Source organism: Scleropages formosus, chromosome 5 (genome assembly GCF_900964775.1).
Source record: "Scleropages formosus chromosome 5, fSclFor1.1, whole genome shotgun sequence".
Classification (NCBI taxonomy): Eukaryota; Metazoa; Chordata; class Actinopteri; order Osteoglossiformes; family Osteoglossidae; genus Scleropages; species Scleropages formosus.
In genome coordinates this window covers 18,968,689-19,110,270 of record NC_041810.1, presented here as the reverse complement: position 1 = coordinate 19,110,270, position 141,582 = coordinate 18,968,689, and the positions used below count along the sequence as shown (strand labels likewise).

The 141,582-nt window shown below is 42.4% G+C and overlaps 10 protein-coding genes across 14 annotated transcripts in view; 5 read left to right on the top strand and 5 right to left on the bottom strand.

Moving 5' to 3' along the window:
* The window catches only part of LOC108935893 (protein shisa-like-1a), an 11,028-nt gene extending 10,293 nt beyond the window's left edge, over positions 1-735 (bottom strand). For both annotated transcript variants that reach the window (XM_018754865.2, XM_018754864.1), the window contains exon 1: positions 605-735. In XM_018754865.2, the coding sequence (XP_018610381.1) occupies positions 605-671 (67 nt within the window). In that variant the 5' untranslated portion in view covers positions 672-735. The remainder of the gene's footprint in view (positions 1-604) is intronic.
* Positions 736-38,929: 38,194 nt separating this feature from the next.
* LOC108935968 (N-acylneuraminate cytidylyltransferase-like) lies at positions 38,930-44,998 on the bottom strand. The gene is made up of 8 exons (XM_018754975.2): positions 44,482-44,998; positions 43,705-43,847; positions 42,941-43,096; positions 42,216-42,349; positions 42,017-42,111; positions 41,048-41,219; positions 40,731-40,896; positions 38,930-40,026 (listed from the first exon to the last, which is right to left on the bottom strand). The coding sequence occupies exons 1-8, from the start codon at positions 44,778-44,780 to the stop codon at positions 39,812-39,814; spliced, it is 1,380 nt and encodes a 459-aa protein (XP_018610491.1). The 5' UTR covers positions 44,781-44,998; the 3' UTR covers positions 38,930-39,811.
* A 3,870-nt stretch (positions 44,999-48,868) lies between these two features.
* On the bottom strand, positions 48,869-51,581 carry LOC108935970 (ATP-sensitive inward rectifier potassium channel 8-like). The gene is made up of 2 exons (XM_018754977.2): positions 51,040-51,581; positions 48,869-50,136 (listed from the first exon to the last, which is right to left on the bottom strand). Exons 1-2 carry the CDS (start codon positions 51,387-51,389, stop codon positions 49,254-49,256), a joined length of 1,233 nt encoding a protein of 410 aa, XP_018610493.2. The 5' UTR covers positions 51,390-51,581; the 3' UTR covers positions 48,869-49,253.
* Positions 51,582-54,502: 2,921 nt separating this feature from the next.
* On the top strand, positions 54,503-74,501 carry tubgcp6 (tubulin gamma complex component 6). 2 transcript variants are annotated; one of them, XM_018754847.2, is made up of 26 exons: positions 54,503-54,589; positions 54,999-55,803; positions 57,301-57,464; positions 58,721-58,931; positions 59,044-59,205; positions 59,725-59,846; positions 59,931-59,994; positions 60,770-60,879; positions 61,303-61,394; positions 62,282-62,421; positions 62,554-62,703; positions 63,213-63,294; positions 63,388-63,476; positions 63,645-63,760; positions 64,346-64,484; positions 65,551-65,634; positions 65,756-66,220; positions 66,302-67,640; positions 68,978-69,145; positions 69,653-69,821; positions 70,713-70,854; positions 71,211-71,405; positions 71,506-71,638; positions 71,814-72,027; positions 73,625-73,818; positions 74,359-74,501. In XM_018754847.2, the coding sequence occupies exons 2-26, from the start codon at positions 55,003-55,005 to the stop codon at positions 74,448-74,450; spliced, it is 5,637 nt and encodes a 1,878-aa protein (XP_018610363.2). In that variant the 5' UTR covers positions 54,503-54,589; positions 54,999-55,002; the 3' UTR covers positions 74,451-74,501. The 2 variants fall into 2 exon arrangements, with proteins under 2 accessions (XP_018610363.2, XP_029108368.1); XM_029252535.1 differs by having other exon boundaries at positions 65,756-67,640.
* A 1,601-nt stretch (positions 74,502-76,102) lies between these two features.
* On the top strand, positions 76,103-84,469 carry LOC108935924 (dynein regulatory complex protein 1-like). 2 transcript variants are annotated; one of them, XM_018754912.2, is made up of 11 exons: positions 76,103-76,250; positions 76,398-76,510; positions 76,806-76,989; positions 77,490-77,627; positions 77,834-77,920; positions 78,436-78,558; positions 79,106-79,245; positions 80,067-80,201; positions 80,805-81,137; positions 81,734-81,836; positions 83,134-84,469. In XM_018754912.2, exons 1-11 carry the CDS (start codon positions 76,194-76,196, stop codon positions 83,164-83,166), a joined length of 1,446 nt encoding a protein of 481 aa, XP_018610428.1. In that variant the 5' UTR covers positions 76,103-76,193; the 3' UTR covers positions 83,167-84,469. The 2 variants fall into 2 exon arrangements, with proteins under 2 accessions (XP_018610428.1, XP_018610427.1); XM_018754911.2 differs by having other exon boundaries at positions 76,103-76,510.
* A 254-nt stretch (positions 84,470-84,723) lies between these two features.
* Positions 84,724-94,068, bottom strand: LOC108935909 (zinc finger protein 135). The gene is made up of 9 exons (XM_018754885.1): positions 93,873-94,068; positions 91,827-92,029; positions 91,526-91,630; positions 88,905-89,000; positions 88,650-88,760; positions 88,010-88,133; positions 87,269-87,869; positions 87,113-87,171; positions 84,724-86,457 (listed from the first exon to the last, which is right to left on the bottom strand). Exons 1-9 carry the CDS (start codon positions 93,907-93,909, stop codon positions 85,052-85,054), a joined length of 2,742 nt encoding a protein of 913 aa, XP_018610401.1. The 5' UTR covers positions 93,910-94,068; the 3' UTR covers positions 84,724-85,051.
* A 3,034-nt stretch (positions 94,069-97,102) lies between these two features.
* Positions 97,103-102,215, top strand: LOC108935943 (uncharacterized). The gene is made up of 4 exons (XM_018754941.2): positions 97,103-97,357; positions 99,759-100,553; positions 101,091-101,123; positions 101,407-102,215. Exons 1-4 carry the CDS (start codon positions 97,342-97,344, stop codon positions 101,454-101,456), a joined length of 894 nt encoding a protein of 297 aa, XP_018610457.2. The 5' UTR covers positions 97,103-97,341; the 3' UTR covers positions 101,457-102,215.
* A 6,098-nt stretch (positions 102,216-108,313) lies between these two features.
* On the top strand, positions 108,314-120,504 carry mlc1 (modulator of VRAC current 1). Its single transcript, XM_018754925.2, has 13 exons — positions 108,314-108,378; positions 108,518-108,633; positions 109,964-110,227; positions 110,912-111,001; positions 113,967-114,020; positions 114,307-114,408; positions 115,265-115,366; positions 115,891-115,962; positions 116,885-117,001; positions 117,101-117,157; positions 118,015-118,137; positions 118,855-119,016; positions 120,003-120,504. Exons 2-13 carry the CDS (start codon positions 108,622-108,624, stop codon positions 120,081-120,083), a joined length of 1,236 nt encoding a protein of 411 aa, XP_018610441.1. The 5' UTR covers positions 108,314-108,378; positions 108,518-108,621; the 3' UTR covers positions 120,084-120,504.
* A 49-nt stretch (positions 120,505-120,553) lies between these two features.
* On the bottom strand, positions 120,554-122,589 carry LOC108935949 (uncharacterized). The gene is made up of 4 exons (XM_018754951.2): positions 122,493-122,589; positions 122,125-122,171; positions 121,597-121,889; positions 120,554-121,173 (listed from the first exon to the last, which is right to left on the bottom strand). The coding sequence occupies exons 1-4, from the start codon at positions 122,528-122,530 to the stop codon at positions 120,829-120,831; spliced, it is 723 nt and encodes a 240-aa protein (XP_018610467.1). The 5' UTR covers positions 122,531-122,589; the 3' UTR covers positions 120,554-120,828.
* A 4,621-nt stretch (positions 122,590-127,210) lies between these two features.
* Positions 127,211-132,736, top strand: apex1 (APEX nuclease (multifunctional DNA repair enzyme) 1). 2 transcript variants are annotated; one of them, XM_018754937.2, is made up of 5 exons: positions 127,211-127,381; positions 128,067-128,137; positions 128,941-129,107; positions 130,799-130,991; positions 132,036-132,736. In XM_018754937.2, exons 2-5 carry the CDS (start codon positions 128,080-128,082, stop codon positions 132,548-132,550), a joined length of 933 nt encoding a protein of 310 aa, XP_018610453.1. In that variant the 5' UTR covers positions 127,211-127,381; positions 128,067-128,079; the 3' UTR covers positions 132,551-132,736. The 2 variants fall into 2 exon arrangements, with proteins under 2 accessions (XP_018610453.1, XP_018610452.1); XM_018754936.2 differs by having other exon boundaries at positions 127,265-127,381; positions 128,009-128,137.
* Positions 132,737-141,582: the final 8,846 nt, after the last annotated feature.

Genomic DNA, 141,582 nt, shown 5'->3' with positions numbered 1-141,582 from the left:
GCCCACTCAGAGGCCACAGATATATGAGGAACACCTGTTTAGTCACTTAAATCTTCTCATTTAAACACAGAAAGAGCCCCGACATTTAATAACATCTGTGCTATAGAGTCTACAAAGCTCAGAAAATTTGAACGGTTTCAGGAAAACAATTATCTTTAAATACACAATAGAATTTTGTTTGCAGTGCTTAAATACAAGAAGCAAACCAAGTCTCAGTGTCTCTTTCTGGTGAAACGTCTGGTTCACTTTTTTTAATTTCTCAGTGAAGTTGGGTTTTCCCACGCACTTAATTTCTTAACCGTCATGTATTCACTCACTGGAACATGAAGAGTTGTGTTTTTCAGTCTGGGTGTTGGTGTTGGCTCTGATGGAGTAAGTCAAAGATGGAGACATCAAGCGTTCATAATCCACTGCATAATAAAACTGAGAGTGTAACAACTTGTGAGGTGTCGGGAACAGCAAAATATTAGATGTTATTTTTCTTATTATTATTATCAGAGTTATTCACAGATGTTATGGAACAATGTATTCAGCTTACTGAAAGATGTCCTTCTTTAATCATCCCTCTGAATAAAACTCTAAACAAGCATAAGATCTTGATCACCTGCTGTGGACAGCATGAGCAGGATGACTGCCAGGATTTGGAAGGTCTGCCAGCTGTGAAGGGTCATCTTCTCATCCTCATAGAGAAGCAGGTGCAGAAGACCAGCTGGTTTCAGCTGAGTTTAGATGCACTCCTGCTTCTGCTGACAAACCTCATGGTGTCTTTCATACCACCTGTGGGAGACACACAGCATTTCCAGGAGCGATACGTGAAAGGGAGTTGGAGAGGCAGATGGTGAAGTTTGCGTGGGTTGTTCAGTTGTGACGTTTACATGAGAATTAAGAATGTTTTAATTTAGCCTCTTACGCTAAGCACCTTGATTTCACATGAGTGGAAGCTGCGAAGATGCTAATGATGTGAGACGCAAGACTGTAATATTACACTCATTACACTCCAACTTTTCATATTCTCTGTAAACCATATTGTTGGATGTTATGCTTTAAAATAACTGCTTCTGGATCATTCTCCCATCTGAAACTATGGAGAATACCCTTGTAGTGCTTCAATATTGTAAGTTTTCAGACAGGCGGCTAGCCGTGCTTCCACCTAGGTTCATTCTGCTCATATCGGCCTTCACTTGAATCAACAACAAGATGTTTCCAGATTCTGGGCTTAGTTCCAGCAGGGATCACAGAGGTTCACAGGGATGGGTGAGGTCTAGTAAACCTTGCAAAAACTCAGAGAACTCCCACCCAGGTCATGGTTACCAAGTTACAGAGAAACAGGGTTCACAGGATTTTGAAAACAATACACTTAACAGGTCATAAGTCATGAAGGTGCAGAATAAATGGAATACTTCTGTGGCAGAAAGCTTAGCATCAGGAGTTATGGGGGCTATGATGCTCATGCAGGTAGAGTGTTGCAGCACTAAAGGAACCTTCCTCCCAGGAGGTTGTGTGCCTTGAGGCTTCTTGGGAACGCAAGCAGCTCCCCCTCATCAGCAAGCCGAATCGACCTTTGCGTTTGTGAGTCAAAAATAAATTTTTCCATAAGGTGGAGAGTACAAATACAGGTCGTGCTATGAGTTTTACACCGCCTTGGAAAGTAGCAATACAGATCTCAGTGTTGCTGGAGGCATCTGGTTTTTGGAGGTGTGCTAGCTGGTACGTGCTCTGTAAGGAACAGCATTTGTTGCAGTTTTTGTGTTTCTCATGGAGCACATTGATTGGTAATGAAATCCGTGATTCCACTGATGTACCCTCCATTATGACAGCTGGGACTATTTTCTCAGGTATCGCACTCCAGGCCACATTTCTGTGCCATGTTAACAGCTGTGCTAATGGCTCTTGTGCTCCAGGAAGCTGATCCATCAGTGCCTGACACAAGATGAGCATCATGACTGCCCTCTCAGCCTCCTCCCTTCACTCACATGTGAATTGAACCTCATGTGCAATTACCAACACCTCTAATGGGCACAACACCTAATGCAATTCTTCAGGACTAGAGTAAAAACCTAATTCTAGATTCTTTCTTGATGACATCAATCAAATAGTTCTGAGGGATGAGTGAATGAATGAATCCCAGAGTGAAATTCTGCTTGACAGAATGATGTCAGGAGAATGCGTTTCATTTTGCTTTCAGGTGTGCTTTTCATAATTTAATTATTAGGCTTTTAGAGATGACTGGTGATGATGTCCGGTAACTGAAATCTTTTCTAATTTTTGGCTACTACTCATTTGTTTGGAGACTAATTTCATGCATTTGTATAAATCCATTTATATACATAATGACTGACAATGAGCTAAACAAGGGGAAAATGTATAACAGAACTGTACAGGGTACGAGGGAATTTATACAAAAAGTGTACAATGCAAAAAGCTATAAAAGACATTATTTCATTTGTAAATATTCATTAATCGCTTATTAATCCATTAATTTTCTCATTTATTGTAACTTTTGGGGTGGCTGGTGGTTTAGTCGTTAGAGCTTTTGCTAATTAAAGGAGCTCGGTTCAAATCCCTTGAGCAATGAATGTGAGATGGAAACAGAGAGTTGTGGCACACAAGCGCAGAGTATAATTACAGTAAGGTAAACTATCAGACTGAAAACCAAAACAGGAAAGTGAATTGTGAACAACCGTAAGATGCTCGAGCAGACCTTTCGGGCCATTTAACAAGAGCTTAGTGAGTAAGATTCTGTAACTTCTTCTCTGAAGTCCTCCTTGACTGGCTGATGTGAAGCTGGTGTGCAGAGATGGTTGCATTATAAAAGTTATTAAAATCTAAGGTTATGATGTTTATTATATAGAGACAAAATTTTCAGACTAGTCAATATACCATCTAACATGTGGACATGATCTAAATTTGTTTGCAGGGATAAATACATGGCTCTTGTTTGCAATGATAAAAATATATTGATTGTGTCCAGTGATAAAAATATTTTTATTAGTGTGGATAAAAATAAGACAGCACTTTAGCAGTTATTTCAGTGCACAATTGTTTTCTAGCTGGCCTATGTTCCAAAAACTGGAGGATGCTGATATTTTGGCTGCTAATTACAGCTGTATTTCCTTTAACCACATCTTTTAAACATTCAAACTGCAAAGGGTTTGGTATTCGTGGCCCAAATTTCTAAGTAAAAATTTCAGTAAAAATAAATTCATTTCTTTGTATGATAGTTTTTTCAACCAGTTTTTTCTCATCTAATCCATTTTTTTTCCCAGGATATTAATTCAGCGGGGGGTGCGGTGGCGCAGTGGGTTGGGCCACAGTCCTGCTCTCCGGTGGGTCTGGGGTTCGAGTCCCGCTTGGGGTGCCTTGCGATGGACTGGCGTCCCGTCCTTGGTGTGTCCCCTCCCCCTCCAGCCTTACGCCCTGTGTTGCCGGGTAGGCTCCGGTTCCCCGTGACCCCGTATGGGACAAGCGGTTCTGAAAATGTGTGTGTGTGTGTATTAATTCAGCAATTTGGGGATAAAAAACTGTTTTCACGGGTTTATCTTTATTTTTAATTGTTTCTAATATGATTTATTCAGGGAAGGCACTCTATTCATTAAAATGAATAGAGCCTTAAGTGAAATGAGAAGGATTTTAAACTGTATAACAGTCAATCAGTAAAAATTACAGGAATATTAAACAGGTAATAAGCATCATGTCATCATGTATATGTTGAACAGAAATTGAATTTTTAAAACTTGTAAAACGTGAAAAGCCCTGTTAGTACAAGCAATGATACTGTCTCATCCACCCATATTACTGCCACCAGCATGTGGGGAACAGCTCTCTGTTACCAGAGAGACCAGTTATTGCAAAAGAGAGAGAACAAAAATCATGGTCTGCACATCAAACCAGCAGTTATTGTCTCTGCTGGTTACAGGAAATAAACTGATGTGCCAAGAAAAGAAATGAATGAAGGAGCAGAGCACAGGCTCCTGGGTGGCTGGCAGGGAAGGTTCTGGGAGAGTTGGATTGTTGGGTTGCCCACCCCTAATAAATTGGGTCTTGTTTTGTGTGCTTGTGAGCCTATGTTCTAGTTTTTGTTAAAGATCATGCAAATAGGAAATTCAATTTTAATAGTTCTGCAGTTGTAGGATTGCTTTTTTTAGCCTGATAAATGTTTTTCTCTTTCCTGAAGCTGTAAAATTAAAGTTTTAGAGGTGTACAGTAGCATGTTTTCTGTTTTTCTTGTACCGTTAATGCAAAGTTAGTTATTTATCAGAGTAGCTGTACTTTTTACATTTCAAAATTTCATTAAGTTATTGGTACTTTGGGTTATCCCAAAAGATATGAGAAATATAGATGTAAGGACAGACAGACAGACACACACACACTTTCAGAACCGCTTGTCCTATATACGGGGTCACGGGGAACAGGAGCCTACCCGGCAACTCAGGGCGTAAGGCCGGATGGGGTGGGGACACACCCAGGATGGGTAAGGACAGACATTTCAATTTATTCTTAGTAAGTACACACGCACACTGTCTGAAACCACTTGTCACAAGTGGGGTCGCTGCAAACCAGAACCTAGCTCGGCAACACAGGGTGCAAGGCTGGAGGGGGAGGGGGACACACCCAGGATAGGATGCCAGTCTGTCGCAAGGCACCCCAAGCAGAACTTGAACCCCTGGCCCACCAGAGAGCAGGACCCAGTCAAACCCACTGCACCACCGCACCTCCTGGTCTTAAGTATGAAGTGCAAAAGTGGTTGTGTCATTTAAGGCAGAATAAACCTGCAAAAGGAATTAAGGCAGTACAATGATATTTTTTAAAAAAACAGCATCACTGAAATGAGGAGCTTGAGGTGAGAATGAATAGGAAAAAGTCCTGGTCTTTTGCATTTCTTTCTCTTTTGTCTCTTCTCTTCTAACCCCTTTGCCTAACTGGTCTTAATAAAGGCCTTCAATTAAGCTTGCTAAACGAGATAGTGGACCGTCATTGCTCTCTCCATACGTGCATGTGGCTGGGGAACTGATTGAGACCTGGCTGAATGTCTGCACACTTGACCCTCTGGCTCCAGTCCACCTTCAGGGGTTCATGTGCTACTGCTCATACTGCCAATGCTACTACAAGGCTGGCAATGAGAAGAATAAGTTATGTTTACTGATTTTAAGTGGATTCAGCCAAAAAAAGCACAATGAAAGTGTAATGGATCCATCTTTGCTTCATCATGGCATTAAAGGTTATGGCCATAAAATTGTAAATCAAATTACTACTGCATTTGCATTAAAACAGGTCATTACTGAAGTGCTGAGTGATCGATTTCATCACCCAGCATCTTCACCTTCCTCTGGACATTGGTAGGAACTCAGCCGGTACCTTTGGGAAATGTAGACATCTTGTGCCAAGGTACTTCAGAGTCACCAATAAAGAAAAAAAACGACACAAAAACAGTTACTGTTTTCAGGTGGAAGATTTCAAGACTCTACATAGAATCATGGCGGGGCTGTTAAAATTCCTTGATTTTGACCTACAGTTACATTTACATTTACATTTGTTCATTTAGCAGACGTTTTTCTCCAAAGCGACGTATATCTCATAGAAAATACAATTTGTGCATTACATTAGGAGAAAGACAGACTTAGTTGCAGACGTGTGATTCTTAAGTACAGTTAGTTTCCACCATATGCACCAATGTTCATCACACGAGTAGCTGTATAAAACTTTCAGAATATTGACAATTTCTGATCACCTTCCTGTTAATTTTTTTTTTAGACACATAAACATTTATGTACATTACAGGAGTAGCTGCGTAAAGGCTTATCCGGGTGTGATCTTAAAGTTGTGGCGCATGAACATTTACACCTTACATGAGCTTAAGATATCATGGGAGAAATGAATCTGCAAGAGGTAAGTTTTTCAGACCCTTCTTAAATGTAGACATAGAGTTCCAGCAGTTCTGAGTGAGAGGGGGAGGTTGTTCCACCACAGCGGAGCCAAAACCGAGAACCTCCATGCTTTACCTTTCATGCGTGGGACCACCAAGCAGGCAGATTGTGGAAGAGTGAAGCGGTCTGGTTGGGGTGTAGCGGTTGATCAAGTCTTGTAGATAGCTGGGAACAGCTCCACTGATGCATTTGTAGGCCATAAGCAGTCGCAGTATTCTGAATCAGCTGTAGAGGTTTGATCGCGGTAGTGGGAAGACCAGACAGGGGAGAGTTGAAGTAGTCCAGATGGGATGTCATCATGGTCTGGACAAGTAGTTGGGCAGAGTCAGTTCTGAGGAAAGGATGGATCCTGCAGATATTATGCAGGATGTATCTGTAGGTCTGGGTTGTGGCTTTGATGTGCTGAGAGAAAGATAGGCTTGAGTCAGTCATCATAAAATAAGTGAAATGTCCAGTTTGATCGAGAGATGTTGACAGGAAGACAGGCCAGCTGGGAAGTGTAGGATCTCTGTTTTGGAGAGGTTGAGTTGTAGGTGGTGATCAGACATCCATGCAGAGATGTCCAACAGGCAGGCAGCAATGTGCATGGAAATGTCTGATGCTCCAGGTGGAAAGGAGAGGAAGAGCTGGGTGTCATCAGTGTAACAGTGGTATTTGAATCGATGGGAGGCAATGATCGGGCAGAGGGAGGAGGTGTACATTGAGAAGACCAGAGGACCCAGTACCGAGCCCTGCGGGATACCAGCCGAAAAGCTGGACTTAGATACAATAGTCAGAAGAAGGGTTTAATAAAAGTTTAATAATCATTTACATCTGACATTCTAGAACTTGGTGACTGCACAGGCACAGGACATTGAAACTGCTTTATACCAGCATTACCGTATTGAAACATTTACATGAAACATTATAAAGTGTGAATTTGTCAAAGGCTTTTTCAGAAAAAGTGAGGCCTGTCTTTGATATTCTGGGCAGTTCTGCAATCTGAGTAATAAGTGCAGGAATCCAACTTGCAGGTGGAGAATACACACACACACACACACACACACACTTTCAGAACCGCTTGTCCCATACAGGGTCGCGGGGAACCGGAGCCTACCCGGTAACACAGGGCGTAAGGCCAGAGGGGGAGGGGACACACCCAGGACAGGACGCCAGTCCATCACAAGGCACCCCAAGCGGGACTCAAACCCCAGACCCACCGGAGAGCAGGACTGTGGTCCAACCCACTGCGCCACCGCACCCCCTGTAGGTGGAGAATAATAATAATATATTAAGGAAACAATCAGTGTTAATGCAGAACTGAGAAGGTACAGTATGACACATTGCAGCAGGTGAGGGTAACATGAGCAATACATTTAATGAGAATTTGGCCCGTTTCCAGCCCCAGGAGCACACCTCGCCTGCACAGTGGACACCTGAGAGGGTGAAAAGCAACTTGGTGTGAAAGCGTTGTCAGCTGGCAGCTCACACAAATTGGGCTAACTCTCGTGCAAATTTCAGAGGCCACAGATGAAGCTAGCAGGGGCGGCTGATAACGTAATGGTTAAATCTACGGCTTTGGGCCACGGCTGTAGTACCCTTGAGCAAGATACCTACCCTTAGCTGCTGCAGTAAAAATACCCAGCTGTACAAATGGATAAATAACTAGGTAACTCAACAATGTAATTCGCTTTAGAGAAAAGCATCTCATAAAAATAACAAAATGCAATGTTTTAATGCTATGAATGAACATAGATAACTGAATTGAATCTAAGTACACTTTCAAATGTAATTATGGTTCACACAGACATTTTGATTATATAAGTTGCAGTTCATGGTGGTCGTCTGCCACTCTGACCAGACGTCTTCTGTATAATATTTTTTTTATCGATTTAGCTGTGTTTGTACTTGACCAACGCACATTCCTCTCTGGAGAAAATATAAACGACTGCACACTTCAGAAATGAATCCCCTGCCTTTCATAGCACTGAGTTTATTACCTGTGTCTTCAACAACCCAGGTTGGATCTGCACATATCCATCAAACATGCCACCCTGGAACGCTCCACTCAGACTACAGGACGCTGGTGCTGTTTATTTTTTGCTATTTATTACCGCAGTGATCGATGCGATGCCCTCAGAAACATCACAGCTGATGGCCTCTTGATTGATGGGTTACTCCCATCTACATGGATTCCTCCTGGCTGAACTTGACACAGCGATACACTAATGTGATCAGACATGATCAAACTGGCTTAAAACAGATGATCACTGTTGCAGTGATTTTTGTAGGGTAGATTTGAAAACCTTATTCTGTCAAAGGCCAGGGAGTTCAGAAAGAAATACAAGGACAATAAACAAGTTCATAAATAACTAATATACTAGGTCAGGTACTGCCAGCTAGCAAGTCACTCTGGGACATTTGCAGAGTTTCTATTTCACTTGCCCAGGGAAATATTTCCAGGAAATTAAACATTCTGTTTTATGCTCTGAGAGGAGAAATCCAGATGTCTATGAGAGAGAAATGTGTCCTGCAGTGGTTTTCAGTCTGCGTGGTTGAGGGTATTACCCTTAATGTATGTACATTGACTGCTATTTCAGAATCAGAATCAGAACTAGCTTTATTGCCAAGTATGTTCACACACACAAGGAATTTGTCATGGTGACATTTCTGATTCAATACACTCTTTGGTAGCAGAAAGCTCATGCTTTGATGGAATTTTTGTGTCTGTCACTTTCCAAAATCTACTTAATTTTAACATGAGTTATTGTAAAAGAAGGAGCAGCTGGTGGCATGCTGGTTGGAGCAGCTTTGGTTCCAAAGGTCGCAGGTTTGATCGACACCAGTGGCTGCAACAAGGTACTTTCCCTAAAAATTGCTCCTTTAATGTAACACAATCACTGGGTAACTACTTGTAAATCTACAATGGACTGGCATCCAGTCCAGGGTGTACCCCCCCCTCCCCGGCCCTTCAGCCTTGTGCCCTATGTTTCCAGGTAGGCTCCAGCTCACCACATCCCTGCTCGGGACAAGCGTTCATTGAAGTTGTTTATTTTAAAACAGGTCTGACCATATTGCTGGAACACAGAGTTAATTTTTTAGGGACACTTATAACCACGAATGACTGAAATACGAAGTGTTTTCTTTCTTTAGTACATATAGGGAAACAGAACACCAAGAAACTGCGAATGTGTCCATACACGTAAACATTAAACACACAAAATGTTCAAACGAGAACATTTTGATGTGTATTGCTGAGCACGTGATGCCATACTATTTAGTAATAATTCTGGAAAACATGTTTTATTCCAATGGAAATAGTGTCAGCTCTAACTAAATGGGTATACTATAAACTGAGAACAGTGGGATAGTAAAACTCTTATAGTAGGGCATGCAAGTGGATAAACATGAGATAACCCACTCATACGTGTGCAGGTTAAGTGCATGAATGAGCAACACAAAATGTGTTAATTACTTTAGAACAAAAACCGTGACACGTCTATTCTTTGAGTGTATTTCTTCTGAAATGTTCTGGTGTGCAATCTAAAATATCTAGATACATGGAAGTAAACGCAAAAAAAAAATTAACCAAAAAATTATGAAAGACAATCAAAATATGTGTTTCTTTTTATAATTTTTGGTTAAAATCACATCCCCAGACAAAACAGTCAAATACTAAATGCAGTATTACCCTGGTGAAAACTACACTGGAACAAAATGTTAAGACCTTACAACATGTAACGAATTAGAATACGAACGTGAAAGTGATGAAGGAGGCTCTGCTGAGTCATTTGAACTGTACAATTTGTGTGGAATATTGTAAATCTCTACAAAATAGGAAAGAAGAACGTAATTAGAGTCATGTACATGTTTGTTCACAGTATTGTTCATTATTTATGCAATTATGTATAGTTTTGGTGTTGAAATTAATATAATAATAAAAAATAGCTATTTCTACCTTTAAAAGAATGAGTTGTTATAACCCGAGCTGCATACCTACAGAAGGTCGAGTTCAAATGTTTACGATCTTTCCCGTAGTTTTCTGTCACAGTAAGTGAGAGAAAGAAAACAAAACAAAAGTGTCACAATATGTCAATTTGTGTTTACAGACTTTTATTTCTGCAACGCTTATAACTCCATGACATTTCCAGGACTGGGCATATCCAGTGATGCCATTTATATTCATCAGCTCGATTTAGCCCTCAGAGACAAACTTTGGATGTCAGAAGCAATTGTGTCGGCGCAGACGGTCTTCTCATGTAAGAGGAATTCCAGCATAATCGCTGTTGCTCCCCCTGAGTCGTACGCCGTGTGGTGATGCGGCGTGAGGAGTCGGTGTACCATAACACCAGTAGACATTACCTTGCACACACGTATGTCTTTGTTCATGGTATTTCATTTGCATATAGCCACTAAACTGAGGGAGAAAAGACAATTGCACGTGTCACACAATCAAATATAGAAATTTGCATCTTACGCCTCACCTTTTGGAAGGCAGTATAGATGTAGGTGATGTTGTAGCCATACACTTTGACAACTTGTCTTGGTCACATTTTCGAACAATAACCTTCAACTTTCTCATGTTACACTGGAAGGAAACAGTCTGTTCACATTTACACTGATTCAGGCGAAACAAGTTAAATGACGTTTCCTTTGGAACAAGGGAACGGAATGAAGACTTCATCTGATGCTCTTTTCCAAACCACCTTACAATTATTTACCCATTTATACAGAAGACTAATTTTTCTGGAGCACGATGTTTGAGAGTACTAGAGCTAACTTTCAAACCTGCAATCTTTGAGTCCATAAGCAGCAGTTCTGACCACTACACTACCAACAGATTTGTACATTTATGTATATTCATTCAGCTGATGCCTTTTTCCAAAGCAACTTACAATGTTAAGCTATTTATACATATTAACCCATTTATACAGCTGGGCAATTTAGGATAAGTACCTTGCTCAAGGGTACTACAGCAGGGGGTGAGACTTGAGCCTGCAACCTTTGGGTACAAAGGCAACAGCTCTAACAGCTACACTACAGGCTGCCCTGGACTTGTACACTCACCAAAGGATCATAATTGCTCAATCTGCACAATGGTTAGAGCGTACTGCCTATAAGTATATGTCTACTGTATTTCCACAATACTATTAATGCTTCATGTATGTGTATCTGTACATCCATTTAAATGTTTAATATTTGACCCTGTTCTTGGGCTTTTCAGTGCAGAAAAGCATTGCTAGTTGTTACAGACCATCTACGTTCATATCTGCGATCACTGTGTTTTTTCCAGTAACTCATGTCAACATTTTTTTAGTTGTTTTTATTCAACCAGACAATTGAATTGGTCACACATTTTGTCCACTGGCCAGAAATCCAGTGGACAAAATGTGTGACCAATTCAATTTAGGTGATTTGAATTTTTACGTTTATGAAATATTTCCAAAAATGTTTGAATTACTGTATAAGTGTTATGCTATTGTAAGGTTATTTAACAGACTATTTATCTATAGCATTCAGGAAAGTTTTATTTGGCACTTCGAGGAGCCTATGTTTGACAGACCAGCCATCTGACGCTTTGGCATGAAGCTAAGAATCAAGACTGCAGATGCACTTTAGCCACGAGCTTCTCACTTAACTCTCTGCTGCAGTTATTTGTAGTTTTTACTTTTTATTAGGTGTATCATCTATACCCTAATATTGCAAGATCCATTAAGATTTGTACATCTGAAAATCAAATTAAATGTAATGAACCACATACAATATAAGCACCTTTCCTGGGCCTGACTGCTCACACATGGCCTGGGCAAAAACTGGTTTTCCACCCTTGGCATCAGGCAACCTTGGGACTTCACATGTGACATAATGCAAAATTAGCAGGAAAATAAACTTCCATCACAGCTGCAAAAAAGTGTCAGCTTGTGTCACATGTGGACCATTAGGATGGCGAGACAAGAGTTTCTACGAAAGACTTTTTGTTGAGCCAAGTCTTCTCACATGGAGATCTCAAAAGGAATGTACTGATCCATATCATAACTCTAGGTAAAGATATACTGTATGTTCTCACCCATTTTGGGGGAAATCCCTGGAAGAGGAAAAAAGCTTTTCTTTTTTTTATGACACTGCTCACATTAATGGGAATAAAGCCATGGACTGAGGTGTGCAAAGACCTCAGTATATGTGCCCTCACATACACATTTCCCAGAAATACATCCCGTTGATCATGTACTCAGCTGGAACACGGTTTTGTTTGTCTTGCACATACTTATTGAACGCCATCTCCTGTCTCCAAACCAATAATGATGTCCTTCATGTAAGTGGACCCTAAATGTAGTGTACGATAGGGAAACAGGAACAACCCGAAAGTGCCAACTTTTCCATTATGGACCATAAGTTGGAGTCAAGAACATTAAAGCTTTAATCTAAATAGCCATAAGACTTTAGGTAGAGCACTGACATCATATACATCTCGACTCAAGAAGGCATCCTTTAAAGGAAGACAGAAGCTATGGGGAACATAACTACAGTGCTGAAAGTGGAGTGAAGCCTAAACACATTTTAGAACTTTGCTGCAGTAGAACTTGCTGGTGTTTGGAAAACACCCCATAGCAAAATCAGCAAAACTCACAAAAACATCTTTTTAACATAGGTTTTTTTAGTTACATTGTTTCTACTTCAGAAAGAACATTACCAAAAATATTTTGTCTCAGCAACAAGTTTAACAAAGTGCATTCAAAAGCAATTCATGATTCAGTTGTCACCTCCTTTTATTAGTTTACTATGGCGTTGATATCCACCAATAATCAAATGCACAGGAAAAAAAAGAGGGGAGTAAATTTAAAGTTTTCCCACCTTTTAGTCTCTTAAAACTTATGAGAAGCCATTCTATGGACTCACCTCTTTGAACATGCTCAAGAGGTGAAGGTGTTCCTTTGGGTCAGATGCCTCCCTGTTGCTCGTCTCCCACTGAGCTCCTGATACAGTCCAGCAACATCACGCCTGAGCCTGGCTGCTGGAACGAGATCAACCGGAGCAGGAAGCAGACAGCAAGTTCTTAGTCCATAGCACAGGAGGAGTGAACAGGCAGAGAGAGGGGAGGCTACATAAAACAGTGTGGGGGAGAGAGAGAGAGAGAGAGGGGGAGAGAGAGGGATAGAGGGATAGAAGGAGGCTGTGCCACTGCCTCCATGAGCTGTCTGACTGTGTATGTGTAATCTGTGTCAGTGTAGGTGTGTATTACTGTTTACACTCTTAAATGTGTGTGTGCACGGGTGCGTTTTTGTATCTGTGCCCATGCAAATTCTTGCAACTGATCCATTTCTGTCAGTTCCAGGTTCTTTGAGGTTTCAATAATGAGGCACAAATAAGCTAAAAAAAAATGTTTATTATACATCTGTAGAATTTCATAAAATGATACCCATTGCAGTCTCTTCACCACCCCTTTTGTACCCCCCCCCCCCCACACCCCCTTATATACTTTTAGCTATTAAAAAAAAAAAAAAAAAACATCCAATCCTCTCCTGAAGAGGGAAGCCTGGCATTTCGTAAAATTCAGGGTAGGCAGAGGAAAAGCGCACACACACACACACACACACACACACACACACACACACACACACACACACACACACACACACACACACACACACACACACACACACACACACACACACACACACACACAGAGTCTGAAACCACTTGTTCCAAGCAGGGTTGCGGCGAGCCGGAGCCAAACCTGGCAACACAGGGTGTAAGGCTGGAGGGGGAGGGGACACACCCAGGATGGGACGCCAGTCCATCACAAGGCACCCCAAGCAGGACTTGAACACCAGAGAGCAGGAGCTGCTGTGCCACCGTGCCCCCTAAAGAGATATAATAGAGTAAAAATAAAATACATAAATGAATACCACATAGTGAATAATGTAATAAAGAGTAATTAAAGAATAATTTAAAGTAAATTGTAATGATATAACTACTGAATAATAATGAAATTGTGAAAAAAAGTTCACTCCAATACAAAACTTCTTCTGTTTCGTGCAACTGACAACTTCTCCGTAGTGTCGTACTGTTCATAAACAAACCCTGCTTTTCGATGTGTTGTTCATGACAATATACCGTCACAAAGGAGTCATTGATTTCAGCGCTGTGTAGGTTTTCAGTTTTTCATGCATCCTTCAACTCAATACACCACCAATGGTGATACTTTCTTTTATGTGATATTGATGCAGACAAGAATAACCTTCTCCTGAGATATTGAATTATATCAATAATGCCTCATTACAGCTCACCAGTCAAGTAAGCGCAATGTATGTGTGCACCAAAAGAGCAGATGTACAAAACCAGTACACCAGAAGGAAAGAGAGATTGGTGAAATGGCTGGCTTTGTTTGTCTCGTGGTATGTGGCAAACCAAATAATACTCGTTGCACATGACAGGACAGGCCACACACAATGCTGAGGGTTTGGATGCAAATAATTTATTTTCCAAAACCTGCCAGTAACCCAAAAATCATTATCATGGTAATAACAGCCCTTGTTGTAGTTTCAATAAGGGAATAGTCAAATTTATAACGGGAACCCTTTTGCAGTGCATTTGATGTTCTGTCCAGTTAATTAAAATAATGACATAAAACCAATATGTTTCTGTGCGCAGTGAGACATTTTCCAAGATGAATTCTTCCTGGTCCTTCTTTAAGGGACTCCACGTTCCACAGGGACCTTCTGGACCCTTTATCATGGCTAATTTTCTGCCATGTTATTTTTGGGTAAATGTACATTGTGGGTGGCACAGTTAGTAGCACTGTTGCATCACAGCTTATAGGCTGTGGGTTCAAATCCAGCTCACTCTGTATGGCTTTTTGTGTGTTCTCCCCATGGGTTTCCTCTGGGTGCTCTGGTTTCCTCCCAGAGACATGCTGTTCAGATGGATTGGCAATTATAAATTCGCTTCAGTGTGCAAATGGGTGGCTACCCTGCAATGGATGCCTACCCCCTTAGCCTTGCGCCTAGTGATTTCAGGATAGGCTCTGGACTGCCATGACCCTGACCAGGACAAGTCTAGTCCAGGATGGCTATTGCATATTTAACTTTTTGATCTGACAGCCCATTTTCCAAATCATATAAACTGGCAGCAGGTAGTGCAGTGGTTAGAGCTACTGCTGTTGGATCCAAAGGTCACAGGTTTGATCCCCATCTCCCCTGTAGAACCCCTGAGCAAGGTACTTACTCTGAATTGCTCTAGTAAGAGTACCTAGCCATGTAAATACTTGTAAGTGTTGTGATACTTGTAACCTTAATGGTATAAGTTGCTTTAGAGAAAAGTGTCATCTAAATGAATGAATGTAAATCATGAAATTGAATTAAGCCTTCCAGACAGATGAAAAGACAACTTCACTTGAGTATATGTCACTTGATGTAAATGAAAATGCCTTTCTCTTGAACAGTCGGTTATGTACAAGAGTCAGAAGGTCTCGCCCAGGAATTCTTTCTTCTGTTCACTGAGTATTATAGGAAAGGCTTTGACCCTCAGAGCAAGTCATCCTCAATTTGTTCCTTTTGTGAAGTGGTCACTTTGGGTGACTCTGCCATTCATCATAACGTGCAGTGAGAGGAAGGTCAGTGGCTCCAATTTCAGAAACTTTTTTTATTACTTCAGATATCAGCCTTTGAAACACGTGAAGAAATATGAAATAATTACAGCGTGAAACCCAAAACCGCCACCCAATACAGAATGAAAAATGCCTCGACGCATACTGAGTCCTATCAGTTTCACAAAGAAGTAACTGGTTAATTTTCTGGCTACAGAAAAACATTAATTAGTAGATAAAACCCACTTGTCTAAACCATAATGGCACTGTAACTAATGAATAGTAATATTGTTATAAACATAAAGAATTGTGACAACATTACGTTTAGCTCACATTTCTCCAAAGTCACTTACAATGATTTACCCATTTATGCAGCTGGGTTATTGTAGGGAAAGTACCCTGCTCCAGGGTACTACAGCAACAGGGATGAATCAAACCTATGACCTTCAGGTCCAAAGGCAACAGTGCTAACCCTTAGGCTACCAACTGTACCCTGAGCTATGAACTATGAGAACTATGCTATAGACTATACTGTAATATAGTAAAGAAATTAGTAGTAATAATAGCGATTTTAGGTTATTAGCAATGTAATATAGTAATATATTACTAACAACATTGCACTAGCAACAGAAGATCTGTACCTGGTCCTCCAAACACCAGCAGTGTGTGCAGACATGGTGGGCACCACACTGCAGTGAAAAAAAGAGAGTGTATGACACAGTGTCCATTTAGAGTGCTGGTAGGATGTTCAGTGATAGCTGTGTTGCGTGTGGACTAATGACTAATGTGTTTTGTCATGCCTAGAATACCCAGCCTGGCCCTAAGTAAAAAGTCTGTGTAGTACTTATTGTATATTTTATGACACGTGCCTTAGTGTCATGAGATAATTTCAGTAAATTTCACCACACTGTAAAACTGTTCATTGCTGCCAATTGTAGTTACACCATTTGCCAATGAAACGTGTAAACTGGGGACCGGATTCATGACGAAAAAGTGCAGTAATGATGGTGATGATCCTACACCCACGCAAGTATCCGAGTACCAAATTACTTGATTGAGCAGTTCAATATTTCATCTGACTGATCATCTGACTGATATATAAAGTAGGTGTTTGTGTGATGAACTCTTCCTCTGTTTGGTTTCCCATTCACTTACTTTATGGAACCCATATAATGACCCCTCAAATCTTCCAGTACTAATTTCCCCAGAGATGTAGGATCTTATGCTTTCAAGTTGTTAAAAGGCTTAAGGGTACATAACGAATCCAATATAGTACACTGGAAAGGGTTTTAATCTCCGGAATCCCTTTGAGTTTGAAAATTTGGTCCCCCATCCTGCACAGATGAGTCCACTGTTATGATTAATGATAGCAGTATATAATGTACATATCGGTTACAGCTGACATAATGGCACAGTCCAAATATATGCTTTTGTAATATTATTTCCTTTGGTCTTCCCAGAATTTGATCATGTTATTTTTCATTTTATCACCAAAACAAGACCGGGACGCCTCTGGAAGAGACGACCAATTACATTCCTTTCTTCCTCATTCTCCGTCTTTCTGTCATTCTTGCAGGCGTGTTGCATCAGCATAACGAGAGCTACTTTTCAAAGCACTTTGCGGTTTCTAGGTTGCATGGACAGTTTTTTCTGCTTGGGTGACACACATGGATCATATTCAGGTGGGAAGTTATTTAAAAAGGGAAGCAGAACTGCTCAATTTCACAGTTGTACAGTGTTCTGTACAGTACAGTATACAGTGTTCTCCCTGCACCCAAGTTCCTCCCACAATGTCGTTTTTCTTGGGCATGTTCACGTTTGGGATGAAATAAAACCTGCAGTTCATCTCTGGTAAAGTGGCAAAATTGTTAAATCAGACGCTCTTCCAGCCTTAGGGTGGAGAAGGCTCTCATGATAATAACGCACCATAGAATGCATTATAGAAAGGGGTGTCCCCTTGGTTAAGAGCTTCATTTATACTTGAGTTCAGGGTCAATAAATAGCACAAAATTATTTCTTTATAGTTTTTCTACGTGAATATGAGGAATAGAGTGCAGCGTCCTGAAGCTATCAGTTTTGAAACGTACCACACAAAAATAATTTACACTCAACAGAAACGTTAGTTGTGTTTCTACATTTAGTCAACACTTTTCACCAAAGCAACTGGGAACATTAAGGTTTTCACAGGCTTACAATTATTTACCCTATTTATACATTTAGGTAACTTTACTGGCACAATTGAAGGTAAGAACCTTGCTCAAGGGTACTACAGCCAGAGGTGGGGATCAAACCTGCAACCTATACTACCAGCTGGCCCTAGTTATATTTCTGCCAAGCATCTGCCGCACCTGTTGCTTTTATCAACCAGTTTCCTACTTTGTCTCTTCTGTAAGCAGTTACTCCAGTAAAGTGAGTAAAACAGGGGTACAAAACAAAAACTGTGCTTTAATAATCAAGTTTGTATCTAAAACTCTTTCTCTATCATATCCAGTTTTATTTACTCTGAGTTGTAAGTTTCTTTGGAAAAAAGTGTCTGGCAAAAATCAGTAAATGTAAAAGTAAATGTAAGCAGCAAAATACTGATTAAGTATTTCAGTGTCCTGTGGTTAGTAGGATTTAAGTTCAAAATTGTTTTTTTTTTGTATTACATCTATAATATTTGAAAAAAAATATATATATACATATAATTGTATATAGAGAGACTTTCAGTTTTATAGGATTCCACAAAATAGGACAACTTCACACATTCCTGCAGTAATGTTTACAGAGAAAATGATTTATTATGCATGCAGAGATTCTACAATCATGCAAGAAGTTGTTGATTCAAATCCTACTGAATTTTAGGTACTGCAAATGTACCCTTGAGCAGAGTAAACAACCTACATTTTGTCAGTACGGTAACTTGATGTAGATAGGATATTATGTAAGTGTGAAATATGATGTTTTTGATAATTTTGCGCTACATATTGCAAGGATTCAGGACTGAACTTGGGAGAAAAAAGTAAAGTTGTCAGTCTCAGAGGGTTATGAAACACCAGCAGAGCGCTGGTCAGACAGGGAAAAATAACATCAACATCCTGGAGTGATATGAACGCTTGCTCACTCGCTCACTCGCTGCTCATTATTGGTAAGCCGTTATGCTATCGCAGGGAGTGATCAAACCAGAATCTTTACCTTCAGCCAAGCAGCTTGTTCTTCCCCCCAGCTGACACAGGGTCTCCATGAAGATGAGTCTAAGCATTAATATTGTAACACTCCCTGACAGACCTGCACAGCTGCATTATGTATCAAGGTTCAGTGTAATTGGCAAACTTTTTGGTGGCAAATGCAGATCCACAGGGGTGCAGGGTTGGGTGTGCGCTGCCAGGCGTCTTCTTCACAGCTCCCTTTCCTTTGCTTGGGGTTCATATGGTTCCCGTTCTTTTCTCTTTTCTGCCTTTGAATTCACTGGATCTCTTGGTTCTGTTCACACAGTTCTACTGCACCTGATTCATGTTGGTGTCAGACTTACTAAGGTTCTGTTTTGTCTCATCTGCTGTCTCTGATTTTCATGGACAAGATGTCAGGACCCAGCCGAGGATTGAAGGATGGCCTCTTGCAGAGTCTAAGGGTGGTGTCTCTGTTGTTTGCTAATGAACTCCTCCTTTTGGCCTCATTAGACTGTGACCTTCAGTTGTGAATTTTTGAGAGTGAAAAAACTGGGGTTAAAATCAGCTCCTCCAATTGAGAGGTCAAGGTCTTCTCCCAGAAAAGAGTGGGTTGCATTCCCCAGATGTCAGAGGTACAATTCCTCCTTGGGCAAGTTCAATTATCTTTTGGTCCTGTTCACAACTGAAGGGAAAGGGGAATGGCACCGATCTGAGGTTGGGATGGGACACTGGAGCTGAATATTTCAACAAAGCTCTCAATTTACCGCTCAGTCCATGCCCCCATCCTCACCCGTAGTCATGAGCTTTGGGTAGTGATGAAAAGGAGGCGATTGTGGACACAACAGCTGAAAAAAAGGTTTCTCTAGCATGTCACTGGATTCACCTTCCTTCACAAGGTGAGGAGCTTGGGGATCCAGGAGAACCCTGGAGTTGAGCGGCTGCTCCTCAGGATTGAGTGTCAGCTGAACACCAAAGACACACTGAAAGGATTTTATTGCGCCCTACCCAGGACTGCACATAGCATAAAGGTTAGAACTGCTGCCTTTGTCTCCAAATGCCACAGGTCTGAATGCCACCTCCTGCTCTAGTGCCTTTGAGGAAGGTGCTTCTGGGTAAATGATTGTATGTAGCTCTAGAGTATAAGTTGCTTTGGAGAAAAGCGTTGTCCAAATGAATAGAAGTATGTTTTTTCAGCTGGTCTGGGAACAACAGGAGGAGTTGAAGACTGTTGCTGGGGGGAAGGAAGTTCTGCGCCTGTCTTCACGGCTTGTTGCCACCACAACCCCCACTGAGAAACTGAAAGCGCCAAATGTCCTCTTTAAATCATGAAGGCCTCATTGAACACTCTCACCCTCCCACTGAAGCAGCCAAGCCCACACTCTGTGAGCGATCCAGTGTGACACAGGAGAACCTGCATCGACAGAAAGGAAAGGTTACCTTCAGACTGATCAATACATCTCAGCTCCTTTTTGTTTTTCTGCGTCATTGTACTTTCATAATATAAAATGACAGTTCTTTCGTCTGGAAGATAGCTAGTATTCACTGTAATCTGTTATTTTCCATCTGGTAACAGAGAAAGCCCCTTCATGCTATGGAGGCTACAACCTAAATCATGAATAATTAAAACACCATTTCGGGTGAAAGCAGAATGAAGTGCAGAGTGCGGTGCACCTTAAAAGGTTTTTTCTCCATAAAATGTTAATTGGTTACATTTGTCGCAATACATTGATCTGATACATACAGTCAACGCGACACAATGAAATAATGCATTTATGGGACATACTGATGCAATAGACTAATGTTATACGTTAAGACCATTCGTTAAAGGTGGCGGTGAATGACCTGTCCAAGATTGCTAAGAAGGCGAGCCAGTGGTTGTGGTTGAGAAGAGAGCAGGGTAGTTGGGGTTACAGGTTGGAGGGAGGTGTGTAGTGGTTGGTAAAATTAGTGACAGATGGCTAGTAATGGGAGGCAGCTGGTGATATGTAAGGAGGCATGGCCATGTTAATCAGGTTAGTTTAAGTTTGTGGAGTGTTGCACTGGCTGGTATGGAGGTATGGTGCAATCCAGGATGGTTTGAGTTTGTGAAGGTGGTGCAATTGAAGGTGTGTATTAAAGGTATGTGTGGTTTAATTGGGGTACTTGAGTTTGTGGAGTTGTATTTGTTGAGGGGAGGGGACACCAGACTGCACCATTGAGCCCTCTGGAGGTGTTGTGGGCCTAACTCAGCGAAACACAGATGAAGGGAGGTGCCCACTTGACAACTTCAATGAAATACCCACGTTGGTACTCTGTGGTTGTGTTTGTTAGGGAAGTTAAGCTGCTTGCTCTCTAGTCATGGAGATACATCTTGGCAATGCTAGATGTTTTTCCCTGTGGCTTTATGGTGAGGTCGGTTGGAATGGGTCTTTGTGTACAGCTTTTGTAATACACGTATGGGGTATAACATCTTGTCCGGTGGACCTTGAATGACATGGGATACTGATAAGACAATGTATCCATTTAAAACTTGGCTGTTTTCATTTGTTTTCTGCAGAAATACCAACCAAGAACCAAATCAGACTTTCTTTCATGTCTGAATTATGAATCGTCCGATTTTTATCATCAGATCCTGAGAACTGGCTGTAACCTGACTACGGTCAGATTGATCCCATACACTTTGTCTCCTTTCCCTGATACAACGCATCCAAGGTGAAGCTTAACAATTTCACTTTCCATTGTGCTTGAAAAGGTTTGACAAGTTTCTTAACCTGGTTTTTTTTCTTTTTCGTTTCATGGGGATATCAATAGCCGGGAACTTGTTGGAGAATTAATCACAATGGCTTACTTTTGCAGCATCTTTGTATCCAAATGAACTGCGTGCTCCAGATTCTGAACTGGGGGTATGATGCACTCTTTCATAGCAAGAACCAGCCATGGCCCTTTCCTGAGCCCCAGAGGAAGCGGTGCATGCTGTCTCTTATTATATCCCGCTATTAATGTGATATTTGCACTGGGAGCCTTCAGACTGATGGGGAAGAAGTGGCAGACCTGCTGCTGTGGACAGCTTCCCTTCCCTGGGGATCTCAGAACTGGTTTATCTGCTTTCCAGTACGACATGCAGATGATGCGAATCAGATTTGGGACAATGGAATGGTAACATTTACAGTGTGGTAATAGCTTATAAATACAGTTGAAATAGGGTGAATGTGCAAATTTTTTTTATTCTATTTTTTGGGCAGCAGGTAATGTAGATACAAGTGCTTTAGCCTTGCAAGCTCAAGGCCACCAGTTTGAATCCTGCTCCTACTCAGTACCTTTATCAAGGTACATACCCTGGAAAATCACCCTTCTAATTGAATGCATAAAGAAAGGAATTACCTTGCTATTGTGTTAACATTATAAGCAAGGGTGGTCCTAGTAAATGTATTACAGCTATTCTCAGTTGCTTACATGCAATCACTAAAACAAAGTTCACATTTCCAAAACCTTTAATGCAACCCATACATAATTACATTAGCCAAACAACTCTTTTTAGCTACAAAATGCCCAAAAACACTCAAAATGGCAGTTTACTGATGTAAATCATCTGGTGCAAAATACCTCAGCACTAAATCAGAGAGTTGTGAGTGTGTTTTGCTTCTAAAACTGAAAATTAAATTATAGCCTTCCAAGAAATTAGGGAAAAAAAATTGGTTAATAATAAGCAATTTTATTAGAAACTGAAGACCTAGGTCCTTATATATTTATATAAACATTGTACAATGTATTGCAGGGGTGTGGTGGTGCAGTGGGTTTGGCTGGGTCTCTGGTGGGTTTGGTGTTCAAGTCCTGCTTGGGGTGCCTTGTGATGGACTGGTGTTCCATCCTGGGCATGTCCCCTCCCCCTCCAATATATGCCCTGCGCTGTAGGGTTAGGCTCTGGTTTGCTGCAACCCTGCTTGGTGTGTGTGTGTGTCTGTGTGTGTGTGTGTGTGTGTGTGTGTGTGTGTGTGTGTGTGTGTGTGTGTGTGTGTGTGTGTGTGTGTGTGTAATGTTTTGCCACCCCATTTGTGTTTGGAATGTTGCAACTTTGAAGGTGACATTTTCTTTAGAAGAAACTGTTGCTTTAAGCAAAGTAGTTTATTTGACAAAATTCAGTCCTGAAAATAAGTTTGGCTTTCAGTCTCTTTTCATGCATTCAGTATAAATTTGTGTTCTGTGGGAATATTATGCACAGGTTCATGTTACCCTAAATAACTGCATAAAAAAAAATTTTATTTATAATTTAATTTTCCCCTTTTCATGATCTACATGTAATATTTCTTGTGAAACATACATATATGTCCCTTTCTTAATTTAAAGATTATTTTAAGGGGGGAAAAAACAGAAGCGATGTCAGCTGTTCTGAAATAAATTTGTCTTGATTGCATGACCCTTTACTTTTAAAGCAGAGCAGAACGCATTTCATGCAGAAATATGAATACGATCTATAAAAATAAGCAATGACTTGTGACATCTCTGACGTCTGGTTTGTTGCAAGTCAGCAGCTGTCTGGCATGAGACCATTTCTCTGAACAGCATCACCTGGGGTTTGTGAGGAGTCTCAGATGTCTCTGAATTTTCCAGACACAGAAACAGACCCAGTTTAGGGCAAAGATGTCACTGCCTCAGCAGTCTGTCCCATTGTGTCTTGTCAGACAGGAGGAACAAGCAGCACATGCCACAGATATTGTTATACATCGGTCTTGTCTGTAGCTATTAGAGTTAAACATGCCGTTAATAACACGGCTAATAATGGTGGCTGATACAGTATATAGGCAATACCTGGATATATTATCCTGTACACATATTTCAATATTATACCAAATGTATATTATGGATGTAATTTAAATACAATAAATGAAAATGCAAATACTAAAATGTCTATATATAATGTTAAAATATTGATTTTTATTCTGGAAAACTTAAAATGGCAGTGGAGAAATTTGTAAATATTTTCAGTATAACCTGTAGCTGCTGATTTATCAGAAATCACTCCAGTGACACATTCCTAGCTTCAATTTTTATTATTTTGATCACCATTTCACCAGACTACAAAAATCATGAACAATTGTAGAGGTTTTTTTTAACATAGCATGTAGGCTTTAAATCCTACCTATCTATAAAAGTAATTTCTATAATATCATAGAGTCCAGTTCAGTTTTGTGTTAGTCTGGCCTACCACCAAACCGATTCTTTTGGAAGCTATTCTGAAGATTATCTTCCATCCATCAAGTTCACCTTTATTAAAGGTGAGACATCTAAGAACGTGTTCCGTTTTCTGAGCAGCAGAATTTTGGGAGCAGGCTGCTACGGATGGGTCCAAAGTTGTAAGTAAAAATGGCTGTTTACTATGCATCCCCAGGGATCTAACTGAGATTTACCTCCGGTACCTCTGGAATTGTAAGACATTAAGGAATTGAAGCTGCAGGCAGGAAGCTATTACTTTCCATTCTCATGGGATGCATATTACCAGAGTGCTCCCCTCACACATCGACACAGTGATACAAGTCCCCCACCAGCCAGCTCATTATGAAATATGCAGCCCTCCTTTGAAGCTGATCAGTGGTAATTAGAACAAATATCTCAACATATTAATTAAATGAAGTAGAGGCCTCATCAGAAATTTTCAGATTGATATCTAATCATGTGATCATCTGTTCCAATCTCTGATGCTGGTGATGGAGGGAAAGACATGGGAAGTTTTGCAAATTAGATAGGAAATACTCCAGAGACAAGGCTATATGTCTGCGAAAACTTATTTTATCAGTTTTATATTCAAAGAGCAGAATCTGAGATGATGTTGAATCGCTTTCACTTTAATTTCCTCCAGTTTTAAACAATGACAAAACTAATGTCCTTGTCTTCCTGAACTTTGAACTATTAAAAAAAAAAAATGTTTTCCATAACTATTTACATTTACATATTTCTAGGTTTACAGTCAGTCAGCCCATCAAAAAAGTTAGCTTTGGAGGTAGAGTCTTTTATGCTTTCTGGAGCAGACATATGGAAAATAATCAAACAAAAATAATTTTCCACAGTAATCTGTTACCTTAACATAATGCATTAAGAGACACTATTATTATCAGCGTCAATCCTGATACAAATCAGAGCTTGCAAACTGAAGGTGACTCAGAGTTCACATTTTTAAAGTCGTGTTTTGGAGCTTGTTGACATACCGTTGGCATATCACACGGCCTTTGACTGACTATCACCGTCTTTGTCCTTTTATGACCTTTCCCACTTTTTCAGTACAGTTTCATTTGCAGCCTCTTCGCTTGAGTTCATCTCCGGAAAATTCCATGTAGGGCCCTCTAGTGGGTGAAACATAGTGCAGATTTTAGAGGGGTGTAAGAAAAGAACTTTATTCACTCACTCACTGACTCACTTTTCCAAAAAAACATACAGGTGGTCCTCCGCTTACGGAGTGATTCCTTCCCTATGGCACCATCATAAGTCGATTTCTTTGTAAGTCAAAAATCCTGCTGTATTATATAAACCAGACAGATACATAAACAATTATGTATTACAATTAGTTTTATTATGAGCTTTGTTAAATTTTTCAGTAATTATTATTGTTGTTGTTGTGGCGTTATTGTTAATACTACTGTAGTAGTACTGCTACTACTACACAATAGAGCTTTATGATTAGATCATTTACAATTACATTTTCAAGTTGCACTGTTATCTTTAATTTTGTTTCTAAAGCTATTGTCTTCTGCTTTTTGTTTTTGGCACCACCACGATACTCACTTTTTTGCTTGCTAGCAGTTTTGCCATGGGACAGAACAGGATATTAGTAGGATTTTACCACAACTGAGAGAGCAAAGGGAAATTCTTGAGAGGGCAAGACAGTAAAAGGAAAAATTTGCCCTCCTGCAGCACACTCTGCTGTGGAGTGTCAGCAGTACGCATTGCCGGGGGTTTAGAGTAACCTTTTCAGTGAAGACTTCTTTCTGATCAGGGACCTGGTGAGCTGCTGGAACGAGGATGAAAAAGACACCAAAAAGAATATAAAGGATCCACATACCACTTGAATACCACAGTATGATGTAACATAACGTAAGGTTGGCTGGTGTGGTCGCAACCACTATACCAATCTGTTGATGGCTGAGATATAGCCTTTTCATTAATGTTAACCAACTGACTTCCAAACATTATCTCTGAACTTTAAAATGGTCTGACTGCATTAAATGGTCTATATAAACTAGTGACAGCATTGTCTTAACTTAGAAAAGCTCAACTTGAAATCTGGACTTATCAGCATGTAATATAGAGATGGGACACACTTTGCAAATCTTATTTGAACTGTTTAGGTCAGTGATGCTCAAAGTGCAGTTCGAAATGTGTCAAGTAGTCCCCAGGCTGAGAGTGGTCATATCTGAGTAAAGTGATGTTGAAATCATTAAGATTCATGAGAATCATGTCATTGAACCACCCTGAAAGGAATCACAGTTTCTTTATTTAACGTAAAAAGTTAATTTAGTTTCAAGTTCCATTGTTTCCAGTCCATCAACCCACATTAAAAAATAAGAGGAAATGAGTAAATATTGAGCTCAACAAGAAAATGAAGCACTTCAGCTTTGGTCCAGATCACCTCCTTGACATCTTCTCAAAAATAATTTCCTCCTTCAGAAAAACTTTTGAATTAATGAAGAACTTCACAAAATATTTATTTAGTTTAACCAGGAATTTATGCAAAGTAAATATAGGTAATCCATCCATCCATCCATCCAGTAAAAGAAAAAAGGATGCAATCATTTCCAGACAAGAAGACTACACAGGTCAGGTAAGGATGTCTTCTGTTCAAAGGCTGGAAAACCTTGAATAAAGGCGTTATTTAAAATAAAATCAAATTATAACCAACCAGAACAGGATTAAGAATCCAAGTGCTCCGTGTGATTCAGTTAGCTGTTGTCTAAATTACGCCCCCAGGAACCATTTGACTGGTTAGTAACAGTTGCTAGGCACAAGGTCATGCTTTCAAATTCACAGAACTGTGGTTACCTACAGACATTGCCCCGGCAGAAGGTGAACCATGTCAGTGACAATGAATTCAAGGAATTAAACTGACAATGGTAGTAAAAGGAAATCTGACATAAAATAGCATCCTAAACTTATTGTACACTTGACAATGAAAGTCTTAGAACAAAAACTTGTGATCAAGTGAGAGCACTCAATCAAAAATGTAACACGATTAAATATATGCCATACATTGGTAATAGAACCTGCTGCAGAGATTAGCACAAACAAAGGCAAACTGTTTTACTATAAGTACAATTCTGGAAGTATCATACGCACACAAATGTATAAAGTGATGTGTTTCCGACCTTGAGGTCTGAGAGTTGAGCGTTTGAGCCCCCACTTGAGTACACCTGTACAAGTGTGGGACTACTGCCTGTTGACATGAAATTTTTAATCAAAGGCATCATGCTGAGAGGCTGCAGGCACTGCCAAACAGGTCCAATGAGATAGGTTCCAGCATGTTGTTTATAGGGTAATCTTGACGGGAAAGCGTTTCTGCTCTGTACCATGCAGGAATCATATTTGGGATAATGAGGTTGGGCAATTACTTTGTCAGTCTGGAACAAAAAACTTCAATGACCTCACCTTTATTATAAGTAATGAAATGGCAAGACATCAACAAAAACACCCACAAAAATCTTGTTTTCAGACTATTTCCATTTTAATACAGACTGCAGAAATGCTTCAGTGGTTTAGAGGTAATTAGCTCCTTTGAGACTTGGGGGCAATTACAGTATCTATTCTTCACTCGTCTATACCAAAGCATCCAAAGTGGAAATAAATGTAAGCGGTGCAGCTCTTCCTCACCGGAGAGGGACCGTCACACCTTAGCTACTCAATGACTCGCGCCAAGCACATCAGATTTTAAAGCAAAACACCTGCTAGATCATGTCCTTCAAAACACATGATGACTTTCACATGATCCAGCAGTTTAAACAATAGTTAATGTAAAGCAGGGCTGTGGAAGTACTTGCATTGGGTACCAAGACGTATGTGCATTATAATCTGACATGATACATTTTTGGCAGCACTATACGAAGCAGTTCAGCATAAAAAATACATCCATTGAGTCATTTACTGTATTTTCTCAAGCCACTTGTCCCAGCAGAGTTGTGGAGACCCAGGTCTAGTTCAGGGCACCAAAGGGCACTAGATGAACTATGTGTTGGGAAGAATTCCCACAGCTTCAAAATGTACAATCAAAAAAGCTTATTAACAACTTCACTGGTATGTTGATCAGTTGTTGCACAGCTGTGTGTGGATTGCTGGTTATCAGAGGGATAATTGCAAAAAAAGTTAGGGTTAGGTTTGGGAAATAAGGTTTGGGTTAGGGGTTACAATTGCCTCCTTGTTCATGGTCACACCCCAGCCTCCTCCACCAGTTCCTATTGAAAAAAATATCAAAATACAAAAAAATATATTTATATATATATTTTGGCTTAAAGGGAAAGATAGAACAAATGGTCCCTAAGATCTGGCTCTTGGACCTAAAGGGAGCAGCACTGGGGGAATGAAGCTGAGAGTGACTCACAGTTCCAGTTGTCACTTGAGCATCTCAGCCCACATGTCAAACAGCATAACAACCCAGTTATAACTGCAGTGAGTCATAATTGCAGGGGTTATTGGATTATCATAAACTGTAAGATGCAAAGTACGCTTTACACAGCTCTCAGCCTCAGCAGAATAACAATCAGTTTGTTCCTCTGTATAGACAAACTGTGGGTCCAGATAAATTCACAGATCTTCTACTGAACCAGAAGATGTGACCATTTTCTCATTGTGGTAAAAAAAATACATATTATTTGCAATGATTGTGTTTCTAGAATTGTCATTTTTAACATTTAAGTTGATGGATGGATGGATGGGCGGGCATATCCACTATACCACCTGCTGTATTCGCTATACTATCTGCTGCAATTATCAAAAAGAAATGAAGTTTTATAAATCATAACTTAAATATTGGGCTTTATCACATCACATCCCATCACAGGGGTTTCCATTATGTAGTGGAATCTGGTCAAGCAAATGCCCACAAATATTATTCATTATCTTTATTACAAAATGACAGTATTGTTTCTTTAGGTTAAAGTCAAAGTCAAAGTGGCTTTATTGTCATTTGAACCATATACAGCTGGTACAGCACACAGTGAAGCGAAACAACGCTCCGCCAGAGCCGTGGTGCTACATAAAAAATGCACACACACAGAGTCTGAAACCTTTTGTCCCGAGCGGGGTCACAGCAAACCAGAGCCTAATCCGGTAACACATGGCGCAATGCTGGAGGGGGAGGGGACACACTCAGGAGGGGACGCCAGTCTGTCACAAGGCACTCCAAGCAGGACTCGAACGCAGGACCTGCAGGAGAGCAGGAACAGAGCAAACCCGCTGCACCACCACACCCCTGCGCCCCCTATAAATAACAATATATTATATTACAACAATACATTACTGTATCTTATAATATGTACAGAAAAAAAGAGCAGCACAGCTGTCTCACAGCAGCTAGGTGGTGCAAGAGGGCATGGGTTTGATCCCTGTTCAGCCTGTGTGGAGTTTGCATGTTCTCCTTGTGTTGCTTTGGATAAAAAATACACACACACAATCTGAAACTGCTTGTCCTATACAGGGTCACGGGGAGCCAGAGCCTAACCCAGCAACACAGGGCATAAGGCTGGAGGGGGAGGGGACACACCCCAGACAGGACACCAGTCTGTCACAAGGGACCCTAAGACTTGAACCCCAGACCTACGGGAGAGCAGGACCCAGCCAAACCCACTGCACCACCACACCAACACACCCCACTTTGGAGAAAAGCATCTGCTAAATAAATAACTGTAAATGTAAACGTATGTCATGAGGAGAGGGCAGGAGACTGAGAAGTTGGTGGTGGACCCAAAAGTGGTTTCTTCAGATGGGGTAACAAGCTTGTCAAGGGGCAAGTGAGGATTGTAGTTGGGAACTGGCGAGTCGCAGACATTGTTATAGGGACGAGACAGGAGTCCAAGTCAAGCAGATGATCAGGAACTGGGAACAAAGGACAAGGGACTGAAGTAATGAGGAGGTAAGTGGGGTTCTTTTTTGTTGTTGGAGTAGCAGGTTGACTCAACGACGTTCCACAACCAGGTGAGCCCGCACGGCTTCTTTTATGTCCTGCCACTCTGATTCAGGGCAGATGCGGTTGTTTGGCTCGAGGGCGTGGTAACATAATTGCAAAAAAATTGCAAAGACAGTGGAATGGTGTTTAGTTGAGTACGGGTGTGTGCGTGCATGTGTATGTATGTATGTATGTGTGTGTGGGTTGCTGTCAGACCAGACATTGGGTATTGAGGAGTCTGATGGTTTGGAGGAAGAAACTATTACACAGTCTGGCCGTGAGGCCCAAATGCTTCGGTACCTTTTGCCAGATGGCAGGAGTGTGAACAGTTTGTGTGAAGGGTGCGGGGGGTCGTCCGCAATGCTGGTGGCTTTACCGATGCAGCGTGTGGTGTAAATCTCTGTTATGGAGGGAAGAGAGACCCCAATGATCTTCTCAGCTGTCTTCGCTATCCTCTACAAGGTGTTGTGATCCAAAATGGTACAATTGCCAAACCAGGCAGTGATGCAGCTGCTCAGGATCCTCTCGATAGTCCCTCTGTAGAATGTGGTGAGGACTGGGGGTTGGAGATGGGTCTTTCTCAACTTTCGCAAAAAGTAGAGATGCTGCTAGGCTTTCTTGCCCTGGAGCTGGTGTTGAGGGACCAGATGAGGTTCTCCACCAGGTGAACACCAAAGAATTTGGTTCTTTTGACAATCTCCATGGAGGAGCCATTGATGTTCAGAGGAGTGTGGCTGCTCTGTGATCCCCTGAAGTCAACAACCATCTCTTTTGTTTTGTCCATGTTCAGGGATAGGTTGTTGGCTCTGCACCAGTCCGTTAGCCGCTGCACCTCCTCTCTATGTGCTGACTTATCAATTTTGTTGATGAGACCCACCACGGTCGTGTCATCAGCGAACTTGATGATGTGGTTCAAGGTGTGCATTGCTGCACAATCGTGAGTCAGCAGAGTGAACAGCAGTGGACTGAGCACGCAGCCTTGGCGGACCCCAGTGCTCAGTGTGGTGGTGTTGGAGATGCTGCTCCTGATCTGGACTGACTGAGGTATCCCAGTCAGGAAGTCTAGGATCCAGTTGCAGAGGGAGGTTTTCAGGCCTAGCAGGCTCAGCTTTCCAATCAGGTACTGAGGAATTATTGTACTGAATGCTGAACTGAAGTCTATAAACAGCATTCGAACGTATGTGTCCTTTTTGTCCAAGTGGGTCAGTGGGCCAGATGAAGGGTGGCGGCGATGGCATCATCTGTTGAGTGCTTGCGACGATACGCAAACTACAGGGGGTCCAGTGAGCGGGGCAGCAGGGTCTTACTGTGCCTCATGACAAGCCTCTCGAAGCAATTCATGATGATGGGTGTGAGTGCAACGAGACAGTAGTTGTTGAGGCAGGACACTGAAGACTTTTTTGGCACAGGGACGATGGTGGTGGCCTTAAAGCACGTTGGAACGACAGCGCTGCTCAAGAAAACGTTGAAGATGTCAGTGAGAACATCTGTCAGCTGGTCCCCACATCCTCTGAGTACTCTGTCAGGAATGTTGTCTGGTCCAGCAGCCTTCGGTAGGTTGATTGTGTAGAGTTTTCCTCACATCAGCTGTGGTGAGACACAGCACCTGGTCTTTGGGAGGAGGGGTGATCTCCTTCGCTGCCACGTCATTCTGTGCCTCAAACTAAGTGTAGTGGTTGTTCAGCGCATCTGGAAGGGAGGCATCACTGTCGCAGGCAGGTGATGTTGTCCTGTGGTTGGTGATGGCCTTCAACATGCGCCACATGTCGCTGCCGTTCTTGAAGTGGATTCTCTGGCATGTGCGCGTTTTGCCTCTTTGATGGCTTGGCCCTGGGACAGTTCTCGCTGCTCTGAAGGCAGACTCGCACACGCACCTTCCCAGTCATCCACGGCTTCTGGTTAGATCGTGTAATGATGGTCTTGGAGACAGTGATGTCATCAACGCACTTGCTGATGAAGCTGGTCACTGATGCCTTGTACTCCTCCAAGCTGGCGGAGTCACCATCGGTTGTAGCCTCCCTGAACGTGTGCCAGTCAGCGTGTTCAAAACAGTCCTGAAGAGCAGAGATGGCTCCTGCTGGCCAGGTTTTCACCTGCTTCAGAACCAGTTTGTCATATCTGACAAGCGGTCTGTATGCTGGGAATAGCATAACAGAGATGTGGTCTGATCAGCTGAGGCGGCTCCACCCGGTACGTGTCGGGGATGTTTGTGTAAATAAGATTCGGCGCATTCACCCCTCTCGTTGCAAAGCTCACATGCTGATGGAATTTAGGAAGCGCTGATTTGAGATTCGCGTACTTGAAGTCTCCAGTGACAAGAAACAGTCCATCAGGGTGTGGATTCTGCAGTTTGCTAATAGTCCCATACAGCTCACACAGCACCTCCTTAGCATTAGGGCTGCAGGTTACCGAGTTTCTGTAAATGAAAGCATAACATGAAAGAATGGAAAATCAGGGATGAGAATGATAAAGCTGGAAGAAAAAAACATTGAACTGACTCAGCTGATGAAACGCACTTTGTGTTTTTTTAGAGGAATCCTACCTATTCCCACGTCGTATGTTTGTGAAGTAAAAAATATTGTCTCCACCGAGACACCGTCACCTCAGCGTGGTGGTGGAGCTTGTGTGTCTCTGTAAACCTCAGAACTCCATCATCTGGAGAGTTGTGCAGGATCTCTCTCTGGTCTGAGAGAAAGTCTAGGCTGCAAGAAGTCTATGAAAACTTTCAGTGAAACGATTAATAAAAGCTAAGGGTACCTCGCCTGGGTTGGGCTTACCAAGACCCACTCCTGGAGGCCAGGCCCAGGACTGGCGAGCAGCTGCTGGCCAGGCATCCCACAAAACCCAATAGGGCTCTGTGGACCATCCTGTGGGCTCATCACCTGTAAGCGGAAGGGTGGGAGTTGGGTGTAATGTCAACTGAATGACCATCCACATTGGAAGGAGTCAGTTGAGGAGGACTGGGTATGTTATAAGAACACCCCCCGGTGATGCACGTTACTGCAAGGAGACCCCAGGACACAGTAGAGGGATTAGATCTCTTGGTTGGGCTGGAAAAACATAGGGGTGCCCCAGAAGGGGCTGGAAAAGGTTGGTGGGGAAAGGAAGGTTCCAAATACTGGAACTGTCAGATACATTAAAGTAATCAAATTTTAACATCGAAATTGAAGAATATACAGTGGGTGAGCCTTACATAAGGTACTGATTGGGCTGTTCTGGGCAGTCCGAGGGAAGTCGCAAGGGCATTGTGCTGGACGATGTCCCCGTTCCTGCAGAATGTTTCCTTTCCCTGCCCACCTGTGAGAAGAGATCCAGCAGAATCTGGCAGCAGAAGCACAGCCAGACTATAAATACCTAGTGAGGGAGAGGTGAGAAAACACGTAATGAAGACAGTAGAGCAGACCTTTAAGGTTTGGACCTCAGTAAAGTACAGACTCACGTGTGGAAAAGCCCAGGATAAAGACTTGAGTAAAAGCTTCAGCTGAGCTGGTTGTTTGGATTTCCTGACTGCACAGCTGTTTGCCCGTGAATGACCCCGAGTCTGGTTAGAAAACCTAGGACCACAAGACTGTGAGACACGTAATGATGCATATCAAATTAGACGTGCTCCTCGAGTTACAAAATACGTAACTTATGACTGCGTACGCAAAATACGTAACTTATAATTTACGACAAGCCCAACTTACAACAGCCGTCCCATCAACCTTATGAAATTATTTTCGAGTCTCGACATCTGAACGTAACATTAAATGCCAGTTGCGCAATCTGATGATAACATTAGAAAACAGCAGAAATCGCGTTCTGTTACAACTTTCCGGCTGTGATTCCCTTCAAGTTACTTTTTATTTAAAATAGCTAGCAAGCAAAAAAGTGTGTTCTGGTGATGCTGAAAAGAAACAGCAAGACAGTAGATTTAGAAATGAACGTGAAAATAATAGTGCAGAATGAAAACATTACAACACTGTACTGTATTTTTATTATTTACATTTACATTTATTTATTTATAAGATACTTTTCTCCAAAGTGACTTCCAATGAGCTCTATGTAGTGTTATCGTATTATTATATGTTAGTATTATTTTAACATGAATAAAGTGTGAAATTAGAGAGAAAGCACATCAAAGAGCATTGTACAATGTAGCATTTGTGCATGTTAATAGTTGATATATCCTAATGGTTCATAAAAAGACAGGACACTTGCAAAATTCTTAGTTGATTGACTTCTTAAACATGAGCCAAAGACAAGTTCAGCATCACATCCATGAAATCTTACCATGTGATAAATGTCATATTTATGTAAATACCAGTAATATAGCACTGAGCACTATAGTAGTAATATGGTAATTCTAGTGTTTCATTTGAGTTCACACTGCAGAAAAAAAATTTGCCCAGTTGTCTTATACTAATGCAGAATTTTGGTTAATTTCTTCCATGTTTCTCTAGGGTTATATAATATCCTGTGAAAATCAAAACTACAAGGGTCTTACAAAGAAGTAAATTTTTTTTTTTTTTTAATAAACATTATTGCAGATACTTTTGACTACCCTTGTACATTAACACAATAACTCAGGCTGTATGGTGGCACAGCAAGTAGTGCTGCTGTCTCACAGCGCTTGGGTGGTGTGAGAGGACATGGGTTCTCCACGTGTCTGTGTGGGTTTCTTCCAGGTGCTCTGGTTTCCTCCTACAGTCCAAAGACCTGCTGTTCAGGTTCCCCGTAGTGTGTGAGTGACAGAGAGAGTGTGTTTCACTGCTGTATGAATGTGACCCATTGTAAGTAGTGTACCTAGCAGTGTAAGTCACCGTGGTGAATGAGGTGTGTGGGCTGGTAACACTACACAGAGCTCGTTGGATGTCGCTTTGGAGAAAAGCATCTGCTAAATGGATAAATGTAAACACAAAATGAATTGCCATTTTTGTTAGTGGACGGAAACAGTAATTATATGTGGTGTTTTACTGGTTTTCCTCCAGATCTCTGTCCAAAGCATGATGTTTCCCAGATCTGTTCACTTGCGTCGCTCAGCACGGATGTGAGCTCCTGCCCCAGACTTTTTCCATTTCGATAAGTACGGCTCTAACCATGGTTCAGATCAGGGCCAGAGCCTTACAAATGACAAGGGAATGGAGTAAAAACAATAGTGGTGACTTCCCCCCCCCCCATTCTCAAGTTCCAGTCATGTACAGCTAGAGCTGGCCTGACTAGCTTACCAAGGTCAATGTCAAAAGGCAAAACTGCTTTTCGAAAAGAAAAGTACAAATTGGAATTGCTTATATTCTTTTTTCACTGAACTTCACCTGTCATTAAAAACTTACTTTTCTTCCCATGCTTTCACTTAATGTCAAAATCAGGAGTCTGGTACAAGAGATGCAGAATGTGTAATATGTGGAACTCAGCCATATGAAGGCAGCTGTTTAGTGTCACCTGTCGACATTATATGCAGAACTTTCAAAGTGTGCTAAAGCGGGCAAGCGCTGAACAAGGCACTTCAGTCAAACATGAGAAAAATGACACTAATGTCACTAATTCAAAAGCACTCTATATCTGCATAGTCTGGCATTTTATTAACTGCACATTATGCTTCTGGTCTTAAACTAATCCAGTTTTTCCCCGCACATAGAGTGGTACACAGCGACAACTATCACAGGTCCAAATATCATAATTCTCTTAAAGGAGAGGAGCACTACCCCCTGGGGGATATATTCATAAGTACAACATGAATACCTGAATAAACCTGAGAGCAGAGTGACACTGACTTACTCATATTCCAAGGGAAAGAAAGTAATCCAATAACACAAACGCATAAAGAAAAATTTTTCATTTAAACATTTACCAGTGAAACAGACAGTGAAGAAGAGGTGAAAACTTAAATGCAGCATTTAAGCACAAGGGGGGGGGGGGGGGGGGGGGAGAGAGAGAGAAAAAAAAGTATATGGAAACCAGTGATCCAGAACCAGCTATTAAAAACCTGTTCTATGCTTTAAAAACAAACAAAATCAGGTAGAGAACCAAGTACCACAAACATTTGGTTTCCAGAAATGTTTTTGTCTTTAGCATCCTGACAAGTCCCTGTCAGAGGAATCAGGCCTAACACAAAATAGTCATTTAACAAATAATTAATTTTAATGATACACTGAAAATACAATGCATTTATTTGTCAGCACGTAACCCTAACAAACATAGTAAATCATAGCTTGAATATGGCAAAAATATCCATCTTTATTCAAGTACACAAACTACTTTAATTACACAAAACCTCACCTTGGAGAATCTTCTCAATCCAGTGTAAAGTTTAAATAAATAAAATTAAATTTAAAAAAAAAAAAAAAAATCAACTCTGCTTTCATTCGGTATAAAGTCAGGAGTCAACCTCATCCTAAATGGTAATTGCATTAGTGTTTTATAGAGATAAACAGTATGCAGTCATTCATAAAATTTCCAACAAAGATATTGGACTTGCGGGGGGGAACCCCTCCAGTTTAAAAACAGTCGTCAAGTGAACTAATCAAACAAAAAGAATGGGTTGCCATACTGCAGTATATCCCAGAAAGCACATGTAAGCCCAGGCTGTCACACCTGTGCAAAGTGAACAAAAAGAACCGCTGCACGGCATGAACACACCGATACGTCTCACACTTCCTACGAAGAAACGGCAAACTGAATTTTTAGGTCATCTCAGAACAGATGTTATGGTTGTCAGCTAGATTCACAAAGAAATGCTGCAGTATAATCTTCTGTCTTGTTTTACTGTAACGCTTCAATGGGCCGCTCCATTTTTCCCCTCACTCGTGAACAAGACCCCGAGATACTTAAACTCCTCCACTTGAGGGAGCAACTCCCCCCTAACCCGGAGGGGGCAATCCACCTTTTTCCGACTGAGAACCATGGCCTCGGATTTGGAGGTGCTGATTCTCACCCCCGCCGCTTCGCACTCGGCTGCAAACCTCCCCAGTGCACGCTGCAAGTCTTGACTTGATGAAGCCAACAGGACCACATTGTCCGCAAAAAGCAGAGACGAGATCTCGCAGCCACCAAAACAGACACCCTCCGTTCCCTGGCTCCACCTAGAAATTCTGTCCATGAAGATAATGAACAGAATCGGTGACAAAGGGCAGCCCTGGTGGAGTCCAACATGCACCGGGAACAGGTCTGACTTACTGCCGGCAATGCGAACCAAGCTCCTGCTCCGGTCACACAGGGAACGAACAGCCCGTAGCAGCGAGCCCCGAACCCCATAATCCCGAAGTACCTCCCATAGCATGCCACGAGGGACACTGTCGAATGCCTTCTCCAGGTCCACAAAACACATATGGACTGGTTGGGCAAACTCCCACAAACCCTCCAACACCTTAGTGAGGGTATAGAGCTGGTCCAGTGTTCCACGGCCAGGGCGATAACCGCATTGCTCCTCCTGAATCCGAGGTTCGACTATCGGTCGGATTCTCCTCTCCAGTACCCTGGCATAGACTTTCCCAGGGAGGCTAACGAGTGTGATACCCGATAGTCGGAACACAATCTCCGATCCCCCTTCTTAAAAAGAGGGACCACCACCCCGGTCTGCCAGTCCAGAGACACCGTTCCCGAGCTCCACGCAATGCTGCAGAGGCATGTCAGCCAAGACAGCCCCCACAACATCCAGAGACTTGAGAAACTCGGGGTGGATCTCATCCACCCCCGGAGCCTTGCCACCGAGGAGTTTTTTTGACTACCTTAGCAACTTCGGTCAGGGTAATGGACGAGTCCCCCCTCCGAGTCCCCAGCCTCAGCTTCCTCTACGGAAGGCGTGTCGGAGGGATTGAGGAGATCCTCAAAGTACTCCTTCCACCGCCCGAGGACATCCTCAGCTGAGGTCAGCAGCGCGCCACTTCCACTGTAAACAGTGTTCGTGGAACACCGCTTCCCCCCTCTGAGTCGCCGGACGGTTTGCCAGAATCTCTTTGAGGCCGACCGAAAGTCTTCCTCCATGGCCTCACCGAACTCCTCCCAAGCCCGAGTTTTTGCCGCGGCGACTGCCAGAGCCGCGCTCCGTTTGGCCTGTCGGTACCTGTCAGCTGCTTCAGGAGTCCCATGAGCCAGCCAGGCCCGATGGAACTCCTTCAGCTTGACGGCATCCCTTACTTCCGGTGTCCACCACTGTGTTCGGGGATTGCCGCCGCGATAGGCGCCGGAGACCTTATGGCCGCAGCTCCGAACCGCCGCCCCGACAATGGAGGCGCGGAACAGTCCATTCAGACTCGATGTCCCCCACCTCCCTCGGGACCTGGTTGAAGCTCTGTCGGAGGTGGGAGTTGAAGACAGGGGCCTCTGCCAAACGTTCCCAACAGACCCTCACTATGCGTTTGGGCCTGCCAGGTCTGTCCAGCTTTTTCCCCCGCCATCAAATCCAACTCACCACCAGGTGGTGATCAGTTGACAGCTCAGCCCTTCTCTTCACCCGAGTGTCCAAGACATATGGCCGAAGATCAGAAGAAACAACTACAAAGTCGATCGACCTCCGACCTCGGGTGTCCTGGTGCCAAGTGCACTGATGGACACCCTTATGCATGAACATGGTGTTCGTTATGGATAAACCGCGACTAGCACAGAAATCCAATAACAACTCACCGCTCGGGTTCAGATCAGGGAAGACCGTTCCTCCCAATCACGCCCTCGGTGCGGCGTCCGCAGTAATGCGGTCATTGTACCGGTCTGTTGTGGTGAAGAGGGAGCCGAGTCATAAGGCGAAGCTCTCAATTTACCGGTCGATCTACGTTCCTACCCTCACCTATGGTCATGAACTCTGGATCATGACTGAAAGAATGAGATCGCGGATACAAGCGGCAGAAATGAGTTTCCTCCGCAGAGTGGCTGGGCGCACCCTTAGGGACAGGGTGAGGAGCTCAGTCACCCGGGAGGAGCTCGGAGTAGAGCCGCTGCTCCTCCGCATCGAGAGGAGCCAGTTGAGGTGGCTCGGGCATCTGTTCCGGATGCCTCCTGGACGCCTCCCTGGGGAGGTGTTCCGGGCTTGTCCCACTGGGAGGAGGCCTCGGGGCAGACCCAGGACACATTGGAGAGACTATGTCTCCCGGCTGGCCTGGGAACGCCTTGGGGTTCCCCCAGAGGAACTGGAGGAGGTGTGCGGGGAGAGGGAAGTCTGGAGGACTCTGCTCGGACTGCTGCCCCCGCGACCCGGCCCCGGATAAAAGCGGAGGAAGATGGATGGATGGCTTCAATGGGCTTTTCTGTTATTATTGCTGATGGTCTTTAAAGCACCGCTGTATTTTGAAGCAGTCAGGCCACAGCCAACAGAAATTCTTTACTGACATAATTGCTCATCTCCATTTGCAATGAAAATATGCTAATAAATCTGCAACTGATGCTACATATTTCAGTATAGACAATTTGGCATAGCAACCAGCTCGGGTTCTGCGGCAACACCTTTAACAGATGTTACTCATCCAATTTTGTATCTGAAATCCTGAAGCGACTCAGGATAAACACACTCCAAGCTCAGGAGTAATGTGGAGGAGGTCAATTTGCAGTATTGACTATAAACTATTCAAAAACATAACTGCGGTCTAATGGTCAACGCTCCGACACGTTCGGTGAACGTGTGTGGGTTAAGCTGAGGTCAGAGTTGTAATAAATCCTGCAAAGAATTTAAGGTTCAGGCATAAAATCTACCTCTATTTCATAAACATATGATCACCTCTGAAAATCTATGTGCAGCAACACATTCTCACTGTAAACCTCTGGAAACAACTAAGCATGTAGTCAGGAACTGTTCATACCCATAGTGTGCATACAGCATTGGCTGATATACAGGAAAACATACTGCCAGGAAGGGTTGCAGGGATTGAAATTTCAGTATTGCGATAAACTTATATACAACAATTCTGTAGATATTAGAAATGATCTTCATTTATATTCACAATCCATGTTTGAAAAAATAGGTATCCTGGATATTCCCTTACCATCGTAAGCCTTCTGTAACCCTCACTCAATAAAAGTGAGGAATTTAAAAAGAAAATTAAATTAAAAAGTTTGAACTTAAAGAAATAAAATGGCCCATCCTGCACTAGAAGTTGTCACGGCCGATCCTGTCCTGTTCCAGTTTGGACCTTTCCTTTTTCTTCAGCAGCAGGATGTACTCGGCAAACTCCCGGAGAGCCCCCCTCCCGGCGGGGCTGCGGCAGATGTACTTGGCCGCGTTGAGTGCCACTGTGGGTGCGTCCTGGGGCACGCCGCTCACCCCAGACAGGCTGAGGCAGTCCACGTCAGGTTCGTCACTCCCTGAGAGGATGAAGACAGGCGAGTGCTTAAAACACACAGATTCTACACACGGTCTCAGTTCACATGTCTTTAAACCGTGCAAAAAGTTTTGCCTTATTCTACGACTGTTAAATAATCATTGTGGTACTGAAATGTCCAGCATGAAGTGCTCCTGGTCCCCAAAAAAAAGGAGGTGGCAATTTGTTCTTTCACATGAAAAGGTACAGATTTTGAACCTCTTGAGATGCAGTATATTGACAAATAATGAGCGTGAGATGTATACTGACACACATGCGCGCACACACACACACACACACACACACACACACACACACACACACACACACACATATGAGAGAGAGCACCATTACACTGATAAATAATTTCTAAATTAATTTAAACAAATTCTTACGGTTTTACAAAACCTAACCAGGGAATAAAACGGACACACACCCGCATTAAAGTTTCAGCGATTGTGCCGTAGCGGTAAAAGGACCGTGGGTTTACGAACAAACTTGCGTTCCCGACCGTAAGTCGTTCGTAAGTTGAGGAGGCAGAATGCCCAGCCACCCAGTCAGTTCCCAGCATGCTTTGACAGTCTCTCTTAACATACAAGACACACTCAGCACTGACATTTATTTACATCTATTCACTCCACACCCACACTTTACATGCCAACGATGAGCACAGCTTCCAAAGTGCCCCTGCCAGAGATATGTTCTTACCAAGATAAGCCACCTCTTTCCACATTAGGTGCCGTGCATCCACGATCTTCTTCACCTCGGCCTGCTTGTCCTGAACACCCTGCCGTATCTTGCAGTTCATCTTACGGGACAACTTGTCTGCCAGGGCCTTGGGGATGGGGTCATCGCTCGAGGACAGGAATATTACCTGTGGAGAAGAGCTCTCAGCTGGTAACACCTTTCACCCACCGGTGCACATCAGGACTGCAGAGAGGGATAAAGACACATCGCACAAGCAGCTCGAACGCGTGACTGGCTGGAGCGAGCGCCGTTAATATTCGTCGTGTCCATCGATATACCTCCACTTCCTCTTTCTTGAGCATGCGAACGCCGGCCACATCTCTGCCGTTGACGGACACGATCTCTTCCCCCGTGGCCGACAGGTAGGACTGGCCGTCCGTCAGACAGCCAGAGACGTTGCAGAAGAGGAGCTTTACCGCGTCCAGCTTGTCCGCGCCGAAGTAGCCGTACCTGACAAACGAGAGGCCGGACGCGCTCGTTCAACGCGTTTTTGTCGCGCTGCGAAGCCGTGTACATACTGAACAGTGCTCAGGGCTCCGCACGGACGCTCGTCCCACTGTCAAGGACGAGCGGTTTGCTTCAGTTTTCACAGCTGGACAAGTTCAATTGCCGCGCTATCTGGCGCAACATAAATTAAGGTGAAATAAATAAACAGAAATCACGACGCGCTAATTTCACTGCCCGCTTTTCATTTCGAAATCATTCCGTCACCAGAAAGCGCCCAAATTCGTCAACAACAAAGTGGAAAAAGCTCCGACGTTGTGCTCCCCCTCCCCCAATTTCTTTAAGTTTGATCTTTTTGTAAATGTGCTGCATTTCATGCGACACCCTGGCCAATTTTTAACCAGTTTTTTTATTCTTTTTATAAAATACCTTTTTAGTATCTCTATTAGTGCCTCATTTAAATTTATATTCAGCCACTTCAATTTGTTTCTGGTGAAATTTATTTTTGGATTAAAACCAGCAAAACCGTAACCGGTAAACTTGTGAACAATAAATGTTTGTGTTCAGTCCCCACTCATTAACGAATATTTCTAATCGAGACATTTACTTATTTTCGTCTTTGCCATAGGTTCCAAAATTGGACAGATGCGAAATACAATGAGACATATAAAACGTACCTGCTCTGTGAATAAACAAACACAAATTTAAATGGAGTCCTGACACTTCACAACTGCTGAAGGCACTGCGTAACAAAACTGACCTTCTTATTGGGCTAACTGATAGCAAAGTATGAGTTTCAGCACCTGAGGACTCGCTGCTCCGCCACGGGCCAGTCGATGTCCACATCGATGTCCACGCTATATTCCGGGAGCATCTCGAAGTAGGCCAACTTTCCACCCTGGGAAAAGCAGGAACCAATATTTGTGCTGCAGAACACTTTTCCTGGTGGGCACAGAGAAGCGTTCAGGTCGTTCAGGTGAGACCACCGTATCGTCCGTTTACCTGCAGGAGCCCTTTCTCCACCAGCTCACGGGTGGCAAAGTAGAAGGAGCCGTTCTCGCACAGCTCCCCGGGCCAGTCCTGCCGGCGGGGTCTCCGTGCCGGGTCCAAGTTCAGGGGCTTTGTGCTGGTGCCTTCTGCACAAGGTCAAAGGTCAGGGACATGTTCACCAGCCTTGCTGAAGTTCACCGACTCAACATCTTTGAATTCCTGCGTTGTATCCGTAACACAACGCAACATGGCAGTTACCAATGGCAGTTGCCATTTTCCAACCGTTAAAACTTTTACCAGTCACAGGACCTCAAAGGATGGAGGGATAAATTAATGGTCAAGTGTAGCCACCACTGGGGGGCACAGTGGCGCACTGGGTTTGACCAGGTCCTGCTCTCCGGTGGGTCTGGGGTTCGAGTCCTGCTTGGGGTGCCTTGCGATGGACTGGCGTCCCGTCCTGGGTGTGTCCCCTCCCCCTCCAGCCTTACGCCCTGTGTTGCCGGGTTCGGCTCCGGCTCCCCGTGACCCCGTATGGGACAAGCGGTTTCAGGTGATGTGTGTGTAGCCGCCACACACGTACGGTTAAGTGTCTGCATTTTTAAAACCATTACTGCAGATACTTTTCAACTTTCTTTTATATACACAAACACACTATATATTTAAATGACATCCCAATATCCCTTTCAGATTAGATCAGGTCAGAGAATCCATGATGGTCTAGAACCTATGAGCTCTACCTCCTCCTTTGACTTCCTCCCAGCGGAAGTGGTGTCTCCGGACCACAGAGAAGACAGACTCGTAGCCCTTCTTGGTGATCATCTCGACCGCCGCTTTCAGGTGGTGGGGGTGCAGGCAGGGTGAGGTTGCCTGGATGTTGCAGAACACAGTGATGTCTATAAGAAAGAACAGAGGAATTCAACACCAGCGGCTGGAAATGTGGTAACAGCACAGAGTCGAGGCTCAGCGATGGCAAAATGTGCCGTCTTCTGAATCGTTTCCTTCTCGGCACTTCAAAAGGATGAAGTGAACATACCATAAAAGTGAGTCACAGCAGCATTAATTAAATTCCACATCTTCCACAAGTTGCCAACATTTCACAAACACAAATGACACACATCCACAGACTGAATAGAGAGACTAAAGAATGTGACATCCTGTGAGGTAAAGGGGCATAGGGCTTCCTTTTTCATTTATTTATTTTGTCTAGTCTCAGTAGGTGACAAGAGTGAACATTGCCAGTTAGGGGTACGTTGATATTGATTTAACAAATCATTACTACAGTATTACTTTATTATTACTGTCATTATAAAAGTGTAATGTGTATTTTTCTCTTTTTCAAAATTTTTTGGAGCAACGAAGGCTATGCATCTTCCTCAACGGTGCAACAACACGAGGAGGGATTCAAACCCTAGCCCTCTCACTGCAAGGCAGCAGCTCTTAACCATCTGCTGCCCCTGTCACAATGCAGGTACATGTTTGACAGAGACCCTCCCAGCCTTACCAGGCTGCATCCTGGCAAATTCCTGGATGGTCTCCAGAGAACTTGTGGAGTCCTTGGACACCTCTGGAGATCGGCGGTGGACCTTTGCTCCCCACGCCTTCGCCACCTTCTCGATCTCATCGTGGTCCGTGGAGACCCACACACTGGAAACACACACACATACAGATATTGCTTACATAACCAGTACATTCACAGGCCATATAATAATAATGTAGACCTCAGATCTGGTGCAGCAGGGGGCGTAGTGGTTAGTGCATTTGAAAGACCTAGGTTTGAATCCTACCTCCTTACCCTGAACTCATGCAGCAAAACTTGGGTAAATAATTTTAAGTCACTTTGAAGGAAACATCAGCCAGAATGTACACATGAGCAGCAGGCAAAGTAGTGGTTACAGCTGCAGCTTTTGAACTAGGAATCTGCAGGTTTGAATCCCAGCTACTGCAGTGCCCTTGGGCAAGATACTTACCCTGAATCAATACTGTGAAATTACCAGGCTGTATAATGGGTGTATAATCGCAGGTAACATACTGTAAGTCACGTTCAAGGCTTTGGAGAAAAGCAACAGCTAAAGGAATAGTGCACAAATCAGCGTGCACCTTCCCTCCCACACCAGGAGGATGTAGGCTCCAAATCCAGCTGCACTAAACACATGATCATGTTGGAGGATTCCTTCACCCATTCCTGCGACGTGATTAAGCGACGGGCGCCCTTGCCTTGACGATGAACAACACTGAATGAACACGTGGATTCTGACAGCACAGCAGACAGTCACCTCACCTGTCGAACACCCCGGAGTCGACGGCGGCTCTCAGCACCCATCCGATGAGCGGGACCCCTGCCAGCATCTTGATGTTCTTCAGCGGAATGCCCTTACTGCCGCCCCGGGCCAGAATCAGGGCAGCGATGTGTCTAGTCTGGGCCTCTTTCCTCTTTCTCTTGGCCGAGCAAAGGCCGTCACCCGTGGGGTCTGCAGCAGCCGGACCCCCAGCAGCGCACGGGCTCATGATCTTGTGCTTCCCCGCGGACGAGTGACCGCTGCTCCCATCGAGCGACCCATCAAAATCCTGGTCGTCCATTAAGGTGAGGTTTTTTTGCGATAAACGTGGCTCACAAATGAGCCTGGTGTGCGTTCTTTTTAAAAGGACCAGTGGACTGCACCGTTAGAACGCAATAACACGCTTCCTCCACAAACGGCACACACCGCGCAGCGTAAGTCCTAAAAGGTATACTGAAAAGGCCACGTAGGACAAAGCGATCTGCCGTAAAAGCTGAAAGAGAAGGGCAGTTGTTTCATTTCACGTGGCATCGGCAGTTCTTCTGGTTCGCGAAATAAAACTCACTCAAATAAAAAGACACAAGTTTTTATACAACGTTGCTTCTAAATATCTTTCCTAGACTAACTAAAGAAACTGTATATTGCCGCTTATTTCAAATGCATTACCTTTGACCTCAACTTCACACCTTTTTTGTTTGAACAACGGCGTATTTCCAGCAATAATTATGCAAAAAATTCTTCACCGGATGAGCTGTCCCTTCAGATCATCAAATGCAGGAGATCCGCTCTTAATTGGTGTGTGTGTGTGTGTGTGTGTGTGTGTGTGTGTGTGTGTGTGTGATATTTCGATAAAAATGTTTTCCAAAACGAGAACGATCTGGATGCCCATATTACTAGTTAATACGGCAAAATGGTGACAGTGGACTTCCGCCCAAATAAGTAGGCGTGTACGCTTAAAGGGGCGTGTTTACAAATAAGGGCAAACGTGTGCTAGGCGAGTTTTTGACACCTCACAATCTGTGCATTATTTATTTGTGAACCATTTGATTACCCTAATACAGCATTTGTTCGTTATCGTAGGACGTGGTTGAGGGAATGCGTGTGACGTGAGAAGTGTGGGAGTGCGCATGTGTGAGAGCGAGTGAGGAGTTGGAGAGAGGAGCTGTGTGAGCTGGATACGTTTGCGTGGAGTGTTAAGAGTTGACACACCCAGGGCGGGACGCCAGCCTGTCGCAAGGCACCCCAAGCTGGACTCTAACCCCAGACCCGCCAGAGAGCGGGCCTGGCTTAGTTAATTATAATAAACTATTTTAAGGAATTTCTAAGATGTTTCTCATTAAGGAAATCAGAAAAAAAAGTTTTCTGCAGCCCCTGGGACTGAAATATGTTTTCTGCAGCTTAATTTTAATGCATAAAAATACTAAAGTACATTTGCACATAGTGCAAGTTTTTAAAAGAACAAAGAGCTGTAGAAATACTGCTTATCTAGACATGTACTACTGTCTCCTCTAACATTGCCCTGTGTTTGAAGTGTCTTTGCTCCCTGTCCCTACAGTAGGCAGTTACCACATGGACCCATTATGAACCCAGTCAAAATGCAACAACCCAACGTTAGCCAATCATTTCTTCTGGAAAGAGCACAATACAACAAAAATGATCTGACCTAAAAGTCATTTTAAATAAAAGGCACTGATCGCAACATTTTATCCGAAACAAAAATATTCCTGGCTTGTTTAATGTTTTTTAAGTCTCTTTGATCTTTATGAACTGTATATTTAAACTGTGCAGTTATTTTGAAGAAGTGCTTCGCGGTTCACCGCTGTCACGCGGAACCAAGGCCGCGGGGAAGGTTGGACCCAAGTGCAGGATCGTAGTTGGAACTGAGGGATCGGGCGAAGACTCGGTTGATCGGAGGTCGGAGTGGGAGCAAAGGTCTGTAGATGAAGTCGGGGGCCAGGCGAATGGTCAGAAGCCAGGGAACGAAGTACAGGAACCATGAACGAAGGAGACCGGGCCATGGGTGCAAAGTGGGACGGTTGACTCAATGAGATTCCATAAATGCGAAGGGCCTGAGAGGGTCTTTTAAAGCTGAGTGCTCCCGTTGTCATCGGGTGTCCGACTGGCGTCGGATGCTGTAGATTGCAGTGCAGGCGTGGACGTGACAACCGCTGAATGTTGTTTTCGTTTTTTGAATTAAAAGTGCATCGCTACCAAAAGACTCCTTTTCTGCAGCAGGTGTGCAGCATGGCATATGTTTTATCTGGGTTTTAAGTGCTTCTGTCATGGTTTTGTTCCGGAAGGAAGCCGTCGGACCCAAGTGCAGAGCGTCTGTGTTTATTAAGGGAATCCAAGAAACGGGCTCACAAAACAAGCCATGGGTTGCCGATGAACAAACGTAATCAATGGGACAATCCGAAAGCCGGAATCCGTTGAGACAAACAGGTCGAGGAGACCGAGGAGTTGTGAGAAGGCAGGGGAACAAGGCTGAGGACAGGTAGGACAGCTGATGACCGCACAAAGAGCAATGAGCAAGGCGGAACAAGGTTCCATGTTTGCCCTTGCTGCGCACACACCTTTCATGTCTCTGACCCGTGAGCCGCCGCAGGTATTCCTCGTTGCGCCGAGGTTGTGGGTATGACGGCTTCCTTTTACTTATTTTAAATAAGTTTTGAACTCGGGTGACAAAATTACTGCAGTACTAAACAATGTTGTGGAAGTAAAGTGAGCACAGAACTGGACAAATTGCATTGTACTGGATAATAAGCCCGAGGGGGTGTGGTGGTGCAGTGGGTTGGACCACAGTCCTGCTCTCCGGTGGGTCTGGGGTTCGAGTCCCGCTTGGGGTGCCCTGCGACGGACTGGCGTCCCGTCCTGGGTGTGTCCCCTCCCCCTCCGGCCTTCCGCCCTGTGTTACCGGGTTGGCTCCGGTTCCCCGTGACCCCGTATGGGACGAGCGGTTCTGAAAATGTGTGTGTGTGTGTGGATAATAAGCCCTCTGCAAGTTTTTTTTTTTGCACATTTTCATCAGCGATTGGATTTTCATTGCATGGGATATTTTTGCATGACTGCTGTGTGTACTTGGTATTCTGCAGCAGATAGAAATCATACAGTCCAACTTCAATGTGGACCTCTTTAGGGAACAGGGAAACACTGAACAGGGACCACCACCATGCTTCATTACAAGTTTCTGAAAACACCACTGCGCTGCCGCCGCACAGCACCTCGACTGTTCAGGCATAGGTTTGAATCTAGCTCAGTGTGGAGTTTGCATGCTTTCCCTGTGTCTATGTGTTTTTCTTCGAGTGCTCCGCTTTCGTCCTACAATCCAAAGGCATGCAGTTCAGGTGAACTGAACGCTCTAAATTGCCTGTAACGTGTGAATGCATCTGAGTTCATGTGTATGTATGAGTGTGAGATGGGCCTGGCATTCCGTCAAGGATGTACCCCTCCCTAGCCTTGTGCCCAGTGCTTACAGAATAGGCTCCAGACACCCTGACCCTGACGTGTGGTTAATGACAGTAAGCAAGAGAGTAAGTGAAAACACCTTTGATATTTAAAAGGATTATGATAACGTCTACAATCTTGCTGTTTCTCATAAAATTAAATTTAAATGCATGATTGAACAATCAAGTACGTTTTGAAAGAAATGGACTGTATGAACAAATGAGTGAATTAATGCATAAATGAAAACTTTAATAATCCCCAAAGGGAAACCGCACTAGGTTGCAGCAGCACACAACATACATTACGTACAAAGAAAGAACAACAAAACAGGAAGAAATAAATACGTATGCATCCAGCAGGACACATGGGCTCTACAGAGGGTGGTGCGCTCAGCTGAACGTACCATCCGAATGGAGCTCCCTGACCTGCAGTCCATACAGCAAGCGGTGCTCGAACAAGGCCAGGAAAATAGTGGAAGACCTCAGCCATTCGAGCAACGGACTCTTCTCTCTGTTGGAGTCAGGGAAGCGCTTCCGCTCCCTAAAGGCCAATATAGAGAGGATGAAGAGGAGCTTCTTCCTTAAGGCTATTCGGGCCCTCAACCATTACGACACCAAGGACTAAAAACCAGTCAACTCCAGGAACCACTCCACCTCTGCTATTCCACTTCATATACACAAACTCAAACTGAACTACCTGCGCGATCTTGCACATTACATTGCATTGTTGCACACCATATTGCATTACATCTTCTGCTGCACAAATTTTTATAATTCATTGCACATCTGTTTATAGATATTTATATATTTTGCTTTTACATATGCATAAATAGATTGTATATACATTTTAGTACTTGTTATTTGTTTTTTAAATTGCTACGTTGGACAGCTGTACAAAGCATTTCACTGCATGTCGTACTGTGTATGGTTGTGTATGTGACAAATAAAATTTGAATTTGAATTTTTAAATGTATATATTTTGACACAAAAAGGGTGGGTAAAACACCTACAGTATATCCTCAATTCCACATTTTTCAGTGACTTTGGCTTTCAAAGAGACATGAATAGCTTGAAGACTTTTAACTAACAGCATAATTATGCAATCATTTCCCAGTATTTTTAGTGCAAGGCCAGAAGCAAAAAAAAAAAAAAAGAAACAGATGTGAATACATATATATTATGTTGTGGTTTTCAGGAAACTACAAGTCGAAGAAAATATCCTTCCATAAGAAGGAATTAAACATAGCAGCTGAAAGACCTACAGAAGACCTACCTATGGTATGGGAGACTTTCAGTGAAGATGGGACCTGCTGTCATATGACAGCCACATCCTAACTGCCCTGTGCCGTCGCAAACTGCACCTTTGGCGCCAAGATGGCACAGTTGTTGCGTCGGAAGGAGACATTCTTGCGCATGGAACTGTTGCGCCGAAGAGAGCTGCGCTTGCGCAGCAAGCTCTGCTGGGAGACTTCGCTCTTCTGTAACGTCTGCATTAGGATGGAGGGTGTCTCGTCAAGCTCGCGGGCGCTACACTGTGGCGTCGCCACCTTCGTAGTGTTGCCGAACTTGGAGTAGTCCACGGAGTACACGCCTTCCTCCTCGCTCACGATGGGAACAAAGCGGTGACCCCACAGGATCTCCTCTGTCACATAGGAGGTCCGTGCTTGCGTGGTGATGCCTGTGGTCTCCACCACCCCCTCCAGAATGACGATGATCTCCAGGTCGCTGCACTGGAGCTCCATGGCCGAGAGGTCGTACAGGGGGCTGTCCCTGTCAATGACATGGCAGATGATGAGGGGCGCAAGCAGGAAGATGGTATTGCCGGTGATGGTGTTATCAGTCTGGATGTCGATCTGGTGGATGGGGATGACCTCCCCTTCCGGGGTGGTGGTCTTGAGGACCACTTGCAGGCGCACAGCTGCCCCAATGATCATGCTCTTGCGCAGGTCGCCCATGCGGATCATGAAGCAGAGACGGTGGTTGCGCACGGAGATAACGGCATGCCGGCTGAAGATGAGGGTCTCGGCACGACGGTGCGACTGGGCCGTCTTCATGAAGATGCAGCCCAGCATGACGGCGTTGATGATGAGCCCGGCGATGTTCTGCAGGATCAAGACCATGATGGCAGTGGGACACTGCTCCGTGATCATGCGGCCGCCAAATCCAATCGTCACCTGAACCTCGATGGAGAACAGGAAGGCTGAGGTGAAGGACCTGCAGATACAGTGGCATCAAATGTCAGAGGAGAGCCCGTCAACAAAAGATCCTGTTGAAAAATGTATGACGCTGCTTCAGCATTTCATAAATTCTTCACTAAATTTGAAGCCATTGCTGTGTTTCATTTTTATGTTACAAAACTGAATTTCTGGCTAAAACAGCTGCAAGGCCAAAATCAAGAGACAAAATGAAAAGAATAATTTGTATGGCGCGGAGAAAAATAAAAGTTGATGGAAATTATCAAGGCTTATGCCCTATCGATACTTCTGTAATTTGATTTGTGTATTCTTGTACTTTGCAAATAAATAGATAAAATAAATATATGCATAAATGAATAAATCCACAACTAGTCATTGCATTAAACAACCCATTTTTGAGATCCTCAGCAAAAAAGGATTCTGTATGTCTGCAAGTGCTGTAGAAAGGGGGACTCCAGATGTAAAACAAAATGTAAAAAAAACTCAAAAGTTCTTTATTACCCTATTTATATATATTACGTTATGTATTTTTCCGTCAAAGTTAAATAAGACCTCAGAAATGTAAATAATACTCCTCCAAACAGCTATGTCCTATGAGATTATCCCACTGTGTATTTTCCCTGCCCTGGAAGTACCTTTATTTGACATTTTTCTCCAAAGTGACTTACAGTTAAGCCACTTACACTGACTTACCCATTTATACAGCTGGCTAATTTCTAATTCATAAAAAGCTTCATCAGGGGCATTAGAGCAGGATGTGAGATTTAGCCTTGGTTCTTTAAAGGCAAGGCGGCAGCTCTCACGACTACGCCACCTGCTGACCACAAGTGTTGCTCTCCCCCTTTGCTGTAAATTGTTATAAATACACACATGCACAATTTATCATATATATATTATGTGTGTATACATTCCATATACCCACTTGACATTAGTGACGCACTGCTCAAATTCGGCTTTGCGCGTCGCGTCCAGGTCCCCGTGCGCGAACGCCACGAGCCACCAGCCCATGGCGAAGAGCAGCCAGCTGCACAGGAATGTCATGGTGAAGATGACCAGCGTAAAGCGCCACTTGAGGTCCACGAGCGTGGTGAACACGTCCTGCAGGAAGCGGCCTTGCTCGCGGATGTTCTTGTGCGCGAGGTTGCACGCGCCGCTCTTGGCGATGAAGCGCGCCTTGTTGACCCGCTCGCGGAAGACCGCCCGGCGGCTGGCGCGCGACGCCAGCGCGGCCAGCGCGAGCTCCTCGGGCACGAGACTCTTCCTGGGCAGCATGTCGCGCGCACCAACCAAGCGGCGCGCTCTGACAACATGAACCTGTACGCTTTAAACACGGCGCTCAAGTGTATAAGTTTTCGAAATACTCAGTTATCAGCGACAGCAGAAAAACTGTAATTTCCAAGTAATGTCCCTGCAGTGCTAGCGCTGAGACACTCGACTCGTCAGGAACTAAAAAAAAGAAGACCACTCTTTTTTTCTGCTCCCCTCTCAACTTGGATGCTCGAACTCCAAATAATAATAATAAACAATAATAATAATTTTAAGAAAAAGAGCTAATAACGATTATAATTTAGAAAGAACCAAAGGTGCATGTGAATGTCACAGCCTTCGGAGAAGACGACGACGGGAAGAGACAGCTAACCCTCCGTTAGTGCCGGTCCACTTTTCTTCTCAGGAGGAGGAGAGCTCGCGCTTGCTTTCTAGCATAACTCATAAACCGCGGGCATTTATTAACTGCGCGTCAGGCGAACACGTGATTTCGTCGAGACAAGAAGAACCCGACTGGATTCTGACGAGAATCAACTTTTTTATATATACTTCTAATATATATTATTATATATTATTATATATATTATTGTATTTCTTCGTGGATGCAAGTATTCTGACGAGAATAAACTTTTTTTTATATACTTCTAGTTCTATGATATTATGATAGCTTTATAATACACGTGTACAGGTATGGTTTATTGTAATTATTTATTTGGTTTGTTGCTTCTTTATTGTATTACACACAACACATACAGGCAAATACGCTTAGCTGTAACACCGATTGCAGCTTTTTCATATGAGAGATTCAGTATAGTTAATTAACTGAGATTAATTAATGTACGCATAGTAAAAGTGGAGAGACTGGAGGATGACCACCAGAAAGCCTGGGAGAAGTCCATGGAGTAATGAGATGACAGGAAATAAGATAAGATAAATTTAATGTCGAGTGACTTTTGCACATGCAAAGAATTTGAGGTGGTGAATGTTCATTCTTATTAAACATAACACAGAACAACTTTTAAGTAGTAGAGCATGTATCAAGTAAAGTTTTTAAAAAAATAAGTACTGCACATATAGTACAATTTTTTTATTATTTAGAGGGATTATAGTTATTATTTATTTACAGGGATGTGTAACGGCATTTTTGAGTTGAATGTGAGCAGGTGTAGGAATATCAGGTTGTAATAAGTGAGACTGCAGTAAGTGGATCATTAGGATATAAAGTATGTTACCAATTCAAAGTCTCTACTGAGCCTGATGGCCCTTATTGCTACCTAGAAAGGAGGTCTTGGAACATAAAAATACAAAGAAATCAAACATTAAATAATAATTACAATAATAATAATAAAAATAAATTTACAGTACCAAAAAAACAGTAACCCGCAATTTGTTCTTAATCTGCGGAGGATTATTCTAGTTGCTGTTGCCTGGGAATGTAATCACATACTTGGGCGATGTTCTGAACTGCGTCATGTTGTCCACCTTGAGCAGTAGATGGGGGCCAGGGGCCAATCATAACTTCAGCATTATAGCTAAAGATGAACATTTTACTCCAGGCTTTATAAGGGTATGTTAGTTAAAAGATGTGTAGTAACTGGTGTAAATAATTTATCTTGAGGACAATTGTTTATAAATGGAGAGCAGTTCTGTCATAAACAGGGACTCGGCGGGTGTGAGCACTATAAACTGTGACCGTGGTCTCTGGCTGAAATCTGGATGCACGCCGTCCGTCAAATGTAGGAGACAGGACGTAAATTGTGTAGAGAAAAACCAAACCTCAAAGGTGAAAAATGTCAAAGTGCATCATCGTTCCCCCTATTTTCTAAAGACTGGCCAGTGCTGGCAAGTGTACATTTCTGCTCCACTTGTAGGAGCACGAGGAACACATATCCTCAGTCAAAATCCCATAAAATCTAAAATGTATAATGTTGATGTTTCATTAAATGTGACAGCTCTTTGCAAGGCATCACAGACAGAGATCTAATATCAGGTCCATCAAAGGGACTCAGACTTATGGTTTGATTTCTGTCTGTTGTGTGTCCTGAGTTTCTAAAGTGCAGGGCTGAATTAATGGTGCATAGACCTTTGGTGAAACGGAAAGTGACTGGGGAACAATGACTTTAAGTACCTTTTGTTGACATTTCACAGTGAACGGATCTAAGGCAGTCATAACAGAGAATGGGGGGGGGGGGGGGGGGGGGTGCAGTGAAATGTTTAATGTTCTTTCATGGTTTTTGTCACAAGATTTCAACTCCATCACCTTGACAGCAGAAGCCTCTTCTGGCTCAGCTCTTATTTAGTTTCCTGAAAGTTTGTTCTCAGTTCTTTTATACTTACTGATACCCCATCACTGTATTCTCTGGTGATTTCAGCTAAGATTGTCACTATTATCATTAGGAGTGGTGGGCAGCTACTAGTACTTGGATATGGATAGAAATAGTACGTAGAACACAAAATGTTTTTCAGTTTGAATAAAAATATCCCCACCTGCTCACATCTTCTTGTAATGAGCGATTTGTTTAAAGCAAAGGCTTTTTCATTCCAGTCAATTTAATTGGTTTCTTGATTTTCATATAGATTGATGTATATATGTATGTGTATACAACATTAAGAAATGGGTCTCGAGAAGAGTGGGTGCACATACTCTGCTCGTACAGAAAGTGGTTTGATAACCTTACAGCAGAAAAGTTAAATTAAAAAGTGCTTTGGCATACTAGCTGTAAATATGTCGTACATAAATATAGTTCGACACTATTTGAACCTAAAACAATATTTCTACACAGAGAAAGACACAACAAAACAACACCTCAGGTGACTTTACAGTAACCGTTAAGCTAGTAGCGGATTTATTAACTTCCTTTTCCGGTCTCATCAGCGACTTAAAGCGCGGGCATTGGGGGAACTTCCGTTTTTAATAACCACCAGCTCTGCCCAGATCAGGGCGTCACGAAGCGTAAACAGTCCTGTCATTGGATGATTGCATGTTCGTTCAGTTGACGGGCGGGTCATAGATGAATTACGCGTCACCGTTCTTCATTTAGCAGTAGCCAATCAACAAGCCATATTTCGAGTTCTGTCCAATGATATTGCAGAGTGGGTGGGCACAATGGAAGCGCAATGGCTGTTCCGTATCTGTCAATGAGCAGTTCGGCAACCCGCGTTTTCAAATAAAAATGGCAAAATAGGACGCTGCACTGAGTGTTCAGGTATTTTGGTTCATTTTATTTGTAGTTGTGTAAGTGTTACGCTGACGCAGCTGTTTAGCCTATGCGGACAAAAGCAAGTAGTGTGTATTTTTCTCAGAGAAGCGTGAGTCTCACTCATCTACTGTGCTGTTTATCAGACTGATGCATAGCTGAAAGTCAGTGCAGTGTAGGGGGTAGTTGGTAACGTAGTGGTTGGAGCTGAGGCCTTTGGACCCAAAGGAGGTTGCAGGTTTGAGTTTCACCTCCTGCTGTAGTACCCTAAAAAAATTATCTGGTAGATTACCCAACTGTATGGGTAAATAATTAAAAGAAGCTTAACAGTAAGTGGCTTTGAGAAAAGTGTCAGCTAAATGAAGTAATGTAAATGTGTATGCACATTATTTTTCTAATGATGGGATGCTCTTTGCAGAACCATGCACAGACACGGCAGTCTCGGCAGCAGCGATGCCATGAATGGCGGTGGTGGCAGCATCACGGAGCTGCTGGGAGCCTTGTGTGACACCTGTATTTCTGGGGTGTCGTGGAGAAAGAGGGCGGTGGGTGCCACCTCCCCAGACACAGTACGTCGGGCACTAAGGAGGCGAGCTTATGGGACTCTCCTGGCCAAGCTCTTCCAGCAAGAAAGTCCGAAAGCCCCATGTGCACGCAGTGCTGCGGCTACTGCGGCTGCCACACCCCCCAGGAACAAAGTGCTCATGATCTCCTTAGACCTACGACTTTCTGGATGTCAGGAGGAGGCTGAGAAACTGGAGGAGCTCTTGTGGAAGCTGGGTGATGGGCCAGCGTCAGGCTTGGGGGAACTTGACTCAGTGCTGGAGCTTCTCGTCCAGCTGGCTGGCTCTGTGCCCCCGCCTCCTGCATCCTTTAACCGGGACTACATGCGGAGGGAGCGACCTGTATTGCGGCGCCCGCCACTGACTGGGTACCACAGCAAGGAGCTGCAGCAGTTGGAGGCCCGTGCCTGGTCTCTGGTGTGCAGGGAGGAGTGGGGAGCACTGGGGGCTCAGCAGAGGACTCTGGGGTTGATGGATGGCCTCCCGGGGACAGGGCTTCCGACGCTGGGCCGCTGGTCTGATGGGGAGGATCGCTTTGAGAGGGAAACACGGCTGTCGCTGTTTGGAGCCCTGCAGAACACGCGCACCACAGACCTGGATATACGGCTCGATCTGCCTCCCGTGCCCAGCAACATTGAGGTCACTGGACTGGCAATACGAGTAAGAGAGCAGGAGTCCAGTAGTGTCTGTAAAATTACTGTGTTTTTACTGCTTGTGACATTTATATTTTATGATAGTCATATTTCAGTTTCAATGTAGATTTGTTTTCAAAAGCAATTTACAGAGCTTAAAATACCTTTTTTTGGGAACCTGCTTGTTGCTTTTTCATACTGTTTTTCCTGCTAAGTCAAATTTTATTTGCCGAAAATGTTATATAATGCTCTGATTTCTCACTGAAATACTTGTAAATGTATAAACTCAATATGAAATTCCTAATATTTTCATTTTAGCAGAAAACAAATCTGTGACTTCCTCCCAAGGTATAAAAATTGAGCTGAGTACTGACCCCTTTAATGTCCAAATCACTGTTGCCTAAATAACAGGGTCACAAAAATATTAAAGAAGCACTTGAGTCAGGTGCCCTTAGCTTCTGGGTTGAATATGTTTAGTGTAGCTGAAAATTAACAACAGTTCCATATTCTTAATAGAGAGTCTTACTATGCATAGATACTTAATTTCCACAAAGCAGCACATGACAGAATTTTACTCTCAAAATAATATATACTGTATATCAGCGGTGTAAGAAACATGACATACTATCAATACATCTGTGACAAAGATAATTACACTGGTGTAATACATTGATGCAAATATTCATCTAAATTCAAAACATGTATGTGTGAAGGAGAGAATCCTCAACACTGAGTGTCCGAATGTGTTAAGTGAGTCTGAGCACCTAGAAGAGTTTGCTATGTAGCAGTAGGAAAGAAGGCAAGATTATAGAGAGCTGGGGCACGTTATGGACTTCATGAGAGCATTCTGAAATATCTTAGAGGCACTTTTAAATAACTTCTATAAGACATATATTTTGATGGGAGGATATAGTGTATTTTACACCTTTGAATGTAATTGTTTCCAGCTTTGTGTAATTTTAAGAACACTTACAACGGGGCTTTTGTCTGAGGAGATGGGTACAGGTTGAGATTTAGACTTATAAATTTAGCTAATGCTTTTCTTGAAAGCATTTTATAATGTTAAGATACTTACAATTATTTACCCAGTTATACAGGTGAGTAATTTTACTGGAGCTATTTGGATTAAGTGCCTTGTTCTAGGGTACTACAGCTGGGGTTCAATCCTGCAACTTTTGGGATCCAAGGTAGCAGCTCTAACTATTACACTACCAGCTGCCCCCTAGATAAAGTATTAAACTCTCAAATGCCTTCAGTGCCACTGAAGTTGAGTACATCTGTCAGTCTGTGCAGAAGCCCTTGTCTATGGAGGTGCTAATGCTGTATTTCTCAGTAGAGCAATAGTAGAGAGGGCAATACCTGATTGCTGTCATGAATCCTGTACACAGGTGTGAAACTTGCAGTTAATCTTCCCCTGTTCCTGCTGTAAATGCTCATTAAATTATTACATTTTATATTTTCAACAAGTTTAATATGAACCTAGTGCTCAGGATGAAGTTTTTTTTCTTTGTTCTGTTTTGACCAGGTTCCCCCTGCTTTCGACCAGTCTGAAGATGAGGGCTTCCAGTCAGCCTCAAATCTAACCCCAGATTCACAGTCAGAACCCAGTCCCAGTCCAGAAGTTGATGTTTGGGAGGCCCTGCGGAACTTTGAGCCCAGCTGGCGCCGCTGCTGGGAAAACGTTGGCTGGTAAATATGTCTTTGCAGCAGTAGTAACAGCAGGTCACAGCAACATAAAACCAGAAACAGCAACGTAATATTAGGAATACATCCACGTATACTGATAAAGCTGCAATGTTTAAAAGATGGGCTCAAGAGTCAGTCTCTAAGAAATCCACTGTCCAAAAGAGTGGTCAGAATTTTTATGATTTATCATACAAATTAAATGTAAATTTTTTTTTTCTAGCAGAAGAAAATTGATCCCTTGGGTCACCTATATACTGTTTTTACAGCGAGAGCTTCAGCTATAGACTAAAATAATAAAATATTAATGATTTAATAAATATAAAGCAAAAAAAATGTGCACAGGACCTGATAAGTTTTAAATACACTGTTGTGCAGGCTGATTTTTCATTTAACTTCAGAACGTTTGAACATAAATCCTGCTACAGGTAGTCCTCGACTTATAACGTACTGTATTTGACTTTGACAGCTGTCCCATCAACTTTATATGATGTATGATAACATTGTCTGGCTGCACTGCTTTTAGTGATTACATTTTGTTTACAAAAATGTTTATTTCCAGAATATTTTGGTTGTGATTGCATTCAAGTTATTTTTTTTACCATGGCAAGTAAGCAAGAAAGTGAATATCTGGTGGTGTAGAGAAGAGAAAGAGGAAAGATTTGGAAAAGAAAGTGAAAATAGTTCATCATGAAAATGTAATTATAATACTGTTTTTTTTTTTTATAATTCTGTTAGTATTATTGTAACAAATAATACGAGTAGTTATTGTAAAAAAATGTAGTAAAGCTCTTTATCCAGTGTAACATTGACCTTTGTTAAATGTTTATATTTTTGGTATTTTCGGATTTGCGGCTTTATGTAATTTATTTAGTAATATTTTAGTTTAGTTAAAGTACAGTTAATTTTTGACTTAAGTTGTTGGAACAGAACCCTGATGTAAGTCGAGAACTACCTGTACTTTTAATGATATAAAATCCAAGGTAGTCCTTTTAAATAGAAATGCAAATGATTTCACTGTAAAACAAAATTGTCATCCTAAAACGACAAGAACTAGATCATGTGATCCAGTGAAGAAAAAACAGAGAGATATCAAAACCTGAAGTCCAGAACCAAGCTAAAACAGAATCTTTGCCAACCCTGCCCCAGACATCTTTTTTTTTTTTTTATTGTGCAGTAGTCCTTCAAAATGTTGTAAATCCATAGAAACCACTACTCTTCTGTTCCTTTATCATGCGCTACCCCCCTCCGCTGGGGCTCAGGCCTCCTGGGAAAAAGGAGGATCCCTATCTGACAGAAGCGGGCCGGGAGGCGTTTGATCACCTGTACCGGCTGCGGGAGGGTGAGATGAGGGTTGTGTGCTCAGACAACTCCGCCTTACCACCCACGCCTCAACACTCCCAGAAGCAGCTTGTGGCCGACTTCCTTAATGTCCTGATTGGTGTGACATCTGACACGTTTCTGCTGAACCAGGTGATCTTCTTCCCCCATGCAAATAGTCTGTTTGGCTTTTCCTTTTCGAAAATAAATTCATGATGTGTTGAATACATGTGTCTCTTTGTTAGTACCTGTGTTTGTGTTACAGGTTTCTGTACAGTTTGAGGTGCGCCCAGGTGTGTGTGTTTCAGGTGCCTCACCGGAGAGCATCTCGCGCCTGCTGGCGGAGCTGGCTCAGTACGGCACACACTACCTGAGGCTAAGCCGCTTCTCCCTGCAGAGTGCTCACCAGCGAGGCCTGGTCTTCCAGGTAGTCCCCTTACTTTAGTTTTCTCTTAAAAAACTGAGATGTAAGACCTTCTGCAATTTAAATCACATTAAAATGACATGTTATTACATTTTTTTAAATAAAAAATATGTAGGCTCTAAAGCTTTATATTCAGTCGAAGTTGCTGACCAATTCATCGCATATACAATGTTTGTAATTTTCTGGTTACTTTAGAAGTTCTTTGTCTGCCAGTCAATATGGAGCAGTGAAGAAAATACAGTTAAAAATAAACTGGAAAATGTGGAATAATTTAACTGTTCATAACACAATGAGCCAGTGTGTACAGGAGTTGCTTTTATTTTACCTTGCATACAGTAGGTGGTTTGGGAATATCATCTATGCTGTAGAGACCCACAATCACCTATATACCCTTCTTATTAGCATTTATATATCATTTTAAACATAATTGCTCCAAATTTCCATCAAGTTCTATCTCTGCATTCATTTCCTAGATCCTGTGATTCCAACTTTTTCTTAAAGAATGTGAATATCACTTCCTAGGCCTTCACAGGGGGATTGCGAAGGTACCTTCAGTACTACCGTGCCTGTGTGCTCAGCACCCCACCCAGCCTCAGCCTGCTCACCATTGGCTTCCTGTTTCGGAAGCTCGGCCGGCAGCTCAGGTGAGGGAGCCCATGTGGTGGTGGTTCACTGATGTATAAACATTCCTCGCCATGAATGATCGTTATTGGCCGATGGCTTTGCAGGTACCTGTCAGAGCTGTGCTGTGTGGATGGGAATGCTGCTGTGGGCCAGACACCTTTCCCCGTGGTGAGTACTTACACCTGCTGGTACAGAAGAAACAGGATAGACATAGTGTAAATAGCCTACCAGTAGTCATCTATATCAAATACAGAATTACTGTAGCTGATGTGTTCTCCAGAGTGACTTACAGTGATTTACTCATAGACCTGAGTCATTTTTTACTGAAGGAATTTAGGGTAAGCACCCCGTATAAGGATGCTGCAGCAGGAGGTGGGATTCAAACCTGGATGCTTCAAGTGCAGGGCAGCAGCTATAATTACTACACCACCTGCTGCTTCAACACTTGCTACCTACCTTTTACATTTAGTCATTTAGCAAAAGCTTTTCTCCAAAGTGATGTACATCTCACATCATGTCATATTCATATTTTTGCTTGCTAGCAAATGTAAAGAAAAAGTAACTTGAATGGAATCACAAACAGTAAATTGTAAATGTAACTCAATTTCTTGCAGATGACTGAGTCAGTAAGAAATATGGTACCTTGCAGCAGTGTGGCCAGCTAATTTGGTCATACAGCAGATGGACCAGTCATCATTAGATGTTACAATCAAACACTGGGACTAAAAATAATTATAATGAGGTTAAAGGGACGGCTGTTGTAAGTCTAGGACCACCTGTATTATTTTTGTTTACTGTTTAATTCATTTTACTGTACCAGGAAGTGTTAAATTAGCAATTTTTTTTTTTTTACTTTCGTTGTTCCCATATGCGCTGCAACCAGTCATGTAAAGAAAGCTCAGTACTGGTGATGGAGTAGTAGCTGTTCCTTGCCTTCCTGCAGGGTGTCAGATTGCTCTCCTACCTGTACAACGAGGCACTGAGCAATTGCAGCAATGAAAACTACCCTGTGCTGCTGTCTCTGCTGAAGAGCAGCTGTGAGCCTTACACACGGTCAGTTATACTTCCTTCTTCATTCCATAATGGGCATTTACATTTAGCAGACATTTTCATCCAGGTCATCTGTATGTCAGCATAATCAGGTGAATAGAGCATTAATTGAAATACCACCAAAGTAGATTAGGTGAAGTTAGGTAAAGTCATTTTAGGGCATTTTTACTCCAGCCTTACCTCATAGGGGACCCATACTAATAATATGACATAGCCAATGATTTGTAGAACACTACTAAAATATTGTATTTGTAGCAATAAACTGAAATTTCCTATGATCCAAGTAATTCCTTACATGCATTGTTTATTGTATATTCTTGAGTAATTACAGTGTTGCCTTGTCTGTTATACATCCTCACTGTTCCATGTACATTTTGGAGGGTGTCTTTAAATGGGTGTGTGTGTTGCTCCCCCTGATGGCTGCAGGTTTGTATCGGACTGGGTCTACAGTGGGGTCTTTCGAGATGTTTACAAAGAGTTCATGATCCAGGTCAATGAGGACTACCTCAGCTACCGAGGTGAGAGCAGCACTCTACGCACAGATTATTGGTTTTATTGTATCCTTTAAGCTTGGACTGCATATTAGTAAAATATTGATCTTCTTCAACTGAACAATATACTTTCATTTATTTAAATTGAGATGTCTTCCCATGTTGTGTTTATGCAGCAAGGTACAAGTCATTGTATATTGATGATCAGCCAAACAAAAATTGACTATAATAGTGTAATTGAATATTTAGTTTGTTTTAAAGTGTATTTTCTTCACTTGTCTGATTTAGAAATTTTGTTAAATTTGTCATTTTCATTTCCGGATCTCATCATTAGTTGGTAGTAAAGAGCTCAGAAACACCGTAGGAGGGCAGGCCACTTTCATTCAACTCGCTTCCGGTTTTTATGTCTCCTGTATAGTTTTTGTGAGTGGTGGTGATAAGTAACAAAATTATTGATGTTGCATGTGTTTATGGAATAAATAATTAAACTCTAGGTCTTAAATATGAAATTTTGACAAAATATATGTATTTTTGATTGATTTCAAATAACTTTTAATATTAACTTTGAGATACATTAATTGTAATGTAGTTGTGTCCCAGTGAATAAATCAAGGTATGTTTCTATTATTCTTTTATTGACTGTAAAGTCAATAAAGGAAACAAAGTGGTCAAATGCTGGCAAAAGTTGCACATGTTGCTTCAAGATAATTTAAAGCAAAAAGCATTCTGACGTGTTTATAGAACCTAACCCGTGAATCAAGGGATGTCTGTTAAGCTTTTCACAGTTGTGTAGTGGTTGGATTATGAATAAATAGTTAGAACAGCCTTCTGGACCCAGTTGTGTTTGTAAGTTGATCACAGTTCCTAATACTATTTTAATTCATGTTGGATTGTCTCCGGTAATTTTTTTCTAGATAAACACTTCTGGGTGCAAGGGTACACTCTGATCTCACAGGATGTTGAAGAATGTGTCCCAGTCTTCCTGCGACACATTGCCAACGATGTCTATGTCTGTGGGAAGACCATCAATTTGCTGAAGATCTGCTGTCCTCAAGTTAGTCCCCACAGAATTGAGAAACACCCTGTTCATCCTGATATTTTGGATTGGTACAGTATTATGTTAACGTTGTTATGAATTATTTTGCTCTCTCCTTTGCTCCCACCTGCTGCCATTCCCTTTCTTCAGCATTATATCTGCTGGTCTGAGTTGCCTGTGCCCCGCATTGCCGTGACCTTCTCAATGCAGGAAGTAGAGGAAATTGAGCGCGACTGCGCTGTGTACCGTGGCCGCATGGAGAGGATTGCCAAACACAGCGCCCTCAGCAGAGAGGAGCAGGTACAGTGTGGTTAAATCAATTAATAACAATAACATTGAATCTGCTGTATTAGTTGTGTTTTATATACTTTCAGGATTGTCAGTGTGATACATACTAGGATGTGTATAGTTTGCTTTGTTGTGGAAGAAGTGTGATACGTTAATAAAGTAAAAGCAGCCAGGTTGACACCACTGAGCCACAAAAAAATTTGAGTTTGAAACACCATATTTGCGTCTCTGTCCCACAATGTCCGATGCAAGCAGTTGTGCCGTTGCAGAGAACAGAATACCTGTTATGGAAGCAAAATGACTGCATAATGGGGAAAAATGCTGTTGTATAGAATAATAAACCCGTTGTTTGTAAAAAGGGCATATATTTGTGCAGGATCCCGTTATGCAGGTGAGTGTACTGCATTCTAGACCTAATACCCCCTGTGTAAGTCAAGGTACATCTCTGAATAAGGCCTGCAGCCTTGTTGATGCCAGCCAGTAAGAAAAATGATTGACAAACTCCTTCCCCTTTACCCCAGATCCTGCACACAGAGCAAGCCCGACAGGAGCTTATTTCCCATGTCAGGGAGTCCACAGCGAAAACCCTGGAAACCATACGAGGTATAAATGTTGCGACCATGCTGAAACTGGGTGTCTGGCTGCACATCGGGTGTAACCGTATAACCAGTCCTTCTTGATGGGTTTGGCCTACAGGACGCCAGGTGTCCCAGCGCCTGGCCCAAGAAGCCAAAAAGAGGGAGCGCTTTGAGGAGATAAAACACCACCTGGAGCAGGAGCGAGAGGTAAAACTGAGGACTGTTGGCACAAATAAGTCTGTCACTGATCTGATCAATAGTTTGGAATACATGTGTTGGCATTAAGAGTCAGTATTAGATAAAGTACCATTGAATAATATGAAAGGATATGGTCATGGATCTTTGAAACCTATATGGCTGTGTGGTCCATTGCAGTGGCGTAGTGCAGCAAAGCGTAAGGAACAGGAAGATGACTTCAGCTTTGCCCGAGAACTGCGGGACAGGGAGAAGAGGCTTCGGGCCCTGGAGGAGCAACTGGAGCGCAGAACCAAGTTAGTCCAACTGACTAAACAGCTGGGTGAATACAGTCTAGTCAATACTGGATAGCAGGCGCCGTAGTGCTAACATATGCCACCTTCCAAAAGAAAAACCCCGGAATAATCGCAGTGGAGTGTAGAATCACATCGGGAGAACACGTTAACAAGTGTTTGACCTTAAATACTAACCATGTGTCTCATTTGCTGCAGAGGACAATGAAAGTGGAGACAGGAAAAGGACTGATTCGTAAAAAAAATTGTTTCTCAGTATTTGGTCACTCTTAGTTTGCATCAAAAAGTCTTCTAGACAGATACGTCTGTTTACTTGTCGGGCTGTTTTGAAGAAATCTCAAGGTGACCCTCCCCCTCCCCCACAGTGCAATTTGAGTTTATATTCTGAGTGTGATTTGACCACTAATGGTGACAAGGGGAAATGCAGCCCTTTTTTTGCTCTGCAAAGGAAATTTTAGAAAATCGAGTGGTGAAGAAAATGCAATAAAATTTGTAAGATGGTTGTTCATTACATGAGGTATAAACATATCCTTAGGTAACATTTACCTATATGTGAAGTAAATGTATTGTCTTGTACTTTTTCTGTAGGAAAGAGCTCATTGCCCAATATAGTCGTATGTCAGAGGAGGCAACACGAAGGGAGAGGCGCGCAGTTTGGAGGGTGCAGAGACTACAACTGAACGAGGCCAGGACTCAGTTTCTAGAGGAGGACCAGCGGCTCATTCAGGTCACTATGGGTGTTGGATGTGTGGTTTCAGGTGTTAGACTAATTCAGGCTCTGCTTCCTTGAAGTGCTTACAGACATCCTTCAGATTCTGTCTTGAATATGTAGTAAAGGGCACCCTGCTTAAGTCTGTCAGTGAGTCAGTCTATCCAGAACTGAAAGGTAATTTCCATTCTCTTTGTTTTATCATTTTACATTTTAAACTGATGGATAAGGCTTTCCTTTGCTTTTTCAACTTCTTTTAGCAATTTCTTTAAAGATTTTTGGCTTTATGACTCAGTAGTGTGATAGGTCATGGATTTACACTTTGATAAAAATTCAGAAGATTTCTGAGACATCCTTGAGAGTTTCCCATGTCTACAGGACAACTAAGAAGTCCAGGGGAAGCTACACCATTTCTTGAGGGCTGCTTGCCTTGCGTGGTGTTCGATGTCTCCAAGGCTTATTTTTTTAATAAGATGAATCCCATGCTGACAGAGGATGATGTCCATCTGCCGTGACGATCAAGGCGTTCCATGCCGAGTCAGGGATCCAAGATGCCATTTACCAACATTATAATTACTTGTTAAACACTGGCTTACAAATTGTTATTTTCTAGAATGCCCAGGAGGGGTGGGCTACCACTGGCCCGTGGACCCCCAGAGGTTTTTTCTCCCTCAACTTTCAGTTGGGAGTTTTTGTTCCTTTCCCCGGTGGCCAGTAGGTATACTTATAGCTCTATAATAAGTTCTTCATTATGGTAGCCATTAGTTGACCGTCTTCTTTGTTTGTATCTGTTTTTCTTGCCTTATGTCTGTGTTAAAGCGCTCTGTGTCACTGCGTGAGAAGAGCACTCTATAAAGAAGAAAAAAATAATAAATAATAATAATAATAGAAATTTCTATTTTTCATACTGTGTTTTTCATGTGTAAATTGATTGCTGTTTATGCAAATTTTAGGATACAAATTAAATGTTTTTATGTGTGAATTCTCATAACCTGACTCTTCATTATGTGGAGTAAAACTGCATACTAACTATGAGGGTGATTTCAGAATTTTCAGCCTGTTAATGTTAAAATTCTTTTTTCAGGTCCTCCTGAAGATGTATCCTCTAGGACGAGGTAGAAAGCTACTCGAATACCCACCTCCATCAGTGACACCACAGGGATCCCAGGTCAGTATTGGTGGCCAAGAGTCAGAATTAGTTGCCATTACCCTTGTTTTGGTGTTCATATCTGCATGAAGTCCTCACAAAGCGTACTTGTTGAGTGTCTTACTCCTCCATTTTTGTGAAGGTACCAGAAGCTCCTACTGCTGTGTATGATGGACTCCAGAACACCCAAGACAGGTTACCTGCAACCAGCTCTCTCCCTCCACCCTCTCTTCCACCTCTTCACAACACTTCAATCTGTAGCAGAACCTCAGATTCTCACATCTTGGACCAGCTGGACCTCTCATGCTTTGAACCAAAATCCCCCAGACTTTCAGGAAGTGGTCAAGTGGACAGAGCCTTGCAAGATATTGGGTCTGAACTTTCAGAGGGCAATAATACTTCAGTAAAAGATGACTATGACTTCAGTGCTCCATACAGCCCTCTGCAGGACAGTGTAGCTCGAGCTCGATGGGGTCCCACTGTCCAGCCAGGTTTCACCTGTCTTGCAGAGCAGAGCAGAGACCCTCAGATTCAGGGATCTGAGCATCTGTCCCCAAAAGCTGAATCTGAGAATGTACCAGGTCTACAGACTCAATCCAGTGAGGAGGTGAGATTGGATAATAGTATAGATTTCCAGCCCAGTGGCACATTGCAGGAGTCTAAGCTACAGGAGTCTTTACCTGAACAGGGGGCTGTGAATACAGGAGATGGAGAAGAGCCAGCACTCAAAGCTTCACTATTGGGAGTGCAGCTAGAGGCCCCCTTGGATGTCTCCATAACAGTGGGAGACCCAGCTGAAGTTGAACAAGTCCCTGTCCTCAGCACCCATGTCAAATCTGTTTTGCGTGAAGAAGCTGCTAGCACTTCACCCAGTGCTAATGGAACTACTCCAGGCAAGAGTGTTGAAGAAGAAACAGTTGATTCAACATCTTCATGCCCCATTTTGAACCAGCACAGTGACTCCTCAGACTGCATAACCATGGAGAATAGAATACTGAGCATGGAGACACCAGGTCCTGGGGTTGAATGTGTGGATTTAGGGGCTAGAGTGAACCAGACACCATTTCCTGGTAGCAGTCATGGTCATGCCGCAGATTCATTCCTGATAGTTGGGTGTGTAGTTTCTGGGACGGAACCAATCCAAAAAGTACTTCCTAATAGAAGGTATGGTAATGCCTCAGATTCTACCCTGGAGGTTGGGTGTATTGTTTCTGGAACTGAACCAGTCCAGAAGTCACTTCCTGGTAGTAGCTATGGTCATGCCTCAGATTCTACCCTGGAGGTTGGGTGTATTGTTTCTGGAACTGAACCAGTCCAGAAGTCACTTCCTGGTAGTAGCTATGGTCATGCCTCAGATTCTACCCTGGAGGTTGGGTGTATTGTTTCTGGAACTGAACCAGTCCAGAAGTCACTTCCTGGTAGTAGCTATGGTCATGCCTCAGATTCTACCCTGGAGCCTGGATGTGTGTTTTCTGGAACTGAACCAGTCCAGAAGTCACTTCCTGGTAGTAGCTATGGTCATGCCTCAGATTCTACCCTGGAGCCTGGATGTGTGTTTTCTGGGACAGAACCAGTCCAAAAACCACTTCCCGGTAGCAGCTATGGTCATGCCTCAGATTCGACCCTGGGGGTTGGGTGTGTGGTTTCTGGAACGGAACCAGTCCAAAGGCCACTTCCCGGTAGCAGCTATGGTCATGCCTCAGATTCGACCCTGGGGGTTGGGTGTGTGGTTTCTGGAACAGAACCAGTCCAAAAGCCACTTCCTGGTAGCAGTTATGGTCATGCCTCAGATTCGACCCTGGGTGTTGGATGTGTGGTTTCAGTAAGTCTAATTCAGGCTCCACTTCATGGAAATGCTTACAGAAATTCATCAGATTCTGCCTTGGGTATGGGGCGTATAGGGAAGGGCACTCTTCTTAACTCCCTCACTGAGTCTGAGACCTCAGACACAACTACCCAGAAGCCCCCAGAAGACCAGGTGCATGAGGAGAGCAGTGGGAACCAGGAAGCCAAGGACCAGGTATTTGGTAAGGCTTCAAGTAGTTTAATCTAGTCTCAAACTCAATCTCAGGATCAAAATTTCATATGCCTAGTATCCACACCAGTTTCACTTAGAGAAGGTGAAGATTTGACTTGACTTGTCTTTTGTTGTTAAAGCAAACTTAAGCATTCTATTTTTTACAGTACATATATCAGTAGTCCATAATGGTATATAGCGCTATGAAAAAGTATTTGCACATTTGTAATTTTCTTTGTTTTAAAGTTTTTTTTTTTTCCATAGTAGTTTTGATCAGCTCCTTTGGTCAGTTCCAGTAGGATATGATTGGAGCCTGAGAGAGGAAAAAAGACACAGCCTAATCAGCCTAATTAATGGGGTATTTAGAGTCAGCTATCTGAATAAAATCAGGCTCAATTCTAGCATCCCTGTCCAATATAATTTTCAGCTACTCAAAGTCTTACCAGCAGAAGCCAAGTTAGCAGAAAAGAGGCGCATCATGCCACTTGTAAAAGATATTTCAGATTTTGCTAAGCTAAAGCAGTTCTGCATTGAGCAGTGGGTCAAAATTGCTCCACAGTGATGAGACCCTGGTCAACAGCTACAGGAAGTGTTTAGTTGCAGTTACAGCAGCTAAAGGTGCACAACCAGTTTTTAACTGTGAAGGAGAAATTTTGTTTTCACACCTATGATATTTCATTATCTTCCACACAAAGGAAAGGACATAACAGTAGTGGTATCACTTTTTTTCTGTCTCAGGCTCTGTTGATAGATTATTACAACTGAAAAAAACACACACACACACACTTTCTGAACCGCTTGTCCCAGACGGGGTCGCGGGGAACCGGAGCCTACCCGGCAACACAGGGCGTAAGGCCGGAGGGGGAGGGGACACACCCAGGATGGGACGCCAGTCCGCCGCAAGGCACCCCAAGCGGGACTCGAACCCCAGACCCACTGGAGAGCAGGACCTGGTCCAACCCACTGCGCCACCACGCCCCCCCTCTGAAAAAAACATTTGATCAAAAATGTCAAAAAGCTTCAAAAACTGAAAATTTGAAATAGGCAAATTTATTTTCACAGCAGTGTAGATAAGGATTTTCATGTAAAACATGCAAATGAAAACATACATAATATAGTTTAATCTATGGACACAGTTACCATGGTAGGTACCATTGCCTTTATTTAAATTTTAAATTTCTGTTTTAACATATTTATTGTATTTCTGTAATAAGCCTTAAAATTGTCAAAAAAATTAGTCCAGCTGCTGATTAGTTTCAAGCAAACTAACGATATAGAAAACAGCTAATTTAAGATAGATGTAAGAAGGATTTTAAGAGTGTGTGTGTGTGTATTGCTGGATGGCAGGGTCTGAAGCTGGGACCCCTGATGAAGCCAGGGACCTGATGGAGAGCAGCTCTGCTTGGGTAAAGGCTTCTGGCATCCAGCCTGGGGACAGAACTGAGCAGGACTATCTTCATTCCCTGGCAGCGCAGTATGAGGTGGAGCAGTACCAGGATGACTACAGAATCCTCAGTGAGTCTCAGACTGGAGTCACTCTCCATGTCTGGAATATATAAAATGTCTATTCATCATTCAGAGATCACTCAGGTTTCAGCAGTTGCTTCTCCAGCCAAGATTGTGGATAAGGAGGGGACCTAATCCATCATATGCCATCACATAATACTTCACCAAGTCACATGCAAGGAATGGTTTAATTTTTTTAATACCAAAAAGTAATATAACACTAATAAGATAGAACTGTTATGAAGATGACACTACTTAAACAGTTTACATAGACTGTTATATGTTATGTGTCTGCAGTCCACAATGTTAGATGATGTTTGTGGTTTCTATGGCTTACCTGTAATTCAGCGTTACACCACATCTACAAGTTTACACGACAAAGTACTAGTCCACGTTTTTAGACCATATCTAAGTTTTACGTGTCAGTAGTTAGTGGTGTTAGACCATGACTGAGATTTACCAGTGATGTGTAGTGTAAGAACGTCTCTCTCTCTCTCCCTCCCTCCCTCCCCCTAGCGGCAGCCCCAGATTCCCAGCTCCTCCAGCAGGTGACACGGGGTCCCTATGGGTTCCCAGGGTCTGGAGGCATGCGTGATGCCACTGACACTACAGCTGTGCAGCTTAGTGAGATGGTCTCTCTTCCAGTGTTGATCAAGCACTCTGTCACGACACCTCTTTCCACACAGTGCGTTCCCATTTATTTGACTTTCTCTATTTCTGTGTATATGCAAGCCTTCATGCAGCTAATTTTTTCATCTTTGTTTACTTCATGAATATGTACGTATGTAGCATATCATAATTTGCTAATTACTGTGCATGAAAGTTAGTGCCACATGTGAGTTTTACATGCATATAGAGTGTTGAAGTACACTGGATCCTCAACTTACGAATGTGACTGGGCTTAGAACTCTGACCACACTTCAAATTGTTCATAGATCTAACCACGACAATAAATCACAATAAATGAAAGCATAATCCCTTGATTTATTCATAGGTTAGGTTCTGTTAAAAACAATTGTCAGAGCTGTTAACTTTAACGTTGCTTCAAGTTAAAGATGTCTGCTTTAAAATGAGTGAAAATAGAAAATATTTCATATAGAAAATCACCTCTTCAGTGTTTTGTGTTCTGCTTTATACATGGAAGCCATTGCTGTATTTCTCCAGCATATCAGGCAGCATGGGAGAATCAAGCAGTGGAGTAGAGAATGAGGAGTAAGATAGAGAGGAACAGAAGATGGCATGGAGAGAACATATTGAAAAGTGTTTAACCATACCAACTATCTATCTCATTTGAGACTCAGGATACAAAAAAATGGCAATGAGGATGGGACTTTTTTTTATTAAGTTAAAAAAAACTGGGAAATATTTATATTTTCAAAAATTCAAAACTTGAATGTTTGTAACGAGGTACCAGTGTACATTGTACAAATGTCCAGCTCATTGTCACTTAAGATGTTGCCTCCTTTCCTTGTGTCTTGACACAGACTGATATATTGTATTTCAGTAATTCCTGCATGCTTTAGTGTTTCTGTATCACTGCAGGAAGGTCTTAGCTGCCATGTGTATTTGCATGCAGTGTGTCTCTTGTGAACAAAGCTGTGGTGGACTATTTCTTCGTGGAGCTCGGGGTGGAGAAGCACTTTGAGGCGCTCAGGCACTTCCTGTTGATGGAGGATGGGGAGTTTGCTCAGTCACTCAGTGACTTGCTCTTTGAGAAGGTGAGTTTGTCTTAAGATGGCCAGGACCACAGCAGGTTTATGTTACACTAATTCATATGGTATAATGTACAGTATAATGTGACTGCAGATGTCTGCACTTACATTGAAAGTTGATAAACAGGTTTCCTCTGCACTTAAAAATGATAAGTTGTAACAATTTAATAATTGCTGTCATGTTAGCAGATGTCAGGTGTCCTGAGCATTAGGTATAGTTTTGCTGTGGAATTTTTTAATACAAAATTTTGTTTGTGCAAATATGACTTTGAGGAAATATGGCCAGTTTAATTTCTGTTCTTTTTACCTGTATGTTTGTAAGTAATTGAACCCCCTCTTATAAACACGCCTTCCTTCTGCAGTTGGCTAGTGGTCAAACCCCTGGGGAGCTCCTGACTCCACTGGTGCTCAACTCCATTCTCAGCAAGGCCCTGCAGTACAGCCTGCATGGGGGTGGAGCTCTGGCTGCTAACTTCACCTTTGCTTTGCGCTTCCTCCCAGAGCGCTTCCACCCTCATGCTCCAGATGTGCTGCAGTGCTTAGAGTTGCGCTACAAGGTGAGAGGCTGGTATGTAAACACCCTAGTATGGCTGGAGGCTTCCACAAGTTCTCTGCTCATCAAATTCTAGCTGATTCTCTTGATTCTCTGCCTGGCAGGTGGACTGGCCCTTGAACATAGTCATCACCGACAACTGCATGAACAAGTACAACCGTCTTTTCTCCTTCCTGCTGCAGCTGAAGCACATGGTATGGACACTGCGGGATGTCTGGTTCCACTTGAAGAGAGCTGGTAGGTACATCCTGGCTTCCCTGCTGGGATAGTTTCTTCTCCTCTACCTCCCTGTCCATGAGTGGGTTTGATCTTGTATGTTCTAGTGTTCGTGAACACTTTAACGGGTGCTAAGCTCTTGGATCCCCATGCTGGAGAACACATGATGACCGTGCTCCCTTTCTCTGTCTTCCAGCTCTGGTGAAGGGTGCGAGCCACTCAACACAGTTCCGCCAGCTGCAGCTCTACCGACACGAAATGCAGCACTTTGTGAAAGTGATTCAGGGCTACATTGCCAACCAGATCCTGCAGGTGTCCTGGAGTGAGTTCATCCATAAACTAGGCAACGTGAGCGACCTAGATTCCATCCACCACACCCATGCAGACTATCTCAACAGGGCCATCTTCAGGTAAGTTGGAGATTCTGCATTGAAGGAGGAAATGGGCATGAATTGCATACAGGAGAAGACTGTTAGGGTGCCTGTACGGTACTGTGCAAAAGTCTTAGGCACTTAGATGTTTCACAAAAATATTTGTTTTAGATGGTTATTTAATGTTTTCTGCATTAGTGTCAATGGGAAAGGGCATATTTTAGATTTCCAAGCATTTCTTTTGCAAAAAGTTAACAGTATTACAATAAGGGTTTTGCATGTCATTAAAGAAAGAAGGTACACACAGTGTCTGAAACCTTTTGTCCTGAGCGGGGTTGCGGCGAACCGGAGCCTAACCCAGCAACGCAGGGCGCAAGGCCGGAGGGGGAGGGGACACACCCAGGACGGGATGCCAGTCCATCGCAAGGCACCCCAAGCAGGACTCTACCTCCAGACCCACCAGAGAGCGGGACCTGGCCAAGCTCGCTGCGGCCCTGCTCGGGACAAGTGGTTGTTGACGATGGATGGTTACTAAGCTTTGCAGGAAGTTTATTAAGAGCATTAATTTTGGAAGCATTCTCACTTTACAGTTTTTTTCCCCCCCAAGTGCCTAAAACTTTCGCACAGTACAATACATCTCACGCTGGGGTTTCATGACAAGGACCCGTCATCAGCCCACTCATTCTAAATTAAAAATTGTATAAGACTTTGGTATATTTTCACTATTTCCAGTTTACACATTATTTGTTAAAATCTTAATACAGAATAATAAAAATACAGTACAGTATTTTCGTGCTATACTGTTACTTTGAGTTTTATTTTGAAGTCTACTGTCTTCCCCTTTTTCTTTTCAGCACTACCAGGAAACTCACTTTATTGCTTACTAGTTATTTTAAATAACTTTCTTGAAGGAAATGAACGAGTTTTGTAAACAAGGCACTGACTGAGACCCAAATGATAACATGGTGATTCATTGTTTAAGCTTTGTAATACATGAACCTATAATACTGACAATATTTTTAAATACACACACACACATTTTCAGAACCGCTTGTCCCATACGGGGTCACGGGGAGCCGGAGCCTAACCCGGCAACTCAGGGCGTAAGGCTGGAGGGGGAGGGGACACACCCAGGACGGGACGCCAGTCCGTCGCAAGGCACCCCAAGCGGGACTCGAACCCCAGACCCACCGGAGAGCAGGACTGTGGTCCAACCCACTGCGCCACCGCACCCCCTTATTTTTAAATATAGTAATGGAGAAAATAAATGAGCAAAAAAGTATTTAGTCACAATTCCTCTTTGCTATTGGCCTGGAACCTTCCTCAAAATAATTTTTTTCTGAATTACTAGTGGATTGAAACCATTTTCAATGGCAACTATGGGTCAAAATTTTCGTTAATTTAAGTTAACATGTGATGATAGCAATGGAAATAACTGAGGTGATAAACACACTAATACTTCAATGGTTCTAAGATGCCATAAATTATAAGATGCATCCCAATTTTCATGTCTTAAAACTTGACGAAATGTGCATATTGGAGGTGATCAAACACAGTAAGAACAATGAAAACCTATGAGTTTTCAGAATTCAAAGAACAAAAATCGCAAGACTCTGTTCCTCCCTCCCTTTCACAGGGGGTTGCTGACAGAGAAGGCCGCTCCAGTCATGAACATCATCCACAGCATCTTCAGCCTGATTCTCAAGTTCCGAGCTCAGCTAATCGCGCAGCCCTGGAGCAGTCAGCAGGGCGAGACGGTGCACCCCAGCTTTGTGGCCATGCAGCAGTCCTACAACACCTTCAAGTACTACTCCCACTTCCTCTTCAAAGGTGAGGGGCTCCCATCTGCTCTTCACACTCTCAAAATATAGGAGTCAATAATGAAAACCGATTTTGTTCTAGAACCTTTCTGGGCTGTTTTGGTCCATCGCATGTTTTTTTAAAACTTAATTGGGTGTGTGATGTTACAAGTTTTCGTCCATTTTTGATGGCAGGAAAAAATTTTGCTGTGATCAGATATTGGGGGTTAGTTGCCTTTCAGTGAATGCAGTGAAGTGAAATGATTTTGTAGTCAACAGTGCTGTGGCATGAGTTTAGTAAAAGTGTATCTCTTAAACATTTCTACCCTCCAGAGAATCCTTTTACTGTAGCTACTAAAAGAGAATTTTATTTATTTCCTCATACTGAACAATATGGTTAGAACCTTCCTTGAGTTTTTTACCTTAGCTCCTTAGGGTTAGGGTGTCAATCCCTAACTGTAACCCAGACCCAAAAATGGAAAAATCCCTTTCAAAACATTTCAATGCAGTGCCATTCTCTCTCTCTCTCTCTCTCTCTCTCTCTCTGTATCCCCCTCCCCTCTCTTTCCAGTTGTCACAAAGCTTGTTAACAGGGGTTACCAGCCTCACCTAGAGGACTTTCTGCTTCGCATCAACTTCAACAACTATTACAAAGACTCATAAACAACTTGTCAGCCATCAGTGTCTGGAATGACTAATAAAGTGTAAAGTGCACTCCTGTTTCTGTAGTTTTTACATAAATGGGTTTATGTTCAAACTCAGTGCTTAAGCACTGGAAACTCTCAAGTGTCAACCAGCACTGCAGTGTTGAAATTCTCAGCCAGTGCACCTAGTTCTGGGGTTGAAATTCTCAGCTAGTCTAGAACAGTTCCAGCATTTAGACACTGTCCTGTGCTGTGTGACTGACATCCTTCCATTGGTATCCAAACCTAATTTGTTCCAGAAAATCCAAAAAAGCAATTCACAATTTTTTCCCCATGAAAAACCTTTTAACACAAGTCAACTTAAAAATGACCTTAAACATTAGCATTTCTTCCTTATTATTCTTGTATTAGAAAGAAGGATCACTTGACACACTAGTTGTACCTTTTATGAAGTTTAATAAGGTGCTACAGTTGATGTAGTTTGATGTGACTCAAATGGGTCTAATATGGGCATTCATATGACCATTAATGATGTCATTGCAGCCTTATTATTGTTTATTCTTCCACTGAGGCTCACCGGTTTATCTTGTCAGAGATGTTTTACATCAGGTTTGTTTGCACTTGTGATTGTGTTTTATTGAAATTTAACTTTGTACAGACACTGTTCTTCATCAAAAAACTAGTTTCTCCAGCAATCCATTGAACAGAGTAAATTTTTTTATTAAACACCACTGGATAACTTTGACATTTACATTTATTTAGCAGAGATGAATCCCAGTATAAAATCACACTAATTGCACACTAGTAGGACCAGAGAGGGATGTGGTGGTGCAGCGGGTTTGGCCTGTGCCTGTTCTCTGGTGGGTCTGGGGTTCGAGTCTTGCTTGGGGTGCCCTGCAGTGGACTGGCGTCTTGTCCTGGGTGTGTCCCCTCCCCCTCTAGCCTTGTGCCCTGTGTTGCCGGGTAGGCTCCGGTTTGCCATGATCCCGCTTGGAATGAGCGGTTTCAGATAGTGTGTGTGTACTAGGACCAGCTGAACAGGAACCTGGAAATTATGCCAAAATAAAATATTTTCTGTCTGATCACTTCTGAAATTTAAAACTGAAGTACTACCGAACATTAATAATTTCATATGATTATGCTAACTACATATAGACAGCCTGATTTCAAATCCACGCTTGATCCAAGTGCTGAGGCACCCAAAAGTATTAATGACAATACTTATATTTCTATTTTTCTTGCATCTGCGTCGCCTTTCTAGCTATAGATAACAGAAAAATGTAACTGCAGTTTAATTCCTTTTTAAAATATAACATTTTTACTAGACTTACACAGAACACATGCTATCAGGAATGCACCACACACGTCCTCTTCCCATAATACTTTCTGAAATAACTGCAGGCATCGTTGCCAAACAGCCAGTACTTTATCTTTCATTTCTGTGCAAATCTGAGTTAAAATTGGACTCAGATTTACATTAATCCTACCCGAAGGGAATAATTGCCTGGATTTGAGGTGTGTACATGTATCCTAGCAACTAGAAGGACGACCACACATGTAACAGTGTACCCTAGCAACCTGAATGCTAACCCAGACTCTGCTAAACAAAGGAGGCTGACCGTAGTATTACCCACTGATATTCTTATCTTAACCCCATTATTATTATTATTATTAGTATTATAACTGATGCCTTTGTCCAAGGTGGCATAGGATAGGTTAATACAACTGCTTATGATCATATTTTGATTTTTAAAGTACAATCATGAGTCAAGCTGTGGAATACATAGAAAGCATGAAACAAGTGGAGAGCAGTAAAGAAGTTGGTTATGCTTTATTGATTTATCAGTTATTGTGTGCTTGTGTGCCTTTAGTTGTTCAGATGCAAATGTGTGTGAATGGTGGCTTGAGATTTGTTTTATGTTGTGAACATGACGCTCACTTTGTCAAGCTTGCTGTCCTGCTACAGCGAATGACAAAGCTACGGAAAGATGGAACAGAACTGGTCACTAACATCCAGGTAGCTGCAGATTTCAGGGAGACGCAGAGGAGAGCGCAGCAGAAAGAGGCGACTAGGCACAGGTAACTGGAGGGGCCTGAAGTGAGCAAAAGTAGGATTTACCTTTGTGGAATGGGACAAGGCCCGTGAAAAGTTTCATATTGATTTAATCCTCACACCCAGTTTTTTATTATATTACACAGTATTCTCAGTATAGTCAGCTGCGATTTAACTGTTAGAAAAGTAGGTGTTGCTCTGGGATTTTGTGCATGTGTATCCATAAGCATAATTATATAAAATTCTATATAATTATATACTATAATAACTAGCAATCTAACTAGTGAAATATGCACTGATGTCTGCATGTTCACGGTTAAGGCTTGAGAAACTGGAGATTCAAGCTAATGGGAGCCTGGAGAAGTTTGAGGAGATCTCTAAGGGGTGGGATACAGCTATGCAGAAGAATTTTACCCGTGAGCTGCAGGAGGCGTTGGACAGCCAGCAGCAGCTGTGTACCCTCCTGCTGGAAGATAAGGACAAGCTCATAAATGACCTGCAGCAGGTCAGCATGGATGAACATCATGGAACATAGTAGCTACTGGAACTGCTGGTGTTAGTCGTGCACAACAGCACACAAGAAATGAGTACAGTTGGCCCCTGACTTAAGGACTTTAATAAACTTTTTGCCAATACAAATGTTTTTGAGAATTATTCAGATCTGTATTTATCTCATAAAAAGAGAGCTAGTATAGACATTTGGTTTGTGCACGAGCCATACTGGCTCTCCAGAAGGACCAATCAGCTCAGGAAGAGAGAGCAGTAAAGTCTGTAAGTTGGGAACCAATTGTATTTGAGAAATATCATCAAAATCTCAGTTTTAAGTTAAAATTGTGTACCATTTAATTGCTTAGTAAAATCTAAACATAGGCAATAAATTTATGATTAAATAACACTGATTAACTTTAAAACTGATGCTTCCCTATTAGATTAGCAACGCCCCATGCATTTTCCTTGATTTAACTGAGATAAATTCCATCCTTTCTTTATGCTCTACAAGTGCAGGAGCTGAAAACAAATTATGACCAGTACAAGAAAGATTTAAAGAAGCAAGCACAAGATGTAGAACTCCTGGTTGAGAAAATGGATGAGCAGATTAAAAATCTAAGCAAGTCCTACAGAAAGGAACTCGATCTAATTGAGGTACATAGTGGACCAAATAAAGAACTACTTTTTATTTATTATGGTGTAGCTCATATCTTGACAGTATCGTGAACCAAGACCCCGCTGTGCCCTTTAACAGAAGCTCACAATACCTTTTGTCAAAATTCAGAAAAGAAACATCTCTTTGGATAGTCTCTTCTTAGGAGTTTCTGCTCATCTGTACTCTCACCTGATCTGACGTGTAGACGGTGTTCGATCAAGACCGCAATGCCCTCCTGAGCAGCAACCGCAAGAAATGGGAGCAGATGGCGAAAGAGCGGTATGACAAGGAGGTAACGCCTGCAACTGCTTGTACAGCTTCACACACGGGTTGCACTAACCCCTGACCTGTGTTTGAGACAGCCTTTTATTTTTGGTATTCCCATCCTGTGTTGGGTAGCCCATTATAACTGTTTATAAAGCACACACCGTCTTAACCGCTTGTCCCAAGTGGGGTCGCGGGGAGCCGGAGCCTAACCCGGCAACACAGGGTGCAAGGCCGGAGGTGGAGGGGACACACCCAGGACAGGACGCCAGTCCGTCGCAAGGCACCCCAAGCGGGACTCGAACCCTAGACCCACTGGAGAGCAGGACTCGGTCCAACCCGCTATGCCATTGTTTATAAAGCAATGATTAAAAACATGATCATCTACTGTTGTGTTACACCTTTTAACCAATGTCATTCCTCAATTGAAGAAACCAATTATGATAGATAAAGGTTGTAGAAGGGCATGGAGCCTGAGGGTTAAAGTAGCCCCAGGCAGAGGTGTACAAACCGGACTGGGCACATGGGATTGGTGTTGTGTAGCTGCAGTACCTGCTTCAGAGGATGAAGAAGGTCGAAGAGTATGAGGTCCTGCTGCAGCAGTTAAGGATCGAGGATGCGGAGGAGTACAACAAAATCAAGATTAAGCTGGATACTGATGTACAGGTGAGTCTAGCTTTGGAAGCTCATTTTACATTCATAGAGTTTCATAAAAGCAAAATATCCACTGTCTGGCCAACACTTACTTTGGAGTAAACATCTGCCACACAGACTTGGGGAAAACCTAACACATCAGAAGAGAAAAGTGAATCTGCATGTAAACAGTAGCTGGGAAAGGGAAAGAAAACAGTTCTGCATGTTTTGTGTTTCCATCAATATGAAGCGTGGAGACGCTTCCACCGCGATCCAGTATCATTTCATTTGGTTATCACTTCACTCTGCTGCTGGTTAATCTTCCACTGCGGCGTCAGTTTATGAATTTGTGCTACAATATTTGAAAAATGTTCACTTTGCTGACCTTGTCCGATCATAGTTTTCCCATCATCATGCTAGCTTCATAGATATACTTGTATGTATCCAAACTGTAACAACTTTACACACGATAAGGTTACAGTTTTATTTTCGCACCTTCCATATCACAAATGTCACATTTAAGGTTGTCTGGGATTGTAAATATGATTTTGTGTTATGATGTAACATTGCTGTCGCTCAGATCCTGAAACAGGAGTTAAAGCAGCTGAAAGTGACCCTTCAGCAAAACCAGGAGAAGCTGGAATACAACTTCCAGGTGCTGAAGAAACGAGAGGAGGAAAACACCATCACCAAGTGTCAGCAGAAACGCAAAATTAACAGGTGCCGGTGCTGCGATTAATGAGTCGGCGCCCTTCGAGTTAAAGCAGTTCAACAAATCTAAGCTTGAAACGAGAACGTTAACTTTTCTTGGTGTTTTTGATGGTTCAGCTTATTTATCATTTAATGAACCTGGCCAATCGCCCAGCAGCACTGAAATTGTGCCGCAAAAACAAAAAATAAATTGTAATCTTAAAAAACTTAACAGAAAACCTTGCTTAATACTAAATAGCTTTATTAAAAAACTATCAGCTGCCTTATATATTATGTAAACAACATGATGTATCGCCAGTCTGTCTTAATAATGTCGTATCTTTACAGGTAACATTTTCTATGAAAGTCTACTGTATAGATACACTATTTAGATTTAGTTTTTACAATCTATACACGAAATAATATGTATCCATTCCCTTAACAAACTTCAGTCTTGAAAATGTTTAGTGTTTAGTCGTTTAAGTATAAATTTGCTTTTTGTGCACATATTTTATTCACATACATGTTATCATAAATGCTTTAACATTTTGAACTGTATGTGCAGTGTATTTAGGGTTACTGCTTTTTGTCTCATTTATATGTCAACAGCACAATTATTTTATGTATCATATTTCGTATATATTTTGACATATACCATTTCCCAGTATATATACTTTTTTAAATTCAGACTTAGAAATGTAAGGGATATCAAATGGTTCTTGCATTGGAGAAGCCAAAAAGACAAACACCTCTCCTGGTTCCTCTTTGTCCTTTATAATAAACATATTTTTCACAGTTGCTTTCTGTATAACTGTTAATAACCGAATAATTTTATTCACCTTTACTACAAGACTACAGGATATCAAAAATAACCTCAAGATCAGATGTGAAAAGCAGGGGAAGCAGTCTCGTGAGGAGTACAAGGCTTTGGGTGATGACTACAAAAGAATCATGCAAGAGTACGAAGACATGCAGAAGAAAATGAGGTGAGAGCAAAAGAGGTGTCGTCCAGCATGTACACAAATATTGGATAATCTTTTAACTTGTCAAATCTTAAAATGATTATTCTAGCTATTAGAATCTGAGTAAAAATAGAAAAAAAAAAATCAAATCCTACTGCAGTATCCTTGAGCAAAGAGCATATCTTGAATTATTCCAGTAAAAACGCCCCAAATTTCAATTTCCAACAACTGAAAATACAGGTGGTCCTCTGTACGATGGGGTTCCATCCCAACAAGCCTGTCACAAATCGCCTTATTCAAAAATCAAAAAATGCCTGTGTACTTTATCTAAACCAGTTTTTTAGAGAAATTTTCCAGTAAATTTGCACTGATTTTACACACTAGACACAGTAAAACTAATATTGACTAAAAATAATATACAGTATTGAAATTATAAAATGAAATGTTGTACATTTGTGTACATACAGTGTTTGTAAATTGAAGACTTAATGAGTTACACATTGGGACTTCATAAAGCCATACTTCTTATAGATTGAGATATTCTGATATTTTCTGTCTGGCTGCACAGGAAGGTGCAATTTATGGGGTTTTGTTAAGACTGACTTTCTTCCACTTTGTCTTGCTTAGGCACTTTGTGACCACTGACGCCAGAACATTTAAGGACATCTGGCTGATGAACGAATCCGAGGTGAAGGAGCTGGTGGAGAGGGCCCTGCAGACCGATCGGCTGGTGCACGAGCAGCAGTTGGCCATGCCCTGGGTGCAACCGCCACTGCCCTTCCTGGAGGGTGACCCCACCAGGTTTCACGGATATTCCCAGCGTGCTTCTAGAAAGAAGCTCCTGAAATCCACCAGGGATGATGCAGAGGCAGCTGCCTACTGGGAAGCCATGGCCAACATCATCCCTGAATCAAAGCTGCAGATTTGGAGCGCTCTGGAGATGGCCCTGGAAAAGTATTAGTGAGTCCATATTTCATGCAGGGACACAGTTTGGTATCAGTAGGCACTTTCACCCCAGTGTGAAGAGGGGTCAATGCCAATTCACTATACTACCAGCCTAGCCCCAGAAACAAGCGTCCTTAGGAAAGGCCTAGAAAAGCTGGACCTTTTTTGAAATGTAATGTTGAAGTTTCTATTTCATTAAATTGTCTTGCAGTATTTTCCTGGGTTTTTACATTTTTCCCTCCTTCGTAGGCCCTGGTTACTGTGCCTACAGCACCTAATAAAAAATCCAGCACTGATTTCATGATCTTGTTTCAGTTGAGCATCAACATGAAACTTGAGCCTTCTTGGAAGTGACCTTATCGCTCTTGCTTACTGTAGTAATACGTAGCTGACAGTCTAGAGGATTCAGCCCAAGGTCACAGGTTTAAATCCTGCTTCCTGCTGTAGTAGCCTTGAGCAAGGTCCTCACCCTAAATTTCTACAGTAGCCTACTGTATTAACAGGTAAATAATTGTAGGCTGCTTTGAAGAAAAGCATCAGCAGAATGAGTAAGTGTAATGAACTGGTCTAAACACGTACTTTCTCGGTCTTTCCCATCCCCTTGCTCACAGCATTGCTCTGAACGATAGATCCAAGCTGCTGGTGGAGACACAAAGTCTGCAGAAGCAGAACATGGAGCTCAAGATCCTGCTGCAGCAGTGCATCAGTTCCAAGGTGAGAGGCCGTCCAAGCCCAACCGTTGGTGTAAATGCAGTCTGATTTCTGCTGGAATACGCTATAGACCAACTGAACTGTGCGTCACAGGACATACAAGGGGTTATTCATCGAAGTTAATGGAAACAGTTCATCCCCTTGCAAAATATCTTTTCTGCTCAGCCAGTAATAATATTTATGACAACTTCAATAATTTACTTTATAACCAATTCTTTCATTCAATGGGACATTAATAACACACCTGGTTCACAACAACAAAGCGACAGAATCGGTGTACAGAGAAAATGGAAGTACGTTACAGCTACTAGTAAAATTCAGCAATTCCTTTCAGTACAATAAATACAATTTAAAAGTGATGTCAGAACCGCAAGAAGAGTACATTATTTGCCACTGAGCTGTAAATAAAGAGAATTACTGAGAAATTCATGCAGTTAATTTCCATTTCAGAATGACTTCTAACAACAAAGATAGTAGACTGTTTCCTCAGCTTACAAACACAACTAGGTCCATAAACTGTTTCGTTCATAAGTCCCGACTTAAGCCCCGATGAATAAAAACTTGATATCCACTGCTTTATTTACGGGTTAGCGCCTGTAAAAATTTCAGTTATATTAGAAACCCCACTATGTAAATACTTATTTTACTAATCATGCTGAAACATGTTAAATGATTGAAAATAATGTGCCTGTCTCTACAAACCTCTATTCAATCCTGAGTTCTGATGGAGTCATCCCACAGACATGCCCCTCAAACACTAGACACAAGCTGTAAACACTGGTGAAGAGCTGAATTAGGTGGTCCCACACTTGTGTTTAGGCATCTTTCACTGTCAAAGAAAACAATATAAAATAAATAAAAAGGAAAATATGTCTCTGAAAATCTGTAACTCAGCTGATTATAAAATAGTGTATATAGATTTCATAGTTATAGTCTAGGCCTGGCGGGGCAGAGGATATGCTGTTTGCTGTAACTGAAGTTAATAATCGCTCAGAATAAGAATCGAAAAACAAGTTTCACAAACAGTTTGGAACCTTAAACCATATGGTCATAAGCACAAATGCTTAAACAGCAGATAATTTAGTTGCTGGAACTGTTTTCTTGCACTTAAAGGACTTGGGTTTGGATCCCACCTTCTGCTATAGTACTCAATCAAGGTACTTACCCTGAATTGATAAAGTAAAAGTTACTCAGCTGTATAAATGAGTAAAAAAAAAAAAATGTAACTTGACTAGTATATGTAAATTGCTGAAAAATCAACTTACGCTGCTACCCATGATAGAATGTTCTGGATTTTCAGGGTTCACTCACCCCCCAGAATTTACAAGTTTGAGCCTGAGAGCTGGGCACGGAGAGCAGTCCCAGCAAGAGGAGCAGCAACAGACCAGTGAGCACTGCAGCTCATAGCACCACCCAGACAGGATGACTAGATATGCTCTTATTCATACATAACACTCATCTCGGTCTATTTACTACATTAATATAAATAAAAACAAAACAAAGGCATTCAGGCAGCACTAGACACTAATCCATCACAGGGCACAGCAAAATAAAAATAAGCTGAGTTCACTTCTTTGCTTCTTCAGCTAACATCAAAATGTCCACTGAAGATTTGGCCAAGATTTGTTTTCTGAAACACAATGTTTTTCTTCTCCACCTCAGTGAGTCTTTTTTTTGTGGAAAGAAAATCAAAAAAGTTGAGTCACAACACCCTGTACAGTAATTCAGTATTTTTATACCCCGATCTGTGTGTCCTGTCTGGATCTTTTAATTAACAGCATTTACTCACTAGGCTCATGAAAAAGATGAACATTGCAAGATGACATTCCATTTGTTCATCAGTTTCTGTTTCAAGTTTTGAAAAGAGACACCGAAGGTGCTTTTTTGTTGAAAAAAATTCTCAAGTCGTATCAACACCATTTACTTTGGGTGGTGCCAGACACACCAAGGTATAGGCTGAACCTGAATGTGTCAATTCCTCCAGTTTGGTCCAAACAAAGTGTCCAAATTTTTTAATTAATATGTAGATAAATTCTCAGATGTAGCAAGATAAAATGCTAAATATTCACAACATACTTAAAAACCTATTGAAAAAATAAGTTTGCTTTGTATTACAGGTTGTTGGCTAGTTAACACACAGAATTTTCTTCAATGTCATTAAAAACAGTCCACAAGTCTTTGAGAATGACTGATGTTTTATGGCTTACAAAACATGTTATGTGGCTGTGTACATATTTTCTGGGAATGCATCAAACAGAATTGAAGAATACACACAAGGTGCAGCTCACAAATGTAATCAAAAATTAAACAGTTCAGTGTAAAGTTGATAGTCACCTGTCATGCAATACTGTGCAAAGTAACATTTTTCTAAAGAAAAAAAAACTTCTGCACAGCAAACTACATTCTAGTTAATACATGCAAGTTCCACTTTTGGTATTTTTCAGAAATTCTTCCCAGATGACATTTTGAACACCATTCACAGAAATGTAGTTATTCAAACCGATGCTATATTCTGGTAGCTCATAAAAACAATTCAACAGAAAAAGAAGAGAAACAATGGGTGTTTAGTTACTGAAACCTACATAAAGCTTGTGGAATATTTCCAATCACCATTCAGGAAACTACTTACATTCACAGAATTCAAACACTCCCCTGAGTACAGTATATGTCAAGTTTCGTGTAGAAAGAGGTCCTTTGTGTGAAAGTTGTCTAAATATGGCTGTTTGCAGAGTGATTACATTATGACTCGTTCTTCCATTTCACCAAAAGTCATCGAACAGTGGGTGAACATTCAAAAAAAAAAAAAAGTAATCAGCTGTTTCATCTCTAAACATGTTTCCACATTGCAACACTATTTCTTCACATAAACATCAGCTTCATTTTTAAATCACTGCTGCAATAATTTAATGCAGTAAACTTTCAACATTAAAGTTTAACACTGTATATACGTGATATAGTAAACTTTTAAGACTAGCTGCCAAGCGTCACTGCTGTGATTGCAAGCCATCTGTGCAGGCAGCACAGCAGCACCACAATGTGGCCAGTTTTAAAACTTACTGACCACCACATATACAACAATGCAGCAAATTTTTAGCAATTTGTTCCTTTTTTTCTTTCTCCCAGTTGAAGGCTTGGCTACCATTTCACTGCTAAAGTACAATATACAAAAAAGTTACCATGCATTTGACAATATAATAATGTAGATCATCAGAAGAGCTTCAGCAGTCCTTCCCTGTGTGAACCTGCTGGTGTGTCTTTAAGAGGCACGACCGGCTGAACGTTTCCCCACACTCCAAGCACTGAAATGGCTTTTCCTCTGCATGGATTTGCAAGTGTCTTTTCAGTTTTGTCGAACAAGAAAATGTTTTCTTGCACCGCGAACACGAATACGGGCACTCCCCAGTGTGACTTCGGTGATGTCGTGTTAGGTCAGACGATGACCGAAAACTTTTCTCACACTGAGAGCATTGATAAGGCCGCTCCCCAGTGTGAGAGCGCTGATGCAGCAGTAGTTCTCTGGACGAAAGGAATGTCTTCCCACACTGCGAGCAACTGTGTGGCCTCTGGCCCGTGTGTATCAGCTGGTGTCTCGTCAGAGCTGTGGACTTGGTGAAACACTTACCGCAGTGTGAGCAGTGGTATGGGCGCTCCCCCGTGTGAGTACGCCAGTGCTCGTTCAAAGTGCGCTTCGTTTTAAACCCTTTACCACACTGGGTACATAGGTAAGGCCTGTCTTCTGTGTGGCATTTATAGTGTTTTGACAGTTCCCCCGAAGACAGGAATGTCTTCTGACACTGAGAGCAGTGATACGGTCGCTCTCCAGTGTGAATTCTCTGGTGTCTAATCAAAATGGATAGTTGAGTAAAACTCTTCTGACAGTGGGAGCACTGAAAAGGGCGCTCCCCGGTGTGAGTGCGTTGGTGCTTAGCCAAAATCCACAGCTGGGTAAAGCTCTTGCCGCACTCGGAGCAGTGGTGGGGACGCTCTCCTGTGTGATTGAGCTGGTGCCTGCGGAGGTCCGACAGGCGCGTGTAACTCTTCTCGCACTGAGTGCATCTGTACTGACGCCTTACAGCATGGCTCTGTCTGTGTCTCGCCAGATCCGACGGTGCAGCAAAGTTTTTCCCGCAGACAGAGCACTGGTAGGAACAGTCCCCCTTGTGAGCACGCCTACGGTGCAGGCTCAGGAAGCCCAGCTGCGTGAAGTTCTTCCCACACTGCGAGCAGTGGAAGGGCCGCTCACCAGTGTGCGTGCGCTCATGCCTCGTCCGGTCCCATGAGTTTTTGAAACTCTTTTCGCACTGAGAGCAGGGAAACGGGCGCTCGCCTGTGTGAATCTGCTGGTGTCTGGCGAGGTCCGAACGGGACCTGAAGCTCTTACAGCAATGGAAGCAAGCGTGGGTCTTTGGTGCACGTGTACCGGCACATGTGGGACTCTGAGGTTCCTTCGGGGGCGTGGCTTGCTGGTGCGGAACTTCAGCTTCATTGACTTCAGACCGTAAGAGTTTGTCGTACTCCTCTGGATGGGCTGTTTCAATGTGCTGATGGAGCTGCATCTCATTCCTGTGAGCGAATGGGCAAATAGCACAGGCGAAAACTAAAGAGGACAGCTCCGTGGTTCGCTCTGCTGGGACAGAGAAGAGAGAACAGGAGTTGTTACTGGAAACCCCATCTCTCTAGAAAACAACGAAACCAGGAAAAGAACAAGGTGAAAGCACAGATTTTTTTCCCCTTACACTCCTGTATTTAGAACATTGTGTTGCCCTGAAATGGATCATTACCCAATAAATTAACCTGATAATCTAATATTTAGTGTCATTTCATCCACTCTAATCCTCTGACTTCTGATAAGAGGAAAATAAGCAGTGAATGCGTATAACAGACAAGTCAAAAAAGGTTTCCTTCTATGCATGAAAATCTATAATTTATTTTCTCTAAATTAAATTTCTTATTTTCTACACCAACTGCTTATCCCTATTCACAGAATTCAGGACAAAGCTGCTAACTGATCCAGAGAAAATAGTGATTAACCGAAAAATACTTGGTTAAGTTGGTGGCTCACAACTAGCAATATTAAAGAATAATATGAATTAGCCATTTACCAGTTATATCATTATATATCAGACTTTTTGTGGTGTGTCTCATGTCCAGCTTAACTCCAGCAAAGAAGAGTTACATTAAGAACCAAACCGCATTCCTGCTTGGAAAGGGAGCGGGCATACACTGTTCGAACATGTAACAAGTGTACCTCTGAGAACATGTTTAGAAACTTCCCTCACCTCTGTTTCCACTCCTTTTGGAGGTCAGTGTGGACCCTTCATAGTACTCAACAGTAACCCTGAGAAATAACAAAAAAGGAATTCAAATATGCAGTAACCAAAGTACCACCTCACAGTGCAAGTTTCTGGATAACATGCTGAAAATTTGTTTCTTACACATTTTGTGGCACTTCAGTTACTGGTACCACGGCTGTGTCCAAACCGCCAAGCGGAGCTTTTTCTTGGGTCGCAACTTGTGCTTCCCATGATGCCCTGTGGCACTCTCTTTCCTGTTCCTGTTGCAGGGAGTTTGATCCATATTCACTATAGGGCCCAGCACCAGATTCATGAGTGGCCTCCAGCTCATTTTTATCATTGTCAAGTTCACTTGTGAGTGCATTTTCCTCTTTGCTTCTGCAGCTGCCTTCTATCTCTTCATTTGGCTCATCTGCTTTCCCTATGCTCTCCTCTGCACCGTTCCCTTCAGACTCTGTGACTTGCTCCTCCCTTTCTGCTATTCCACTTTCTACTTCTCTCACTGTGTCCTCGCTTTGGTCCAGACTGGCAGTCAGGTCCACCTCTGTGAAATCAGTGCTCTCTATTACTGTCTCCACCTCCACCTCTTCGCTCACTGAGGTGGGACTCAAAAAGGTCAGAGAATCATGCAAGGTTTCTGAGTGGATTTCAGAGTCCGCCTGCTTCATGGCAATCACGACTCTGTCAAAGGGAGGGGTGGACAGAGAAGCGAGGATAAATTCATCCACTGAGGAAATGGTTGCTGTGTGAGAGAGAGAGTTTTTTTTTTTTAATACAAAGTTAAATCAATGTTCAAAGCAGATCCCCCCCATATATGGTGGTGATGGGGAAAAAGTGATTTCAATACAACCGGACAATTTTAAACACCATAAGAGATCCTACCATGTGTGTCCATATGCCCATAACACTTATACTGCTGGAGCAAGGTTCTCAATTCCTCTGGGGCAGTAATAGACTGCAAACACTCTTCCAGCACTGAAGGAGCATCACTGAGCCAAGAAACTGTCTGAGAATAAGAGGTGAAATCAAACAAAGAAGTTATATGCATGATACATACCTTCTTAAAAATTAGCAGAAACACACGGATTAAAATAAAAACAATACTGGTCATAATCTCACTGCTATTCTCTCTTCATTCACTATCCATTCCAACTCATGCAAGTTACAGCATCTAATTTGCTGACAACATGACTGTAACTTCACCCAATATAAAACCGATGATTGTGAGAAGCCTTTAGTACAAGTTCAACAAAACAGGCATGCGGACTTAAGAAAACGTGCTAGTAAATACTGCAGGTGAAGATGCCAAGCAGTGCGTTGTACACTCCCAGGAACTTAAAACGTCTCTTACTACTCATCTTCGTAAGAATAAGGGAACATCAAAATGCCCCACAGCATGTACAGTATATTGTAACATTCACACAGGCAGTATGCTTTTCATATTAATTTTTTTTACAAAAATGTTTCAAGGTGTCCCTAGCAGAATGGACAAAAGGATCACATTCTGGTTCTGTATCTGTACCTGTGCCAGATCAGGCACTGGAAGCAGCTGCTCTAGTCTGGAGAGGAGCTCCCAGACTAGTATCTGCAGGGCTGTGTCATACTTGGGTCCGTACTCCACTGGGAACACCTCCTGTGAAGGAAGAAAACATTCATAAATATAAAAGATGCACCTAAAGGATAGACTGGTCTTTTACCTTTACTGGATTTGACTAAATATTGCAATTATATGTAATGTAAAACCTCACAACTAAGAGCCACATAGAGGCTTTCTGACCTGGAAGAAATGTTCCCTCTCAGCTGGGTCTTTCAGAAGGGTTTGAACCAGCTGCCAGAAGTTGGCCCTGGATGCCTCCACTTCAGCATCACTACACTGCAACATAACACACAGACCATCCGCATGTGGTAGTCACACCTGTCTAGAAGGGCGTGCATGATATATAAACAAGTGGCCCATGCAAAAAACATACTGCAGTCAAGTTTCATTGTGCTCCTTAAGATTGGTTACAAACCAAAACTGCAAATAACGTTGGACATGGCACATCAGGAAATGAGAGCCTTTAAATGATCAATCTGTTTCAGGAATTGCTGTACTTGTGCAAACAAACTTCCACCAGTCTGCTAGCATGAGCCATAATCTGAGGCTCACCTTGGGATGGTACACTAGTGCTTACACACACTTGCACTCTAGAGACAATGAAAGGGAAATTCACCGAAACAGAATGTTTTCACCACAGTCCAAATTCAAACAAAAAAACAAACAGGAAGAAGAGAACTTTATTTTTTACAACATGTTTTGCACATTCCAAGTCCCAAAAGCCAGAGTTGGTGCCCGAGGTTTGGGTCGGCTGGGCACTCGGCCCCGACCACCCCCCAAATCACAACGCACCGGCCCCTTACGGCCTCTCCAGCAGGTGGTGAGCCCACCGAAGAGTGGCTCCACGTCTTGGCTTCGGGCTGAGCCCGGCCAGGCCCCGTGGGCATAGACCTGGCCACCAGACGCTCGCATGCGAGGCCCCCCCTTGATTTTAAACCTTCAAAACCTTGATTTTATAGTCATAAGGGGGTTCTGAACCGCGCTTTGTCTCGGGCAGTGGAAGGAGTACTTTGAGGATCTCCTCAATCCCTCCAACACGCCTTCCGTAGAGGAAGCTAAGGCTGGGGACTCGGAGGGGGGACTCGTCCATTACCCTGACCGAAGTTGCTGAGGTAGTCAAAAAACTCCTCGGTGGCAAGGCTCCGGGGGTGGATGAGATCCACCCCGAGTTTCTCAAGTCTCTGGATGTTGTGGGGGCTGTCTTGGCTGACATGCCTCTGCAGCATTGCGTGGAGCTCGGGAACGGTGCCTCTGGACTGGCAGACCGGGGTGGTGGTCCCTCTTTTTAAGAAGGGGGATCGGAGATTGTGTTCCGACTATCGGGTATCACACTCGTTAGCCTCCCTGGGAAAGTCTATGCCAGGGTACTGGAGAGGAGAATCCGACCGATAGTCGAACCTCGGATTCAGGAGGAGCAATGCGGTTTTCGCCCTGGCCGTGGAACACTGGACCAGCTCTATACCCTCACTAAGGTGTTGGAGGGTTTGTGGGAGTTTGCCCAACCAGTCCATATGTGTTTTGTGGACCTGGAGAAGGCATTCGACAGTGTCCCTCGTGGCATGCTATGGGAGGTACTTCGGGATTATGGGGTTCGGGGCTCGCTGCTACGGGCTGTTCGTTCCCTGTATGACCGGAGCAGGAGCTTGGTTCGCATTGCCGGCAGTAAGTCAGACCTGTTCCCGGTGCATGTTGGACTCCACCAGGGCTGCCCTTTGTCACCGATTCTGTTCATTATCTTCATGGACAGAATTTCTAGGTGCAGCCAGGGAACGGAGGGTGTCTGTTTTGGTGGCCGCGAGATCTCGTCTCTGCTTTTTGCGGACAATGTGGTCCTGTTGGCTTCATCAAGTCAAGACTTGCAGCGTGCACTGGGGAGGTTTGCAGCCGAGTGCAAAGCGGCGGGGATGAGAATCAGCACCTCCAAATCCGAGGCCATGGTTCTCAGTCGAAAAAAGGTGGATTGCCCCCTCCGGGTTGGGGGGGGTTGCTCGTGTATCTCGGGGTCTTGTTCACGAGTGAGGGGAAAAATGGAGCGGCAGGTTGACGGACGGATCGGTGCGGCGTCCGCAGTAATGCGGTCATTGTACCGGTCTGTTGTGGTGAAGAGGGAGCTGAGTCGTAAGGCGAAGCTCTCAATTTACCGGTTGATCTACGTTCCTACCCTCACCTATGGTCATGAACTCTGGATCCTGACCGAAAGAATGAGATCGCGGATACAAGCGGCAGAAATGAGTTTCCTCCGCAGAGTGGCTGGGCACACCCTTAGGGATAGGGTGAGGAGCTCAGTCACCTGGGAGGAGCTTGGAGTAGAGCCGCTGCTCCTCCGCATCGAGAGGAGCCAGTTGAGGTGGCTTGGGCATCTGTTCCGGATGCCTCCTGGACGCCTCCCTGACGAGGTGTTCCGGGCATGTCCCACTGGGAGGAGGCCTCGCGGCAGACCCATGACACGTTGGAGAGACTACGTCTCCCAGCTGGCCTGGGAACGCCTTGGGGTTCCCCCAGAGGAGCTGGAGGAGGTGTGCGGGGAGAGGGAAGTCTGGGGGGCTCTGCTTGGACTACTGCCCCTGCGACCTGGTCCCGGATAAGTGGAGGAAGATGAATGGATAGATGGATGTTTTGCACATTATCTACTAATCATTCAATAGTGGATATTTTACGGACTATTTGTATTTATTGCTTAAAAATCCCGTTTCCCCATTTCCTATCTCTTTCGGAAGAACCAGAACAACACTTAGGAAACAAGCAACTCTGTCTGTGTGTGTGTGTGTGTGTGTGAGAGAGAGAATTACACACCCACTTACATCTGTGTGCCCGGAATGGTCGCTAGGAGCTCGAATCCTGTCCAGGTGGGGCTGGATGGTCTGTGGATCCACTGGGTGCTCTCCGCGGCACAACTCCAGAATCAGCTGAGGGAACCACAGCCCACTCAGAAATGTAACAAAACTCACAAGTGAAGCACTCTGCCCTTATGAACTTTCAAACGTTCAAGCCACTGGGTGAGCAAAATTTTTTTTAAATTTCAGTGTAATGCGTGCAAATGATTTTGAGCGCAAGTCTACGTTAATGGTCATCACTCCATTCCCTTCTTCACACCCCTGTCACCTTTGCTCGTAGTCCAAGGATAAGTTGAGCTCGTTGTCTGTAACACATCAATTCTGGGAGAGTCTCGGTCACCAAAGTTACAAACTCCTCCAGCGTCCCATAATGCATCACGTCTCTTCGCTGTGCCACTTGCCACATGGCTGCAGACAGTAGCCGTAAGGGAGGGATCAAGAGGCGCAGAGTGGAGATAGAAAGGCAAGGATCTAAAATTGAAGAAAGCATTAAAGAATAGAATTAAACATTATGATAAGGATAAACATTATCCAAATCATAATGTTGAAACATTATGATGAGGATACTATGTTTTAGTTTAAAAAAAATAAATTTCACAGTATCACTTAACACATTAATGAAGTACAGTGGGATTTACACAGGGCTATTTGACATTGTAAGTAATTCTGGATTTAAAAAAAAAAACACCCTCTCTTTATTCATATTTCCCTCTTTTGCCTTTTAGCAGTAAAAGCACTTAGTTAAATACTGTCAATCTACATGTTACAGATCTGTAACAAGTAGTATATTTAAGTAAAATTTCAAATACTTTGACCACAGCCTAAATGGAATGCTTGAGCTCAACTATATCTGCATGTAAAACTCTTCTTCCAACGTGAAATGCACTTTGTTTGCTCTGAGCTGTACTGTCATTTTGGAGAAAATGTCCAGTGAAATGCAGCAGTGCAATGGGGGCACCAGGGGGCATAGTCATTAGAGCTTCTTCTTTACACAAAGGACTCAGGCTCGAATCCTACCTCCTGATTTAGCAGCCTTCATCATTTTGGTCACTCTGGACTGATAGAATGATTGATTAATTTCTACTCTAAGTACCTCAACACTAAGTCATTTGGGCAAAAAACTGTCAGTTAAATAAATGTACCATAAACATAACGCAGTTAGTAACCTTGTTATCTAGTACAACACAGTGCCCATCTGTGGAGTCCTCACAAATAACATGTTATTCCAATAGGGCTTTGCAATTGACACATGTACCCCAACATTTTACTTAGGGGAAGCGGGTGGTGGGGTTGCTTACAGCTGTTACCTTTCCAGCTGAATGTCATGGGTTGAATCCCCACCTCCTGCAGAAATACCCTTGAATAAAACACCCTGAACTGTTACGATTAGAATGCTGCTGTATGAAAGGGTGCAATATCTGTGAAACTCCAACACAAAGTCTCCTATGATATACAGCTGTCAGCTACATAAACATTAATCGTTAACTTGAAATATGGTTTCATCACATTTATCTTGTGCCTCTCCATAGGGCATTTTATTTCTATTATGTAAAATGCATATTATACATTAAACAATATATTGTATATAAAAACAAGCCAGTCTATGAACCAAGGCTTTTAAAACTGGCAGAGGGGAACAGTCGTGTTTTCCTTTGGCTGGTGGGGATGCAAGTTAACATCTCAAAATAACCACACATACAGTTGACTTGGGTTTGAGCGCTGATGTCAAACAGCTATTTAACAACCACGTGTCGTGTATGAACCGCATCTTACGATCAAGTAAAACTAGTCTCTCTTGAGTGCAGCTCCACAGGGTGTCCAGGCAGTCTTTCCACAGTGACAATTTTGCTTGTGTCATATAGATAAATGCTCATTTTTCAAGATTCAAGCGGGACAAAGTTAAACAGGGTGTCGATCACAGAAAATTACATTTCCCTGCCAGCAGGTGAGGTTAGAGAAAACAGTACACTTCCATAACATCATCATGTGTGGGTTTAGCAAACAGGAACGGAGACACTGAGTGATTCGGCTTTTGTTACACCTCCTCACTCAGGTGAAAGACTAGTCTGAGGATCCTGCCTAAACCCGCCCGGCCCGCCACCACCAGCCAACAACATCGGCCTGCTCAGCGTCACTTACTTAGCTTCATTTAACAACTGTTCGGGTTAAATTCTGCACATATTCCCGAAGAATATTAACAGAGTGTGACAAGAAGAGGGCGTTTTTCTCAAGAGTTTTGCCCGCGGACGGCGGGTGGCCGGACACTCAGCCCTCACACGTTGGAGAGATGACGCGCGCGCGCGCGCACACAAACCTCCGCTGCCTTTCTCCGGAAAACTTTCTGTCTTCATCACACCGATAAGGCCGCGCAAACGAGGGAGAAGAAAAACGACGCGGCGTTTATGGAAAGCAGTGGCTGGAACTAGAAGCGCAGGCCATCCATGCGCGTTAGGACGACCTATAGCGTTACACTCCCGTATGACACCCGCTGTGCCGCCGGCTAAGCCGCGCGAGACGTTGACGTACGCGAAATGACGTTGTGACGTCATGCTACGCGCAACAATTTGTCACATGACTCGCCATCATCGCGATGTCCAATAACTGCGAGTTTGCTGAGGTTGTCACGTGACCTGTGGGTAAATTGTATTTACGGTTAATTACTGGTAAAGTTTGGGGTTAAAAAGGAATGTTCTATATATTTTTTTTTAAACCATGGAAAGTTAAGGACATGTTAGGGCTGTTACCTTTTCTCAGATTTTATTTTTAACTGACTACACAGTTGTACTTCTGTGTAATTACATATCTGCAGACTGCAGTGTCAGCAGGACACTAGACTAGTCTAGCGTGAGGTAACATTATAGATTATTATTGAAAAATTTTTGTAATCGATTACCTTGCGATGGATTGGTGTCCCGTCCACGGTGTAACCCCCCCTCCATTCTTGTGTTAACCCTGGAAAAAAGTGGTGGATAGATGGCTGGATGTTTGCAATAGATGTGCTTGGTGGAACAAATTATGTAAGTATTCGTCAAGATAAACAATGTGAAAAGTTATGCTAAAGTGATTTGACTTTATATGCTTCACAGTTTAGTGCTGGAACATGTGGCAGGAGGTCTTGTTCCTTATGTATGTTGTGTGTCATTTTATAGTTTGAGAAACCTAAGAAAATGTGTTTTGTGAGTTTATTCTGTGTTTACAGCAGTCTGAATGTAACCAGGGAGACTCTGCTGATGGAGGGTGTGGAGCAAATTTATACCTTTTATTACTTTTGTGAGTCATGTCTGCTCCATGGCACTAAGGGTTGTGGGGAAAAATTGCTACGGAGGATGAGTTATAGTGACACATTTCTATATGACTGTGTCCCAGGATGGTCTGTCCACCACCAGGAAAGAGTTACAGCATCACATTTCCATGCAACATATCCGTCACTGAGGGCAAGGAAAAACATTGAATTTTAAAAAATGCAGCTAATGAACTATGATTTATATAAGTTCATTAGGCTTAGCTATTCCAGGAAAATTGCTGAGGATGGGTTTTAGCATAACTCTTTCACATGACTACGTCTCAGGGAAGTGTTCTGTTTTTTTTTTCCTAAGAATACAATACATGCTGTGACATGCAGTGATACTCACACAATAAATCTGTGTGTCTAGTCCCTGTTATTACTTGTTTGTGATTCACGTATTGTTTTGGTACCAGTAAGTTAGAGAAAAGATGGGAGAACACACTTGAGTGCACAGTGTTGTACACATTATTTTTCTTACTATGCCCCAGGGTACTCTCCCATCTGTTTTTCTGCAACTTACTGCATATTATTGGGATTTCAGCAGAGCTGAACACATCTTTTGGTAATTTTGATGGTTTCAGGCAATTACTTGAAAGCTAAATTTGAATAATATGACAACACATTTATCATTACATTGGTATTACACAAGTTACTAAAAAGAAATACCTTGGAATGAAAAACTTAAAATGAATCTTTACATAAAACTGCAGATGTACTGCTGCTCTGTCTGGAATACAGCGCAGTGGCCAATGGATTGGATAAGATCTGTGTTCATACCGATATTAAAGAAAGGTGATCCGATCGACTGTGGGAATTATCACACAATCGCCCTGATCCCACATGCCAGCAAAATATTACTCAAGACCATTCAGTGGAGACTGCAACCATACTTGGAGCAAGAACTGCCTGAGAGCAAGTAGGATTCAGGAAAGGGCATCTCAACGTGAAGAAGACAAAACTGTTCACAACTAGCAAACTGGAAAACTTCACACTTGATAGAGAAGGCATAGAGATAGTAGATAGCTTCAGTCTACTCGGATCAATAATCAATAAAGAAACGATAAGCAGCTAAGGAATCTGATGATGAATTGCTCTGGGCAAAACCTCCATGAAGAGCTTGGACAAAATTCTCAAGTGCAGGGATGTGACTCTGTACACAAAAATCCGACTAGTTCAAGCTATGGTCTTCTCAGTCACGTCAAACGGATGCGAGAGTTGGACAGTAAAGAAGATGGACAGGAAGAAAACTGACATCTTTGAATTATGGTGCTGGTGAAGAATCCTGCGTTTACCCTGGATGGCCCGGAAACCAAATGCGTGGGTATTGCAGTAGATCAAACCAAAGATGTCATTGGAACCTCAGACCACACGGCTTCGACTCCCTTACTTCGGACACATCAGGCGGAGAGGACGTTCAATGGAAAAGGACATCTTGCTGGGCAAAGTGGAAGGTCAATGTAGAAGAAGAAGGCCTGCTATGTGGTGAATTGACACAATCACCACAGCCATGGATGCCCCACTTTCAAGTCTTAGCCGGTAGGTGGAAAACCAGATGCTTTTCAGGATAACTCTATAGCTGAGTCAACATTGATTTGATGGCACCTAACAACAACAACAACTGCTGCTTACATTCATGGGGTTAAGCAGAATAGAGAGTTCCATATACGACTTCACTGGTGTAAACAACCAACAACTTTTAAAGAATATACTCACTTTCTTTACGATTTGTGTCGTGTTGTCATTTTTACCAACCAAGGCCAGATATACTCACATGTTAAAGTCAGTGCATTTAATTTTTTTTATTGGCATTACTGATTGTCATTCATATAATAATTATTGTCAATATGTGATAATAGTAATTTATAAAAGTTTATTATATGTTGAAATTATAATATATAATCTGTAGCAATACCTTTACGTCTGTAGCAATTATTATCTCGGAAATTACAGTAATATTTTTAGGTTTCATGGTCATTGTGACTTCTCCCTGGCTGGGTTTGGAGGTTCTCTGTTAATGTTTTTGTATTGTGAGCTATTTAATTGTTTGTTTAATTTAAAACTGTTATCTCGGTTCGTTGTGATAACGCGTGCTGTGACGCTGAACACCGTGAATTAGGGAGAGGCGGCCTCTGTGTGATGAAAGGGCGCGTGAGGAGATTTGAGCCGCGGGGAGGGGGGGGGTTCCCGCCATCACTTCACTGGTTGGTGGGAGAATAAAGTTCCGCCTCCAATTGACTGATTGATGGGGGGAAGCAGAAGCCCGGTTGACAGGCGGGAAAATTATCGTAGCGACACCCGCTGCTTTTGACTGACAGGCGTGCAGGTCCCGCCTCCCATAGACTGACTTCCCCACTCCGAACGTCGACATCCGGTTTGAGTAATCGCGCAACCGCCCGGGTAACTGCACTGCTTCCGTGTGGCCTTCCACGAGTCCTTACCGCACCGTCACGGTTCATCTCTTGTAATTCGACATCCGCAGGGGTACATCGGTTAGAAGATGCACATTAAAACAGGTAAGAGTAAGTAAATATGTGGTGAATGAGAATTTTGAACGTGACACCATGGCGACTAAGAGATTTTTCTGATGATCCACTCGATCTTACGAAACTTTTTTTTTTTTTTTTTTTCCCACCGAAACTCCTTCGTCAAGTTGTTAGATTTGGCATTAAAATCGCTGTAAGTAACCAATTCGTATATTGTGGTAAAAAAAAAAAACTGGGCATGATTATGCGAGGTTTACTGAGGGGAGTTAGGCAATGTGTCCGGTGTGTGACGCGGTGCTAGCCTAGCCTCTTAGCTTAGCATTGTATTGAGGAAATTGGCCAGAAACCGCAGAGCGGTGCTTAAGAGTTAGAGCAGGAAGCTAGTAAGTTCCTAATGTATTTTTGGTGTGCTACATAAGTGGAACACCGACCAAGAACACGTAGGCTCTTGAGCGGGTTCCCCGGCTTTTTTCTAGAACTCAGACTCCTGAAGTGTCTCGAAGTCTTGTTAGCCACCGTGCTAATCATGAGCGCAGCGCCGCGAGACCGAGGCGAGGGGACATCGTGATTGATTGCCGCAATGCCACGGGCGGTTGTGTCTTTTCCAGTCCTTTTTGACGGCCTCGCAGTCACGACTCACGCGTACTTGACGGGAACCGACCGGGGTAGTAAGAGGAGCTCTTCTTGGCCGGTGCTCAGTTCGGGGTAACCACGACAATACACTCCTAGCCTACGAGTCTGGACCAAAATAGCCACACGACGTTTCTCTGCTGTCCGCAACCAGCGCGCTTTTGTGTCAATTATTGATCGTTAATCCCAAGCACACTTAAAACAATACTTAACAGAATATCAGTGGATCATAGAGACAAACAGTACGCCGCGGAAATGTAAAGACATCATGTACAACAAGTTAGTATTTCATACGTGTGGTCACGTGGCACTATGGCGTATCCAGAGCTCTCCAAATGCTCCAGAACTCATTTGAATTATTAGGAAGTTCAGTGTTCATTTTTCTGATAGAAGACGGTACAACACGCTGCGTATCCATTTCTTTACAGAGGGAATCGCAGGTGTAGAATATGACAATAAAATACATTTTCTTGGCAAGTATTTAAGAGTGATCAGCCTGCATTCCATAACTTCATAAGAAGGAATTTAGGTTGTGGGTGGATAGCAACCCTTCAAAATATAAGGTGTGTGTGTTTTTTTTTTTTTTGAATGGTTGGGTGAACCTCATTCCAGCCAGCTTACATTGACATTTATTCATTTATCAGTTTTCTCCAAAGCAGCACACATCTCAGGGAACAATTCAAAAGTTCATCACATCAACAGAAGGAGAGCTCTAGATGCAGAAATGTGGTTCTTGGGCATATTGTTTGGCTCATACCACTGTATAAACCAGCATACGTTAAACAGATTGCTCCATACAGATTTTTAATAAAAAAAAAAAAAAACAGCATGTTTGAGTGAATAGGAGATTGTGGGACAAATAAGTCTGAACGAGGCCTTTTGAGATTCCTCTTGAAAGCTGAGAGATTTAGCAGTTCTCAGTGAAAGGGGGAAGTCATTATATTGCAGAAAATCTCTTGTATAGGTTAATAAATACATTTAAAACATAGCTGAAATGATCATGGAACATTGTATGACATAGTTGTATCCCTCTCCTTTTGCTCTACAAGTGGTAGCCAGCTAATTGATCTGGCATGTTTGGTTGTCAGACTTTTTATGTGGTTGTACTTAGTATAAAAGCAGTGTATCCATTTGATCTAGAATTTTACTTAGTAATTTATTGACCATTATTTACCCATTTATTACAAATTTTTTTGCACTGAGTCATTCAAAGGTAAGTACCTTACTGAGGGGTGAGACAGTTTGAGTGGGATTCAAACCCAAGTTTTTTTTTTTATTATTATTATTTTTTTTTAAGTCAGAAGGCATGGTTCAAACCACCATGCTGCCTGTTGCCAACTTATGTTTAAATTTCTTAGTTTTAATCGGTAAATTAGTGGTGTCATTGCAAGTTTGGTTTAAAAAAAAAAAAAAGTTGGATTTGATACGTTGGGTAAACTACCAATCTCCAACTTCTGATATTGGTGTTTATATAACGTTTGTATTGAGAATCTGTGGTGAGTGCATCTTTGCCTTTTTTTGCATCACTGTAAATATGCAACTATCCTCACATTGGATGTGGATACTTGCCATCTCCTTTTTAAATAACACAATAGACTTTTGTGGATCACCGAAACCTCAATGTCTTCAACCTTATTTTTTCAGATGTGTCACATCTGGATAGCTGCAGGAACTTACAAAACCTTAGTGCCTGTACCCCTCTACAGATTGTGGAATACTTAAATTCAAAATGTGTGATACTGATCTAATAGACAGTTAAGGGGATGGTATAACTGTAATAATCCCATACATCCTTTCACAGGTAATTGGGAGGCCAGTAGCACTGTTTGTGAAACGGATCCCCTGTGTGATACGGCTGGCCTGGTGTCAACCCCTAACCCTGAATCACAGATCAGAAACCGAAGGCTCTCCCCTGGGTCCGGCAACTGTGGGGGAGGTGGAGGTGGCGGAGGACGAGTTGGCCGGGACACTTGTCACAGTCCTGCTTCTGAGAACCACACACACAGACACCCTTACACTCACACATTTACTTCAGACCGGGATAGAGATCGCAGAGGCCCGGCCCAGGGCAGAAACTTTCGCAAAGAGACATCCAGGGTTGGCCGGGCGGCCGATAAGGCTCAGAGAGAGAAGGAGAGATGGGTGGAGGACAGTTTGTCACTATTGAAGCCGCCACCTGCATTCCCAGTACAGGACAGTCCCGCCAAGCTGCAGCCAGCTGTCAGCTATGCCTCCAAGGTGAAACGGGGTGGAGTGGGGGTTGTAATGGAAGATCCTCCTGGTATCGGGGTATTGCTGCAGAACCAGTGGGGTCTCAGTTTCATCAGCGACACCCCACAGAACCTGGAAAACTCCGAGTCCCAATCTCCAAAACAAAATGGCCCTTCCCTAGGGATGCGTCTGGTTCCATCTTTTGGGAGCTCCCCGGTTGACCCTGCTGAAAGCCTGCCCCCTATCTCAGGGAAGGATTCTGATAGATCAGCCCCCACCTTGCCTATACCCTCAGTCACCCGCTGTCGGTTGGAGGGCGAGAGCCAGAACAACCTGTTGCTTGTCTGCCCTCATCTGGTGGAGGCAGTGCAGTACCATGTTCAAGGTAAGAGCTGGAGTTTTTGGGCTTCATCTTCCCGTGCTACTCTGCTGTTACTCTTACTCGAGCTTTAAAACATAGTTTCAGCTAGAATGTTTGTCCGGTCTGAGTTGTTTCTTGGTTTCAGAGCTTTGCTGATACAAGTAACAGTGGAGTGTTCAACTTCACCAGACAGGGTGTTCCCATGCTGCATTATTGCAGTAGTTGCCATCTTTAGTTGTACATTCACTCTTAACAGACTTTGAATTTATTTTGAAGTTAAGTTTTAAAAAAAAAAAAATGAATTCTGCCTACTCGGAGATAATATAGCTTTCTGACAAACATAAATGGTAACATGATAATGGAAGAATGCAATGATTAAATAAGCTTTTTTTCAATTATTCAGCCTCATTTATCTTCAGCTAAGTTTTTTTTTTTTTTTTTTTTTTTTGCTTGCTTACTGTCTTTTAGCTAAGTTGTTTTTCACTTTGTTAGTGAAGGATATTGAAGCAACCCTACATGTGCATAATGGAATCATGAGTACAAATTATGATCTTTTTTCAGAATGGGATACTGTCAGCAGAAGACTTCAAGATGGTAAGATCTGCTCAATATTGCAGTTTTTCATTACAGAAAAAAACTTATTTTTTTTCCAGTATTTTCTGTAATCTAGTACTAGAAATTTTTCAATGTTTCATTCTTTTTCTGGAAATGTTTTTCACCCATTACAAATATTTAAAAAAAAAAAAAAAATAGATTTCAAATGTTTATTTTAGGGTTCTTAGAAAAGAGAAGCTGGTCATTTATGGCATGTTTTTACAGCGCTAAAGTGAAATAACAGGTTTTGGTCACTAACTTTAGGTTGTGGATCATTTTTCAGATCCTGGAAAGGTCATCTGGTACAGGGATCCTTTGGACCACCCAGCCTAGCAAATCTACACACTGGTTATCCTGTGGACACACAAGACAGACACACACACACAAAACAAATAAATATGCACATTCTTACTGATAAATGTTTACTTGATGGCATGCATCGACTCTGCAGTCCTTCATAGTATGAACACACACCGAATCCCCGGACTAATAACTTAAGAACACATTGAAGATGACTGGACTTCTTTGATGCCTTACAACAGAGCCTGCCTCATCAGATTGGGCATGGAGTTATTCTCATTGCTCAAATTTTTTTTTTTTTTTTTTTTTTTTTTTTTTTTTTCTTTTTTGTCTTGGCAAGCTAATTTTAAGAATTCTTCTAGCACTGTAATTTTTATTGTAAAATCTTGTAGTTTTATCATAAAGACAGATTTGTCTTCTGTTTCTGAGGTCAGTCAAGCACCTTCTTCTCAATAGTGACCAACCTTTGTATTCCACCTTACTTTTGACTGATTCTTAGAGGATAACTTTTAATGTATATGTGTATATACATATATATTTTTAACACTGAAAGCAGTCAGACATTTCTGATTTTAAGCAGGACAGTGATTGTTACAGTCTGGATTTCTCTTCCAGTTAACTTATTTTTTTTTTTGTGGATTTTTCTGTGTCTAGGCGGGTCTCTGTGTGTCTTGAGTTCTTAAAGGGGTTACAATCAAGAGTGTGGTCCACAGTTTGAAACTACTGTACACTGGAAGAGTTTCTAGGTGAAAATTTAACAGTATTTCATAATAAAAAAATTTTAAAAATTTACGTGCCTCCATTACACTGTGGTTCTGGTTGTTCTCGACTCCAAGTGTTCTTGGTAAACTATACCTTTAAAAAACTGAATGTGTAGTTTTTTTTTTTTTTTTTTTTTTTTTTTCCTCCCCCTTATGCATATTAATGTCAACAAAACATCATTAAGCATAAGAAAGAAATAAGACAACAAATAGTTCTGGATTTCATGAATTGTAAGAAAATGGACATTTATGAATACAGGCAAGGTTATTCCATTCTTTGAATCCTTAGTAATGCCAAGGGCCAAGTGTGTGTGTTGGGAAAGGTTCCAACACCTGCAGAAAATTTAGCTTTTCAATGCAGCAAAACAGAAGTATACTGTAGTTCTGTAGCTTCTTAGCTGACATCAACTGGAAGAGAATATTTGTCCTTGGACAAAAGTCTTAGTGTTAATTATGCAGCTGTTTCAGGGAGACTGAGAGTTCATCACAATCCCGTCTCGAGATGTTCTTTTCCTGAGATATGTGTTATGACGTTCTTTGCAAACCAGACGCAGAACCTCAGAAAACGGGTAATATTGTGTTCTTTCAAGGCATGTGGCAGAGAACCTGCTCTGAATATGCAATCTGAATATGTATTCTCAACCTATTTAAATGACATCAAGGTGGAACCATGGAAACTTTGTTACATCATTTTCCAAATGCAAAAGCCAGTGTTTGGTAAAAAATTAAGGTTGTCCATAAATTCTGGGATGTTCCTTAGTGCTCTTAACATACTGTCCCTCTATTCCATTTATTGCACTGTATTGAAAGTTATTTGGTTTTCAAAGTGCTGTGGGATTCATGCAAATTCTTTAGTGAGAACGTTCTGTAGGTGGACACTGAAAAGCTTGAGTTTCAGTCCAAACTGAGGAGGGATAGTTGTACTTCACCTCAGCAATAAGTCAGAAGTAATGTCCTAACGCATTGTTTATGATCTGTGTACTGTTTTTGGCTGGCTGTATATGGGGTATAAGGAGGTTTTGATTGTCTGGACTGAGCATTATTTTACTAGTTTGTGCTCTTCTGTATCAGCACTCAAGGGCTATTGAATTGCCATTGCTGATAGATTTGCTCTGAGTGTGATCCTTACAAGAGCGTGTGTTCGTGAAGGGCTGTGGGCAGCACCGCTGGGAGGAATTTCACAAGGATTTATCACAATCTGCCAAGTGTAAGGAGGTACTCTCATTGTGCAGTAAGCACGTGTACATACTGTACTTAAGTGTATTTTACCTGTTAGTTCTCTTTTCTTGTTTTTTAGATTGACATTTCCTATGAAATTTTTTGTTTTTTTGTTTGTTAATTTAGTTATGAGGTATAATAGTAATAGTCAAATTGTACTTGGGTGTCTATTTCAGTTTATCTAACAAAAATGAATTCATTTTCTTAGTTTAACTGGAAAAAGTAGATAAAGGCAAATATACTGAATAATAACTGAGGTTGAAAACAGCTGTCAGGTCACAAAACACTAAAGGTCCAAGAGTATAATTGTGCATCCTATAAAAGTCCAGAACAGGCCCAGATGTCAGGAAACATTTACATTTATTTATTTAGATGCTTTTCTCCAAAGCGACATCCAGTGAGCTCTGTGTAGTGTTATCAGCGCACACACCTTATTCACCGTGGTGACTTACACTGCTAGATACACTACTTACAATGGGTCACTCATCCATACATCAGTGGAACACACTCACTCTGTCACTCACACACTATGGGGAACCTAAACAGCATGTCTTTGGACTGTGGGAGGAAACCAGAGCACCCAGAGGAAACCCACACAGACACGGGGAGAACATGCAAACTTCACAGACTGAACGTGGATTGAACCCACATCCTCTCATACTACCAAGGTGCCGTGAGACAGCAGCACTGCTCCTGTGCATAAAGTACATGAATATACTTCATATATTCATGAAGTTATCAAATATGCAACAGCTTTCATGCATGTTCCACTGTGACTGATGTTTATGGCATTTCTATTATTTCTTCTTGATTTTCCATACGGAATTCAGTACGTTCTTACATTCTGTCACACCCTCTCATATTTGGACTGTGTGAGTAAACCCACAGGGACACGAATAGAACATGCAAACTCCACACAGACTAAGCAGGGATCTACCCCACGTCCTCTCGTACCACCCAGGTTTTGTGAGACAGCAGTGCTACTCACTGTGCCACCGTACCCCCCGAGTTACGTATCAATTAATACAGTTGGGTAATTTTAGTGGAATAATTGAAGGTGAGTACCTTGCTCCAGGGTACTGCAGCTAGAGGTGTGATTTGAACCTGTGGGTCTAACAGCTGCAGCTCTAACCATTACACTACCAGGACCCCTCAGTTTCACCCCAGACATTAGTAAACTGAAGAAATAAACTACACATTACTTGGGCTGGAAATTAGTTTCACTGGAAATTTCAACCTGACCATCAATGAACTGAAAGAAAAAGCAAGAAGAGCCCTTCGTGCTACTAAAAATTCAATTCAGTTTGAAAAATCAACTGAAAGCTGATTTGGAATATTGCAGTTACAGCTTTATGTGGCAGCAAACTAGCAACCGGTCGTGAATGAGAAATTTCAAAAGAGAAGAAAAGTGCGGCTGAAATCCCACGTGCGGTTTTGTGAAAGTGTCTTCGGGATGCTGATAAAGCGCCTATCAGTGCATGCAGGGTTGGATTAAGCCAATACCACTTACTTATGAATATCTGACAAAAGAGCCGTAACATTTTGGAATCCCAAAAAAGCGAGTGGCCCCCGACACTCATCACTTTAAAGACCCGAAAAGGCCATTGATGACTATAGAGAAGAGTCCCCTCAGCTAACTGCTCCTGAAGCTTCTTTTCATGCAGATGTGACATTTCTACTCTTAATGACTGCAGTCTTTATAAAAAGTAGAAAAAAACTGCAACGCATTCATTTCTGAACAATGCAAAATCCTTATATCCAACCATATCTGTCCAAAGCCTCCCAGTTCCCGTTATTAAAGAAACGACGCTGCCAGTGTTTGGCGCCCCCTTCTGGCCGCGCTACTGCACTGCGTGAACGAAGTACGTAGTGTGGCGTTACTCGTTCCTCACATAACGGGCTTCATTCGCTTCCTCACCCGCTTAGTGCGATCGCATCTGTTTACTGTTTTTCCTTAAAAATGGGTCCAGGGGGTTTTGTTCTCTTTCAGTGTCATACATATTTTCAGTTTATTGATGTTTACCTTTCTGCGCTTACTTTTCAACCGGTTTCAGGACACATTTTAACAATTTGGCTCATGCATGTTTATGATATAAAGAAATAAACCGCAAAATCACTGCTTCTCTCTTTCACTATAATCCAAGGGGACGCTATGCTGCTAAAAGGCATTCCGTAGTGTTACTCACGAATGTTTGACTGGATTACTTTAATGTATGATATGGGTCATTGCGTCCAGGATAATTTAGAGGTTAATTAATACCCTCGGTTTAGTCAGAAAATGAAATACCTGTTGTGGAAGTAAAACGATCACGTGACATGGAAAAATTTTACTGTTCTGAATAAAAAGCCTCTTCTTTGAAAAAAGGTGTGTATTTTTATCAGCCATCGTCGTGGTGTTTTGTTGTAGAGATTCCTTTATACAAGGGATGATTTACTGTTTTTTTTTCACTTTTTTTTGAACAACAGCTTTATGTCAGTTTGCAAACACAACTGGGACTGGAAGTGTGTTTGTAACCTGAACTGTCTGTAAGTCCTGCCACTTTGTCACAGTATATACAAGCGTAATAACACAGCTTAATCCGTCAATTAATTCACAGGTTCGGTTCAAAACATCAGATGAAGCTATAATAAATGAAACATTTGCTGTAAGACTTTACTTCATTTGTTCTACTTTCATCAACAGCTCATACGATGCAGGATCTCGGGGAAATATGGTATGATGCAAAGAACACAGCAGATGGGATGCCATTATTTTCTTATGTTTATTAATATGAAGAAACATTAAAGTCTACTTTAAAATGACACCACAACCTGTGGTATGTTGCCGTGTTATGGTCGCCTTATAAAGCACGGGACAGCGTTATGTTCCTCCTTTGCATCAGGTGGCTCAGGGCAAAGAACAAAGTGTGTAATGTAGGAAGGTGTTGGGGAGAAAGTATTAAGTGTTTGACTTTAAATACTGACTGCAGATCTCCTTTACTAAATATGATACAGCCAAACTGGTCTCAAGGAACCGACTAATTCATCACAGTAAACATCTGATGGGAAAATGGCAAAAGAATAAAATGACATTCTTTTGAATAATACTTTTTCTATACTTTGGTAGCTGCAAAACATCCCACTATACAATTTCATAAAATTACATGAGAACGTTGAAATTCAGTTAGACGTTGCTGGGCAAAGAGAGTTTGACCGCGTCTTCGTTCTGTTTCGCTGGAGACTTGGCAGAGTTTTTACTGGGGCAAACAAAAAGGCTGAGGAGGTGGGGGTAGATGGGTACCACTGTGTGTGTGTGTGTGTGTGCATGTGAGAGGGGGACAGAGGGAAAAGGCCGAGCCCAGGAGGAACATGAGGAGGGGAGGAATTATACAAGCGTGCAGAGGAAACAAGTGTGCCATTGTTCTCCGCACTGTTTGTGCTGCAAGAAGCGGGAGGCTGAATCACCAAACACTAACTGGGGACAATCAGAAGCAGTACCCAACTGAACCATGTTACACAGTACACGGTACACCCTCACCAGACACAGCCAAACATTGTTTTCTTGTTATTTCTTCTTACGCTTTGTAAAAAGTTACTTCTTCTTATTAATAATAATAATAATAATAATAATAATAATAGTACATTTCATTTCAGTTCACCATTATTGTCATGTACAAGTATAATGAAGTTCAACTTCTTCAGCTCCCAGACTGTGATGCATCATACAAGTACAGAATATGTAGCATTGCACATATAAGGAATGAATAAAAGGTATTAAATTAAAAGGATATAAATGAAAAGCAGCAATGCCACATAAAGCAAAACTATTACTGCTTTTATTATTATCAATGTTAATATTAATGTTATGAAAAATATTAATGTTATTTATTTAGCTGATAGTTTTGTCACGGGTCACTTAGAAGCACTTAAAGCTAATGTTGATCTATGTTTGAATTCATCTGTTATATCTGACAGTTTATAAACATTATCATACGGGCTCTATGGCCAAAATCAAAATAATATATATGCAAGATATACAATACTGCTTTACATAAAAGACATTGTCTGTGCAGTGCGTGTGGGGTTAGGGACATACAGCAGTACTGGGGGTGGGCTGGTCTTTCATGAGAGTATCCAAGGATACAGCAGCCCACAAATGTTTGATGAGGGATGTTTCACCTCCCTCTCTCTCTCTCTCTCTCTCTCTCTCTCTCTCTCTCTCTCTCTCTCTCTCTCTCTCTCTCACACACACACACACACACTTACTTTTATGATGTTCTTGCTGTTTTGTTTCTTCAGAGTCCCACCTTTGCATAAATCTCAGAATGGAGGAGTTGCGGTTCTCCCTGCCTAACCCTAATCCTAACCATTTCCAACCTCACTTGCTACTTTCATCCAGTTACATTTCCTCACTGCCTGTAAAAGACGGATATTCTACCCACTGTTGGAATTAATCTTTTTCAGACTGTACAATATACAGTATGATAAAGAATAAATGTAAATCATAATAACATAAAAAAGAACAAATAATAATGAATTTGTAAAAACAATAATATACTCCAACTGTCCTAACAAGTCAAGTTCTATTTAGGGAGTACAGACATGACCAACACTGTGTAACAGTTTACAAACTGTGCGTTACTGTCATTATAGAAGATATCTGAAATTCCACTGAGAAACAGTGAAGAATCACTTCACCAGTTATTGTTTCAATAGTGTTGGCTAATAAGGATATATCTGCAGGTATAACTAAAGAAACACAAGTGGCAAAATGCCAAGGGGTCCCCCACCGTACGATCCTCGGGCTCTTTGAGCCTTTTTATTTACTGTCCTGCTGCCGACGCTTCGAGGCTGTGATGTGCGGGAGGAATGTGGCCCCCACACCTCCCGACGGTCATTTTGACAAGTACGGGGGCTGCAAAGCGGAGGGTTTTATGTGCACTGAGAGCCAGCGCAGCGGGGAAGGCAGGGGCGTTCCGGCCGCCCCAGTCCCCAGCGTAAGCCCCGTTTCTGGGCCCTTCATTGTCATTCAGGAGCTGTGTGGCCCTGGTGCTCAGCAGCCTGCTCCTGAGACCTTTTTTTTGGTACTCTCTTTGAAAAGATCTGCTCTAAAAGTTTCTCCCCTTCCGAAAACAGAGCAGGAAAGCCACGGGAAAGTGAGAGCAGCTCCGTCCCTCCACAGTCAGCAGATCCCGCAGAAGACGCACAGAAAGGAGAGACACCTGGAGGGCTCACAACCCATGGACACACAGGTAAGTGCAGCACAGGAGGGGAGCAGCTAGAAGTGGGGGAAGGGAATGTGAGAAAGGCAGTGCGCAGAGAAATGGGGACAGGGATAAGGGGCAGGGGCTGGGGTTGGGGGTGGGGGTGCTTGGGAAGCAGGCCCGCGTGGTTTTCGGGCAGCCGTGTTACTCTCATACTTCTGATTAGTCAAACAAAAACACATTTCCAGCATTTCTGCCCTCCTGCTTAAAATCCTCAATTTTTCTCTAAAATACTAAAACCATATACTGTATCTTGCTGTGTCTCCTGCTGCGGTGCTGAAAAAGGCAGAGTGTTGAAAACAGACATCCAGACAGGTGCAGTGCGCTTTACAGCAGCCGATTTGGGAACTTGTTCTGTTCTTATTCTTCTATAGGTTACTTGATCTGCTGAATATGATGAGAGATAAACATGGTACACTTTTAAGGGCTCCTTGAATTAATGTGAAGTCCACACACTTAGTGGTTGCTCTCATAAGTGGTCCAGATTCGAAAGTTTGAACTTTCAAACGTTTTTGGTCCCGGCTCCAGTGTAATGGAATGAGCTCCCTCTGTCCCTCAGAGCCGCTGAATCCCTCTCACAATTTAAGGAGGGTCTCTTCTGTCCTGATATCCCAATTCTTCTACAACCTGATATTTATGACTGCTTGTCTGTCATTACCACATTTGTAGTACCTATGAAATCAAAGACTATATGTCTCATTAATGTATGAAAGCAGGGGGTCCCAGACTTACAAATATAGTTGGGAGCGATAGCTTGGTTGTTACCGGAAAAGTTTCTGAGTGACATGTAACGCTGGACAGGTTCTATAAAGAGCTACTTGTGTAATATGTGCTGGAAAAAACAGTGGCATTAGACAAACTGACTGTGCTTCCGCAAAAATGTGTCTGCACCCATAGCTGTTTGTCTCATTAGAAATATAGTACTTTTGTTTACTCTGAGTCGTATTTGGGAGAAAGTGTCGGCGCCACCGCTCCCACAGTAGTTTTTCAGATAACTGGAACATGTCTGAAAGGGGAGTAGTGTACCTGCCAGTGCCGACAGCTGTGCCCTGTGATGGATCAGTATCCCAAGCCCCTACTTAGCTTAGTACCCCATGCTTCTGGGATAGGTTCCAGACCACCGCGACCCTGACTCGCACCAGCGGTTAAGAGAGTGAGGGGTTGAGTGCTTAGAGTGGGAGATGCTGAACTTATCCACATTTCTTGATTCCAGCAGAGGTAATCCTTTCCCCAGAAGAACTACAGCATGCGGAGTTAGCAGGTAGCTTAGCAGAACAACACCATGTGAGGCCAGCTGTCCCATTCCTGTCCTTGACAGCTCAGAGTGGACCAGGTGCCGCTGGCCAGCCAGCTGGCTCGGGGCTCCAGTTTGGCACCGAGGGAGGAGCTGCTGGCCAGGGAGGAGTTCACCTACGACCGCATGCCGACGCTGGAGAGGACAGGTCGGCGAGCGGAGCGGGAGCGCCACGACAGGGACAGCTACACGGTGGACGTGCGAGCCAGCGACCTGCAGCTGCCCCATTCCCAGAACATGCACCCCTGTCTCAGTTACAGGGCCTGGCTCTACAGCGTCCTCATTGGGGTGAGAGAGGGCTGGATGGCCCACTTTCGGTAAAGGGCAGGTGCTTGGTTATAAAGCAGATGCATGTTTGGGGCTGATCAATCAAATTATAGCATCCACAGGAGACTCATACAGTGTATCCACTGAAGGCCCAGTCTGTGTGCAGTAGCAGGTAACACAGTGAAACAATCACTGCCTTTGGTCATGAAGGGCCCAGGTTCAAATCTCCCCTCCAGCTGTAGTTCCCTTGATTAAGGTACTTACTCTGAATTGATACAGTAAGAATTACCATGCTGTATAAGTGGATAAATCACTGTAAGCTGCACTGGAGAGGAGCACCACCTGAATGAATAATGAGTGCTTTTGATGATATTGTTAATAATAATGCTAATTAGTATTTTCTTAAATGCAACTCATCTAAAGGTGAAACAAATTTTCATGAAGCTCTCATCTCCTGCCCCTTCCACAGCAACATCTACAGTGGAACTAAAATCACTGCAAGGAGCTGAACTTGCTTTGGAGAAATGGATCTGATATAAATATAAAAAATAAAATGTAATGATACTTATTCATACCATGAAACCATGATGTAAATGGTGTAATTGAATGCATAACTTACCATGGCAGTACTTCAGATCATGCCTTTGTCTCATTCGACTGATTGGCCGTTGGTGTTTTAATGTCAGTTCAACGTGTGTCGTTCAGGGTAGTCTGCTCGTGACTGCTGGCTTCTCCCTCTACCTGGGCAACGTCTTTCCTGAGGCCATGGATTACCTGCGCTGTGCGGCGGGCTCCGTGAGTCCACTCATCCGGTACTTTGGGTCAGGGAACCATGCTGGCAGCAGGTCACCGTCACACTAAAGAAGCCATACATGGTGACAATTTAACTAAAAACAGTTGAGAAACAGTGGAGGCCTAGAAGGATGATCAGTTCTGAGTTCAGATGAGTTATCCTTTGTACTATAGAGCCTTCCCTCTCTTTACTAAGGTAATGCATCCAGAAAAACCCTTTGTAAGGTGAATTCTTGTAAATCGAAGCCATAACTGCCGTTAGTTTCAGAGGTAAAAATTTTTCTCTTCCTGAGCCCTAAAACTGACACCCATATATGGTAAAATATGACCAAATTGCATTAAAATTGACAAGTAGTCCAGCAGTTCTTCTTCTTCTTCTTCTTCTTCTTCTTCTTCTTCTTCTTATTATTATTATTTATAGCTTTTTGCCTGCAATTGTTCAGCTCATTTATGTTTTATGTTACATTGCTCTCCTGCAAAAGTGTGTGAATTTACTGTAGTATATATAGTGCTGTAAGTGAGCTTGGATAAAAGTGTCAGCTAAACGCTACTTAATCACTTATTTGCTTTCCAGAAAAGTGTCTGCAGAATGAATAAATGTAAATGTTTTGTGCTCCCCAGCTGTAACAAGGGATATGAAATCCAAATTCGTTTCTAGTAAACGCAAGAGATGTCTTGTCAGCGAAAGTAGGGCTCTGAAATCAAAGCTGAATTCTTGTAAACCAAACTGGGTGTATCTTGAAGGACAACGCACTTTCCAAACCACCATCTGTCAAAGGCACTGAGTTAGCAGCCTCTCATTTAGGATGTAGTGGACAACTTTCAGTAAGGAGCTCAAAATAAATAGTGTGATCTACAAGAAAAAGGAAATTTCATCACTGTGAAACTTGCTGTTATAAATACTTTGCTTTGAAAAAAAGCATTTGCTAAATTAAAAAATGTGAATATAAATACTGAAACTGAAAATTCTGTTTACTGACAAATTTGAATACTGAATGCTGTGTTGGTAAAAAGGACATTTTTAGATACTATACTTAAAATTACATGTTCACAGACCAAAAGATAGAGACATTATTATTTGGTATAATACTTGCTTTGGCCTTTTTCTGTTTTTATTTGGTTATGATAGAAACATTAACATTATTTAATTCAGCTGCAGAGATTATGTTGGTCAGTTTTACATGGTAGGTGGGGTAATGCACGGGACTGGAAACCGCTGGCTGATGTGGGCAAGCAGGTCCAGGTTCCGCAGGTCATTGCGGTTACTTCATTGGGTCCAGACATGGTGTTATACTCGGAGTGTGAGCAGATTGTGTACTTTGTAGAGTTAACAGTGCCGTTCGAGGATGCTATTGGGGAGGCTTATCAGCAGAAGCTGTCAAAGTATGCAGATCTGATGGCAGAGGCAAGAGACCGTGGGTGGGCTCAGGTGAGACCGGTGGAGGTGGATGTAAGAGGATTTGTGGCTAAATCAGTTACATCATTTTTGGGAGAGTTCGATATTAGAGGCCGCTCATTAAAGGCGGCGGTGAAGGAGCTGTCTGAGGCAGCAGAGAAGGCAAGTCAGTGGTTATAGTTGAAAAGAGAGCAGGGTAGTTGGGGTTGCAGGCTGGATGGAGGTGAGTAATGGTGGAAAAATTAGTGGCAGGTAGTGAGTAATGGGAAGCAGTTGGTGATAATTAAGGAGGTGTGGCCTGTAATTAGGGTAGTTCAAGTTGGTGGAGTGTTCCATTTTCAGTTTCTGCTGGTGGATGTGAAGGTGCAGTGTCCAGAAGGTATGTATGGAGCTGTGGTTTAATTGGTTGTGGAGTTGGTGGAGTTTATCTAACGTGTATGGAGGGCGGTGGGTCTGGGACGCCAGACTGCACTGTTGAGCCTCCTGGAGGTGTCATGGACCTAATTCAACGAAACACTGATGAAGGGAGGCGCCCACTTGACAACCTCAATGAAGTACTCATGTTTGTACCCTGCTAGTTTAGTTGGTCGGTGGCTTTGATGGTTTGGTGGATTCAGTGTGTTGGCTTGGTGGGTTTGTTAGTTTGGTAGGTTCAGTGTGTTGGTTTGGCTTTGTGGTTTGGTTTGGATTTGGTTTGGATTTGGTTGAGTTGGTGGTTTGGTGGACTTATTAGTTGGGTGGGTCTGGTGTGTTGGTTTGGCTTGGTGGATTTGGTGGTTTGGATTTGTTAGCTTGGTGGGTTTGTGGGTTTGGTGTGTTGGTTTGGTGGATTTGTCATTTTGGCTTGGTGGGTGTGTTGGTTTGGCTTGTTTTGGTTACAGTTTGTTTTGGATTTGTTAGTTGGGTGGGTGCGGTGTGTTCTGGCTTTGTTGGAGTAGGTAGCTAAGCTTCTTGGTCTCAGGTCATGGAGGTGTCTGGTTTCATGTTGGTTGGACTGGGTCTTTGTGTACAGACGTTGATAAATATGCATAGGGTATAACATCTTGTCCTGTGTATCTTGAATGTCTTTAGTAACTTCCTTGAAAAATTCATAAAATAATTTAAAGTAGTAGTAGTAGTAGTAGACCTGAGTTTATTAAAATAACCGGTTGGTAGGGGACCAATCTAGATATTATCATGATGAACAGAGGAGGATGGACCCAAGAGCAGGATCGCTTATTCAGAATCAAAGGACTATACGTGTTCTCATGGTCAGTCCATTGGTGAACTGAACAGAGGCGAGGATCCAAAATCATGGTCACGGGACAAGGCGGGTGGTCATTATCAAAGAAATGTGGAACGGGACTGGGGAACAATGAGGGGACAGGACTTCGAAGAGCAAAGCAAGGTAGGTTTGAGAACGCAAAGGAGGGTTGTGTCGAGTGAGATGTGGTCGTGACAGATATCAAGTTGAGACAAGGTTTTTTCAATTTCTGGTCTTACTAATTTCTTAATGCTTGTGTGGGGTCAGTTTTTTCCAAATCTGCCCTTTTATGTGGTACATCCTGTCCTTTCTCTCTCTGCCCATTTCAGTGTATTCCAGCAGCGGTGGTGAGCTTTGCCATTGCCAAGAACAGATATGTTGTGGTGGGTACGCTCTACACACAATACTCTACACACTGAGCGGAGTCATTCTGCAGAGAGAGCTAGGGATGTGTTCTACCGTTCACTTCTTCTATAGTGCTTTATACTGTGATGAAGTCGTCACCTATATTTGTAAGAAAACTAACTTTCACATGTAAAACTTTGACCATCTGTCATTCAATCCTTTTGGCCTTCAATGAAAGGAAATTTATTGTAGTTTTGCATGCCTCCATCCTTGCTGGTAATGGTTGATGGGATCACTGGTGGCCTCTGTGTCCCTGTCTGGCAGGTGTCGGATTTCCAGGTGATGTTCGTCTCGACGTTCGCAGTTACAACCACCTGTTTAGTTTGGTTCGGTTGCAAACTGGTGCTCAGCCCTTCTGCCATCAATGTAAGTCCATTTCTAGGGGTAGGTGTATGTCATATATCCCTCAGCATAAATGTGTACTCCTGACTTTTCTTCGGGAAAAGCCAACTTGCACGTCTGTGAGTGAGTGGAAAAGCTGCAAACGGCAGTGTTTTGAATGCAAAATTGACAGTAAGTATCATTAATGTCGCACATGGTGTAACATTTACAAATCCATTTATTACAATTCATTGTTTACTTATTCATCTGTTCATAATCATTATTGATTACACACACACACACACACACACACACACACACACACATTTTCAGAACCGCTTGTCCCATACAGGGTCACGGGGAACCAGAGCCTACCCGGTAACACAGGGCGTAAGGCCGGAGGGGGAGGGGACACACCCAGGACGGGACGCCAGTCCGTCGCAAGGCACCCCAAGCGGGACTCGAACCCCAGACCCACCGGAGAGCAGGACTGTGGTTCAACCCACTGCGCCACCGCACCCCCCTCATTATTGATTACATTTTCATTTAACTTTTTTTATTGCAAATGAACTTGCGAAACTTATGTAGTTAAGTTGTTTCAGAATAACCCAGGTGTATGAATTGTGATGCAGGTTGGTGTCTGGGGGATGCAGGTCCTATAGCGGTTAAAGCTTCTGCCTCTAGATCCCAACAACATTTCTGGTTTAAATCCCACTTACTGGCGTAGTACCTTCAAGCAAGGTACTTAGCCTAAATTGCTCCAGCAAAAATGACCCAGCTGTATAAATTAGTAAATCATAATAAGTCGCTTGGCGAAAAGCATCAACTAAATTAGTAAATAAGGTAAGGTGTACGGCCTCCCACTTAACAGCTTTCAGAGCTGCTCCACTCTGCCCCACAGATCAACTTCAACCTGATCCTGCTCATCCTGCTGGAGGTCCTGATGGCCAGCACCGTCATCCTGTCGGCTCGCTCCGCCGAGGACTGCTGCAACCAGAGGAAGGTGTGTGTGGATGTGTGTTTTCAGGGAAATGTGAAGAACAACATGGACATTTCAGTGTCACAGTGTAATATAATCATTTTATCAGATGTCTAAATCTTTTTAGATTGTTTCCTGGGATTTTAATTTATTGGTGCCACATTCTAATAATGAAACATTTGCAGCATGTAGGAGGATGGCACTAAATCAGCAATGATTTTGTTAAAGTTCATCGACATAGGATGTCATGCAATTTCAAAACGGAATCTATTACCGTTATTATTTTGCAGTTATTTCATTGATATTTTAAACCAAAACATGTTTCACAGCTTAATTTATACATGGACAGTCAGATTTGCTCAGAGATAGAATAGCTACACCCTTAGTTGGAATCAAACCAACACCATTTCCTTACATCTGATTTGGTTTTATTCCCTTAACCACTACTCTACCAACTATTTATGCTCTTTTTTTGAAGTTGTTTACATCTGTGTGTCTGTGCAATTCCATTTTCACCCCATCTCCTGTACCCTCCACCTCTCCTCTAGGCGACAGCATATGAAGGACCTGTGGTGCTGACACCAGTCGCCTTCCCTGCCCGACTCCTCAAAGCCTACTCTGTGAGTCTGTGAGACACGAAGACTTGGAAAATGTCAACACTCAGGGAATTGTTACCAGATTGTTCTAATCTCATAATTAAGTGAACCAGAGGTTTATTGGAGAATTAAAGAAGGTCCACCACCTTACATACTGTATAAACGTAATATGACACATTGCCTCCACAGTCTTTGAAATGTTGTAACTTTTGTAGGTAACATTTTCTACTAAACAAATTGTCGGTCTGCGCAGTAAATAGTTTTTATTTGTTCCCTAGAACTTCAGTCAGGAGTCATAGATGTTCATAGGTGAACTTCAGTTATGGTCACAAATAATTTTCTGTCTTTATATGTTTATCTACAATAAAAATAACTTTTTATCATATACTTTATATATGTGTACCTTTTAATTTAGACATAGAATTCTAATGGGTGCCAGGCTGATAGTGGATACTCTGGGCAACTAAGGCATAATTCCTGCTTTTAATTCCTTTTCATTTTTAGCATAAATTGTGCAAATTCAGTTAGTTGAAAAATGGATGAGGAAAAAGTTATATATAGTGGCATAATGTATTTATTAGCTTAATTTGTGTATAACTTGAGTAGGTCTATGTAAAAACAGTAATTATGTTTTTAATAACACTGACAACTATGTAAAACAACCTACCATGTATAAACTTGAACTGTAGTGAAGAATCTTACCCAGTCTGGCGGAGGACATAGGCATCTACAGGTATGGAAAGATAAAATTCATAAGTTTCATGCATAGTCATGTGTTGGGAATGCAAAATTAGTTTTAATTACCCAAAACTGGCAACTTTAGGCCAATGGCTATAGCTAGATTGAGAAAATCTGAAACTTACAATCAAAGGACCATTTTTATTTATTTATTTTTTTTTTAAATTTGTACTTGGATTTTTTGCTTTTTGCCCTGATGTTTCCACAGGTCATTGAGGTCATAGTGGGGATCTCTGCAGTGTTTGGTGGAATTATAGCGCTCAACATGGATGCCCTGGTCCCAGGACCGTACCTGTCCGTCACATTCTTCTGGATCCTCGTGGCTGTGAGTTGAGGGGCTTCAATATGGGGGCTTGTGTCATTACACTGGACTTAATATATGGCTTTTTGCACTTGTCTGACTGTGTCACTGTGTGTCCACAAGTGTTTCCCCAGTGCCATTGCCAGTCACGTAGCAGCAGAATACCCCAACAAGTGTCTGGTGAGTCTGCCCAGCATCACCTATATTTCACCATCGGACTCCTTCAGTGGGCGGCAATACAGATGGTCTTCGATCTACAACATATGTGACTTACGACGACCCGGACTTCGATAGTCGTCCCAACGATCTCATTATACTATTTTTGAATCTCGATTATATCAACTAGCTGTGCTACCACAAAATGCCATATTTCCTAATGACACAGTCAGCATGTCTATCAGCAATTGCTATTGATTTACAATAACCTGAAAAGAAAAAGCAAAAGGCAATAGATTTAGAAATGGAAGTGATATGTGAAATTAAAATTTAACAAAGCCCTATGAAACACAGTATCCATGCATGTTTGTTTATATATCCTGATTGTTTGTATAATGTTAGAGGATTTTTTTTTTGACTTGCAACGAAGTCAGCTTACGACAGGATTGTTGAAACAGAACCCCATTGTAAGTCAAGGACCACCTGTATAAGTCGTTCCCGATGGATTTAAATGGATTGTCATTAAACTGGTCTTCTGTAGAAGCCATCCGCATCTTTTTCACCCAGCCAGAACCCAAACACCCTCTACCGTCTTCTCTCCCTCCCTATTTCCCATTTCAAACTTTTATTGATGGAACATGACATATCATAGCCAATACAGCTATTTATTTTTCCCCATTAAAAATAACAGCAATTGAACCCCCTAATAATGGAAACATTCCTAACAGGGGGATTCGACAGTGAATTGACCCCATTAGCTGAGGGTTTCTATTAATTGGATCCTTTCACATGGCCCTGTGGCCCCTGAGAAGATCATTGAGCAACAGTTGAAGGAAGCTTTGGGCTGTACGATGGAAGTTTCCCTGTCTGCTCCCACACAGGTGGAGGTCTTGATCGCCATCAGCAGCGTCACTTCGCCGCTGCTCTTTTCTGCCTCAGGCTTCCTGTCGTGCAGTGTGCTGAGATTTGTCCACATCTTCCTGCATGAGGTGCCCACAGCCAAGGTCAGTGGCCAAAGCAAAAGCCTGGTCCTTGTTCCACCCTTCTAGCTGACCTTGTTCCTTAGTGGAAGCCAAATCACTGGGTGTACTCCAAAAATTCCCAAGAAGGTGGCTGATGGAAAACTTTTTGTGCTGAAAATTTCCTCTTTTATGCAATAGAACTGGATAGTCCTGTGATTTTAGTCAAACCCATGTAGCAATGACTTGTTGCACTTCCTCAAGCTGGTGTTATAACACAGCTGTGTTGTCACAGTGAACCTCTCCACTACAACATGTTTCCTGGTCACCAGTAAACCATAACACATGCTCTGCTTATCCAGATGTCATCTGTGGTCAGTATGTACAGCTGAGCTGATGTTTGGTGGAGAAACTGTAAATAAAAAAGGGGCAGCAGGTGGCAGTGTGGCTGTAGGTGCCCCCTTGCACTCGGTGGGGGGCTCCGGTTCGAATTGTAAATCATTGCTGTAGTGTCCCTGTAGCAATTCTGGGTAAGTAATTACCCAGAATTGTTACAGTAAAAAAAACTTCCCAGCTGTATAAATGACTTTTTTTTAAAAAAAAAAAAAACTTATTTCAGCATGGCAGAAAAGATAAAATGTAAAAACAATTATAGCTACAACAGAACTTGTTGGCATATAATAAGTTTCCTTGTAAAAAAGCATATTCTGCATGGGTGTATGACAATGACTAACAGTAATAAAAGTGTGTGTGTATCTGCAGCAATCTTATGACGTCCTCCTTCTGATCCTGATGCTGTTACTGCTACTGCAAGCCGTGCTGACTTTGGCCACTGTGGTGCACTGTGCCATCTATAAGATCCAGTACCATCAGGGGGTACAAGACTGGGACGAGGGTCCACAGATACCCTCACAACACTACGAGGTATGCAATTGGGGCCAATATCGGTACATTGGTAATAATCCCATTAGTTGTACCTTCCCATGTCTGCAGCCCTGACTGTGATCTCTGTAAAGCTCAGCTGCTGAAAATGTGCCTGGAATAAGAGAGCACAAGTGTCAGATGTGTTGTGTTAATCAGAGTACGCTGTAAGTGTCTTTGGATCATATGCAGACTGGCAGCGTTAATGTAGCATGAAATGACAAATATAAAGATTTGTCAGGATTTCAGAATGGGCATTTGTTTGAGGTAGTACTATTGCGAAAAATACTTTTTCCAGCCTTTTTACCGAGGAGTCTAGTGAACAGTCATATACGTTTATCCATAAAGGCAGGATCTGGTAAAAAAAAAAAAACACTTTGGAAAGCTTTCGGGCAGCACAGTGGCACAGCAGGTAGCACTTGTGCCTCACAGTGTCTGGTCTCTATGATCGGTATAAGACTGATCCCTGTTGGACTTTGGATCTGTATGGACTTTGCATGTTCTCTCCATGTTAACTTGGGTTTCTTCCTGCTGCTCTGGTTTCCTCCCACAGTCCAAAGATATGTGTTTCAGGTGAATTGGTCACTCTTCTACAGAGACTCACTTAATAAAGTCCTGATTATCACTTCAGTTTCTGTCCAATTGTCCCGGTCCCACTGCTGATTATAAACACTGTTTGTAACTGATATTCAACTTAACTTGACACACCTGTAAAGCTGCCTTTATAATTGTCATTGAATTACTTCACATGATAAGAATGTTTGCAAAAATTTATCCATCCCCTCATATGCTGCTTTGTAGGGAAAATGATGATAAAGGTCCAGTCAAGTGTTCATCAGTTGCAAGTCAAAGAATACACTCTTAGCATACCATTTTAAAAGTACCATCATACCATATCATTATACTACTTGCAGCTGGTATAGAGCTTTCTTTTAACCTGTGATCAGCATTCTTGTACTGATTTGTTGTTTTACATGATGCTCTCCTAGCGACATCCACCAAATGGAAGCCTGGCTGAGTTCGACAAGGACAAAGCCTGGAAGGCAGTGGTGGTCCAGATGGCACATTGACAGAAAGAGGAAGATGGGGAACCGCAGAAAGTGAAGGGCAGGAGGGAATAACAAGCAGAAAAGAGGAAAGAGAAAGAAGTAAGATGTATGGGGACAGAGAAGATACCCAGATATGTGTCTCTGGAGGTCCATTTTCTATGCTTTAACAATCCTGCTACAGAGAACAATCCATAGACGGGTCTATAGTCGCATGAGGGACCCTTAACTCTGCTGTATATTTTACAGGAAGTAGAGAACACAGTCGTGTGTGTGTGTGTGTGTGTGTGTGTGTACATATATAGGATGCACCTCTGTTCTTAACAGCATGGTTTCTGTATATTTAGTTTTTAAAGGATCACCTGTTGTGTATTTTGGCGGAAGCCGATTATGTTCCTTTGTTCGCTTTGTAGACTTTGTTTGTAACCAAACAAATTGAATTAAAAATCTGTCAGTCACACCTGCTGTCTTCAATGAAAAAAATCTACATCTCATTCAGATGCCTGCATACTGATTTATTAATTTAATTTTTCAGGCAGTCAGCACAAAAAACATAGAGGGATTCAGCATAATGTTAAGGAATGAATAACAGTATAATATAATTTAACATATACAAATTCAGATGACATGTAAAAAGTAGTAACTTCAAAGATAATTATTATATTGTGACTAGCAATAATTTAAAAGACCAATTTAATAACTATATATTAGAAATCTTCCTGACTAGCACATCCTTAAAAACAATCTTTTCCCTGTCTAGTCGCATTGCTCAGAAAAGGATGGGCTTCTCAGTGTAGGAAGACTGGAAGAAGTTCTTTTCATGCTCCATTTGTTGCCGAAAGATTTGGTGCGCTGTCTTCTTATTCATTTTGTGCTGGTAACCATCAAGAAGACCCTTGAAGTGTTTCGCTGGATTTCCTCCTTGATTGTCCCTCTTGAATGAATAATAGGGGTTGTTCTCGGTCATGTTCACATTTTCAGCCAAATAAGGCCAGAGCTTGGAACAGGGCAGTAGGGCAACCACAAAGTAGATGGGCTCATATTTCTTCATCACCCTGTGGTAATTATTAATGTAGCTGGCCATTGCAGGGCGGGGAACAATAACAGACTCGTTCTACAGAGGAGAAATGGAGACATGTTAGGATAACATCTATGTTCATTCATTTTGCTGACACTTCTCTCCAAAGCGATTTATGTCAGGCAGCTTATTTTCCAGTTTACACAGCTAGGTACTTCTGAACTAGAGTAATTTCTAGGACTTGTTCAAAGAGCAATACAGCGGGAGGTGTGATTCAAACCCAAGTGCAAAGGGGCACCTCCAGTCACGCTGCCACCCAGTGCCCCTTTTTTATTTTTGGTAAAGTTTTCCCACCAAACATCACCTTATTTTAAGTGCATTATGTTTTATTTCATTTATTCGTTTACTTTTAGTCTATGCTTATTTTCAGTGTCTTCTTGCTTGCCTTAGGAACTCCCTCAGTCCATAGTAACTTTACTTAGTAACTTTGGGAAGGAGGAGAGACGTAAAAATACTTACCGTTAAGGAAAAGTCGTTCAGTAAGTATGCCAAGTACTTCTCATAACTGTTAAATCGGCCTTTGAAAAATTGTTTAATGTCCTCTGGCATGGGCTTCTTCTCACTCATTTCACGCAGCATCGCTGTGACATTGATCATGTAGTAGAGATCCTGCATGCCAAAGATGGTGTATTTTTCTACTGGAAGGTTTCCCATCTGCATCGCCTGCAGGAATCTGGTTTGGAGCGTTGCATTCGCAATGTCTATATTGCTCTTCCAGAGATCCTCATAAAAACTGGAACTGTCTTCAACATCTGGAAGACAGTAGATTTTAAATGTTAGCAATGAAAATAATAAACCCCAACATACGTGAATGTCATGAAAATAGAAATGCGTACTAATATAGCTTCAAAGCAGTATAAGACAATTCTTACACTGAAAATTTGAGAAGAAATAAAATATATTAAATTATTTTGTTACTTTATTTGTTAAATTAAAATATAAGTTGTATAACAGTACATGTAGATGTTTTTAGAGGGTTTCACTTACCCTGCCCTGGTGTCCACTTTACATGGGCTGAGTCAACAAGAGAATAGCTTCAGAAAACATTAAAAAAGGATGTTAAGGTAAACAGTAAATAAAACTCAAATAGTTACATATTTACACAAAACTTTATAATTAGGAATGACTTCCAGAAGAACGTAGAGATTTAATCATGCATCAAAAGGTTTGGTGTTGCATTCTGGAAACTGCTTTGCAAGTACATGAGAAATAACAGATTGTTCAATAAAACTCTGTAAGTTTATATTGCCTCAACTTTTTTTGAGATGAAAACTATTTTTATTGACTTCGTTTTTAACAATGGTGACACCTATATTACAGACTAAACCAGAAAAAAAGCAAAAATAAATTCTTACCAGACCCCTGAAAATGTGAGAAAAAGAAAAGAGTTCATTTTGAGCTTCTGACTTCAGGTTCTCAGTGTAACTCTTCCAGTTGTTATATGTTTGAATGGTTTCTGTTTTCGAATTTATACTGTCAAGACTGATGTGAGTAATTGAAGTAATTGATTACAAAACTGCTTCTGGGAACATTTCACAATAATTTCCTCTTTGACAGGTCATTCAGTTAATTTCAGATCTCAATATTTAAAATATAACCCTTTGCATTTCCAGTTAATCATTATAATAAAAAGTATTAAAGCCTACTCAGTACACAATTTTTAAGAAAAAAAAACTGTGAGACTGATGTATGGTTCCAGATAGCTGATGAAAACGACTTAAGACCTGAACATATGATCACAGTTTTCAATCACACTGCATATATACGTACATGGAGATTTAGATGGGGCGGCGCGGTGAAGCTCAAGCGTATCACAGACCCCAGGCTGTGGGGTCGGTCCCCATTCAGTCTGTGTGGAGTTTGCATGTTCTTCCCATGTTCTCATGGGTTTCCTCCCACTGTCAAAAGAGATGTGCAATTCAGGTTAATTGATAACTCTAAATTGCCCATAGAGTGTGTGTGTGTATATATATTTATATATGTACAGTGTATATACATATATATGTGTGTGTGTGGCTACCCTGTAATAGACAGGTGTCCAGTCTAGGGTGTACAGGGTATGCTTCCAGGATAGTCTCTGGACCTCCATGAACCTGTCTTAGGATAAGCAGCTACCCATTATGTGTGTATAGTAAGATATTTAAGATATACATCCACTTACCCAGTTCATCCCTGCATTTTCACAAATCTTTTACCACTACAGAGTCACAGAGATCTGGAGTGGATCCTGACAAACACAGGACGCAAGGCAGGAAACACCCTGAACAGGATACCACACCATCACAACACACATACATGGCCACACACATATTTAAGACAGTGTAACATAAAATTAAGATTACGCTATAGCTGACACAGAACAATGTCAGACTACATTTAGGGCTGACAAAGTTTACAAAGAACCTTTTCAATATTTAAGGGTAAGAAATTTTCTCTACAGGGCCATCAGTTACTCTAGATGTGATTGATTCTTTGTGCTCATTTAAACTCTTAATGAAAATACTGTATGTCTTCTATATCTTTTGTCAAGCAACAAGTAATATGTATTGTAATAAATAGCGTAGTACTTTTGTGGCTAAGTACATTTGCATGTACAAGGAATTGGACATGGTGGATCATCATACAGACAAATTTCACATAACAAAACAGCATTAAAGAAACAAGGCCTGAAGAAAAAATAATAAAATGTACAAACAGTACAACTGCTTACAAGGAACTGTGGAAATGTGTGTTTCTAAGGAATATGAACACAGTGCTGGAAATAGTAGTGGGACTAAATATAAATAAGTGTAATAGATGGGACTTTAATAAATATATTACTTTAAGGCACATAGTATGTTACCAGTGCAAAGTCTTGGCTATATTTTGTTAATTAAGGAGTACAATCTTAAGGTCCATTCACCTGTGGATATGAATTATGATGTATACTTCAAAGTTTAATAAGGACACTGCTTGAGAGAAAAGGTTGTTTTGTGCCTTGTACGATTCTGTTCAATCACCTAACATGAACTATGAAGCAATGCTGAAATACGAAGAGAACAATTTCTGTGCACAGGTCAAGTATTAGGTAACCCGCACTACACCCGTTGAACGGAAACTTCAGCTGACGTAGGATCTTACATGCATGTCTTCTACACGTACGGCATAAATGGATTGTGTGACTGTGCCTTTAAATTATTCTGACTTTTTAAGGCTCACTTATAATTACTATTAATTTTATATTTTATGTATTATTAATATATAATTTCTTTCTTTGAGCATATAACCTGGAGTAACATTAAATATGTGCATCTATATTGTTAAAAAAAGGCCACTTTGTTTAGTTTCAGCACCACAGCTCTGGCTTCAGTTCAGCTGAGGATAACTCTAGAAGGGTGTTACACAATGTGGGACAACCCAAAGTAAACCCAGTGTAGGGTTTCCTACAGGAGACTCCTAATTTTCATCACTAGGAGAAATTGATCGTACAACAGAGTTAATTTCCTCCAACATTTGGTAGGATATGAGTCAGCAGTGTTTCAGATGTCACTGGCAGGAAAATGTTGAAGGACTGAGAGAAAAATACATAATGTACTGTATTCGGAACTGTAAGTTCCAGTAATGAAGTGCGGGGAAAAAGTGAGTTATGTGTACAGTGAGCTCTTAGACTTTGTGCTCAGACAGCCACCCACCCACACACGCACACAAACACTATTACTATCAGAGTTTGAGGTTATAAAACTTATTCCCATTTATTTATTTCTTTATTTATTTATTTATTTATTTAACAAAATATTCCTGCTAATAAAATTGTTCAACCTTTGCTTTGGCAATGCATGTGTATAAAATTAGTTGTGCCGATGAAACACACTAAACTCCTGCAATGTAGCATAAATATTTATATCCCAAAAAAAAAAAAACTACTAGGAAGGTGATTAGGAATTGGCAATATTCTGGTAAAGTTTTATGCAGCTACTTGTATGATGAACGTCAGTCCATATGGTAAAGGAAACAAACTAACTGTACTTAAGAATCACACATCTGCAGCTATGTCTCTTTCTCCTAATGTGATGCACAAATTGTACTTTCTATGAGATGTATGTCGCTTTGGAGTAAAGCGTCTGCTAAATGAATAAATGTAAATTTAAATGTACTGTATACTGATGGGGGGGTGTGGTGGTGCAGTGGGTTGGACTGGGTCCTGCTCTCTGGTGGGTCTGGGGTTCAAGTCCTGCTTGGGGTGCCTTGCAATGGACTGGTGTCCCCCCCTGGGTGTGTCCCCTCCCCCTCCAGCCTTACGCCCCGAGTTGCCGGGTTAGGCTCTGGTTCCCTGCGACCCCGTATGGAACAAGCGGGTCAGAAAGTGTTTGTGTATATATTGATGGATGGGCACCTCTTCTCCTGTGTATTGTTACTCTGTAACTCTTTCTTATTGTGTGATCTGTGACTATTGGTAAGTCCCAGGTGATGATAATATCTCTAATGTTGATGACTTTTTCAGGCTTATGATCAAAGTAATTTTCAGTGACTTGGACCCCCAGGTCCAAAAAGGGCAAGAGCAGAGCAGCTTGTAACTATGTGACTTAAATGTTCCTCCTTTGAGTGGCATTTTCTACATTTGCTATCCACCTTGGACTTCAAAATGTTCTTCTTGTGGTACCTGGTGCTCAGTGTCTAGTCCTGTGCTGCAAAGATTGCGTTCTGTCTCTCCTTTCAGTCTGGAGCTGCATAACAAGGCCATATGTTGCGTTTTCGCAAAACTGCTGGTTTATCACATTTGCTGGAGAACTATCCGCATAGCGGTTTGCATTTCAGCAATTCTGCTTTCTTAATATATCTTTTGAGTTGCACTAGCTTTCTCAATGCTTCCCTTTCTCAACATTTCTCTGTCCACCATTTTGTCTCTTACATTTATTCATGTATCTGGTGCTTTTCTCCATGGCAACTTATAGTGTTAACACACACATTGACTGAAACCGCTTGTCCCGAGCAGGGTCACGGCAAACCAGAGCCTAACCCGGCAACACAGGGCACAAGGCTGGAGGGGGAGGGGACACACTCAGGGGACGCCAGTCCACCGTAAGGCACCCCAAGCAGGACGTGAACTCCAAACCCACTAGAGAGCAGGCACAGGCCAAACCCACTGCACTACTGCATAATGTTAATCTACCTGCAATTATTTACCCATTTATAGAGCTAGAGGTAGGACTCAAACCTGTGACCTTTGGATCCAAAGGCAACTCTAACCACTGTGTTACCAGTTGTCTCTTGATATATATTCCTTCAGTGTCAGCCTTTGGATGATGGATCCATCTTTTGTATCTCAAACATTAGCCAGTCCACTATTTCCAAGCTTTTAGCTAGGAGTGGTAGTGCAAGGCATTTTATAAAAATCATCTTGTTCTTTGAACTTAGCTCAGTGTTGACTGTCTTCCTCACTCAGGTGTCTTTCATCAGGGTTTGCTGTATCCCATCACTTTCTACCAGGCCAAGACACCTACATGTCTGTTCAGATGAAGATGTTTGGGATAACTGCCTTTTCATTCAGTCAGATATTATTATTATGCCAAATCTTTTGTATATGACTGTTCAGTTATTGCTTTGGCAATATAACTTTATAAAAATCACGATGCCATCTCCATGCTTACAAACCATCCTAAAACTTAAGTCTTTGTATTTTTGTATTAGTATTCTATTTGTCTTTTTTATAGATTTTTCTTTTTTTATACTGCTTCTTGCACCGTTGCTTTGTTTATTATACTAATAAACTATATACATTCTTTCAATTTTTGGCCTATTAAAAGCTGGTCTTCAATAGTCCGGCCCCTTCTCTTTCTTAGCCAATCGCTGCACTCGGGCTCACGAAGAACTGTAGTATCATTGGTGAAAGAAGGTGCTGGGCGGGGATTAATTGTACTAAGGATAGAAACAATACACCGTGTGGCTCTTCGCGGGAGTACAGTAAGATATTTATGTGTCTTAAATAACTCCCAACAGGAAAATTCAATGAAACCGATTACTTTTTATCGTGATTTAACAAAACACACTAGTGTTTTGTAAGTGTGTGTAATTAGGGTGTTTTAGTGGTGTTTAAATTGATTATTATTCATTAATAGTTTTAGACAAAAAAATAAAGTCAGGCAAATACAAGGACACCTAAATCCGAAGCAGGACTCTATTGTGATTCAGACGTGCCTGTGGGTGCTTTGTTTTGTGGACATGTGCATGGTAGGGTTGTTGTTCATTTGAACTGAGAAACTGAAAGGTAAGATTGAGTAGGGCTTAACTGTTTGCTGTGTATTTACCGGCGTTATACTCATGTGCGGACGATCGCTGAGCCGTTGAGTTTTCCCTAATGCATCTGGTGGCCCCTAGCTAGACTAGACACAGACAGGCTAGTAGTTGCTGCGAACAGCGGCCATGAGCCAGTGCACCACCCTCAGAGTCCATTTTGTTATGTTACATCGCAGGCTGTCCATCATCCCATTTTTTTAGTTAAAAATGCACTATTTTCAGTTTTCAGGCTTACCTACTCCAGCAGCAAAATCAAATTATTTCCACTACGTTGTCACAGGTTACTGTAATTATCTGTACCAGTTCTGTGCACGAGTCTGATGTGTCACAATGTTTTATTTATTAATCATTGGCGACCCCTCAAAAATGACCACTCTGAAAATATAATAATAAGTCCTAAGCCTTTGCAAATCTTACAAAAATTGGTGAAACAAAATTGACATGCATTCATTTTACAGTTAAAATTTTAGTTCATTATAATAAATGTATTAAAAGTTTTTTAATGTGAAAGACATTTTTATGTCAGTTGTAAACTTGTTTAAAAAGAATATTCATTTGTTCATGAATATTCAGCTGACCAGGCACCGTTGTGTTCCAGTGTTGTGTGTGTCACTGTGTGTGCGTGCTGTGTGTCTGAAGGGTGCGTGTGTACGCAGGGGGTTAGCAGGTATGTCGAAGAGAGGAAAGAAGAAGGACACTGGAGATGGGGAGCAGGACAACAGTGCAGGTGATGGAAATGTTTTTCACTGTGTTGTAATGTAAATGTTTGTGTACCTAAAAAAAAAAAAAAAAAAACTTCCACTTGTAGGAAGGTGATCAGGATTCCTCTATCCTGCGTTTTGTGCATCTACTCAAGAGATGAACATCGGTGCATCAAGTGGAAAGTAACAAACTAGGTTTACTTAAAAATCACATGTCTCTTTCTCTTAATGTAATGCACAAATTGTATTTTTCCTGAGGTGTACGTCCCTTTGGAGAAAAGCGTCTGCTAAATGAATCAATTTAAATGTAATGCGGGGGGATGTGGAGGGAGGTGGAGCTATGTCATGGGATGATCAGGGCTTTGTTTGATTGACAGCTTCCTGGGGCACACCCCCTGTGAAGACCAGCTGCTGGCCATTGTGGGACCAGTGCGGGAAGGAATTTACTGTAGCTGGTCTGAGGACTTGAGAGGATGCAAAGAAACTAACAGAGAATGGAGAAGCTCACAATATTAGAACATTCCATTCTTTTGTTGGAATTATTTACAGTTTTGTAGCTGCGTTTTTCAGTGTTAAAGTGGACACTCCCTCTGTTTTGGTTGGTCTTTTCAATGAAAGGGTAGCGTTTGCTGTTCTGAGCCTCTGTCCTTCCCCATGTGGCCACCTCCACCATAATGCCCCAGAATTGTTCAGTAATAGGACTCACTCTTGTTTACCAGAATACACCTGTTTCTTGATTTATACATTTACAATTTACACATTTGGCACCAGTAGTTTGTTTGAAGTCTGATTTGTTTGTTAATCCTTTGCATAATGATCTCTTCCACAGCCCCCCCTGCCAAAAAGGGTAAGAAGGAGAAGGAACCCGAGGCCCCCATTCTTTATGAAGACCCTCCAGACAAACTGAGTACTAAAGATGGCCGCACTGCTAACATGAAGATCACTTCATGGAACGTGGATGGGCTGCGGGCCTGGGTTAAGAAGAAGGGATTGGATGTGAGTGCTGGGGGAAGGAGCAAAGTTCTCTTTACAGGTCTTGTTCTTGATCTACTTCATGACTCGACTCTAATGAGGAGGAGGCCTCAGTACAATCGGTGTACGCTCATTTCCCCTTATTTTGTCTCTTGATGTCCGGTTTTCACGTATCCAATCCAAGAGTAATACAGACACCCCTCTACTTACGTAAATATGACTTTCATAAATCCGGATTTATGTAAATTCTCAGCATACACATTATTTATGGACAGCACTTACGCAAATTATCTGAAATACATTAAGCTTAAGTCGGCGTAGCCAGACAAGGCAGGAAGCTGCATCTTCTCAGTTCCCGCGTGTTTTGAACCTTGAACGCATCTCCTCTCCTTAGTGTACAGCTTTTTTCGCATATTTTTTACCCATTATTCACAATGCCTGGTGATAAATGTACACTTGAAGGACAACAACAACCGTTTTGCAAGGGTACAGCAATCAATTTGGGAATGAAATTGAAAATAATAATGAAGTATGAAGATGGACAAAGATTATCGTCTATAGCACGGGAACCAGGTTTAGCCCTATCGACTGTGAATACGATAGTGAAGGATGCTGCACGTATAAAGGAGCACGTGAAAGGAACAGCTAGCATGAAAACAACAATAATGACGAAGAAATGTCAAGGTGCAAAAATTGAGATGGAAAAATTGTTAATATTACATTGAATGGTGGGGGAGGAGGGGGAATCTGATATACGTAACTTTTGACTTACATAAGGTGTTGAAGAATGGTCTATTTGCATAAGCTGAGGGATGTCTGTACTACTTATTATCAGCTGGTTCAGAATTTAATTTATGCGGTCTGCGATATTCTGTCTATGTGTGTGACATTGGATCCGGTTCAATGAACTGAGACCACATTTAAAAATTACTCAAAGCAGCTGTGTCAGAGACCGTGAAATGCAGTGCATTATGGGAAGACACTTTGATATTTTCATGCCTGTTCTTTCCCTATTGACCCAGAATGAGTGCTCCATTATGACACCATCATCATCAACAGCAATGAAGTGGCTAGTGGCTAAGAAGATTAAACAGTGACAATAAAATAAATATTTAACCAATTTCTTTATTTATAAAATAGAAGAATAAAGTTTAGTATAAAGTATATTGAAATGCAAACAAAATTCATGTCAAATGTAGAATGGTGGATAAGATTTTATACACAGGCCCATGCTTGCTTCCACAACCATGCATGCATGCAATTTCGAATAGCTTCTTGAGCATGCGTGTGAATGAAAAGCGCTTAGTGGGGGAGTTGGGATGATTTTAAAAAAATGAATGAAATGCTTTTTTTATTATTTTTCTGGGAACAAACCAAAAAAATAACTGCATAAAATTTAGCATTACACAGCTTTCTCCTTATGATATTTACATTTTAGATATTATTTTGACTTTCTTATTTAGGGTAATTTTTGGCTGAACTTGGGCTGGTCTTGAAATGAATTGGAATCTTTCCCCATAAGAAACAATGGAATAAGTAATTTTCTTATGCAATTCAACATTGTCGGTTTTCAGGAACGAATTAGGGTCAGTTTACGGGGATAAGTGAATAATCTGAGAATTGCGATATCAGATAGATAAGCTTTATGTGATTACAGGTACTTTTCTTTTTCATTTTTGCAGACCAGTTTATATTAATTTTTCTCTTCCTGGCAGTGGGTGCGTGAGGAATTGCCAGACGTCATCTGCCTGCAGGAGACCAAGTGTGCAGAGAAGTCACTCCCACAGGATATCACCTCCATGCCCGAGTTCCCCCACAAGTACTGGGCTGGCTCTGAGGGCAAAGAGGGCTACAGCGGCGTGGCCATGCTGTGCAAGACAAAGCCCCTCAACATCACCTACGGCATCGGTGCACCATCCATCACTAACATACTTTTGCTTCTATCCTAAGTTCATTTTCCTGGCTTTTAGGCTGGAGATATTTTACTAAAAGGACTGGACAGCTGGTAGCATAGTGATTAGAGCTTTTGCCTTTGCACCCAAAGGTATCAGGATCAATTCTCACCTCCAGTTGTAGTACCCAAATTGCTACAGTAAAACTACCCAGCTGTATAAATGGATAAATAATTGTAAATAGCTTAACATTGTACGTTGCTTTGATGAAAAGCATCAGCTAAATGCATAAATGTAAATGTAAAAGGCATTATTCAGAGGAATTAGCCAGGGTAAAAGTTGCCTTAGTCAAAATTTCATTAACAGTTGGAGCAGATTACAAACCGAGTCTGTTGGAACTTGTTGGCAAATTTCCTCACTTGTTACATCAACACATATCTAGCTGTAACAGGAAAGTTATTTGCAAAACATCTACTGGTTTTGTTTGTCCAAATATAGTAAATTTGGAAAAAGTTTTTTTCTTATGCTTTTTACAAGTGCATGAGCTGCCCAAGTAAATAAGTGCTACACAAGTAGCTGCTCGTAGAATCGGTATACAGATTTACATTTCTGATACATTGTCTGAACCGCTTGTCCCATTTGGGGTTGCGGGGAGCCAGAGCCTAACCTGGCAACACAGGGCATAAGGCTGGAGGGGGAGGGGACACACCCAGGACAGGACATCAGTTATTTCTTTTAAAAATGAATAATAAATAAATTAATAATTTACAAAGTTGTTGAACGGGTAAGAGATCAGGAGAGATGTGAGTACGAAAAAGATGTGCTCCGAGACTTTCCTTCAATGTTGAGAGGGATTCAGCAGCTCTGAGGGACAGAGGGAGATTGTTAAAAAAAACTTATGAATGATTTGAGTTGATCACGTGGGTCAACACTGGTGAAAAATCTGTATGCGAAGGGAGAGCCTTGATCCCTGTGGACAATAGTGCTTGTCTCTCAGCATTTACCAATTTTCCATGAATCGCGTCATCAGTGTGCACTCTGTCCACCTTCCCTTTTCCAGGAAAAGAGGAGCATGACAAGGAAGGGCGTGTCATCACTGCAGAATTCCCCAGCTTCTTCCTTGTCACGGCCTACGTGCCCAATGCAGGCAGAGGACTAGTTCGTCTCGACTACCGCAAGACCTGGGACGTCGACTTCCGAGCCTACCTGAGCGAGCTGGACCAGAAGAAACCCTTGGTACTGTGTGGCGACCTGAACGTAGCCCATCACGAGATCGACATCAAGAACCCCAAGGGCAACCGCAAGAATGCTGGCTTCACAGCCGAGGAACGCGAGGGTTTCACCCAGCTGCTTGCCGCTGGCTTTGTCGACAGCTTCAGGGAGCTGTACCCTGAGCAGGCCAACGCCTACACCTTCTGGACCTACATGATGAATGCCCGTGCAAAGAATGTGGGCTGGCGTCTTGACTACTTTGTGATCTCTCGCAGGCTGCTGCCGTCACTGTGCGACAGCAAGATCCGCAACAAAGTGATGGGCAGCGACCACTGCCCCATCACCCTCCACATCACTGTGTAGTCCTCCCATGTCTTTCTTTTATCTTGTTTGGGTTGCTTGGAGGTATTCAAGCCGAGTCCTGCTGTCTGTGTTGACTCTCAGGTTCCTTCCCTACTTTCCTTGTTTTCTATTCTGCTCCATTTCCATACCCTGAACTGCCTTGTAGCCGACCTATATTTCCACCCCCTTTCACTTATCTGTTCTGTCATGTAAGTATGATGGAATTCTGAATAAAAATTACTTTTTTTAAAAACTTGTTGTATGTGTTTTTGTTTTTTTAGTGGACATTGAGCGCCATGTTATAACCAAGATAGTAATCATTAAAACAAATTGAAAATGAAAAACTGAATTGGGAAAGTAATACATCAAATAATAAAGTAATGTATAAAACAGCAAGATAATACATAAAATAATCAGTATATGAATAAAATACTCAGTAAAATTAAATTTGTACTTATTTGCTTCTTGTTTTTTCATTTTGCCTTTTGCATCGTGTAATACCACTTTGCTAATCCTTTTGCCCCCCTGCTTTTCCTTTTGTTTTACCACTTTGTGCTTTTATAGGTCTTTGTTTTTCTGCCATTGCTGGGGTGGCTATCTTCAGTTTTATTTTTCTGCAACTAAGTGCTCTTGCTGAGCAACAGTTCTGCTTGGTTGTATATAGACAAGTACAGAAGATGCACTGCTGAATGGTAAGAATTTCAGCTGGGCAGTGGAGGACTTGACACAGGCATAACCCCCAATCTTTTTGAGCTGTTAGAATAATTTGAGGTTTCATATGTGTATTTAACTATTCATTGTTGCTGCAATTTTTCTTTTGAGAACAGAATAAGTGTATGTGTAAGTCAGATGATGAAATTGTAATGTTGAAAAGCTGAAAATTGTCAGACCATATTTGTAGTTCAGATAATTGTTATATGACCTAATTAATGAACAGTTTACTCAAGAATAACTTATTAAGGCTTACTTTCAAGCAGCACTATATCTATGAATGGATATCTGCATTGTACCATGTCCCTCTGTTCTATCACTCTCTGTATGTCCAGTGCTCTATGAAAATAAATTGCACTGAAAGCAAATTATTCCCTTCTTAGCTAGTGTGCAACTTCCCTGGTTTGCTGTTTGTCTTCCGTTCTCATCCACCATTTCAGACACTCATCCCACCTGTATTCACCACATGTTCTGGTCCACACAACTCTTTTGTAATACCAAATTCAGAGAGTGCAAGGCTTCCCAAACCTTTTAACAAGAAGTCAGCAATTGTTCGCCTAGTAGTGCCTGTTGCTGCATCAGAATATGAGGTGTTAGAGTTGCTATTCAACATCTCCATGCAGTGCAGGATCTTCTTCAGAACAACTACCAAGGCAACCTCACATCCAGCTGGCTTCTTACAGTCATGTTGTTCAGCGAAGCCTTCAAAGACGGCGATAAAGTTCCGTTTGATGAGGAACGCTTCTCAGAGTCTCCACCAAAACCAACCTGTGTGGACAGCCAGTAAGTGCCTTAATCATTTTTTATCACTCTTACAGACAGTGGAGCTTAGTAAGTATGTGATCAGTTGGAGAGTATTTAACCCTCATCTGCATATGGACAGTTCAATATGTTCTTCACCTGATAAAAGCATATATGTACATTCAATATCGGGCACATGTTTGCATGTCTTTAGCAATGTCTCACTGCTAAATGTTGCTTTGCAGAATAACTACATGGTCAGCAAAAGAGACAGAGCAGACCTTTGTGAAGACAGTAGTCCCACTTCTGAAAGAGGGGCCCGGAGCATTCGATCAGCTGGTCGGTATGTTGTTCACAGTAGACAAAGACCTCGTAGATTAAGCAGATCACAGGTACCAAGACATCAGGAGCGTGATCATGAAGGCAAAGTTCAGCATCGAGCAGGTCCTACATGCTCACGCTTGTCCTCGCCTGCTGTGCGAACGATGGTGGTGGTCATGATCATCGCTTTTTGTGTCTGCTGGGGACTGTATACATTCTTTGCCTGCTTCGCTGCAGTCAACCCCGGCTATGCCTTCCACCCGCTGGCTACAGCCATGCTTGGCTAGTTTGCCAAGGGCGCCACCATTTCTAACCCCACTATCTACGTATTTATGAGCCGACAGGTGGGAATGCTTCCTGAGGAGTTATCTGCCCATCAGGTGCTGTAAAATCTTTTCCACGTGTGCATCATGACGTTCGGACTCATGAATATACTCTATTTAAAAAATAATTTTGCTGTTTTTTTCCCCTTCTTTTCCCACCAGTTCCGTTCCTGCATCTATCAGACGTTTAGCAAGAAAATGGATGATGGCTCAGAGGCGTCAACGTCCGAAACAGAGGTCTCTTCTGTAGCTCCTGAGTAAAACCACCACTGTGTCTGTTGACATGGAGTCCAACCTGCACAGCCCCGCTAACAGACGAAGACAAGAAGGGAGAAAAAAAACACACAGAACAGTTGGCTCACACTGTACATCATTTTCCCATTCTGTGGAATATTTGCATTATTTTCATATTTACATTTATTTTTTTCTTTTAAATCTGCGTGGTCTAAATAATGCATATGGTACTGGTTGGATCTCACTTGGCCGTCTTATTCCTGCATCTCTGAATTGTGTCACCTTAACAATGCTTTTGAAAATACAGCCAATATATTCATTTTTTGGAAGCGGTTTTATACAACTCACTGTAAAAGTGAAGATTTTCTCTGAAGAAGCGACAGGATTCATTACTGCCAGAAAACTGCCGTCCATTGTGTGAAAATAAGCATATTTTTTGTTTGTCACTTTCAGAACCATAATGAAATCATTCTGTAGGAATCTTCCTTAGATAGATTTGTACTTACATGGCAACTTGAAAATAAAATAGCAAAAAAAGGAAAAAATGTTAAATATTAGACAATTCATGCATTCTTTTATGTTTTCTAATGAAAATAAAATCTGAAGCAAGTTTAAAATGCCAAAGCTGCCTTCTCTTTCCATTGTCCCCTTGTTGATGATACCCCACCATTGTATATTAGCCATTATCTTAAGGAAAGTTTTTTTTCATACTAAGTACATAATGTTGTGGTTCACGACACCTATTTATAATATAAAAAGTGCCAGTTAAAGGTCCCTGAGATGCCCTGCTGTAGGATCCTTGAGGAAGGTACATAATATCAAATTATTCTAGTAACAACCATTCAGCTGTGTAAAAAATTATCTTTAACAATATTGCTGTACGTTTCAGGTTCAATGAATTTTCAAGGTTTCGTCATACTGGAATTTTTTATGGACTGAGAGTGACAAATGAACCATCACTATGGAGACTCAAACCATGGAAACAGAAACAGTAAGAACAGATATAAAAACGCTCTATTCTGGCACTGACAAATGAGAATACTCTGCTCCCCTTCACTGGCTTGTATCTATTTAACAAGCTCATATTAATTTAATATACATTTTTATAATGCTATAATCATAGAAATAATTTAGCTACTTGAATAATCATAATGATATATAATGTCATTTTAACGCAGAAGTGCTATATCACTTGGTCAGACTCTTTAAACTGGTATAAAAATAATATGTCAATCAGAAAGACTGCAAAGGTTCTTGGAAACACAAAAAAAGGCAGAATAGATTTCAGGATGAGTGTGGTAAAGAAAGGTTATATTAATATTATTAATTTCATTTTGATTTGGATTAAGTCAACTTGTATTGGCTCATTTCGGAGGTTTTTTGAGAAAACTATCAAACTCATGGTTGATGTCTTCAAAGTGCATCCAGACCCATTCAGGTCAGATCCTGGAAGTTCATGACCTTTAATTTGTGGATATTTAAATCCAACAAAGAACTCCAAAAGCTGGGGCAAGAAAATGGACAACCTAAACAACAGGCTGATTAGTTCTAAGATCAGTTTATTACTGTAAGATCAGTCAATTAGTTCTAATATTAGATCTAAGTGTGCATTTTAACACAAAACAATTACTTGTGGATTCCCTCCCGCTGTCTTTATATGACAAATTTTAAAATCACTTCCAGAAAAACAAAAAAGTAAATAACAAATAAAAAGGTAATTTTAATGATAATACACACACACACACACTTTCTGAACCGCTTGTCCCGTATGGGGTCGCGGGGAACCGGAGCCTACCCGGCAACTCAGGGCGTAAGGCCGGAGGGGGAGGGGACACACCCAGGACGGGACGCCAAATTATTTGTATGGCGTATACTTCTAAGTATTCCTGGGTTCTCCAGTCTCCAGCACAGCAACACTGAGGTCTCTGGAGTGGAAAGTATTGGACTTTCTAGTCAATTAATGCAAATGTACTGGCCCAGTGTTCTCTAGTTTGACCATCACTGAAAAAATGGAAAGTAGCTCTACTGAAAATACTAAAGCAATACATTTACAATCAACTTGATACATGTATGTTTAAGATGAGAACATGATTATATTGCATAAAGTCCGAGTGAAACTCAACAGTCATCAAAAAGTGATATGATTACGCTGCAATAAAATGTTCCAGTCTATTTAGACTTCTAACAGATGGTGTTCACTCAACATGATTTTTACTGCTTGTTCAATTTACTTAATTAAAATTAGTTAACGCAATTCTTTTGCATTTGGTCTCAACTTAATTTCATAGTGTACAATCCATCTATGTTTACTTAATCCAGTTGTGTTGGGACTATGTGAATAATATTTGTTGGGTCAGTGTATTGCTGAAACTGAACTGAAAAAGAGAGTATAGAAGAGTCTGCGAGGACAAAGTTATTTTATTAAGTAAAATTATTAGTGCTGTTATGTTCTGTTTGTTTATAGAGACATGCAGATTAATGTTTATACAGAAATGTGAGGTGTAACTTATGTTGCTTATGCCAGGGTCTTGTTAACAAAATGTTGTGTGTATACATCAGCACATATTTTACATATTTTCAGATACAAGTTGCTTTTAAGTCACACTGTTTCCAATTGACCTGTCAAAGAGATGTAATTTAAACTAAGTTTTGATAAGCATGATCATTTAAGAGCTTCGGTGGGCTCACCACCTGCCGGAGAAACCATAAGGGGCCGGTGCGTTGTGATTTGGGCGGTGGTCGGGGCCGAGTGCCCGGCCGACCCAAACCTCGGGCGCCAACTCTGGTTTTTGGGACTTGGAATGTCACCTCACTGGCGGGGAAGGAGCCTGAGCTGGTGCGGGAAGTTGAGAGATACCGTCTAGATATAGTCGGGCTCACTTCCACTCACAGCTTGGGTTCTGGAACCACTCTACTCGACCGGGGGTGGACTCTCCACTATTCTGGCGTTGCCCAAGGTGAGAGGCAGCGGGCTGGTGTGGGCTTATTAATAGCCCCCCAGTTCAGCCGCCATGTGTTGGAGTCTACCCCGGTGAATGAGAGGGTCATCTCCCTACGCCTTCGGGTCAGGGAACGGTCTCTCACTGTCGTTTGTGCTTATGCGCCTAGCGGCAGTGTAGAGTACCCGGCCTTTTTAGAGTCCCTGGGGGGCGTGCTGGAAAGCGCTCCCACTGGGGACTCTGTCGTTCTACTGGGGGACTTTAACGCCCACGTGGGCAGCGACAGTGATACCTGGAGGGGCGTGATTGGGAGGAACGGCCTCCCTGATCTGAACCAGAGCGGTGAGTTGTTATTGGATTTCTGTGCTAGTCGCGGTTTATCCATAACGAACACCATGTTCATGCATAAGGGTGTCCACCAGTGCACTTGGCACCAGGACACCCTAGGTCGGAGGTCGATGATCGACTTTGTAGTCGTTTCTTCTGACCTTCGGCCATATGTCTTGGACACTCGGGTGAAGAGAGGGGCTGAGCTGTCAACTGATCACCACCTGGTGGTGAGTTGGATTCGATGGCGGGGGAAAAAGCTGGACAGACCTGGCAGGCCCAAACGCATAGTGAGGGTCTGTTGGGAACGTTTGGCGGAGGCCCCTGTCAGAGAGGTCTTCAACTCCCACCTCCGACAGAGCTTCAACCAGGTCCCGAGGGAGGTGGGGGACATTGAGTCTGAATGGACTATGTTCCGCTCCTCCATTGTCGGTGCGGCTGTTCGGAGCTGCGGCCATAAGGTCTCCGGTGCCTGTCGCGGCGGCAATCCCCGAACACGGTGGTGGACACCGGAAGTAAGGGATGCCGTCAAGCTGAAGAAGGAGTTCTATCGGGCCTGGCTGGCTCATGGGACTCCTGAAGCAGCTGACGGGTACCGACGGGCCAAACGGAGCGCGGCTCTGGCAGTCGCCGCGGCAAAAACTCGGGCTTGGGAGGAGTTCGGTGAGGCCATGGAGGAAGACTTTCGGTCGGCCTCAAAGAGATTCTGGCAAACCGTCCGGCGACTCAGAGGGGGGAAGCGGTGTTCCACGAACACTGTTTACAGTGGAAGTGGTGCGCTGCTGACCTCAGCTGAGGATGTTCTCGGGCGGTGGAAGGAGTACTTTGAGGATCTCCTCAATCCCTCCGACACGCCTTCCGTAGAGGAAGCTGAGGCTGGGGACTCGGAGGGGGACTCGTCCATTACCCTGGCTGAAGTTGCTGAGGTAGTCAAAAAACTCCTCGGTGGCAAGGCTCCGGGGGTGGATGAGATCCGCCCCGAGTTTCTCAAGTCTCTGGATGTTGTGGGGCTGTCTTGGCTGACACGCCTCTGCAGCATCGCGTGGAGTTCGGGAACGGTGCCTCTGGACTGGCAGACCGGGGTGGTGGTCCCTCTTTTTAAGAAGGGGGACCGGAGATTGTGTTCCAACTACAGGGGGATCACACTCCTTAGCCTCCCTGGGAAAGTCTATGCCAGGGTACTGGAAAGGAGAATCCGACCGATAGTCGAACCTCGGATTCAGGAGGAGCAATGCGGTTTTCGCCCTGGCCGTGGAACACTGGACCAGCTCTATACCCTCACTAGGGTGTTGGAGGGTTCGTGGGAGTTTGCCCAACCAGTCCATATGTGTTTTGTGGACCTGGAGAAGGCATTCGACCGTGTCCCTCGTGGCATCCTGTGGGGGGTGCTTCGGGATTATGGGGTTCGGGGCTCGTTGCTACGGGCTGTTCGTTCCCTGTATGACCGGAGCAGGAGCTTGGTTCGCATTGCCGGCAGTAAGTCAGACCTGTTCCCGGTGCATGTTGGACTCCGCCAGGGCTGCCCTTTGTCACCGATTCTGTTCATTATTTTTATGGACAGAATTTATAGGCGCAGTCAGGGAACGGAGGGTGTCTGTTTTGGTGGCCGCGAGATCTCGTCTCTGCTTTTTGCGGACGATGTGGTCCTGTTGGCTTCATCAAGTCAAGACTTGCAGCGTGCACTGGGGAGGTTTGCAGCCGAGTGCGAAGCGGCGGGGATGAGAATCAGCACCTCCAAATCCGAGGCCATGGTTCTCAGTCGGAAAAAGGTGGATTGCTCCCTCCGGGTTAGGGGGGAGTTGCTCCCTCAAGTGGAGGAGTTTAAGTATCTTGGGGTCTTGTTCACGAGTGAGGGAAAAATGGAGCGGCAGGTCGACAGACGGATCGGTGCGGCGTCTGCAGTAATGCGGTCATTGTACCGGTCTGTTGTGGTGAAGAGGGAGCTGAGTCGTAAGGCGAAGCTCTCAATTTACCGGTCGATCTACGTTCCTACCCTCACCTATGGTCATGAACTCTGGATCATGACCGAAAGAATGAGATCGCGGATACAAGCGGCAGAAATGAGTTTCCTCCGCAGAGTGGCTGGGCGCACCCTTAGGGCTAGGGTGAGGAGCTCAGTCACCCGGGAGGAGCTCGGAGTAGAGCCGCTGCTCCTCCGCATCGAGAGGAGCCAGTTGAGGTGGCTCGGGCATCTGTTCCGGATGCCTCCTGGACGCCTCCCTGGGGAGGTGCTCCGGGCTTGTCCCACTGGGAGGAGGCCTCGGGGCAGACCCAGGACACGTTGGAGAGACTATGTCTCCCGGCTGGCCTGGGAACGCCTTGGGGTTCCCCCAGAGGAACTGGAGGAGGTGTGCGGGGAGAGGGAGGTCTGGAGTACTCTGCTCGGACTGCTGCCCCCGCGACCCGGCCCCGGATAAAAGCGGAGGAAGATGGATGGATGGATGGATGATCATTTAAGAGCTAATCTCTGTATTTCTAAGTTCAGTGCATTTAAGAGTATTGTTCATATTGCTATTAAAGGACAGGTGGATCACTTAATGAAATAAAGCCTTTGAATCTAAAGCTGTTTTATTGAAGATAAAATTGAACATATTGAGTAACAAAATAAACTATTAAAACTGAACAAACATAATGATGTAAAGATGACATGATTAGATTACATAAAAATAACATGATTCAAACATGTATCTGAATATAAAAGACTGATGTTAAGTCTACATGACTGAATTATGTTAGGATAACTTAATTAGAGCATGTACACTTTATTAAAATAGATCTGATTAAAATTATTATATTGAAACCATGTGAACGTGTAGGATACTGTGAATCCATACTAATTATGTGGAAGCAATGATGTCCATAGTTCATTTGAGTAAATCCAACAAACGTATTTTTTTTCAGTGATGAAACAGCAGTCAATATTGTCACACTTTCTGTGAAATATCATGTTATGCTACCTGTCAAAGACCGAGTTCTCTTTTTCTCTTATGTTTTAATAAGAAATATTGTTGAGCTCTTAACTTGAGCACCTTATGAATTGAACAACAAATGTCACCAACCGCTTTTCCTGAGTGGGGTTGCAGCAAGCTGGAGGCCCTCCCAGAGGCACAGGGTGGGGATGTACCATGGACAGGATGCCATCCCTGCACAAGGTATCCCAAGCAGGGCTTGAACCCTAGACTCACTACCTGGGGGGCACTGGCCAAACCCACTGTTCCACCACATCCCTGTACAGATGTAACATTATATTTTAAGTATACATCACGGCTATTTCTCATTTCTTCCTGTTCTGTACTGGTTTTAGAGTCAGAGGAGAAAAAACATTGCAATTCTGTACATGAGTGCCTTATGGAATTTAACATTTTTTTAGACATGCATTAGACCAACCTTTTCCTAAGCAGTTTTTAATTGCTTTAAGGTGCAGACTATAATACTGATGGATTAGAAAATAGACAGT

Coding starts and splice junctions, on each gene's coding strand:
- LOC108935943 (XM_018754941.2), top strand. Junction 100,554..101,090: donor AGTGCAGTACCATGTTCAAG/GTAAGAGCTGGA, acceptor ATCTTTTTTCAG/AATGGGATACTGTCAGCAGA. Junction 101,124..101,406: donor CAGCAGAAGACTTCAAGATG/GTAAGATCTGCT, acceptor ATCATTTTTCAG/ATCCTGGAAAGGTCATCTGG.
- LOC108935924 (XM_018754911.2), top strand. CDS start 76,194: ATGAGTCAAGCTGTGGAATACATAGAAAGCATGAAACAAGTGGAGAGC. Junction 76,511..76,805: donor AAAGAGGCGACTAGGCACAG/GTAACTGGAGGG, acceptor TTCACGGTTAAG/GCTTGAGAAACTGGAGATTC. Junction 80,202..80,804: donor GACATGCAGAAGAAAATGAG/GTGAGAGCAAAA, acceptor TGTCTTGCTTAG/GCACTTTGTGACCACTGACG.
- mlc1 (XM_018754925.2), top strand. Junction 111,002..113,966: donor TGCGCTGTGCGGCGGGCTCC/GTGAGTCCACTC, acceptor TGCCCATTTCAG/TGTATTCCAGCAGCGGTGGT. Junction 114,409..115,264: donor TCAGCCCTTCTGCCATCAAT/GTAAGTCCATTT, acceptor TCTGCCCCACAG/ATCAACTTCAACCTGATCCT.
- tubgcp6 (XM_029252535.1), top strand. CDS start 55,003: ATGCACAGACACGGCAGTCTCGGCAGCAGCGATGCCATGAATGGCGGT. Junction 60,880..61,302: donor AGCTGTGAGCCTTACACACG/GTCAGTTATACT, acceptor TGATGGCTGCAG/GTTTGTATCGGACTGGGTCT. Junction 69,146..69,652: donor GGATGACTACAGAATCCTCA/GTGAGTCTCAGA, acceptor CCCTCCCCCTAG/CGGCAGCCCCAGATTCCCAG.
- LOC108935970 (XM_018754977.2), bottom strand. CDS start 51,389: ATGCTGCCCAGGAAGAGTCTCGTGCCCGAGGAGCTCGCGCTGGCCGCG. Junction 50,137..51,039: donor CAGTGCGTCACTAATGTCAA/GTGGGTATATGG, acceptor CTGTATCTGCAG/GTCCTTCACCTCAGCCTTCC.
- LOC108935909 (XM_018754885.1), bottom strand. CDS start 93,909: ATGAAGACAGAAAGTTTTCCGGAGAAAGGCAGCGGAG. Junction 91,631..91,826: donor TCCTTGGACTACGAGCAAAG/GTGACAGGGGTG, acceptor TGGTTCCCTCAG/CTGATTCTGGAGTTGTGCCG. Junction 86,458..87,112: donor CAAAAGGAGTGGAAACAGAG/GTGAGGGAAGTT, acceptor CTGTCCCAGCAG/AGCGAACCACGGAGCTGTCC.
- LOC108935949 (XM_018754951.2), bottom strand. CDS start 122,530: ATGAACTCTTTTCTTTTTCTCACATTTTCAGGGGTCTG. Junction 122,172..122,492: donor CTCACATTTTCAGGGGTCTG/GTAAGAATTTAT, acceptor TGTTTTCTGAAG/CTATTCTCTTGTTGACTCAG. Junction 121,890..122,124: donor AAAGTGGACACCAGGGCAGG/GTAAGTGAAACC, acceptor ACTGTCTTCCAG/ATGTTGAAGACAGTTCCAGT.
- apex1 (XM_018754937.2), top strand. CDS start 128,080: ATGTCGAAGAGAGGAAAGAAGAAGGACACTGGAGATGGGGAGCAGGAC. Junction 128,138..128,940: donor GGAGCAGGACAACAGTGCAG/GTGATGGAAATG, acceptor TCTCTTCCACAG/CCCCCCCTGCCAAAAAGGGT. Junction 129,108..130,798: donor TTAAGAAGAAGGGATTGGAT/GTGAGTGCTGGG, acceptor TCTTCCTGGCAG/TGGGTGCGTGAGGAATTGCC.
- LOC108935968 (XM_018754975.2), bottom strand. CDS start 44,780: ATGGACGACCAGGATTTTGATGGGTCGCTCGATGGGAGCAGCGGTCAC. Junction 43,848..44,481: donor GACTCCGGGGTGTTCGACAG/GTGAGGTGACTG, acceptor GTGTGTTTCCAG/TGTGTGGGTCTCCACGGACC. Junction 40,897..41,047: donor TCAAGAAAGAGGAAGTGGAG/GTATATCGATGG, acceptor TCTTCTCCACAG/GTAATATTCCTGTCCTCGAG.